General features: G+C 38.2%; 1 protein-coding gene and 1 pseudogene across 2 annotated transcripts; one reads left to right on the top strand and one right to left on the bottom strand.

Moving 5' to 3' along the window:
- Nucleotides 1–43,244: 43,244 nt before the first annotated feature.
- Spef2 (sperm flagellar 2) lies at nucleotides 43,245–129,839 on the top strand. 2 transcript variants are annotated; one of them, XM_045133102.1, is made up of 19 exons: nucleotides 43,245–43,361; nucleotides 54,172–54,274; nucleotides 64,827–65,079; nucleotides 67,745–67,915; nucleotides 70,186–70,326; nucleotides 72,018–72,082; nucleotides 73,201–73,387; nucleotides 76,930–77,118; nucleotides 83,326–83,513; nucleotides 90,966–91,134; nucleotides 106,928–107,147; nucleotides 107,979–108,139; nucleotides 110,766–110,826; nucleotides 111,950–112,002; nucleotides 114,691–114,794; nucleotides 117,386–117,642; nucleotides 123,714–123,822; nucleotides 124,749–124,906; nucleotides 128,705–129,839. In XM_045133102.1, the coding sequence occupies exons 1-19, from the start codon at nucleotides 43,304–43,306 to the stop codon at nucleotides 128,872–128,874; spliced, it is 2,817 nt and encodes a 938-aa protein (XP_044989037.1). In that variant the 5' UTR covers nucleotides 43,245–43,303; the 3' UTR covers nucleotides 128,875–129,839. The 2 variants fall into 2 exon arrangements, with proteins under 2 accessions (XP_044989037.1, XP_004652569.1); XM_004652512.2 differs by lacking the exons at nucleotides 106,928–107,147; nucleotides 107,979–108,139; nucleotides 110,766–110,826; ... (4 more) ...; nucleotides 124,749–124,906; nucleotides 128,705–129,839 and having other exon boundaries at nucleotides 90,966–91,155.
- LOC123454177 lies at nucleotides 55,606–57,599 on the bottom strand (annotated as a pseudogene).
- Nucleotides 129,840–144,179: the final 14,340 nt, after the last annotated feature.

Here is a 144,179-nt window from a genome sequence, read left to right as displayed (position 1 = left end):
TGAGAGATTACAACCTTTGAGGTTGGGCTAGCTAACCTACACTGGGGCAACAAAAGAATGTAGACTCTTTTGAAGGGGCCTGAATACTCAAAAAGTGTCCTGTTCTTCAAAGTCTGCTTTATTCCCCTCTTGATTAACATATTGGTATCGTACTTGGTATTGTGGAATATAAGAAATTCTTGAAAGAGGGTCATTGAGTTTGCAATGTGGTCTTGTGTTTTGGAAATGGCCATGGGTGGTGTGAAGCAGGTTTGCGGGATGCCTGTATGGAGACCCCATGGGGCCATGAGGATGAACTGTGGATTGCAATGGAGACCCAGTGGAGATGCTGGGACCACAAGATGGCTGCTAAGGAAAGCTGCTGGCCCCAATGAAGTTTTCCAGGACTGTGAGTAGCTTAGCTGGAGGGCAGAATTGGAATGCCAGAGACTTGTTGCTGGTTAGAATTATTGGTCTTGGAGATCTGTCAATGACTAGAGTTGTTGGATTGAAGCTACAGAGTTTGATGTTTGACTTGGTTGTTTTAAATCTTGTATTGGTTGAATATTTCATTGCTATGCCCAATGCCGTCTTTTGCAGTGTGAATGCTTAATCTGTGTCATTATGGGTTTTTTTTGGGAGGGGGGGGGTATTATGGCTCAGTTAAAAGATCGTGGATTATGGGGATGTATGCACATCATTGGAATTAATAAAAAAAAAACTATGGAGACTTTTAAAGTTGGATGAATGTATTTCATTTTACATCATGTATGGTTCTCAGTTTATGGGGGCCAGGGGAGGAATGTGGTGGTTTGATTCAGGTGTCTCCCATAAACTTAAGTGTTCTGAATGCTAGGCTCCCCAGCTGATGGAGATTTGGGAATTAACACCTCCTGGAGGGAGTGTATTGTTGAGGGTAGGCTTATGGGTGTTATAACCAGCTCCCCCTTTGCTAGGGTTTGGCACACACTCCTGTTGCTATTGTCCATCTTATGTTGGCCAGAGGGCTGGGGGTGATGTCCACCTTCTGTTCATGCCATCATTTTCCCTGCCATTATGGAGCTTCCCCCTCAAGCCTGTAAGCCAAAGTAAACCTCTTTTTTCCAAGAAGCTGCTCTTGGTTGGTTGATTTCTACCAGCAATGCAGACCTGGCTGCAGCACCTTGTAAAGTACTGTCCCTCATCCTTAGGATAACGAGGAAGACTCACATGGGATTACAGAAGGTCTGCCATTTATCTTAGAATGGTAGCAACTCTGTGAAATAATTTTGCCCCAGGGTTTCCTGTGGGACCAGGCAGAAGCCATTTTCTAACTGAAAATACATTCTTACTTGCTTTTCTTTTATGTTGCCTCTCACCCCTCTTTGACAAAGAGTATATGCTCAGTCAACACCTGTCCAAGAAAAAAAAAAAAAAAAACAACTCACGTCTTGGCCTCTTTACTGAAACAACCCAAGATGCCATCTCTAGTTCTTCATCCCCACTTTATCCACCCTCAAAGTGGCTTTCCTCCTGCCTCATTTGCTGGGAATGGGTCACATGACTGTTCACACCACATCTGGAATGGGTAGACTTGAGGGAAACACTTAGACCTTTGTAAATATTAATCTGTATGATTTTCTTCATTGGAGACTTTTGTTTGTTGGTTTGTTTTTTCAAGGTATTGTCTCATTTTATCACAGGGTCACCTGGAATTCACTATGTGGTCTCAGGCTGACCTTAAACTCACAGGGATCTTCTCACCTCTGCCTCACCAGTGCTGGGGTTAAAGGCATGCACCAACACAACTGTTTCTTGTTGGAGATTTTTATCCTTCCTGTGGTTTTTGGCATGAGACACTAATAAGTCAACTTTTGAGTTTTCTTCACTGCCCAGTATCTGAAAGTATAAGAGACTATGATAAGGGCACATTAACTTATTTCTATTATCTCTTGATACTTAAGAGAAGCAGTATTTTTCCAGCTTTCTCAAGCAATCCCAATTCCCTAGGTTTCTATAGTAATTTTTAAGAACTTTAATGGGGACCATTACTTCTTTGGGAGAGGACTATACAAAAGGATAATGTCATATTTCTTGGTTTTAATGTACAATGACTCAGAGTTAAGGTTGACAAAGAGACCTTATTCTTCATGTTTTTGTTAAGCACAATGCTAGGAAATTGTGCTGCAGGACTTAAAATTGTCTTGTCCTGAAACCAGAAGGTCAGGACAGACATAACAGTCAAAGCAGATCAATCTATTATAAACAAGCTCATATGAAATAGATATTTTCCAGACATCTATGACGTCACCAGAAACAACTGAATTGTGTGTTGTTTCAACTTGTGAAGTTAAGAAATTGAAGTAAATACAGTGATAACATGCATTCTTCTTTAATTTTCTTTGACTTGTCCTTTCCCATTTTTTCAAGCTCTACCCTTAAGATACAGCTTCTTATATTCTGTTTATCACTGTAAGAAACACAGTGAATTAAAAAGTGAGTTTTCTGTCACAAAGAGAAAGTATAGTATTTGTCCAGTGGCAAAAACCAAGGGCATTGTTTTTGCATTCTGTCTTCCTGTTCTTAAACTGGAGAACTATGGTATTTATTTTACTTTACCACTTTTTTTTTCAGAAGAAAATACAAAGATGACTGCATGCTCCTGAAAAATAAAGCAAATTTATTAACAGGAGGATCAATCGAATACTCCCCTGAGTAACATTCTTTTGATTTTTGCTTTCAGAAATTGGAAAATAAATTGTAGAAAATGCAGAGTACTAGAAGACAATGGTAAGAATTTGGAGATGTACCTCTAAGAGGAAGATTCACATTGGCATACAACAAATTGTCTAAAGGAATTTGAAAAAATAAAGCCAGGATATTTATTCAAATCACCTCCCATGTCACATTTTTTTTATGAATCAAAACAATACTTTTTCCATATCTGGCTGCTTATGCTTGGAATCCCTGAACTCAGGAGGCTGAAGCAGACAGATTACCATTAGTTCAATGCTACCCTATGCTACATAGTGAGTTCCAGACCAGTCTAGCCTATACTGCGATATCCTACCTGAAAAGAACTTGATAATACCTAGCAATTTCATTAACTGAAGGAGTTGAAGCCATATGGGAAAATGTGAATGCTATGATAATTAAATACAGTCCTTCTTTGCTTCTTGTAATGATATTCATACATTGAACAGTCTCCCAGGAGGATGAAGTCATAAGGCAGTTTGATGAGTAGGCACTGAAAATCAAAATCAAAAGAGCGTGCTCACAAGAAGTAGAAAATGGTGAAATCAATTAAAATTTGAATAACATAACCAGAATAGGCTAATGAGGAATCTAAGATCATTAATATATTTTTTTCATCAAAGCTGGAAGTAAAATGCATTATTACTTTACCAAGTGTTAGGCATTACCTATTTGGCCATTGGTAGATTTTAGCATGAGATCACTACTTTATCAAATGGCAAAGAAGCCAGGGTTGGAGACACAGAGCCAATATAAAATATGGGGCTGGAGAGCTGGCTTGGCAACTAAAGCACTTGTCCACTAAGCCTAAGGATTTATGTTCAACTCTCCAGGGTTCATGTAAGCCAGACTTACAATGATGCAGGCACACGATGTCACCCATACCCAGAAGGGGTACACACATCGGGAGTTCAATTGAGTGGTGGGATGCATGGATGCACCAATTGTCTCCCTCTCTCACTCTCCTTCACTCTTGCTCTCTCACTTAAATTTAAAAAAAAAGTTTATTATTTATGTTATGATGATAAGGGCATAAAGATTTGGCCAATTTAATTATTTTATCATTCTAATAAATAGGGTATTTACTTATTTATTTATTTTTGTACATGAAATTTTACTCACTTATTGAACACAAAATCAAATTGGCATGTTAATAAGATGAATGTTTTTGTCTTTACATCAAGAATTAAATTATCACTGAATATTTGACACTGGAAACATAGAGCATCCTTAGTGTTTTTCACAGTTGATATTTTTATTAATTATGTATACAGTGTGTATACAACCATGTTAGCCTCCTCCTTGTCTGTCCCCCTCCACAGGGACCCTCTTCATTGTATAGTGCATTGTGGGGTCTTCCATCAGTTATGGGGAAGAGGCAATGTCTCTGTGCATCTTGACTCAACATGTGTCTAACATTCTTTCTGCCCCATCATCTGCAAATTTCCCTGAGCCATGTTGGGTTCATTTTAGGTCTGCTTCAGTGATGAGATCTTAGGAGCCTCTTTGTCTCTGGAAATCTGGTCTGATAGGAGTTGAGTGTTCTCTGTCTATCTCCTTAACCCTTGTGCTGGTACCAGGTTCATGAAGAAATCAGCACTTTTCCTCATTTCCCCAATTACTATGGTACTGGGAGTTATTTTATTACTGTTGTACTCTAAGTCAGGTTAAAAAAAGAAAACAAGTTAGAATCTGACCCTACCTAAAGAATTTAAATGTAATGTCATATGCATCTTGAATATACCTGTCATATTTTTATTTCAGTCATTGCCACACTAGTTGAGTCACTGATGTAACAATTATATTGGCTAAGTTTAGCCTCTTTTCTTTTCCTTTTCTTCATCAATCAGTAACGATAGCACATTGCTTTGAGTAAGGCTTCTGGCTTTTATGCAGCTCAACTTTTCACCAATAAATACCTTCACCTTCAGTTCTCCTGCACAATACAGTCTAGCTATTCCCCAGGCCTCTCCTGGGAAGGAATGCAGCAGTTTCCTGGGCAACAGACCATCTGTCAGGAAAAAAAAAAATCAACTCTAGTTAAGCTAGGAGGAATCAAGGGGATTCTCATTAGTCATTTCAGCCCCATATTTCTGTCATTGTGGGAAAAAGTTATTTAAAAATAAGGCTCTTCCCAAACAGATGATATATGAGCCACTCAGTCATGAAAAGTATATATGTACATTTCTCTCAAAATTCTCATGTATCTTACCAGATTCCTCAATAAAGGTCTGGTGTGGGACTGGAGAGATGGCTTAGCTGTTAAGCACTTGCCTGTGAAATATAAGGACACCAGTTTGAGGCTTGATTCCCCAGGACCCACGTTAGCCAGATGCACAAGGGGGCACACACGTCTGGAGTTTATTTGCAGTGGCTGGAAATCCTGGCATGCCCATTCTCTCTCTCTCTCTCTCTCTCTCTCTCTCTCTTTCTCTCTCTCTCTATCTATCTATCTATCTATCTATCTATCTGCCTCCTTCTCTCTCTGTCTGTCACTCTCAAATAAATAAATAAAAATGAACAAAAAAATTGTTAAAAGGACTGGTGTGCTATGGCTGAAAATGCCATGTGCACAATGATCTGAGTGTGCTGCACTTTCAGTTACAAGCAGTTTTCTCTTAGAATTATACACCCCGGCCTTCTCCATCTGTGGGATGTAATTATGTTTCAGCTGCCACAGCTTCTCAGCTCACTGTATTAGGCACAGAAACAAAGCTGTGTGGGGCTGGGAAGACGACTCCACTGCCAAAGGTGCTTTAAAAGTGGCACAAGGGCTGGAGGGATGGCTTAGTGGTTAATGTGCTTGCCTGCAAAGCCAAAGGACCCAGGTTTGATTCCCCAGGACCCACGTAAGCCAGATGCACAAGGCGGCACATGTATCTGGAGTCCGTTTGCAGTGGCTGGAGGGCTTGGCACACCTATTCTTTTCACCCATCTCTTTGCCTCTTTCTCTCTCTCAAATAATAAAATAAATAAAAATAAAAATATTTGAAATGTTTTTTTTAAGTGGCACAAGTATCTGGTGTGCATTTGCAGAGACATGAGGCCCTGGCTTAAACACACACACACACACACACACACACATGCACACAGACCCCTATGAAAATAAGCACAAATGAAATGAAGCAACATGATCAGCAAGCCACAGCGTTATTTTCTGAAAAAAAAACTGTATAATTCCAGTTCACCTTCCATTTAGAAGACACTTTCATAGGGCTCAGGAAGTCCTGTAAAAGCACTTACTATTCTCTGAAAACCTAACTTTGATAGGCTCCTACTGAATTTTAATATTAAATTAATTAACAATTATTAGTAATTAATTGATGTATGATTATAAGGATGGTTGGATCGCTTTTACTATGGCAAAGTTTATATGGTCAACTTTAACATGCTAATCTGGGATAATTCAGTCTGTGATAGGTTTAAGTTACTTTTACTTTTTCAGGTATATAGTGCATTCAAAGTCCAACTTCCTTATCAAGACTAGTTTTGCCTGTGTCTGGATGATAGCTGGCTAAAAACCTGATTGGACTGGGTTTGAGAAAGTAGAGGAAGTGAGAACAGGGTCTTGAGTCTCTTTCCTCCCCTTGCTTCACATCTTCCTATGGCAGTTCTCCCCTGGAATAAACTTGGGAGCCCTCCTTGTTTCCTACTCGCTGATTCCTACGGAGGGAGAAGACACTGACCTGAGAAGAAAGTGGGGGTGGCAGAGTCTGTCCATCTGCAGAGTGCACACACGTGGCTTACGAGGCTGTCTTGGGGCAAGTGAGACCTGTCCTGCAGAAGAGAACTGTTTTGTCCTATTGTGTGGGGACCTTCTAATGTCTCAGGGTGGCCTCAAACTCATGGCGATTTCTGAGTTCTGGAATAAAGGTGTGCACCACCACATCCAGCTTGCTTGGATTTTTTTTTTTTTACAGAACCTTAGTTATATTTTATAGGCATACAATTCAAACATTTACTGAGAACAAATCATAAAGGAGTTTACTTTGAAACAATTCTTTGGTATATACATTTCACCATTTAATACAAAAGAAAATTTGCATACCAATGAGGTAGATGTGCTTATTTATTTTTACATGACAAATTAAATCTTGGCTGAGTATTACTAAACATTGCCTGAGACCATCAACATTTTTAGAATTTGTCAGTATATCTTGATTTTTACAATCAGCATAGAACACAAACAGAACAAAATGGCAGATGTATGTTTAGAGCTATTTTGGAAATTCTGTCTAATTCCAAGCCAAAATTCAATTGGCAACTTTTTAATGAAGTTCAAATCAGCAATGCAGAAAACGATTTTTAAAACAAAATAAAAAAGTTCTAACACAATTCGGTCCAAACTTAGTAATTTAATACTAATCCAAAAATACAAATTTAATATTTACATGCTAATGAGTGACTATAAGAAAACAGAAAAAGTCTGTTTTCCATAATGAAGTCATTTTATTTCTACAAGAGTAGAAAACTATACATGTTGCAAAAGCACTTCAATTAACAACATGCAGCGGTCAGGAATCTTGACTGAGATGCTTCATACAGTGTTCATTGGTATTGTCTGGCAAAACACACAGTGCATATTGGTATCTTAACCTGGGCTCAGGGAACTCATACCATCAACGTGGGCAAATGCTACTAAGAAACCTTGTAGGTTTCTCTGATCAAAAGCTCATTGTGGATGGTAGGCCCAAGCTGGAAGTGGGGGTTACAGGTCAGTGTCCACTAAGAAATTGAGGAAAAAGATAACTAATATACAAGAGTTAGAGAGGAGAGAGATAGAGGGGAGAGGGGGAGAGGGAGGGAGGGAAGATGTAGGAGATTTAGGTCAGTCTTGATCCTACCCTCTCCAGTGTCTTGTGGTTCAGGTGTTTCCTGTAAGGGTCTAGTGAAGGTTCAGCCATTTGGTCTGTCTTTTAGGAAGTAGAATTTTATGGTACAAGGTTTTCCAAAACAATGACAGACTTCTGTCAGAGTACTTGATGACCCACCAAAGGCCAGTGATAAGACCCTATTGCTGAAGACTCCATACACAGCTGACGCGTAAAATGGAATGACATGGCTGGAAGCCAAGAGAGAGTCAGTCCCCAGACAGTCAGTGTGTCTAGTGCCAGAAGGCGCTACATAGGCGACTGGTGGAAATGACCAAGATCTGTCCAAGCAACACATTGTTTAACCTAATTAGCAACAAATAACCGGATGTGATGCCCACACAAGTGCAATAGTGGTACACAGCCATGGTGAGGAATCAGTTGCTCTTGATTTGGCTAACTGATCCACTCAGTGGTACTAGACCCTTAGCTGGAGCTGGGAAACAAGTCAGAACCATACCCAAACACAAGCCCACTCTACAATATCAAGCTACCATCAATCACGGGGTATAAGAGGGCCTACACCTATCAAACTGTCTATCAAAAAAGTAAGTGTTATCTCAATTTTCCGGGTGCTAACTTACTCTCCGTTGGAGAATCTGCTTCTCTTTTCCAGATAGATGCAGATCCTAAGAAGAGAGCTGCCCCAACATACCTCAGAAGGGGCCCAACTGAAACTAAGGACAACTGGCGAAATAAGCAAGGGTGATGTTTTCCTGTGAACTGGATACCAGCACAAAGGGGAAGGAGATCAACGCAGAGAAAAATCAACTCCTACCAAATCAGAGACCCAAAGCCTCAGAGGCCCCCAACACCTCAGCACTGAAGCAGACCAAAAATGAACCCAACATGGCTCAGGGAAATCTTGTGGAAGAGGGGGCGGAAAGAATGTCAGAGTTACATGTTGGGTCATGATTTGCAGAGACATTTATCATACTAATAACTGGGGGCTAACTCCACAATGCACGACCCATTTTCATTAACAAGGAGGGTCTAATGGGAGGGTATAGATCACAGATGAGCCTAAATAATGGTACCAAACTGCCTGTATTCACTGAAATGAAAACTAATAAATTAAATTTAAAAAAAAAAATCACTTCTATGGGGAGGTAATATGATGGAGAATGGAATTTCAAAGGGGAAAGTGTGTGGGGGGGTAAGGAGGGAATTACCATGGGATATTTTTTTATAATCATGGAAAATGCTAATAAAAATTTAAAAAAATGCTACTAAGAACACCTAAAATTCATTACACATATGATTTTAAATTAAGCTTATTTATTTATTTATTTTTAGTTTTTATTTTTTTATTTTTTGGTTTTTCAAGGTAGGTTCTCACTGTGGCCCTGGCCCAGGCTGACCTGGAATTCACTATGTAGTCTCAGGGTGGCCTTGAAGTCATGGCAATCCTCCTACCTCTGCCTCCCAAGTGCTGGGATTAAATGCATGGGCCACCATGCCTGGCTAAGCTTTGTTTTTAACTGTGTGTGTGTGCGTGTGTGTGTGTGTGTATGTGTGTGTGTATGTGTATGTGTGTACACATGTACACATGCACACAACTAGGATCTTTATGTGAGTGGCTAGAAAATTGAGCCCAGGTAGACAAACTGCAGGGAAACACCTTTAGCCATTGAGAAATTTCCAAGCCCTGAATTTTTGGTTTCTACACGTTTAGAAACCTTTTGCTGTTGCCAGTTTTTGTGGTCTCCATATTCAGCTACATGACCACTACATGGTTGTAGGTCTAGAAGACCTAAGCTGTGTTCCCTTACATACCTTTGACCAGCGATCTCCCCTTAACTCCTCTTTTTTTTCCCCCTCAATTGGGTATGAACTAGAACAACAACAACAAAAAGACAGTGTCTTTTACCAGTCACATCAAATCTCAAAGGAGATTTTCAACAGCAGTCTCAATTACTCTTGGTCTACCAAGTGGAACTTCAACCTGGGCTTTTAGTGAAAGGAACATAGGGTCAAGACAAGTAATGATTATATTTTACATCTATGTGCAATGATCCAATATAAGGGGAAAACAAAAGATGCCAAGGAGAGATCATAATTGCAGGAACACAGTCCTTTACTGGCTGAAAAGAGTCCATATAACTCAGTACACGTGTGCAGTCACTGCCCTTACATCAGAAGGACCATCCGTCATCCATTGTACAAAGGAAAACAGAGAGTGCATGGGAATAGAATGCACACTGCAGAAGTTCAGAGAAATCCTCTTCTGATTGCTTCCACTTTCTTAGTGAAATGTGAATCAAGGCCCTCTAAACCAAACTAAATGACTGGATTTAGGCTTGTTGACTCTAACAACTCAATTTTATCCAGTGTACTCTTTAACTTCTTTAGCTGTCAAACTTAAGTCCACTACCTTTCTGAATTTTTACCTTGAATTCCCTTACTGTATACTTATTGTTATTTTAAACATTTATAAATTATCTTCGGAAGTAGTGTAAGTGGGTAGATAAAACAAGTACATGATATTCATAAAATACTACAGCTATGACAAAGTATAAGATTTGCATATAAACTACATGTGATGGTTTACATTGATTGATTTTCCAGGGACCTAGAATCCCCTGGGAGGGGTTACCTAGATTAAGGTTAGCTTCTGAGTATGCCTGTAAAAGATTTTTTCAATTAAGTTAACTGAGATGGGAAGACCCACCCTAAGATAGGGAACACTATTTCATGAGCTTGGATCCTGAACTATATCAAAAGGACCAAGCTGGCTGAGCAACAATCAAGCCACACTCCTCACTCTCGGCTTCCTCACTATGAACTGAATGTGACCAGCTGCCTTGAATTCCTTTTGCCATTCTTTCTCTGCCATGATGGACTGTGACCTGGATATGTAAGGTAAAATAAACACTTCCTTCCTTAAACTGTTGTAGCATCAGGTACTTTGTCCCAGCAACAAGAAGGCAACTAATACACTATGCAGCCAGGGGAAATATGAATTCCATTAGAGTCCTCTGAGTGGACGCTTGAGAACCCTAGTCTATTTTGCAGTCAAACACAGAGGCAAAAGAGTACCACCATCTTTTCTATATTCTATATTGATTAGAAGAGACACAGATCTTTTGATCAAAATGGTCCCTGAAAATTCCCTATATTTTTAATATGTAGGGTAGGGAAAAGAACTTTAAAACACATCAGTGATATCTGTAAAAGTTATTTCTTTGCATCTCATCTTTTTATGATCACATATACTAGTATGAAAGGTAATTAAAGGGAAATTAAAAAATAATAAAAGGGGAAGAAACAGAATATCCATATTTACAAAATTAGAAGCATGTAGTAGCAAGTGAAAACAGAGGCAGATTGTAGCACAGCATTGTGTTTCCTTGGGAGTACAACCACCTGATTGCTAGAATGTCAGAGTAATTGTTCAATGAGCATCCTCAGGCTGGAGAGATGGCTTAGCTGTTAAGCGCTTGCCTGTGAAGCTTAAGGACCCCTGTTCGAGGCTTGATTCCCCAGGACCCATGTTAGCCAGATGTACAAGGGGGCTCACACATCTGGAGTTCTCTTGCAGTGGCTGGAGACCCTGGCACACCCATTCTTTCTCACTCTCTCTCTATCTGCCTCTTTCTCTGTCTGTGGCTCTCAAATAAATAAATAAAAATGAACAATTTTTTTTTTTTTAAATTGGGCATCCTCAAACTTTATTCTAAATAGTATAGTTTGGCCTTACCAATGGATTATGTTTCTTGGGGTGCATGTGTGATGGGTTTGTGACATATGCATGCATGAATACAGATGCACTCATCCATTCATGAGCCTGTGGAGGCCAGAGGAGAACTTCAGGTGTTCTCTGCTATTGCTCATCCACATATTCCTTGAGATGGAGTCCCTCCCTCATCTCAGAGCCTGCTCTTCCATCAGCAAGCCCAAGAGATGATACAGTCACTCCTCTGAAGGACTGGGGTTATAGCTGTGAGTCGTTATAACCAGTCTTTTATATGAGTTCTGGGGATTGAAATCAGGCACTCTTAGGTGTCCTTAGGCTCTTGTGCTTACATGGCAAGAGCTATTACTTATTGAACAATTTCCACAGCCCCAAAGGCATTGATTAATCAATTGATTGGTTGCTTTTTTGAGACATGGTCTTACACTAGCTTAGGCTGACTTGGAACTCACTCTATAGCTCAGGTTGGCCTTGAATTCATAGCAAACCTCTTACTTCAGCCTAAAGAGTGCTGAAATTAAATGTATAAGCCAACATTTCCCAGTTAGGGTTAACATTTTAATCAACGAAATTATCTGGAGCTCAAGTAGTCACAGACTTTCACTTTTTTACTAAAGCTAACTATGTGGTAGAGGGCAACTTAATCTATAAGAAGAGACTTTCACAAAAAATGAATTATATTATAATTCCTGGGGAAAGAAACACTCTCACTCTGGAACAAGTCGTATAACAATGTCAGATTAAAAACCAACTTCTGCAAAAACAGCCAACAATGTTATTTTTCTTTCATTTCAGCATTTTTCTTCACTGTGATAATCCTTTTCTGGTCAACTTGTAACTAGCCTTTCATAGGTCCAGTTACTTGAGGCTATTATCTTTTATTCTACCTATCCAATCTTGCCAAAAGCAACAATGCTGCCTAAATTCATTTTCATTGCTATTTAACTCAATTGTATTTTTAAACTTAGAAAACAAAATGATATCAGACAAATGCCATTTTAGCCACTTGAGATAATTATGTCATTTATGAGCAGCCAAATTATGCTTTAATAAAGTACAATATATAGTCAATACTATGGGATCAAAAGAAAGAAAATATGTCCCCCATGTCCAAAGCTTATGGGCATGTGTTGGTGCATAATATATTGCTGTAAAACAGTTACCTGAAAATTTTACATTTAGCTATTTTATTTTACCTATTGTTCTGTGGTCAGAAATTCAAGCAAAGTTCATCTGGGAATTCTCACCTGTGATCTCTACAAGTGTTTTAGTCTGATGTTGGCTAGGGTTCTGGTCAGTTGAAGACTTCACTTTAAAATTGTTCTCTCAGTTGGGCTTGTCAACTTCAGAAATAGCACATGGCTTCTCCATGTGGTGGGAGCTCACATATGCTTCTGGGCCATAAAGGAACATTTCAATGAGAAACTTCCAGACAGCACAGATTCCTGGGGGCAAGGAAGCTAACTGATACTTGGTTTTCCTACCCTATTCCTGCAAGTCATACAATAGTATTTCACTTGCAGCCTATTGATTATAAAGGAAGGGGTTCAGATATAAAAGAAATGTCAAAGAATGTTTAGCCATCTTATTTTGCCAAAACTTATTTGATTATCTACCTGAAATTCAGCATCTCAGGTTGTTCAGAAGATTCATCTCAGGAAAGCTATAGCAACCAGGGGTAGATTGTACTTGAGAGAGAGTTTTACTTGTCTACTCCTCATAGGTTAAGTGGACAGTGTGATTATTTCCACCGAGATCAGAATGCTGTTTCCATTCCTGTTACTCTATTTATATTTGCACACATAGTAAAATTCTCACAAGGGTTGAAAAGATTATCTGATAAATATTAACTTCAGAATGAAATTTTCCATCTGCTCTTAAACTCGGGTCTCTTATTTTCTAGCAAATATATTTGGTGTAAGTCGTCAGAAAGTGTCATATTACTTTTCTTACTTGTTCTGGTTCAAATATTCATATTTTTAAACAGTATAACTTTTGTATAAGAAACTACATTCACCAAAAGGAAGTTCTAGAAGCTAAAAAGAAAAAAAAATTCATGCATTAACTATAATGAAGTAATTATTTTGAAAGAATCTGTTTTAGTTTAATATGATCTAGCGGGCCATACATATGTTTTTGAAAAGTACACCCAAGTGATTGTGATTACTTTTATACCTTGAAATTTCTATGAAAATTTCAACTTTATATTGATTTGTTTCATTTAAAATTATGTAGCTAAATTTCAAAGGAAAATAAAGATCAGTTTCAAGCTAGACAGAAAAGTATTGTAACAGTTCTTTTGTCTATATATATATTGATTCACATGGGTTCCCTGACTAGTGTGAGATGTTCAAAGCAGATTCTCATGAGGAAGATACCAGATGTCAAACAGCCTAACAGAAGGATATTTACTGAATGACCAAAATTATATAGCTAAAAACATCAGTACTAATGACTTTGAACCAGATATGGGGGAGGAAAATAAAGAAACTAATAAACAGAGCTACACCATGGGCTGGGTTCACTACTTAGCAGTATAAACATAACTGAAATATTAGTAGCTTTATCCTTCAGACTGCATACTCAAGGAGTGAAATCTTATATTTCACCTTACAGTAGATATCCTAGGGAAAATGGAAATTTCCTCAGTTGTTTCTGATGTGAACTCTGAAATTGGAGGTTGCTTCTATATTGCCTCCCCTGCTCTTTGGGCAAGATTCCCAGACTGCAGTTCATGCCCCGGTACTGACTGGCACTGTGTCTCCATCATTGGACAGAGGAGTTTCTCTGGTACATGGGCAGACCTGTGTGTTTGTTGTTTCTCTCCTCCAAGTCTCAGTGTACGTCCCCACTGTTAGTCAGGCTCAGACCTGTGCATATCTTCATGCCCCTCAACCCAATAGAGAAAAAGCTCCAGGACTATGGTCTACTTAGACATTCTCCCCAACACACACACCCTTTTACAGGAGCTTGAAAACTCTTAGGAATTCCTCACAAAAGGAGTGAGGCATAAATACTTTCTGACCTCAGATTCCCAAAAGATTTATCATCTCTACTCATACACAGAGACTCAACTCCAGGCAAGGCAAAAAGGTACAGGGTATGGCAATTCTTGTTTAAATTCTCTCAGTCTTCTCCCATTTGCCACTAAACTCTGGTGACCTTTATTACATGGTGGCTGGACTATCTGGCCCCTTACTAATTTTCTATCCAATCTACTATTTTTAACTGAATCATAATAGCAAAGCCTTAACAATCAAAGCCTCGACCTTGAAAGCTACTAAGCCTGTGGTCAATAATTTGGCCTCTTAAGTCTCAGTGAATTTGTAGATATCTTCAATGAAATATTTTCAACAGAGTTAAGAAAGACTTCAGTGTAGGGCAGCAAGCCTGCCTAAAACTTGACATATACAAAATGCTTTACAACTTCTGAGCACAGATGCTACATTAAAACTTCATTCAACACCAGGTGTAGTGGCACACACCTTTAATCCCAGCACTCAGGAGGCAGAGGTAGGAGGATCACCATGAGTTCAAGGCAACCCTGAGACTACACAGTGAATTCCAGGTCAGCCTGGGCCAGAGAGAGACACTACCTCAAAAAAAAAAAAAAATTAATTCAATTCAGGATAATCTGTCAATAAGACTACATATATAGTCTCTTTTGTGTGTGTGCATGTGTGTGTGTGTATGTTATTTTCTTAAAGAGGAATAGAAAGTAGAAAAGCTACTCCCAGAGTACAGAGCATTAAGATGCTTACCTAATATCTCAGGAGAGGGAACTCACTTGGAACTTTTAAGACACTTATCAAAGTAGAACTTTGATTATACAAAAGGATCAACTATAGAGTCATTATCTGTGCATATGAAGGACACCATATTAAAACATCAATCTTCCTCTAGAAGCTTACTTCTGTAATTCTGAAGTTGCTTAAGTTTTAAAAGAGTAACTCAATATTGCATTTATGTAGGAAAACAATAATACACTTTACATTCAGGAAATATTGTTTTGTCTCAACTACCTAAAGCCTCCTAGAAACAAAATAATTTTTATTGCAATTCTGAAGGTTAGCTATTGTGTTGCATTTAATTACAGGAAATTAAATTAAAGCTGCCTTTAAAATACTAAGCCAATTATATCTTTCTGAGTACATAATGTTTAAAAAGTCTTTGTTGTTTAAGAATTATACAGGCATATATGCCAAACTGTGAGTTATAAATTTAACACGTGTCAACAGGCTCCATTTTTGAACAAAATTAGCCAATAATTACTACATTTAATTAACACTTAAATGCTATACAGCACTTAGAAGCGGTGCTTTCAAAAGTACTTTGGACTGCTAAATGTGACTAGAACAGGTTTACATAAATGTCCATTGGAAAAAAAAGTTTGTTTTATTGAAATATTAATTGCTTTTTTTCCCCCTGGGAAATAATGGCACAATACCATGCTTTTAAATTTCTTGCCTTTTTCCATCTTCAAGTATTTCAGTATCCTCTTTGTGTGTATTAGGATGACACTTAGAAAGGACATGACCATGGAAAATGGTAGTGCACTGTTTCTGCAAAAGAACCATTTTGCCTGGTCCACATTAAAGCTGGGGAGACAGAAGCTGTGTTCAGAGGAAGGCCCAAGCTGTCTTTCTCAAGCATAACCTCCTTCAGACTTTGAAAAGACTCTGAAACAATTCTTATGGGAGGTTTGTTTGGAGAAACTTCATTTCTGTCTCAGTTCTGAAGCCTACTCATCTTCATCATTAATGACAATCTGAGATTTGTCTATGGGCACATTCTAACCCCCAGAGTCTAGAGTCTGTTTTTTTTTTTTTTTTTTTTTTCCCTACTCAACAACTTGCTTGGATCTGCTCCTAGTATTGCAGTCTGGTTCCCATCTGAAGTCTTTCTTGTCCCATGTCATCTAAGGTTATAAATCTGGTGATGCTAAATTATTAAATAAACATTTATGCCAGTAATATTATGGTCCACACATAGGGCTAAGCACTTACTAGATAACATGAAGTGGTTACTCATTTTTGCAAGGCCATGGGATAGTTGTTGTTGTTGCTGTTAACCTCGTCCTGTAGATGAGAAGACAAAGTCAATTGAATATTAGAAGCTGATACTTAAACCCTCATGGATCAATTCTGCAATTGGATTTTTAGACTTCTGTAATTCAAACTCTGTATAGGATAACCATATTTATTCTAGACACCAAAGTTTGTGCCATATACATGCCACTCAAACATGAACCTCAAACATTTAAGGCACGGAATTCACTGGCCAATAAATAAATACTGTATTTTAAGATAATGGAAATTATCTTAAATTACTGAAGAGTATTAAAAATCTCTGCTGAAGCTGGGTGCTTCTTTAACCCCAAACTTGAGAGGCACAGGCAGGAGGATCTCTGAGAATTCAAGGCCACCTTGAGACTATGTAGTAAATTTCTGGTCAGCCTGGGCTAGAACGAGACCTTACCTGGAAAAACAACAACAACAAAAAATCTCTATTGTAATATTCCTCTGATTGCTTTAGCTTTTTGGTATTGTGACAAATGCCTAATAAGCTATCGAAAAGAAAAGAAGGAAATATTTAATTTGGCTCACAAATTCGGAGGTTTCAGGCTAATGCCTGATTAATTTCTTGCTTTGACCCTGAAGGGGGGCAGAATATCAAGCTGACAGAGGGCAGACATTGCTGACCTCATGGTGGCCAGGAAGCAGATGGAGCTGGCAGAAGGTTCATAGGTAAGTAAGATGCACTTTCCAAGGTACACCCATGATGACTCATTTCCTCTAAATAGATCCCACTCCCAATTCTCTACCACCTTCAAACTAGGACCAGTCAGAGGACTAATTCAGAGCCCATGATCCAATCATCTCCTCAGACTAGATCTACCATATTAACAGTTGACTCTTCAACACATGAACCCCTTGGAGGACAGTCTACCAAAGCCACAATGCTTCTTACCCTTAATTCTTTCTAATCTAATATCTGGTTTGTGTAAAACAGGCTATCCACTATTACCCTGAATCTAATCCACAGTAATCAGAGGATTTTTCTGTGCACTATTATCTTTCAGGCTAGTACTGGGCACTTACGTGCTCTGATAGTTTTCTCTGAATTTCAAGCAGTTCAATTTTGTAATTTTTCTTCTTAGCTACAGGAGGAATTATTTAAAACACTGCTTTTCAGGTACTGGTCTCAGGATTTCTTTATACTCTTAAACTTTTGAAAGAACTTTCCTTCATGTAAATTACTACCTATAAGCATTTACCAAGCTAGAAACTAAAACTGGGGATTTAAAAATATTTAGTCTTAATTTATTTTAAATGATAAATATTAAAAATAAACATAGTAATTAAATATGAAATAATAATAGTAATAAAAATAATAATAAAATATGAAAACATATTTTCTAAACTCAAAAGAATGTTGTGAGAGAGTGACATTGCTTAATTCTTTAACCTTTGGCTTGTCAGAAGGCAGCTCAATCCTCTTCAGTTTTCTTTCTTTCTTTCCTTTTTAAATTTTTTAGGTTTTTTAAGGCAAGGTCTCTCTGGAGCCCAGGATAACCTGAAATTCACTATGCAGTCTCAGGCAGGCCTTGAACTCACAGCAACACTACTACCTCTGCCTTCCGGATGCTGCCATCAAAAACATACACCACCATGCCTGGCTCTTCCTCCTTCGTTTTCTAGATTCTGTGTGTGATTCAATTGCAGGCCCTGTAGCTCCACTGTACACACATGGAAGGATGGATGAGAAAGGAAAAACCACCTTAGTCTTCATAGGGAAGTAGGTTTCATTTTTCCCATTCCCAGAAAGGGTCGCTGATCCTTTAGAATGAGCACATGGGAAACAAAGGACAGTGGCCCGTTACTGTCCATTAGTGTCCTGACAGCAGCTACCCTTCATTCTCCTTCCAACTTAGTAGGAGAGAAATGTAAAATGCACACTAAGGGAAAACTTTTCTACATTACAAGCCAAAATGAGCTATGACCTTTTAAAAAAACGATCTTACTAAAAAAAAGAAAATAGTTTTGTGTCTTTTATTTATGTATGTGATCCTTTTTGAGCTATTTTGTAAAACTTATATGGTTTCATCTAGAGTCATGTATTTGCATGTGTCTGTTTTATTTTCCCATCAGTAATTAATGAAAAGACTATCTTTGCACCATTGTAATATCATTGAGGATATTCAGGTATGGAAGTCTGTTTCTGGTCTCTATGTTGCATGGTTTATTTTTGTTGACTAGTGGTGCACTGTCTTAATTATGATAGTGTTATATAAATATTGAAGTTGAGCAGTACCATTCTTCAACTTTGTTCTCTAATACTGATTTGGCCATTCTAGACCTTTTGAATTTCCATATATACTTACGAATAGGTTACCAGTGTCTATACATAATTTCATGAGAGTCTGGTAGGAATTATGTTAAATGTTTATATCAATCTGGGAAGAATTTATATCTTGATATTATTGTGGTTTCCAATCCTAAATTTCTATCCACGAAGGTTAACTATATCTCCACTTATTTTTCTGTAGCATCTATCACTTTGATGTTTTGCTTATATGAATTTTGAACAAACACTTTGTTGAGTTTATGCTTACATATTTTATTTGGGATGGTGGTAATTTAAAATATATTTCATTTCTAATTCCCAATTCCCTTACTTCATCATTGGTGTATAAAATACCAATTGACTTGGGACTATTTCCTGCCACCTGAGATCTTTTACTAGTTCCAGGAAGCTATTAATTATTTTAGATTTCTTATATAGTCAATCATGCTATCAAAGGCAGTTTTATTTCTTTCTTTCCAATCTATTTTGCTTTCTTATCTCATTATACTAGCTAGCATTTCCAGTGTGACTTGTAAAAGCAGTGATGAAGCCAACATCCTTGCTAAACTCTTGATCTATGTAGGAGAACTTTGAGTTTCTCATCATTAAGTAGATTGTGATGTATTTATGTAATTTAAACATGTAGATATTCTTTTTCAAATGCAGGCAGTTACTCTGTAATACCAGGCTTTATGTCAGATTGACATCAGATGTCAAATATTTTTCTAGAGTTTTGATATGTAATTTTTTTTTTGCTTCAACATCTCAGTGTGGGGTTACATTAATTAGTTTTAAATGTTGAGCCAGACTCACATTCTTGTGATAAATTCTGCTTGAATGTGTTATGCAATTATTTGATAAATAGTTGTACTCAATTTGCTAATATTATTTGTGGATTTTGCATGTATGTTCATGAGTTAAATTGATTTGTGGTTTTGCTATTGTCATTTTGTTTTGCTAATCATTATTCCTTGACTTCTATTGCTATTCCATTTTTAGGCAACAGTATCTACTTGGGTGTAGCAGCTGCTGTCCTTTATAGTACCCTTTAATTAATTTAATTAAATTCAAATGTTTTTCTCAAAATGTCTTCCAGTGCAGCCAAGAGCTTGGCTTCTTAAGCTAATTTGCAAATTGCTTTTTTTTTCCTTCAGAGAGTCATAACTACATGACAAAGCAAGCACATTCCTGATGGAAAGTAGGCTGAACTTTATCATCTTCTCTCCTCAGCTGAATTCACTGTGCAACATACAAAAAAACATGATGTTTTATGATAGATTAGTTTTTAATTCCTATTACTTATTTTGTGGTCAACAATGTCTATTTGTGTAAATGTGAATGTAAAATTAAAAAATAGGGTTGGAGAGATAGCTTAGTGGTTAAAGTGTTTGCCTGCAAAGCCTAAGAGCTCGTGTTCAGGTCCTACAAGCTGGACCCACAGTGACATAAGCACGCAATGTTGCACATGCGCACAAGGGGGCGCACGTGCCTGGAGTTTGTTTATAGTGGCTGAGGGCCCTGATGCACCCATTCTTTCCTCTCTCTCTCTCAAAAAATTATGTCATTACAAACAAGCAAAAAAAAAATAAAACTTGAGGATTTTTAGGCAAATAAGAAAATAATTAAAAACATCACATATTAAGAAGAAAACAGGAACAGAAGTAAAATAATTAAAGGAAAGGGGAAAGTAAAAGAGGAGGGGAGGGGACAGAGAGAGAAAGAGGGTTAGAGAAAGAAGAGAGAGAAGGGATGCATGTACCAGACAAAGAGAGGGAGTACAATAAAATATTTATTTATTTGCATATGTTTCTCAGGATGCCAAGTGTGAGTGTATGTGTGGTGTTTGTGTGAGAGAGAAGGAGAGAGAGAGAGAGAGAGAGAGAGAGAGAGAGAGACCTTTTTTTTGTTTGTTTGTTTTCAGATAGCTGTACATGAATGCTAGATAATTGAATCCAGACAGCACACTTTCAAAGCAAGTACTTTCAATTGCTGAGCTACCTCCCCAGGCTCCTTATGTTTTTAAATGTAAGAAACAAAATAAAATAAGTAGTTATTATTTCAAATACATATTATGAAAACTCTACACATGCTTTTCAAGAAAAAAAATACATATGTTGTATAGCAAATTCCTCTGAATTGTTAATATATTTCCTCCTGGAGGACTGGGATACCTTCCAGGTAGCCGTTGGCTAGGGAGGCTCCTAATGCCCTTGAAAGCATTAACAGCTATTTCCAAGGCTCATGGTTTCCTACCAAAACTAGATGGCAACACCTTATTGCTGAAGATCTACCTGCTTGGGCTGAAGGTCACTGAGAAATCAAGCTGGAGCTGAGTTGTAAACTTCATGCCTATTGACAAGCTGTAGGATGTTGGAAAGATCTATAGAGTCTGTGTGGGGGTGGGTGGGGAAGTCATCAAGAGTCTTAAATAACAGTGGACTTTGCAAACTTTATGGCTGAATAGCCAGACTACACACACAAACTAGTGCAATGGTGGTATTGCAGTTATGGGGGAACGAACCACTTTCTGATTGCACTTGAGTCCTACTCCATGGTAGGAAATTTATGTCTGTAAACCTAATCAAAATCTATAGCTGGGAGGGACATAAACTAACTGAATAATTTTGCTCACCAGGCTTTCCTCTAAATACTTATGTTTATGTCCATATATTAATGCTACGTTCAATTTTGGTTAGAGAAGCTTCTCTTTTCAGGTGTCAGTGACCACAGAGGACACTCAAAACTCTCCAATGTACTGAGAGGAAATGACAGTGGTGTGTTCAGAACTGAGACATCTCTATCACACCCTCCAAGGCTCAGAGAACATTGCAGAGGAGTGGTAGAAAGAATATAAGAACCAAGGAAAGGGAGGAGTGCTTTACAATACTCTCTTCCAGATACAAAGTGGCTTTAATATTCATGATGTCACACTACCTACACTAATTGCTTAATAGGAGGCCAAAAAAAGGATGACATTAAAATCGAAGAGATACTAACTGGTTGGAAAGAAGAGATTCAGTGGAATGGGAATTGGTGGGGGAGAGAGAAAGTGGTGGGAAGGAATTGTAATCATGATATATTGACTATATGTGCAGAGGCTGTCAATAAAATGTTTAAAAATGAAAATAATCTTGAGTTTTAAGATATTTGTATATATGGATTTTATAACATTTTTCACTGCACTGGGAATTGAACCTATGGCCTAAGTTCATGTATGCTAGGTAATACCAAAAGAGTCACTCATGTGGAAGACAGAACCACTGACCTTGAAGACAAGACAGAAGAAATTTATCGGGATGTCAAAAGCATTTCTAGGTTCAAAAAAATCAAGTGACTAGAATACAAGGGAACTGTGGGATGCCCTAAACTACCAAATATCTGGATCATGGGTATGCCAGAAGAAGAAGAAATCCAGGCCAGAGTACTAGAGAACATAGTCAACAAATTATTAAACAAAATTTTTCAAATCTCTCAAAGAGAGGCCTAACCAGATACAGGAAGCCCACAGAACACTTAACAGACAGAACCAAAGAAGAAACTCTCCAAGACACATCATAGTTAAAACTCTTAACAAAAAACAAAGAGTGTTAAAAGCAGCAAGAGAGAAATACTCACGACATACAAAGGCAATCCTATCAGAATAACATCAGATTTCTCAATGGAAACCCTGAAAGCCAGAGGGCCTGGAATGGGACACTTCAAAGTCTAAAAAACTATGGTTTCCAACCCAAGATACCAACAAAAATATCCCTCATAATAGATGGTGAAGGAAAGACTTGTCATGAAAAAAGTCAAGTCTATGATTCCATGAAGACAAAGCCAAACCTACAGAGAATACTTGAGGGAATACTCCACACAGAACAGTCAAACAACCAATCTCAAGAGCCAACAACAAGAAGATTACAAAAACCAAACCAGACCAGATTCAAAACAGTACATAACACAGGAAAGCACCAAACCCCATGAAACACATAATTTCAGGGATTAATTTAAACCTCACAGTAATAACCTTAAATATTAAAGGTCTTAACTTAGTAAATGCCAAAGCCAAACATTAACCCCAATTTGTTCACTTTCAAAGCCCACATTTTCCACTCTGGCAGGTGTCCTGCTACACTTTCAAGCAACTCTGCCTCTGAATCTGGTCTTTGCTTGAATTGTCTATTTTTAAAACCCTTTTAGTAGGGGCTGGAGAGATGATTTACTGGTTAAGGTACTTGCCTGCAAAGCCTAAGGACCCAGGTTCAACTACCCAATACCCATGTAAGCCAGATGTACAAGATGACTCATGCATCTGGAGTTCATTTACAGTGGCTAGAGTCCCTGACATGCCCATACCCCCCCCATCTCTCCCTCTCTGTCTCAAGTAAAAATAAAATCTTTTAAAAAATACTTTAAAACTACCTTTCAGTCAAAGGGGAAAGTGTGGGGGGGTAGGTATTACCGTGGGATATTTTTTATAATCATGGAAAAAGTTAATAAAAATTAAATTAAAAAAATACCTTTCAGTAGGTGGTTTCTGTATATGCTATTAAATTTTAAGATGTATAAATGAATTCTTCATATACTCTACACTCTAGATGTTAAACTTCTGTAAGATGTATAGCTGGTGAAGATTTGCTCTTATTCAGAGAGCTATCACTGTACTTGGTTGATGGTCTCCTTAGCTGTACAAAAGCTTTAACTTTCATAAAGTCCCATTTGTGCATTGTTTACCTTATTTCTTGGCCAACGCTGTTCCTATTCAGAAAGTCCAAAACAAAAGATGCCATGAAAATGTTCTATGTAAACCTATTTATTTGTCAGGTAATTTTATAAAAATGTAACTAGGGATGGAGAGATTGCCTAGTGGCTAAGATGTTTGCCTGTGAAGCCTAAAGACCCATGTTTGACTCTCCATATCCCACATAAGCCAGACACACAAAGATCACATGAGCACAACGTTTCAAATGCACACTAGGTGGCACAAGCATCTGGAATTCAATTGTAGTGGCTGAGGCCCTGCCATACCAATTCTCTCTCTCTCTCTCCCTCTCTCTCTCTCTCTCTAAAAATAAATATGTAATTGCAAAATAGAGTCTTTAAGCAGAAACACCCTGCACAAGTGGATAACGCTGTATTCAGAAGCCATATGTTGTTACAAGAAAAGCCTAGTGACAGGGATGGCATACCAGTCAGTGAGGTTCTGGGTAGGGAAAACATCTGAAGTACAGTCTATTACTGATGCTCTTCTTTGCACACCAAAACTAGATGTTATGATCAAATTGTAAAAACACTCAGATGATTTGCCTCAAGACACCAACAAATCAAGCTGGAAGCCTTCAAGTTACTGGAAGCTGTCATACTGCTGAAAAGTGCTATTTAAGCTTCTGAGAAGAACAGCCATCAATAATCTTACTCAGTGGTAGATCCACCCTTCCTGCTACAAAACAGACTAGCCAGGAAAGATGTGCCCGCTGGTAAAATGACTGCTCTGGGGGTAACCAACTACTCTCAGTGTATCCTTGCAGCCTGCTCCATGGGCGGTAATAAATGCCTGGCACTGAAAACCTAGTCAAAACCCTGGTCTTGGAAGATCATTGATTCCAGTTGAAAAGATACTACTGATGTTTATCTAAATGGTTATGTTGTACCCACCAGATTCCCTTCTAAGTTACTTACATTTGTGTCATTGATGATTAGTCATTGATGATTTGGTCAGGGACACTTCATTTTGCACTTGGCAGTATCCACTGGGGAGACTCAAAACCTTTCAAAGTGCTGAAAGTCAAGTGACTGATTGAGTGTGTAGCACTGAGTGAGTCATCATCAGATCCTCCAAGGCTCAGGGACGTTGAGAAAGAGGCATCAGAATTATGTAAGAACAGAGGAATGCCTTGGAGTGCTATCTTGAAGACATGAAGTGGTCATTGTATTCATAATCTCACAGTGACTGTTGTTACCTGCCCAAGAGCTGGGCAATATTGGGCCCATTAGCTTTTGACAAGGATGAAAGAGGAGGGCCAAAAAAATATAATAAAAAAATAAAAGGGCATGAAAATAGAAGAAGGACTATTTGGGGAAAATAAGGGTTTCAGGAACTTAGAGGGGAGACCAAAGAAGTTAATTGGAAGGGCTTATAATCAAGATGTATTATGTTCATGTATAAAAATTGTCAAATAAAACATTAAAAAATAGGCCAGGTATGGTTGTGCATGCATTTTATTTCAACCCTTCACAGGCAGAGGTAGGAAGATCATTGTGAGTTCAAGCCCAGCCTGAGACTACATAGTGAATTCCAGGTCAGTCTGGGCTAGAGCAAGACCCTTCCTTGAAAAAAAAAAAAATTAAAAAGTTAAATGATCTAACTTATACTAAATAGATGATAATAGCATATAATAACTTTCATCTATTAGAGTTCTTCTTCACTACTGATTGTTTTTTATCTACAAATTTAATCAAGGCTGTACCAATCTTTAAAAATAGTGTTCATCTTATCTTCTGTAATGTTTCCTACGCCCTGGAGACAATGGTTTATAGGTTGCATAGAGTTTCAAATACTCATCAATCATTTATTTTTAGCACTTGACCACAACTGGTCTCTATCCATACACGATAAGGTCAGTAAGCACTCCTTTATAATTAGAACAGGGGCTTGGTAATCCATTCCCCCCCCTAATGAACAAGTGCCAGTAAAAATGAGCAGGGAAGAGAAGATTTACTTTTTCCCTGCCGCACAGCCACTGGTAAGTAATGAGGAATGCATGACAGGGATAAGGGAAGGTAATATGGGGTACATATGATCAAATGTAATACATATATATGAAAATGTCAAAAAAGACAGAAAAAATAGTCCTTTAACTATGATTTTTCTGTAGATTTATTATCTCTATTGTTTTATGGATGGAAAAATCGTTCAGTAGGAGAATATGTATTTGACACATTGCTTTTCTCTACCACCGACTTACACATTCACATTGTACTATAGCCTTTCTTGCCCCCATTACATTGTTAAATTTACCTTGATGATTACAGTTACATGCCACTAGTCATACTCTTCCCAATGCCAAGTCTTTGATTCTCGTGTGCTCCTTGCCTTGTTTTTCCTACTGACAATACTTGATTATGCTGACCAGTCTGTCTGCAAGTCTTGCTTTGCCTTTTAAGTCCGCTTTTCTGTCTTCCCTTGGACTCATCTATGGCACATTGATTTCTGTTTGTCCTCTTTCAATAGATAACTTTAATCAATGATTTTAACTTTCTTCTACTGCTGACTCTGGATTTCCTGCCCCCAGCTCAGGCTTCTTTTTTTTTCTGAACCTCAGATGAATAAAGATGCTAATTCATGGGCTGGAGATATGGCTTAGTGATTATTAAGGCAGTTGCCCGCAAAGCCAAAGGGCCCAGGTTTGGTGCCCCAAGACCCACATAAGCCAGATGCACAAGGTGGCACAGGCATCTAGAGTTCGTTTGCAATGGCTGGAGGTCCTGGTACACCCATTCTTTCTCTATCTCTCTCTCATACACAGACACAAGTAAATAAGTAAAATTATTTTTTAAAAAACAATATGCTACTGCAGTTGCTTGAGACATGAATTGGGGGAACCAGAAAGGTGTCTAGTGCATCACAAATAATGTGATCCCACTGCCTTTCTAAAGGTTGGGCTCTTCTTCTATCTACTCTCATATTACCTCTCCTCTATGCCTCATATTCTGCCCAAGTCCAGTTGATTTTAACTTATCTACAATTCTCTTTCCCCCATCACTTCTGATCTAAAGTACTGTCTGTCATACTTCCTTATTTCTCTGTTCTCCTTTCCCTCTCCTTACAACATGTGTCTTACACTCAGTGTTTGATCTGAAATTGAAATTCATTGACCAGAGTTTAGTACTGAAAACACATCACTGGCAGAGAGTACCCACTTTAACATGGCTTTCTGGGTTGTTTACACTATAGCCCATCCCTGTAGCTTCATCTAAAACACAGAAACAACATGTGTGGGCTATTTACAGATTATACAAAAGTATATGTTTGTCTTACTGTATATTCTTTAGAAATGATTGTTAACTTGAAGCTAATATTACAGATCGAGTATTATATTATATTATGGGCATATCTTAGCTACATAACCTATAATTTCTTATATAATTCTCACAACAATCTTATGGTATCCACATTATCATCTTCATTTTATATATGAAGAAATCAAAGATTGGAGAGTTCAAGGGTCTTGAAAAGACTATATTTTTTAAATTATTTTTATTTATTTATTTGAGAGCGACAGACACAGAGAGAAAGACAGATAGAGGAAGAGAGAGAGAATGGGTGCGCCAGGGCCTCCAGCCTCTGCAAACGAACTCCAGACACGTGTGCCCCTTTGTGCATCTGGCTAACGTGGGACCTGGGGAACCGAGCCTCAAACCGGGGTCCTTAGGCTTCACAGGCAAGCGCTTAACCGCTAAGCCATCTCTCTAGCCCAAGACTATACTTTTTTAAGTGACAATTTCAACTCGCATGAACTTTCATCAAAATATGCACATACAGAACTGCTGTAACTCAAGAAATTAGCTTATTGTTTTTAAGCCATAATGTACTGAAAATATAGTAAATTCATTCCAAGCAACACTATGAAAAATCAATTCAAAATTGTTTTTGGTAAGTTAAGTTGCCTGCATTCCTTCTTTGGATTGTTTGTTTTGAGGCACGGTGTTACATGTCTTAGGCTAGTCTCAACCACCTGATGTAGGGAAGGATGAACTTCTGATCCTTCCTCCTTCACATCCTGAGTGCTGAGATTTTAATGATGTTCCACCATGCTCCATGCTCAGCTTATATGGTAGTGGGACTAAATCCAGTGCTTTGTAAATGCAAGGTCAGCAAACAGGCAATTGAGCTACACTCTACTCCCTTTTATTTATTTGTTTTCATGGCAAAGTCTCACCATATAGCCAGAGTTGGCCTGAAAGTTACTATGTGTCACAGGTTTCCTTTAAACTCATTGCAATCTTCTTTCCTAAGCTTCCTGCGTGTGGTAATTACAGGAATAAACTATCGTGTCTGGCATTGTTCTGTATTATTGAACAAATATTCTATAAATATTTCAGTGATTATTGCTTATTGAGTACTTTGCTACAAAATAAGAAACAAAGATAATAATAGCACAGGCTCTATGATAGTAATGGATAGTCTTTGTAACCTTCAAATGATATGTATATATGTATGTGTATATATATATTGCCAGTGAAATAAGCTGTTACAGTGCCAAATTAGTTCTTTAGTTTTCTCTTTGTTTGTATGCATATGAGGTGTGTGGCGGTTTGATTCAGGTGTCCCCCATAAACTTAGGTGTTCTGAATGCTAGCTCCCCAGCTGATGGATATTTGGGAACTAATGCCTCCTGGAGGGAGTGTATCGTTGGGGGCGGGCTTATGGGTATTAAAGCCAGTTTCACCTTGCCAGTGTTTGGCATACCCTCCTGTTGCTGTGGTCCACCTTCTGTTGGCCAGGGGGTGATGTCCACCCTCTGCTCATGCCATCGTTTTCCCCTGCCATCGTGGAGCTTCCCCTCGAGCCTGTAAGCCAAAATAAATCTCTTTTTCCCAGAAGCTGCTCTTGGTTGGGTGATTTCTAGCAGCAATGCGAACCGGATTGCAACAAGGTGTGCCTACATACTCGCATATCACATCATCATGCTCACATCATCACATATGTGTGAGCACATGCATGTGCAAGAGTATATACATGTGTGTGTGGTCGACAGAGGTTGATGTCAGTGTCTTTATTGACTGCTCTCTACTTTATTTACTAAGGCAGTCTCTCACTTGAACCCAGAGTGGCTGATTCAACAAGTCTAGCCAACCAGCCCTGAAGATCCTCTGTCTCCAGGTCCCAGATGCTGGAATTGCAGGCAAGCTTCCACACCTGACCACCATTTACATGGTTTCTGGGGGTTTGGATTCCCGCCCTTACTCCAGAGTCCTATAGTGACCTAGTTTGATAGAATAGATAAGGAGTTACAGAACAAGTTGGAACCAAAGGAAAACATTATAGACAAATGAGGAGCCCATAATTTACCACAGAAGTAGAAAGATAAAGAAACAGGAAAATGTCAATAACTGAGGTAGAAGTAGACAGGGATGAGGTGTTGCAGTGCCTTGTGCTAAGCACTTACGTTGTTTTTTTTTAAACAAATAAACATGCAACTTATTTATTCATATCAAAGCACCTTTTTATCTCAGCAGGAAGAGAATTTTAGCCTCAATCTCTAATCTCACAATAGTGAGGAATCAAAGTACTATCACTGCTGGAAGAGCCTGAAAATAATAAAAATCAAGAGTGGCATCCAGGGCCTCACTGGCCTCTGTCCTTTCTACTGGGTTGTTCTTTCTTTTACTTTTTTGTATTATTAGATATGGACATATTTTCTATGTAAACATCACATGTTGGTGCCATCCTTTCCCTCCTCCCTGCCCCTTTTCTGAAGAGGCCTTCCTCACTAGGGATGCAAGTCAATCCCATGGGGATTGTAGATCATGCATTATGGGGGCAGCAGTCAGTTATGGGGGAAAGGCAATGTCTCTGTGCAAAATGTCCTAATTTGTGGCTCTAACACTCTTTCTGCTCCCTCTTCTGCAAAATTCCCTGAGCCATTCTGGCAGCATTTTAAGTCTACTTCAGGGATGGGCACTTAGGAGCATCTAGATCTCTAGTTTGGTGGGTGTTGAGTGTCCTCAGTCTTTCTCCATCACCCTTGTGTTGATATTAGCTTAACTAAGAGAGCAGCATTTTTGCTCATTTCCCCAATTCCTTTGTGGTTTCAGCTGAGGCCAGGGTCTAAGGTTAGTGGGAGCTTGACAATGGAAAGTAGAATCATTATCTGGATATGATTCTGAATTGTTTCCCACTTACAGATATAGTTTCCTTTCCACTGAGCAGGTCTGTTAGCCAATCCAAGAGCATTTGGTTACCCACCATGGCTGTGTGTCACTATTGCACTTGTGTGAGCATCACGTCAGGTTGTTTGCTTCTGAGTTGCTTAGACTTTGACTTAAATCACTTATGTTTTATCTTCTAGTCAACTAATAGTTATTCCAAATCTTTGAAACAAATTGTAGAAGACACATACACACTTTAATAGTTTTATAGAATTGCTCTCCTTGTAGCATAAAGGCTCTGTTGAAGAAGGGCCTGTTGAAACCAGAAAGCAAATTCATAAGTACACATAAAAAGAAGTAAACAAAAGTGGGAAGAAGTCTCAAAAGGGTTGACTAGGGACTGGACCACACGAATGAAGGGTATCCTGAGTGACTTAAAGTCTGTTTCCGAGTTAGGAGACAAGGTAGATGGTGGAGCCATTCACCATGTTAGAAAACAAAGCAGCAGCCTTACCAGGGAAGTCAAATAACTCCGAGAGACAGGTTTTATTTTCCTCTGACTCCTTACTAGAAGTTTGTTGCTAGGGCAAGCTCTGAGAATAACTGTCAGAAGTGTGCCTCTACTTACAAACCTGAGAAAGTGCAGTCTGATGATTTTCCAGACAGACTGTATGCATGCTCAAATGTTTAGTTTATTTTTGTTGTTGTTGTTATTAACAAGTCACTTTATATTCAGAAGATACTTCAACTAATAAAAACCTGTGAGATCTTTTAAAACACTCAGAAAGCATGCTGTATGCAACTGAGTGGCCATTACATTTCAACCTTCCATGACACTTTTCCTCATCTTCACAAGCATAGATAGAAAATACACTGGTTTTGCACAATCATCCTGAATTGTGAGTGATGAATGACATCATGGAGATTCCTCTGATTGTTTTGAAATTGTATGGATAGATAACACTACTGACATTTTACTTCTGAATAATAAAAAAAAAAAACTTGAAAAACTTTTGAGGTGAGATTTTCATTCATTTTCTGCTGCTTGCTAGGGTTTTAATGAACTCATTTATTCTTCTACAACAGTTCTACCACATTACATGATTTCTTAATTTTTAAAATGACTTTCAGTTTTACTTACTGACAAATTACTTGCAAATAATTATAATAATTATTAATTACTTATTGACAGTCCCTAGTCAACCCTGTTGAGACTTCCTCCCACTTGTTTACTTCTTTTTATATGCACTTATGAATTTGCTTTCTGGTTTCAATAGGCCCTTCTTCAACAGAGCTTTTTCACTAAAAGGAGAGCAATTCTATAAAACTATTAAAATGTGTGTGTGTTTTCTACAATTATTATTAGCAAATTATTTACAAGTAATTAAGGTCTAAAAATATGTGAATTAGTTTTTTTTTTTTTTTCCTTTTTGAGTTAAGGTTTCACTCTGCTTCAGGCTAACCTAGAATTAACTCTGTATTCTCAGCGCGGTCTTGAATTCTAGGCGATAGTCCTACCTCAGCCTCCCCAGTGCCAGGATTAAAGGTGTGTGCCCTCATTCCACTGAGGGACCTCCTTAGTGGGGTTATTTGTATTCATCATGGGGTTATGAATACATCAATCAGTCCTTAAGGGGGGGAGATGTCTCAGAATACTCCTCTTCTTTTGGTTCTTACAATATAAGAGGATAACATGAGGGGGGATATGACCAATATATGATTTGTTCATATAGCAAAGTTCATAATTAATAAAAATAAAAATCATTAGTGTTTTTTTAAAGTGTGTACCACTATGCCTGGCTCACAAATTACTTTTTTATTATGTTTATTTTGAGAGAGATGGAGAGAGAATGGGCAAACTAGGGCCTTCAGCCACCCTAAACGAACTCCGGATGCACACACCACCTTGTGGCCCATGTGCGACATTGCTCACTTGTGTCATTGTGCATCTGTCTATGTGAGACCTGGAGAATTAAACATGAGTTCTTAGGCTTCACAGGCAAGCGCCTTAACTGCTCAGCAATCTCTCCAGTCCATGAATTAGTTTTTTACTGCAAGAGACAGTACTACCAAGTTCAAATCAGCATTAGCAAATAATTTCAGAATTCATTGAGAAATTATGTGTTTGTTTGCAGTGAGTGAAGGGATTTCTAAGTTGATCTAAAGGCATTGTGGTTTTCTTCCCACTGTTGAATGTGATGAAGATGAAATACAAACTTCTGCTTGTGGACTCTAGTTATAGCAAACCACTCTATGTATCAATAGGAAAACCTATCATTACCCTCAAGACAGGTACAATAGCCTTTGCAATAAATATTTCAAATAGTACTTTCGCTCCTGGGAGGAAAGACATGAGGTGGATATTTTTTATAGAAAATCCCCTAGGCAGTATTTCCAGCCATTATCTTGCAAATTAGATTAAAAAGATTGTAATATGAAAAGGCTCATAACACCAGCTGTACACTTTAAGATCTATTATAAGGTACCACTCTGAATGCCTGTGATACTTACTACTGATTGTCAACTTGACTGGGTTAGTAACCCCTGGGAGTATGAATGAGGTACTGAGTGTGTGTGTGTGTGTGTGTGTGTGTGTGTGTGTGTGTGTGTGTGTGTTTGCTGTGGGGGGGTGATTTTAGGGAGAATTAATAGAGGAAGAAAGATGCTTTCTAAAGGTAAGAAGTATCATTACACAGGCTTGGGTCCCAGGCTGAATAGAAAAGGGGAAAGGGAGGCTAGAGAGATGGTTTAGCAGTTAAGGTGCTTGCTTGCAAAGTTAAAAGACCTTGTTTCAATTCCCTAAGACCCATGTAAGCCAGATGCACAAGGTAGTGCATGAGTCTGGAATTCATTTGCAGTGGCTGGAAGCCCTGGTGAGCCCATTTTCTCTCTCTCTGCCTCCTTCCTTCTCTCAAATAATATAAATAAACAAATAAAATATTTCTAAAGGGGGGGAGGGTGAAGCCAGCTGAGCACTAGAATTCCCCTTTGTCTATTTAGTGCTTCACCAAGTTGTGAGCAAGCATCTTCCTTCTACCACTGAGAGAAGATGGTTCTACCACCAGGATGGTACTACTTAACTAGTGAGGCAACATAAATCTTTCCTTTGTCAGGTATTTGTTACAAAGCAAACAATAAAGTACCTTTTGTCCTAAACTTGACCATATATGGAATCTGGTTAACCTGAGTGACTTGGCAGGTGTGCTAGTATACAAAATTGTGCATCAAATTTTGTGATGCTACCTATGCTTAAGCACCTTTCCCTTTAAAAACTGCATCACCTTTCATTTGCACTGCTCAAAGGCTTTATTTCTTGTAAAGGCATATTACTTATTTCTGAAGATAAGCATTTATTTCTAGGTAACTTCTGTTCAGTTGTGAGAGCTATTTGATAAACGTGGAAAATAACTTCAATTTCTTTTGAAATGTTCTTCCTATACCATTCAGTTAAATAATATGTTTATTGACCTTTCTTTGGTTATTACTATATGATTAGCGTTAGTCCTTACGGTGAAAACAGTCTTTATCCATAAGGGCCTTACAATCCTGTAAGAGCAACAGGAACAAACATAAATCATGCCAATTAAGAGATTATGAAAAGCCAAATTAGCATACATACTTTTATTGACTTTACCTGCAGGGGCCTAGCCAATGTACATATTGTCAAGAGCCATGCAATGTCTTCTCTGACAAAACATTCTCCGTGGCAAAGGCCTCTCCTTCAGAAAAAGAAGCTTGACGTCACATGGAGAAAGCACCTCCTGATGTGCACAGGGAAAGGTTAAAGCAAGCTCAAAAACCACTCATGAAAGTCATCTACCAGTTACACAACCCTATTAAAATAGTGACATTTCACGTGAAATTATAATGTTTCCTTCCCCGGCACCTTACCTCCACATCAGCAGAACCCCAGTGTGATAACCATGGGTTGCAGGTGCAACCAAAACAAGGTGCAGACTTCACATTTAAACATACAAAAGTAACTGAAGGACCTTAAAGATGGACCTACACACAGAGAATACACTAGCCATAGCCTAATTATTTGACATATTAATATGAAATTTTGTCATATACAATTTTCATTTTAGTTTGACCACATCATGTGTAGTTTTGAACAAAAACGTATAAGTCATGCTAAAAGATAAGAGAAACAGTATTGAAGAGTAAATCAAAAGTATCAGCTATACTATTATTGCAGGAATTATCGGACAGGGAATTTAAAATACCTATGGCATTTATCAGGACAATTAGACACCATGCAAGAGTAAGCAGATTATGGAAAAAGTGATTGACTTGCTAGGAACTGAAGTGAAATGATAGAAATCAAAAGAGCTATACTAGAAAATAGAATTTTTTTAAAATATACTCATCAGTAGATAGGACATGGCCAAGGACAGAAGTAGTGAGCCTGAGGATGGAACACTAAAAACAGAACATTCAATAAGCTAAGATTTTGAAAAAGGTATAAAAATGAGTCTTTGAAAGGCAAGAAGGAGGATATTACCACTATTTGACTAGCAAGTTATGTGTATTTATAGACTTGTACTCCTGGACCTTTTGTCACAATACAAATCCTACCTAAACTGATGAAATAAAGGTACTCAAAAATTAATAAAACTTGTTATAATTGTTAGTAATTATATCAGCACTGTTTTGGCATACATTATAATCATTAAGTTTCCAGTTGCTGTTAAAATCTTGCTTGGTCTTTCGGGATGTCATAAGTATCTTTAATAGGTGTTATTTGATGAGATGGGTAGGAATCTAAAGAGGGATCCAGTTGGTAGGCATATTAAATTAATAAAACTCGAACATCGTGTTCTACTTTCCAGAAACTGATTAGGTGAATTAGGCATATCAAATCAAATTTCTTAACTATATATATATATATATATATATATATATATATATATATATATATATATTCATTTTCATCATAATTTCATCAGGGTAGGCTAGAAGGAATTAAATTTTTGCAGGACTATTATTGCCTTGATAAAAATAGGACCAATGATAAACAAGCAGGAAAACTGTAGGTAACTTGTTTTGTTTTGTTTTTCACCCAGATATCCTTTTAGTACAGCCTGGTTTAATATTCTCAAACATTTAGAAGATTTGTTAATTCAGTCACAGGCTCAAGGCAGATACTTAAGACTAGTATAGAAATTGCAAGTAGCCAGAAGCAATTATAGACCTTACTTTGGATTTGACTTCCTCATTGCATTTCAAAACAGCATGATAGAATTCAGCAGTGTCTTCCGTGGAAGTAGTCTGAAAGGTAAAATTTTCACCTAGTGACTGGGGACCTCTTTCCTTATAGTTAATGAAGGTTAACAGGATTGGTTGCAAGCCAGTTGGCCTGAGTTTGATCTTCCTCAGTGCCTATGTGAAGATGGGCAGAAAAGTAGCAGGCACATCTGTAATCCCAACGCACCTGCTGGAGGTGTCGCCTGGAGAACTCAGAAGCTTGCAAGCAGCAGCAAAACAAGCAGAGATCCTGTCACAAAAGAAGATGAAAGGAGCAAGAAATGTCCAAGGCTGTCCTTTTCCTCCATACAGATGCCCTGGAACCTCACTCCCATACACACACACACACACACACACACACACACACACACACATCATATACACACACATACACATTGCACGTGCATACAAAAATAACTAAAATTTCTCCTTGAAAATCTACTCAAGTGAAGTGTGTGGGATTGGGTTCTATACCTTTAGATTCAAAATGCCCCCAACAGCTAGCTCTATTCTTTCAAAAGGTATAAACATATACATAGTATTTCCCAAAAGAAATTCACATAGGTACCTGCAAATGCTTGTTCTTCAAAGTGTGTACAAATACACACACACACACACGCACACACACACACACTTTCCAGCTCTCTGAAACTGCAAGGGAAGAGCTGTAATACACTAGAGACTGGGAATCCATCCTTGAGCATACTATCTATTCATTAGGTTTTAGGAGAGCTGAGCAATGATGAGTCCAATCTGAAAAGATTAGTCTATTATGACTTACAGTAACATCCATAATTTAAGTACCATTTTTCAAACTCAAATTTTGTATCACTATTTTGGGACAAAATGTTCTTTCATATGCAAAATTATACCAGGGACTATGGCACTATTTGCTTTTGTGTTATTACTTGCAAAATAAATAAAGTTGACAGGTTAACAGGCTTTGGAATGTCACCAACTGATTAAGCTAAGTCTGGAGACCACTGCTCAACAGGAGCACATACATTGTTGCCACCCTGGTTTCATAAACTATTTCAAGGAAATGAAATTATATGGCATTGCATCAAACATACTGAGACTCTTCATGCACCATAACCCACTCAACAAAAGCTGAAAACTAAATAATGCTGTGTTGCATCTTACTTCAAGGTAGACATGTATGGATAAAATGTGCCTAAGATACCAGATTTCCATACATGTATTCCAAATCTTTTACAAAATTAGTAATGGGATTTTGTTGAAATAAAACCTGAATTATTCACTAAAGTTATTCAATGATATTGTACAATGATTATGAAGTGACAAATATGGTATTGGTTATATGAAAATATGTCATTAAAATTAAAAGAGAGCATGCCATCCTGATTCAGGTGAGTTGGCCACCCCAGGCCCTCATCCTGGCACCTGCTCTCATAAATCCCACTAGTCCAGAAGTGCCATACTACTGTGGATGAGTCAGTCACTCCAGTCGTCCCCTTCCCCTAGTGCTGTTCCTGCAGGTCCAGTCTTGCCATGATGCTGAGTGACTTGACTCCTCCTGGCACCCTCTCCAGATCACACACCTGTGAGTCTTTTCTGCCATCCTAGTGTCCCAGAGCACTGTCGGTGAGTTTGCTGTCTCCCGTCCCCTCCATAGAACCCAACCAGTAAGTCTTTCTTACTGATCCAGTTATACCATGCCACTGTGGTTAATCATGCCCCAATTCTGTCAGTCTCTCCAACTGTGTCTCCCTATGAGTACGCCTACATCTTACCATTACATGACCCTCATTCACCATGCTGTTGTGTCTCATGTGATCCTGAACCTGCCCTTTAGCAGCCCCTGACCCCCGCAAGTACTCACTGAATATATGAACCTTCCCTCGCTTCCCTCTAAATTCTCCTCCCTGGACTTACTGCTATCTTGTTTGAGCTCTGGCATTCTCCACTAAGAGAATATCTCCAAATGGGCAAATTCCAGTGCAAAACAAATAACACACACACACACACACACACACGCACACACACACACACACGGCAATATATCTCCACCAAGAATGCCCAGTTCAATAACAGGGGCTTCCCATGAAAACTACTGTGGTGGTTTGAATCAGTTGTTCCTCGTAGACTCTTGAGTTCTGAATGCTTGGTATACCGTTAGCAGAAACTTGGAAGGTATAGCCATGCTAAGGGAGCATGTTGCTGGGGGTCAACTTTGAGATTTATTATTATTACTGTCAGGTTTATTATTTTAAGTTAGCTTGTCTCACTCACTTGATGCTGTTTTCTACCAGCTCTGTCAGAAGTGATGCCCAGCCTCTGTTGATGCCATGCTTGAGCCTACCATCATAAAACCTCCCTTCAAGAATGTAAGCCAAACCACAAACTTTCTCCTATCAGCTGCTTTTGCTCAGATGTTTTATCCCAGCAATATGAAGGTAAGTACAACAGAAAATTGGTACCAGAGAAGTGAATACATTGCTGATAGAGACCTGACTGTGTGTCTTTTTGTCCTTTGGACTGATTTGTGGGAGAATTATGGAAGCATTTGGAACTGTGGATTATGAGATGCCTACAGTGCTATAAGTAAAGCTCAATGGACCATTCTGTTGAAAGCTGAAAGATCTAGATGTAGAAAGAACTATGGTCTGTTCATTCTTGGTTTATGGGGGAAGATAAATCTTTGTCTGGACTGGGCCTAGTGGAAGTTTATGTGAGAGGCTAGCTATGTTCTGACTGGGTCCTGAGAACTTGAGCAAGGTTAAGTTTAGAAAAAAACTGGACTGCTATGATCAGGATATCGCACAGATATATATTCTGTATCATATGCATATCCTAGCTTCAAACTCCTAGAGTAGCAAGTATAAGTCAGAATGTGTGAATGTAGAGGCCAGAAAGCCAGAAAAGGTCTGTGCAGTGCATAGAGAGGTTATTCAGGAGGATTACAGAACATGGTACATGAAAGTAGAGGAGGGGAAGTAAGAGTGGAACATAAAGATTTAGTGATAGTGTTGGGGGATGGGAAAGGGATTAGGAAGATAAGATGAACTAAATCTAAGGACAGTTAATAAGCCTTATAGAAACAGATCATTTGGTAAGCTAATGTGTGTTAATACAGAGATGCATAATAGGCAAACTTAGCTCAGCTGCAATCCTAACACCTCCCATAGGCCATGAAACCTTTCTGAAAAGATGAAGGAAAGAATGGAAGAGCAATTAAATGAGAAGTGTGGGAAACATAATGCTATCTTCTGGTTACCTGAGCAAGATTGAGCCAGTCAGTACTTCTTCATAAATAAGGAAGAGGCTCACGAGACCCAACACCTCCGAGAATCCAGAATAAATAGTGACAATGAATGATTGATTGGTAAGGCAGAGTCATGTCCTTTAATAATGTAGCCACTGGTCAACATGTTTTCAGTTGTTATAAATTTATTAAGATTTATCTTATACACTAAAGTATAAATCTTCTTGGCAAATGTCTCACAAGCACTTTAAAATGTCCATTGTTTGTGTTTTATGAATGTTGGTTGTGTTAATTTAGTAGTTTGTTTGTTTGTTTATTTATTTATTTATTTATTTATTTATTTATTTATTTATTTATTTTGGTTTTTCAAGGTATGGCCTTGCTCTACTCCAGGCTAACCTAGAATTCACTATGTAGTCTCAGGGTGGCCTCGAATTCCCAGCAATCCATCTACCTCTGCCTCCCAAGTGCTGGGATTAAAGGCATGTGCCACCACATCTGGCAGTAGATAGGATTTTTAAATTTTTTTTTTTTGTTTATTTATTTGAGAGCGACGGACAGAGAGAGAAAGAGGGGAAGAGAGAATGGGTGCGCCAGGGCTTCCAGCCACTGCAAATGAACTACAGATGTGTGCGCCCCCTTGTGCATCTGGCTAACATGGGTTCTGGGGAATGGAGCCTTGAACCAGGGTCCTTAGGCTTCACAGGCAAGTGCTTAACTGCTAAGCCATCTCTCTAGCCCATTAGATAGTATTTTTAAGAAGTCTGTATAAGGAAAGTTGTCAACTTACTATATCAAGTGTTGAGAGTGTGGCATTAAATTTTGTAACTTTAATTTTTATGGATCCATGGTTAGTTATAATTTTTGATTAGTTTATTGGGTAATCAGTTTTCTATTTCCAGACCCTTTTGAGGCTATATTACACCATGGCTAAAATAACACTTTATAAAAGACAAAAACAAAGCCTTTTCTTTTGGGGATTTTATGTGAGTACCCTAAGTGTCCATTGATATTTCCCACTCAGGCTTGCTGGAAATTCAGTGGCTCCTAACTACACACAACATCCAGAATCTCAAATTATATCCATATTACCTTTGCAAGTCTAGCTTTATAGTTGGCCAAGAGTCAGGGAGACCTCACATTTTCTTCTTCTCCATTATCCTACTCCCCACTCCAAAAGCTCAGGAATCAGAAATGTCTGTCTGTGAGGTCTTTGCTTGCTGTTGGTGTCCATCTCTTTAAACTGGAAAGAAACATGGAAATTTGCCCCCCAAGAAGAAAACTAAGATAAACATAAATTACCCATCCACTAAAAGTTGTTTTATTCATTCTTCCACTTTTACAGTTTATCACTAAGGGCCAAAGAATCCATCATGCTTATAACTGGAAGCAAAACAAAGAGAAAATAAAAACATTTCCCATGTTCACACATCCTTTTGTGATTATCATTCCCATAGTACAAAGGCAATGTACCCAGCCCAAAACACCAGAAGATTATAACGGTACAGAAAGTACAGTGTAGCACACAAAACTACATGTTGAAACTGCTGTTTGCTATGTGCTTATTTGTTACACAGGATTTCTGGCTAGGCATAAAGGAGTAACATACTCATTCACTTATCATAGCTCCTAACTATGCATGTTAGCCAACTGGAACTAACAGGAAAAAGGTGTCACTAAGGGCTATCAGTGGTAACTTTAGGACAGAAAACTGACTTGAACAGGATTTGGAACAACTTATCAGAAAAAAAAAAAAAACCAGAATCAGGACTTGTATGCAATAATGTTACTCACGATAGAATATGAGGAATTAAATAATCACTTAATAGAATATTATGAAGCAACTGGAAAGTCTTGTAATTAATCTTAGCAGGAAACCAGTACAGTTTTGTAAGCTATAAGTGTAGGATGAAAAAAACATGAGTGTCAGAAGCACTTCAGAAATACAAGATGGCTTGATACATATGTGGCATTTACACCATAATAAAGAAATATCAAGGGGCTGAGGCTTAGCAAGTAAAAGTGCTTATTTACACAGTCTGCCAGCCCAGGTTTGGTTCCATAGTACTCACGTGAAGTCATATGCACAAAATGGTATATGTGACTAGAATTTGTTGGCAGAAGAAAAAGACCCTGGCATGCCTATTCTTTCTCTTTCTCACTCCCTCTTTGAAATAAATAAAATATATGCTTTTACAAAAATAAATGTCAAAGTGCTGGGGAGATGGCTTGGCAGTTAAATGAGCTTATTTACAAAGCCTGCTGGCTGGGATTCAATTCCCCAGCAACCAAAGTTTAAAAAGCCAGATGTGCAAAATGGCATATGCATCTAGTTTGTTTGCAATTGCAAGAGGCTTTGGGATTCCCACCCACCCCAAATATACATACATAAAAAAGAACTATTAAGTACAGAATTAAGGAGAATATTGATGCCTACCCAGGGATTACACAAGGCCTGAAAATGCTGATAAATCTACAATAACTTTTAGAAATAACACCACAATGGAATTATTTACAATACTTGGCACACAAAGCGATTAAGTTTGCTGAAAGGCATAATCTGTAAGAGAGATAAGAATTGAACTCTACCTATACAGGTCCAATGTTGCTATAAGAATTATAGGCACCAAAGTAGTGAGGGTGTATTGGTAACATTTCATTTCTGTGCTAGGGAATGAAAACCAAAGAAATGAATTTGGGCTCAAAATTTGACATACAAAATTTAAGTTTAAATCCAGTTCCTCTGATAGTTTCATCATGGCACAATATGAAATTAGAACAAGAATTATGACAATATTCGGTCTGTCTGTCTCATTTGTAGAATTAATTCTTATCAAAGGTAACAAGGTCTTTACTTTCTAAGTTTTGTAATTTAAAACCTTTACCTAACAAGTCATGTGAACCTGGAAACTAAGGCATACAAAGGAAAGATGTAGATCTGCTTTAGTGCTTGAGACTTTGAGAATTTTGAAATTGAGTTATAATTTCACAACACCATTGCTATTTTCCATAAAAGGGGCTGAATTCTTCTTCTCTTCTGATAGCTTACACATTCATTTGGACACAAGCTGAGAAAGATAACATGGAACCTGCAAAACTGACCGGCTGGCCAAACTGTGGGCATTTGCTAAGTCTTCTTCTGGAATAAGAGTTAAAAGAAAAACATCTATTTTTTCTTCAGTGTCAGAAAAGAGATGGTATGAGAAGAGTGGGGGGAAAAAGAAAGAAAGAAAGAAAGAAAAGGGAGATTTTGTGAAGGCGGTGACTGATGAGCTGGATCCCAGAGAATAGGCTAGATTGGCTCTCTCCTAAGACATTACCTGTTGTTGCGAGAAAGAATGGATGACGTGTTGAGATGGGCAAGTTGAGCCCAGGAAAAGAAACATGAACAAGTTTACAAAGAAAATATGTGGTATTTATAGTTCAATTTGTGTTGAGGATAGATCATAAAGAAGATTTAAGGGAATCTTTATCCTCAGTCCATCAATGCTTTGACATCTCATATACCAAGATCCATGGTAAGGGCCACCATGCAAACATATATGCACATGCACATGAAAGCAAAAGTACCTCTGCATGTACATAAACACACCTATGTTTATTACATGCGATGTCTTCTCTTCTTCTGTACTCAAGCATGTTCTCTGTTGTTTCACGTAAGTGCTCTGTGCCAACTCCCTGAAGGAATCACAGTGTCTGGGCAACAGAAAATGGTGCAGTGGTGGAATTCATGGGAGGGTCTTATGCAGGAAAAAGCAGGGCACAGAGAATAGCAACTTCGACTTGTTGTACAGGGTGATCTAAAGGGAGCTTAAGCCTGGTGGTTATTGTGGTTGTGAAGGCAAATTCTCCTTGCATCAGTGAGAACCAACTGAGCACCGCCACTGTAAAACACGCTGAGGAGATGTGGTAAGAGAGCAATCCAAGGAGGCCAGAGGAGGAACAAAGAAATGAATAGACACATGTGTGGAAGACTAAAGGCACGGTGCAGTGACTCATACTCAATTCCTAGCACTGTGAAGTACAAGGACTGCTGTGAATTCAAGACCAGCCTGGACTACAGAGTGAACTGAAGATCATCCTAGGCTAACATGAAACCCTGCTTCAATTAAAAAAAAAAAATGAAGTTGCTGGGTGTGGTGGAACATATCTTTAATCCCAGCACTCAGAAGGCAGAGGTAGGAGGATCGCTGTGAGTTCGAGGCCACCCTGAGAATAGTGAATTCCAGGTCAGCCTGGGTTGCAGTGAAACCCTACCTTGAAAAGCAAAAAGCAAAAACAAAAAACAAACAGCAACAACAAAAAGAATTCTCAGCTGGAGAAATGGATGGCTTAGTGGTTAAGCCTTTGGCTTGCTGACAAAATCAAAAGACACAGTTCTGATTCCCTAATACCCACATAAAACCAGACACACAAGGTGGTGCATGTGTCTGGAGGTCATTGGCAGTGGCTAGCGGCCCTGGTGTCAGCTTTCTCTCTCTCTCTTTCTGCCTCTCCCTCTGTCTCTTTCTTTCTTTCAAACAAACAAATAAAATACTTAAAAATAGTCTGCCTGTTAATCTCTATGTGATAGATACTGAATTATTCATGACTAAAATAAAAGCATCAGTATGAAATTTTGCCTCAAAAAGTTTTGAAATACAAGCAACTCTGAGATGTTTAAAATTCAGCCAACTAGAAAAATACAAAACTTGACATACAGTAAGAGGAAAGGAAAGAACCATGAGAGGAACCTCTCCTGGAGCCAGGCCTGAGCACGTGCGGCTTTTAAGTTAATCTTCACAGCTCTGCAAAGCAAGAACTGCTCTCAATTCCACAGGAGAGGACACAGAGGTTCAAAGTGTTGGGTAACCAGCTTTTGAAGTGACAGAATTTGTGAGATCAAAACACCTGAGTGCAAAGGCTGAGCTTTATCGACAGTGCCAAACGCCAATTATGAAACCGTACGATTATTTTAAGAGTAAGTTCATTTTAACAGATTGCATTTCCGTGCACAGTCCAGTTTTTCGAATCAACTTGAGGTCTCGAGTAGCTCTGTAATCTGCCCTTGGTCATTCACAGAATAGAAATAAGGATTTATAATTCAACTGTCTTTTTTTTTTTTTTTAAACAAACCTTTTGTTTAATTTCAGAAATGTTTAAGCCTTTGGAGTCTTGCACGCTTGCTCACAGACGAGTCTTTCACGCCGGTAGGGGGCAGACGACGATTTCTGTCCCCTCTGGCTGAGCCCGGGCGTGCCCCTCTTCTCTGTGTCTGCCACCTAGCTTCCTTAGCGACAGGTTGCCCTGGCAACAGGAGGACGCAGCAGGCCGGCCGTGTTCCTGGCAAATTCTTGCCTCCTGCAGACAACCATGTCGGAGATCCTCTGCCAGTGGCTCAACCAGGAGTTGAAGGTGTCCTGGACCGTGAGTGAGTGACCGCAGCCTCGGGCGAGGGCCGGGGGAGCCGGACCCGGCGGGGGCGCTGATGAAGGTGGCGGGCCAGGTGCCAGCAGCTTCCCCTGGCACTGGCCCCCGCCGCCAGACAGGTCCCCGCTGTCCTGCACCTCAACCCAGGTCACACCCAACAAAGCTGGAGTTACCTGTCATCACGTGGGCTTGGCCCTCACAGTGTCAGCCCTACTGTGTGCTCCTCAGCAGTCAGGGAGGGTTTCGGCTCTGGAGGGAGCTTGGCTCAAGTCTGCAGGCTGACCTTGACGGTGTCGTCCCCTGCCCTTGAAGGGCAGCGGGGTGGCGGGCCAGTGAGCTAGGAAGGGAGGGAGGGAGGAGTGACACCTTCCAACCGTGGGCTTCCTCCAACATTGATTGGGTCCAATCATACTCTTCCTCCTTAAACTCTCGGTGGGTGGGTGGGGGGAAGGAACACGTATGCAAAATGGATTAATGTGGAATATGGTAACATTTGTCAATTTTAGAAACGTTAAACTCCGCTTACAAACGTTAGCCATTTGTTGGCATTATTTACCCTAGCTCTAAGCTGGCCTTATTCACTGCTTGATTTTGTCCTAATTGTGAAGTGACTACCCAAACAGCCTAAATCTCACTACCGAAAAGGCAGTTACAAACACTTGCAGATCTGTAGTAACAGCTGATTCTTCCAAGCCCGGCCCTGCATCACAATCCCTGTCCACCTCACTGCTGTTTCCTGAGTGGAAACTCATTGCCACCAGGGGTGGTTTATTCCTCAAGGTAGAGGTTTGCAATTCAAACCTCTTCAGTAGGTATTACCAAGTGAGCCCCTGTGCCAGCTTGTTCCCAGAGAGGAAGTGTTGTGAGTCCAACCTCAGACTATTCATAGAAGTTGCTAGATCAGAGGTGTTTCTGCAGGTGCAAAGTACTTATAACCAGCACAGGGATGTGTAGCACTGAGCATCTCCAGTTGCGTTTCTTGAGGCATAAACGTCGGGTTTGTTTGCCAAGTCATTTCCACCTGCCATAAGTAGCAACAATGTCTTCCCCAGGATTCTATGTCATTGTCTTTGACACAGTTTTTCTCCTAAAATATGATGCTGAATTCTGGACAGTATTTACCATTTATCGTTTCTTATTTCACTCTCATGATAGAGCCCAAGATATCATATCATGTCCCCACATTGTTCTCTACTAAAAACAGCACTGATTTCTTAGTTTGAGTTGGTTCATTTATTTGATTATGAAAACCACAGCCTTTGCTCAATTCCCTAGGACTCTTGCACACTGAAACACTTTGGGTAAAAATAAATAAAATTAATCAGAAACATAAAAACAGTAGATGCTGTTATAATTGTAATAAGTTTTGGGAAACTTGGTTTTGAAAGGAAGAATGAATTCATTCTGTGAAGATTAAAAGCCTGGCAACTTTTAAAATACGAATTATAACACCATGAGCTATAAATGGAAAACCCCCTGGCATCTGCTTTCCTGAGGTGGAAATCTGGAACCGGTTAGCAGAAGCCCCATCCTAATTCCTTTTCAAGCACTGGAAACGCACAGGCATTTGCGGATCCCAGTTGCAGTAAGATGTCTAAAGAGACAGTCTTTGAGGAAGAGAAGCTCCCCATGTAAAGGGCTTCTCTGAGTGCAGAGAATGGACACAGTCATGTCTGGAAACAAGATGCGATCAGTGTAATTAAGCAAATACTACCTCCTGTAAAGGTCTCACCTTCACATAGGTTTGTCTGGGGAGTACAGTAGAAAGCCAAATAATTTGTCATAGAGGGACAGTGCATGTAAGTTCTAAAGAAAGTAGTTTGGTGATATCTGGATAAGAGTTGTGCTAGAGCAAGGACACAGAGACAGGAATACAGAAGGTGAAATCTGTTATCCATCTCTTATCCGCTGCTTCCCTACTCATACTAGCCATGAACAGTTATTTGCCTTAGTAATGACAGCTCATCAGTCGTATAAAGATTAAATGAGAGAATAAATGTGAAACATTTAAAACGATGCTCAGAACACATTGAATGCAGAAGCTTGCCTTTCACCAGCTATCGTCTTCAAATATCACCAACCAATGTACAGCGTTATTTAATAAAGCTGCATACTGCTGTGTTGTTTATGGAACATAAAAGGAAGCCAGATACATTCTTAATATCCTCCAATAGCGTAACAGTAACAGGTACATAATGATGCCTTACTCATACTATGAATTACTGTGCAGTTATAGAAAGAATGGCTGAGTTGCCATAATTTTTGACTTAATTTTTAATATATATGTATATATATAAATACAATTTTTATTAACAACTTCTGTATGTACAGACAATAAACCATGGTATTTCCCTCCCCTCCCCACTTTCCCTTTCATAACTTTGCTCTCTGTCATATCCCCTTCCTCTCTCCATTAGTCTCTTCTTTAATTTGATGTCATCATCTTTTTCTCCTATTATGACGGTCTTGTGTAGGTATTGCTAAGTCATGGCTTTCGAGGCCAATTTCTGTCCACACAGTTGTATGTAAGGACTGGTACCCTTATTTTGGCTCTGACATTCTTTCAGCCACCTCATCCGCAATGGACCCTGAGCCTTGGAGGGTGTGAGATGTTTCAGTGCTGGACTCTCCTCCATCCCTTCTTCTCAGCACTATGCTGCCTTTTGGGTCATCTCAGTGGTCATCGCCACCTGAAAAGAGAAGCTTCTCTAACCAGAAGTGAGAGTAGCATTAATATATGAGTATGAACATTAAGTATAGTGCTTTCTGGGCAATTTGGTGAGAGTAATTATGCATTTATCCAGACAACAGCAGGCTTTATACCCCTAAGGTTCATGACCTCCCCTAACATACACTTTTGATTAGGTTTTCAGTATCAGGCACATATTCCCTCCCATATAGCAGGCCTTCGGTCCAATTAAAGAGCAGTCGGTTTCTCCCAGAGCAGACATGCCACTGTTACACTGGTTCAGTCATTTGGCTTGTCTAGGCAAACTTGAGGCTTCCAGGGTCCCCTGTTTTCACCACTGATGACTTCTGTCCCCCGTAAGGCTGCATACAGTGCAGCTTTCTCCAGCTTTCAGTTGGCTGGTCTACAGGAAGAAGGTTTTCTGCTCAGCACCAGCTTGATTTCTCAGTGACTTTGCCTCTCAGGCATGTGAAGTCTTCAGCAATAGGGTCTTACCATCTCTTTCTCATGGGAAGCCAAGGGCCTTGGCAATATCCTATAATGTTTGGAAGGCAACAGGGAGCTCCCTGGCCAACAACTCACTGGAAGGTATCCCATCCCTGGCACTGAAAATTTTCTAGTAACAATCTATGGCTTCTGGACATGCCTTCCTGGGGGTGATAAGCTATGTGTCTGTAAGAGGCATTCAGGTCATGAAGTCAGGGATTAAGTCCATATTATAGGACTTAGTCACTGTTGGAGTGGTTACTGATAAAAGGATAAGCTTGCCTCCCATCCCATCTGCCATATTGTGATGCAGCAAGAAGCCCCTTTCCACATAGAGGCACCTCAGAACTGGACTCTCTCATACCTAGAATTGAGTGAAAATAGTTTTTCATTCAATTGCCTGCTCTGTGGTATTCTGTTACAGCAACATGTAATGGACCAAGACAGACATTATTTCGTTCTTCTTTGGTGTACTGATAAATCAGATATGATTAAAGCTTAGTTTGTGGTTGTACATCTAGGATACCAGGCTTGCTGCCTCTTAATTCCTTCTTTTGTCTAAGTGTCACTAAACCACATTTTATCATGCATCATCTTTGGGATTGTTAGAAAATATATTGCTTCTGGCATATATTGATATTTGGTGACTAGCTCAGCAGCAATTTTCTTGATTAAAACTTGGCTTCTGGGCTGGAGAGATGGCTTAGCAGTTAAGTGTTTGCCTGTGAAGCCTAAGGACCTGGGTTCAAGGCTCAATCCCCCAGGACCCACATTAGCCAGATGCCCAAGGGGGCGCAGGCATCTGGAGTTACTTTGCAGTGGCTGGAGGCCCTGGTGCACCCATTCTCTCTCTCTCTCTCTCTCTCTCTCTCTCTCTCTCTCTCTCCTCTCCTCTCCTCTCTTTCCTCTCTCTCTCTCTCTCTCTCTGCACTTATTTCTCTCTCTGTCTGTTGTTCTCAAATAAATAAATAAATAAAAATATTTTTTTTAAACTTGTATTCCACTCGCTAGAAACTAATACAGTCCATATAATAGGAGACAGCCAGTGTATAAACCCAAGCCAATGTTTTAAGACATGGTTCCAAGAAGAATGATATAAATAATTTTTACAACTGAATTTCAGTGCATGATATTGAAATTGAGATTTTATTTCAGATAATAAACCTTGTGATTGATGGTAGAGCCTTCAAAGGAGAAAGGTATCAAGGTCAGACATCTGGTCTTGCACGGAAGGAAATATTATTAAGGTGCCTCAGCCAAAACCAAAGGACACAGATGACACTGCCGTAGCGGGATGAGCTTGGTTTACTGAGCGAGAATTGTGGGGCATCTCTGTAAGAGGATGTCAGAGAAAAGTAGGGTTTGTGCTTTTTTTCAGATGGGGTCTCACTCTAGCCCAGGCTGACCTGAAATTCACTATGTAGTCTTAGGGTGCCTCGAACTCATGGTGATCCTCCTACCTCTGCCTCCTGAGTGCTGGGATTACAGGTATATGCCACCACGGCTGACCAGCATGGGGAGTTTTTGAGGAGGGATCATGGAAACAGGGATTTACTCTTAACTGGATCCTTTCAAGTAAAGGAAAATTCTGAGATTCAGTTTCTTAAGGAGCCTTACCTAGAACGAGGGAGAACGAAGCAAGGCACAGGGTGATGTGTCAAAAGCTGTTTGTGCACATTGGTCAGACCTAGGAGATGTTTGGCCCCTTTTGAATTTTGTACAGCTTCTTGGTTTTGTCTGGGTTGAGACACAGTTAGAGATGGATTTTGCTTCTTTCTTGATCCATCAGGGTCACATAGCAGCCTTGTCTGAAGTTAGTGTGCTGGGAAATTGGTTATGCTCAGCAGAAAAAAAAATGCCAAGGCCTGAGCACTGGCCAGTTCCTAGGAACGCCAAGGCCTCATAGGGTCAGGCTCATTCCCAGCTGCTTTTCTCTCCCTAAACAGAAAGAAAATTTGCTTTATTTAAGAAAAAAGTTAAGTGAAATGGATTTGTAATTCAGGTTGGGTTTTTGCTCCTGTATTAAAGGCACAAAGACTACAGAGTATTTAATGGTCTATGTCACAGTCTCTATTCTGCAATTCCAAAAGTCAGATGCCTTGAGACACTTGAAATTTGTCCTTTATTCATTTGGCAGCAATATAGAACCAGAAATGCTATGAGGCTGTTCATTCATCCCATTGAATATGATGATTTGCCAGTAGTATAGGAACAGAAAAGTTATGAAAGGGGATGGGGAGCTGGGTTAGCAGTTAAGGCACTTGCTTGCAAAGCCTGAGGACCTAGGTTTGATTCCCTAGTACCCACATAAGGCAGATGAACAAGGTGGCACATGCCTCTGATGTTCGTTTGCAGTAGCAGGAGGCCCTGGCGCACCCATTCTCTTTCTCACTCTTTCTCTCTCTCTCACCCTCTCTCTCTGCTTCTTCCTTTCTCCAACAAATAAATTAATAAAATATAAAACAATATTTTTAAAAAGAAATGCTATAACATGTCTTTGTGTTTATTCATCCCATTGAATGTGAACATTTCAATATACTTCTATAGAAATTAGTTGATTCTAGGTGCTTGCCCAGATGTTGCAGATGTTGTATCCTATCTGACCCTAGGAGTGAGCCTGCATCTGAGTTTAAGGACAAAATCAAATGTTTGCTTTCTTAGCCCTGAAATACTACTTGTTCATAATGTAATCATCGAATGTTTATTACTGAGTTTATAGAATGTGCAACTAATAGGACCTATTTTCTTGCATGTGAGGTTATAATAATAGGAACAAAAACTATTACTGAGCACTTAGTGTGGTTCAGGGCTTGTGCTGAGCACTTTCCATGCGATGACTCATTTAATCCTTAAACCAACTCTTCTGAGGTACAGTCCATCACTCCTCCTCTCTTACAAATGGAAAACTATGGCTGTCTAATTGCACAAGCTCAAGCGGCTTGTGTAAGGCATGAGATAAAGCCTTTTTCCAGATCCTGCATCCTTTTAATTACCACGTTGCACTATTGATGACCTTAAATACTCTCTCGAGCTGGCTGTGGGTCAAGCTCACAGAGAAGCACATGTGCCATTTCACCTGCTGTCTATCAAGAGACCTATATCATGTATTTTAGCAAATTAAACCTGAATGATGGGGACCAGACCTATGACTTGTAAATCTAGAGGTAGAGTTGGGTTGCTGTTGAACAACTTTAATCCCAGCAGAAAATCTTTTAGTCTGAGGATAAAGATTGTCACTGGGCTCCCCAGAGTTCATTCACTTGTTATAGTGTTCACAGCTCATTTTCCTGGAGTTAATTTGTCACTTCTTCCCTATGGGAAATGCCAATTAGCAGTAAAGATGAATACTTGGAGGTGGCTACCATAAAAGTCATCATACTCATACTAGTTAACTTGGGGAGAAAAACATGTTAAAACAAATGAAAAATAACTGGTTTTCCTTTTTTGTCCCCTCATTGTTTCTCTTTCTGCCACTACCCTCTTCCTTATTTTCTCTCTTTTGGCTTATTATGTCTTGGTGATATTTTTTTTTCAATTTTTTTCAAGATAGGGTCTCACTGTAGTTCAAGCTGACCTGGAATTCACTCTGTAGTCTCAGGGTGGCCTTGAACTCACAGCGATCCTCCTACCTCTGCCTCCTGAGTGCTGGCATTAAAGGCATGTGCCACCATGCCCAGCTTATTTTTTTAATCTATGTATTTATAGCTTGTATACTTAATTTTTCCTTACCTAATTCCTTGTATGCATTCTTTTTTGTTTCTTCACTCTTCTCCAATGTTCTCCTTTGTTGCTCCTACTGTTTAATATCATTTATACTCATTGAGATCCTTTGGTTGGCTAGGCACCCAATAAATCTGAAGTATTTTAGTCATGAAAAATCTGCAGACAGATGTTTCTATACATGCTTACATATTACAAACTATCCTGATGATAAAATACATAGGTGATTCTTATTTTTATTTGACCTCTATATGTTTCTATTTTATATATCTCAACATTGCTTTGTTAATATGCCATGCCATTTCAAAGGAAGTAGATTAGAATTTTATGTTTTTCAAGTGGCCTTTCTGTAGTGAATAATTTGCTATAGACCATGTGTCTTGCAACATCAAGGGTGAGAGATAGAAAGTAATCTATACCCTAGTTGTTCATGGGCTGAACTTCAGGCACTGAATCAACATGAACAACAGGCATTATTCACACCACAGAACCAGGCAGTCAGCAAAGGAGTCTGCTTGCTGGGTACACACCATCAGCCCCTGAACAGAACACAGTGTGCCAAAAACTGAACCCAAAGCCCAATGGCCTAGGATCAGGTGTAAAGCTACATATAGAAGCTGACAATGGCTCTAGACCAAATGACACATTAGAAACTAGAGCTCATCATTGACGTAGACATAAAATATACCCACCATGGCTCAGGGAATGTTGTGGAAGAGCGGGGCAGAAAGATTGTAAGAGCCACAGATTAGGATGTCACACCCAGCGGCATTGTGCCTCCCCCCACCCCCACAATAATCCACTACTGACTTCACAAAGTATAACCCACAACCCATGGAGAATACCAGCAACCCCACTGAGGAGGACCCCCAGCAGAGTAGGGGCAGGGACAAGGGAAAAGATGGTACCAAACTATGATGTATCCATACAGTGTGTCCCTAATAATAAAGAAAGAAAGAAACCAACTGCAAAGGGATGGATTAGGGAAGATAGAAGCAAAGAGAGCAGAAAGAAGGAAGCAATTGACAGAAGGGACAAGCAGAGCACGCAGATGGAACATGACAGTGGTGGCAGCCAGGCCAGTGCTGGTGGCTGGCAGGGTGTCTTCAAGAGGGTAGACAGCAGCAAAGAGTCAGGAAAAGGTGATGGCACATTTCTGTCCTGTGGGGGCAGAGGGAGGCATTGGGTTTCACTTGCTTGACAGCCAGGGTATTATGCCAGAAGTCACTGAAGGTGTTTAATTTAAGACTAAGCCAGTGGTTCTCATTTTAGTAGCATCACAAGGTCCCATGTTGTTCACCAAGTTAAAATGACACAGGGCAATGGGTGTCTTGATTCAGAAATGCCAGCCTCATGGTGCAAGGAGCTTCCAGGCAGTGCAGTAGAGCTGGCTGACTCAAGAAGCAAATATAAATTATGAATTATTAATTTTTCTTCCAAAGGTACCTGTCTTTAAGGATTTTTTTTATATATTTTATTTTATTTTATTTATTTATTTATTTGAGAGAGACAGACACAGAGAGAAAGACAGGTAGAGGGAGAGAGAGAGAATGGGCGCGCCAGGGCTTCCAGCCTCTGCAAACGAACTCCAGAGGCGTGTGCCCCTTGTGCATCTGGCTAACGTGGGACCTGGGGAACCAAGCCTCGAACCGGGGTCCTTAGGCTTCACAGGCAAGCGCTTAACCGCTAAGCCATCTCTCCAGCCCTTTAAGGATCTTTTTTGAAAGCAACATTAATGTTCCAAACTAAGACACAGTTTGACAGGGACAAAGATGGCTTTAGCTCATCAATTCTGAATGATTCCTTTCTGTCCTGAAAAGCTTTTAAACAGTAATAAAACAGGCCTGTTCGACTATAATCTTGCTTAAGACCATGGATATAAGTGTCAGACTTCATTTTTAAGAACTAGTTCCTTCCTCCAAGGAACTAGGACTGAAAACAAGTTTGAGTGTAAATTTTTTTTTTTATTTTCCTGGAGTTTATAAGTGAAGATTCTTTAGTTGTTTGTAGAGTGACCTGTAGATACAAACATTTCATTTCCTACTACTTCTTACCTGTTCTTTTTCTTTTGTTAAGCAAAGATTGCATGAGCAGAGTCTACCTAAATTCTCATTAGTTCTACAATTCACCAGGAGTAAGCTGAATCAAAGGGAATACTTAACATCTTTAAATGATATTATGATTGTATTGGGTTACCTTAAGAATTGGAACATTATTTGGGGAATAAAGTGTTATAAGAACAAATACTAAGAAAATCTTAAAGTTGTGGACTGAGGTCAGATTCACAACAAAGCCCTTATAATGCTCTGGAGTTTTTTGAAAGTGCTTTCTGTATAGTCTCTTTCATAGAACAGTTCTCCTATACCTTTGCAACAAATGTCAGTTCTACAAAGCATGAAAAAGAGTTATTCTTGCTACTCAATAAGCCTCGTTACTTGTCAAATTGGTAAAATACAACAATCTGATAGGATGGTGTTTGTGATACTGCAGTGATTGACACACAGTATTTTGATGGTTATCATCTAAGGATAGAAGCATGTTAAATGTTTATGGGGCATTTTTAAATCATTCACAAGATGACAGCTTCACCTGACGATTTTAGTTGTCTGCCAGTTTCGTATGTCAGCCTTAAATATCAACATAACTGTACCCTTCCATACATAAGAAAACTACAAGAGAGCCAAACCCAGGGGAATTTTTAAAGAAAGAAAATTCCACTGAACACTTGAAAGAAATATTTCTTAGCATTTATCATTATAGAACTATTGTATGGCAGGCATGAGGCCCAGCAATTCTCATGGATTACTTGTAATCTTTAGCAATGGAATGCCATTATGCTCTTTGAGAGGAATGAACTTGTGTCATTTAAAACAAGGTGGATGAAAGTGGAGAGCAGTTTGCTAATCAAAACAAGCCAAGCACAGGGCAGGTACCCCATCCTCTCACTCATATGGAGAGTTAGTTCAGGAAACTTGAGAGTAGAATGCCAGTCAGCAAACACTGGGGGAAGTCGGCAGAAGAGAAGATGTGGAATATTGCTGAATGGGTGCTAAGTTAGCTAGAAGCAAAAAAGTGAACTTCCCATTTCAAGCATCTAGATTGAAAGGGTTTTGAAAGATTTTTCATAAAGAAACAAATCTTTGAGGACACAGATATATTTAATATGATTTAAGCATTCATGACACACTATACATTTCTCAGAGAATCATGTTTCCTCATTAACAGGCATAGTTTCACAGTTATATCTATCTATTGGTTACAAGTAAATTTAATTAAAAATCCATAGTAAGATGCTAAAGTTGTTTCTGTTCTGGAGCTAAGGAGATAGAAGCTCAAAAAGTTACTTATCCAAGATTATATAGCTAGCAAGGGGCAGACCACCAAGGTTCCAACACCTTCCTCTGGCCTCATAGCTATCATTGAATTGCACATAAACCAGATGATAGTAAGCTTTCTCAACCATAAAGCAAGAGTAAGGTTATGTTCAGTAAGGTCTAGCTTTAAAGTCACAAGGGATTTTAGTAAGATTTCATTGCTTACTAGGTTAAAATTGTATTTAAAACCATTACATTGAACCAAATATGCTATCATTGTCCATTGTCTGACTAATATACTAGGATATAGTTTCATAAATACCTTCAGAGTTTATTTTTTGACCTAAGGTTTTATCATTTTTATGAGTTGTTTTGATTAATTTTAATCAAATATTATCTTCTACTTCTTTCAAAATTTCATTTATCACCAGGGATTGGTTTATCTTTGAGGATTTTGATGTCTGCTATTAAGCTTCAATCTCTTATATTGGTCTTTAAAGACATTTCTGCCATTTTATGTTCAAGTTCAATTATAGTGTTTTAGCTGTCACGTTACATTATAACATTATGCTCACTATTTTATCTCCATGTTTTAAACTCAGATCCCAAGTCATTTGCAAAGGCATTTTCCAATGGCTATCTGATTGGAGAAGTTCTGCACAAGTTTGAACTTCAGGAAGATTTCTCAGAATTTTCAGAAAGCAGGTTCGTGACAGTTTACTTACTTCAAAAGATATTTCCATAGGCGCTTGGACCTTTGTTATCTATCTTAAGAGTACAAAGGAGAAAAAAAAATGTTTGGTTTCAGCAAGACTTCATCTCAGCAAAACTCTCTTCTCGATATCTTCCACATATCTGCAATCTTAGGCCACACGATTCCCTCTTTGTTTAATTGAAGCTTCCTTCTTTGAAGTAAAGAAATGATACATGCCCTGGACATTCAGTTAGCATTATTATTTGTGTTTTAAAAATATAACACATACTTTAACTAATAATGAAAACAGATTGTTTTGTTTTAGCAACTACACTGAGACATAATTTTAGATCATAATGTTCCATTTAAAACTTTTCAATTCAGTGGGTATTTTTAGCATAGCCATATATTTGTTATACCACAGCCAGCACCACTAGTCAGTGAGCCCCTGGTATTAATCTACTTCCTGTCGCTGGGCTTGCCAACTCTACACAGTATGTATCAATGGACTCACAAAACATATGGCTTTTATTTTTATTTTTTTGACTTTTCCCACTTAGGATAATGTGTCCATCCCTGTTCTCTTCATGTCTCCCATTTATCTTATAGTCAATTTCAATTTATAAATAGGCTTTGCCACTTTCATTTGCCCATCAGTCACTACATGCTTGAGTTTCTAATTAAGGATTAGTATAAACAATCTACTATGACCATTGTGTTTTACATTGATGTTATATTCCTCTTGAGTACATGCCTGGGATTGGAAGTGCTGGGTTATATCCATGATTACATTTGAAGGAGAATATAAGCAGTACTTTTAAGTGCCTATCTCGTTTATATTTATTCTTTAATTTTTTTAATTTTTATTTATTCATTTGAAAGAGAGAGAGTGAGAGAATGAGAATGGGAATGCCAGGTCCTTCAGCTGCTATAAACAAACTCCAGATGTGTGTGCCACCTTGTGCATCTGTCTTATGTGGGTCCTGGGAAATTGAACCTGGGTTCTTTGACTTTGCAGTCAAGCACCTTAACTACTAAGCCATTTCTCCAGCATGACATTTATATTTATATTAGCAGTGTATAAGAGTTTCTATTCTGCTACCTCTTTATCAAACTATTGTATGTATTTTCATTGTTGTCATCCTGGTAAGCTAAAAAGTTACACTTTCTGATTTTGATTTGCATTTTTCTAATCACTAGTGATGCTGAACATTTATTTATTTATTATTTTTATTGACATAATGTTCTAATTTTATCTATTTTTAAACTGATGTGTTGTTATTTTTTATTTACAAGTGTTATTTATACATTCTAAGGAAAAGTCTCTAGTCAAATCAATGTTTTACAATTCTTTTTCTGTTATAGTTTCTTGCTTTTTTAAAAATAGCTTCTTTGGGGCTGGAGAGATGGCTTAGCAGTTTAGCGCTTGCCTGTGAAGCCTAAGGACCCCGGTTCAAGGCTCAATCCCCCAAGACCCATGTTAGCCAGATGCACAAGGGGGCGCATGCATCTGGAGTTCGTTTGCAGTAGCTGGAGGCCCTGGCACTCTCATTGTCTCTCTATCTGCCTCTTTCTCTCTCTGTGACTTTCAAATAAATAAATAAAAAATAAACAAAAAGAGTTAAAAAATAGCTGCTTTGGGCATTAGCATTTAGAATAGGGTTCAGACTAGAAAATGGGTGTAGTTGTAGACCCCCAAAAAAGAATTTTATGGTTCAACCTAATAATATCACTATATTCTAAATCAACAGCTAGTATTTATAAAAGTTACTATTTGTATAAATTACATGACTGAATTAGACTAACTTTATTATTTCAAAATATAAGAAAACAAATAGTACATGAGAATGGATTTTTATTATAAAACATTTTGAAAAGAGCTCAGCACCACCACCACTAAATTAGCTATCTTAAACAAACAACAACCACTTCTCTCTTCAAAGTACTAGAAACAGACAGGTATAGTAGGCAAATATTTCAGGGTGGAGAGGCATGTTTGTTCTTGATGAATTTACATATGACAAATTCTCATAACAGGGGATCCAAATTAAATGTGTCAATCGGTTTAACATTAGTAATTTAAAATAACATAAATATAAGGTGAATTTAAACAATGGCATCAACTTTTAGCAGTCAATTCAGGTAATTCTACCAATAACTGGAGAACAATGTGTATGAATAAATAAAAGTTACATAAGTTTGTTTTAGGAAGCTTCTGTGCCTCATACATTCAAAGAGAAAGGACTCAGATTGTATTCATTATGAATACCAGTAAAAAAGGATGTACAACATCTATTACACATCTTTCTCAAGACAGCACGCTTCCCAAATTATTTTCAATTAAAACTCTAAGGTCTATTCTTTTTTTAAATTTTATTTTATTTATTTATTTGAGAGTGATGGACAGAAAGAAAAAGGCAGGAGAGAGAAAGAATGGGCATACTAGGGCTCCAGCCACTGCAAGCAAACTCCAGATGCATGTACCACCTTGTGCATCTGGCTTATGTGGGTCCTAGGGAATCAAGCCTAGAACCAGGGTCCTTAGACTGAACAGGCAAGTGCTTAACCACTAAGCCATCTCTCCAGCCCTAAGGTTTATCCTTTTGTTTTGTTTTGTTTTTCGATGTAGTGTTTCACTCTAGTCCAGGCTGACCTGGAATTCACTATGTAGTCTCAGGGTGGCCTTGAACCCATGGTGATCCTCCTACCTCTGCCTCCCGAGTGCTGGGATTAAAGGCATGAACCACCATGCCCAGCTAAGGTTTATTCTTTACAAATTATCATTAGAGTATTAACTACTACAGAGACACTGTCACGATAAATTCCAAATGCTTCTGTGTTCACAGGCACCTAGAGTCCAGTTTTCACGCATCCATTTTAATCTTGGGGATTTAAGAACATATTGACTTTATGTTTCCATTTTCATTTTCATACTTGGCACAGTCCCTCTCCTTGGCAAACTTTTGTCCAGTTGTCTCACTAAGGTCTCACACGTTCTCGCCATTTCGCTATCCAACCCATTGAGCTCTACTGTTTCTTCTTCTTGTGCTTTGACCTGAGCATTCATTTGAAGCATTGATTTATTTGCTTCAGGATTAAATCCTCTGATGCCATCCTTCCATGGAGAAGATCTTCACCCAACCTGGAACTCTGCTGTCCTATCATGAAAATCTCTTTTTTTTAAGCTCCGGCAAATCCAAGTACCAGTGCTCTTTACTAGCGATCTCCTTTTCTGGCTCTTATAGTTGCTTCTTGGTTCCTGAATCCAATGCCCTTTGCATAAATTTCATTCACGGTAGGTTCTTCGGACAACTTGGTTTTATGCTCGGCCGCCATGTTGGCTGGAGTTCCAGCCACCACTTCTTGCTTTTTAAGTGATATTGCTTGGGCACAATTTTTCCACGTTTGAGAAATTCCATATTACCTAATTATTTTCTGATGACTTATGCTTTTGGTGTTTTACAGTTCTACTCATTTTATCAGTTCTTTGCTTTTTCTTTTCTTATTTTTCTGCCACAGAATAATTTTAGCAGATGCAGCTTTGATTTGCTCTGCAGCCTGTTCCAAGCTGCTGCTGAATTCTTGCAGGAATTTTTCATTTCAGATGCTTCTAAATTCCAGAGTATCACTGGGTCCTTTTTTCCCCCCATGTAGTTGGTATTTCTTTGTTGTTGACACATTGTTCTCATCCTTCTATTTTTTTTTTTCAAAATGATTTCTCTTAGAGTTTTGAATATAGTTGTAATAGCCATTGTCAGGTCTTGATGCTAAACTTAACTAGGAGAATTTCTGTTGGCTTTTTGCCTTATGAATGGACTGTGATTTTCTGTTTATTGCATGTTTCATAATTATCAAAAATTGGACATTTGGGCTGGATAGATTGCTTTGTGGTTACACTCTTTGCCTGCAAAGCCTAAGGACACAGGTTCAATTCCCCAGGACCCATGTAAGCCAGATACACAAGGTGGCACATGTGTCTGTAGTTCTTTTGCAGTAGCTAGAGGCCCTGGCACACTCATTCTCTGCCTCTCTTTCTCTCTGTATCTACCTATCTGCCTCTTTCTCTCTCTCTAATGAATATGTAAGTAAAATCAAATATTTTAAAGTAGACATTTAAAGTAAGATAATGTGGCATCTCAGAGTATCCTGTCTCCCAGTACTGGTTGTTGTTGCTATTGCTGCAATGGCTTTTTGTTTGTCTCGTGACTTTCATGGACTCATTCTGTAGTCAATATTCCTTGCTGTGTACAGCATCTACAGCCTCTCCCTGATTAGCTTCATAGTCCACCAGCGAACAAGAGAGGGCTTGACATGCTTGAACCTGGAAGTTTTCCTTTGCTGAATCACTCTGTGGGTTGAAGCATATTTTCAATGCTTTGTCAAGTTCTTACACATGCCCTAGTCATTCCTTCCTCCTCTTAGGGCAAGGTGAGAAATGTGAGGTGTTTGAACACTCTTAATTCTTTTCAAAGCATTTACAATGTTCTCCACATTCATGTGATGTTACAGGTGTTCAGGAGCTGTGAAACCTACAAAGCCCCCCATGCACATCTCATTCTCAAATCCTCCTTAAATTATATAAAGGCTCTAGTTTGTGCTGGTTGAAATCACTGTCTCAGTAAGATGTGGTCTCCAAGATCTACTGTGTATTTGCTTATGAATATACTTGGAATGGGGCTATATCCAATGAACGTGCTTCAAGTCAGGGCAAATACTGACAAATACTGACATGAGGGCTTTCTGCAGCAGCCAGCAGGCCAGCCACAGTCCTTTTGAGATGTGACTTTTTCTGAGGAACTTCAAATCTGACTGCCTTTTCTGATTTTGTTGCTGTACTACTGGGTTTTATAGCTACAGGGCTTCCAAACCTGCTTGATTTCAGTTACCTTGGAAGTAGAAGGATGTGAGTTAAAATGATAAGAAACAATCTGTTCTTGCTGGGAATAAGCAGTTATGTTTTCTCAAATAAATATTCTTAGTATTATTGCAAGCCCTTGTCTAATATATCCAGAGTTATGAAAAGCTGATATTTTTCATATTTTCTTTTCCTTTGTTCTTTCAAGGTAGAGTCTCACTCTAGCCCAGGCTGACCTAGAATTCACTATGTAGTCTTAGGGTGGCCTTGAACTCTCGGTGATCCTCCTACCTCTGCCTCCTGAGTGCCAGGATTAAAGGTGTGCACTACCATGCCCGGCTTGTTTTTTAATATTGTCATCAGTGCTCTTTGGCCTCTATGGAAGGACCAATTTGGGGGGTATTTACTCTGCCATCCTTAAGCTGACACAGACCTATAGTTTTCATCCTGATCCTTTCCCCTCAGTTTTACTTAGTTGTGTTTATCTCCAAGGAGCCATGCCCATGATGCAGTATTTCGGAGCCAAAGAATGTCTGGTACCTCATACTTTCACAATGAGAATATGCTGCATGTGTGTGGCCCAAGAGAAACCACTGAAAATACATTTCCATACAGGAGAACCCCTTTTATTGCTGTGTCCAACCAGTCTATATGTAATATATGTATTTTTAATTTCATTTTCTTATTTATCTATTATATGAGAGACACAGAGAGAGAATGGGCACACCAAAGCCTCCAGCCACTGCAAATGAACACCAGACACATATGCCACCATGTGCATCTGGTTTACATAAGTTCTAGGTAATTGAACCTGGGTCCTTAAGCTTCACAGGCAAGTGCTTTAACTGCTAAGCCATCTCTCCAGCCATCTAGGTAATATGTTAATGTATACCAACATCTCATATCACACACCTCTGCCTCAAAGGCATAGCCCAAGCTTCTTCTCAGTTCACCCAGATGCCTCATCTGCCTGTCCTCTTGCTACCACCATGGAAGCCGGATGAGCCATAGAGGTGTAGGGATTCCAGGGTAGGCAGGCCGTGTTCACACCCTTCTTTTCTCCAAGCTTTGCAGTGACTTGAATGTCGTACACTTTCCAATCCTATTGCTAATACTCCGTTATGAAAATTAGAAACTCACCTACCTGTTTTTATCTTCTTCACTGTTTCCTTTGTATCAAACATAGCATATTCATACATTCAAACCCCTTGAAGCAAGAGGCATCAGGATGTTTTGTTTGTTTGTTCGTTTCATTTGCAGGATCTCACATAGATATGATGCTAGTTTTGTTTTTCATAAATGTGTTTGTAGTTAATAAATGGCTATGTCTCCAAGCAAATTATACAGAGGGAGCCACATTTTTCAGGCACAGCCACATTAACAACCACCCTCATCTGATCTATACATATATCATGTGTTTTATTATATCTTCTATTTTTGCATATTAATATTCTTTCACTTCCACAATGAGAAATTTTAATTAATTCTTAAAACACAGCTAACTATCCATCCTTTATTTCCCCATAGACCTCTTTCTCTCTTTGGTTTAACAACACTGTGGCCATCCCTTTCATTATCACATTAAGTTGTATTTGTTTGTTTATGCTGGTTCTGATTAGAGTAACTGTCACAGAAAGTTGACCAACATGTTTAAGGAATGACTTAACTACTTACTTCTCAACTCCATTGCAAATGTTCTAAAAGCATCAGAGGTTAAACAATATTCTATGGGTGCAGAAGGATGCTTGTTCTAAATGGTTCTTATAGACATAATGCATGAAGTCTTTGAATGAGATAGGAAGAGGGGGGTCTCATCAGGCTGAACGTCATTGTAAAGACCCATATACAATGTTCAGAGAAGCCTATGAGCAAAAGAAAAGGACACTCTTTGGGGATGAAGCAGTTCCATGCCAAGGAAAGGATTTAGCAAACTGAACACAGGCTGTAATAATACCCTGGCCCTACCTTTATTCAGGGATGTGCCCTCTGAAATCACCCTGCTTGTTATGGACTGAAAATAACATTATTTCCCACTGAGAGTCATTGAATTCCTTAATGTGGGGAGAGCAATTTACTTTTGCTGACACTCAAGTATCATCCATCTTGAGTTCTTGGAATAACCCAATTTTTCTCATGGTACATGGGCTTTTAAATGTATAAAGATGAGTAATTCATAGGTATGAACTTTGTGATGCAGATAGAGTAGTTGGTGTGAAAAGGATCTTTTACAAAAAGCCTGTTGTTTAGAAAATGAATTGACCACTTAGTACCAAGACTCATGATGTGGGAATCTTGTCCAATGTGTTTAATATTCCTTTTTAAAAAGAATGTCATTTTATTTTATTCATTTGTCAGAAAGAGAAAGAGGCAGAGAGATGGAGAGAGAGGGAATGGGCACACCTGGGCATCCATCCATTGCAAACAAACTCTGGATGCATGCACCACCTTATGCATCTGGCTTATCTGGGTCCTGGGGATTTAACCTGGGTCCTTTGGCTTTGTAGGCAAGTGCCTTAACTGCTGAACCATATCAACAGCCCTGTTTTATGTTCTTAATTTCATCTGAAATGAAACTGCAAACTATATGCTGCTACTAACTTGAAGATACATGTCTTTGAAATAACTAAGCTTTGAATAAATTCTCTTCTTTGGAATATTGTTAGTCCTTACCATAGGCAGAACATTCAGTGGGGTAGTTAAAAGGAAACAAAAGTGAAGAAATAAGAATATCTTAGAGGATAGCACTACTTATGTTGCAAAAGGAATGTTCTCCAACCAAGTGGCAAGGAGTCAAGTAGAAGGAGGAGGAAAGAGTGCAACTAGACAGGGAGAAGACATTTTCCCATACAGGTTCCTTATTCCCTTGGAGGCCCCCATTTACATCACATGCTCTATCTCCAGAGCAAAGATATCCCAGCTGTTTTTCTATGTTCAAAAACAACTGCTGATTATCCTCTTATGCTGACTGTGCACCTGCCTTACCAAGGATGGACTTCCACCAATTTATGTGTTTTGTTCCCCAGTTTAATTTGTTCAAAATTTAGAATATTCATAAAATCTTCCAGAGAGATGCATTGTAACCTTGATGTGGTAGTTGAATAGATGGCCCCCAGGATATTCAGTGCTTTATTAGTTTGTAGCTTGCATCTGCAGCCACCTGGCTGGAGGCAATGTCACTGGGTGGATCTGAAGGTGTGGTGGTGGGTTTGAGATTTCAATCTAAAGATATGCACAGTGTGCCTAGCAGGAGTTCCTGAAGTGTGCTGTGGTGTGTGACTTTTGGCTTTTGGCTTGTGCTTCCTTGTCTGTCTTTGATTCTGAGAAAGCAGGCCAGCATCCTCTGTCATTATGGAGCTTCCCCTAGATCTCTAAGCTTCAATAAGTCCCTTATTCTATAATTGTGCCTGGTCTGGAAATTCATTTCAGAGTATCTGAAGCTGTCTGCTACACTTAAGAACTGAGGCTAATTCATAAAAGCCATTTTAAAACATAATAGAGAATGAAGCCATGATGTTTATGGGCTTACACTGTATTGTGGAAACCAAATAATAATTCAAGTGAGAGAAGGGGGGTGTTACTCTACATGCAGGGGTAACCTTTGGCAAATTTTAGATTAATGTTTGCTTTTGTATTTTCCCACCTGAATTATGGTGCTTCTGACCATAATCACCCAGCGCAACGCCTGGGCAGGTAAGCGTTCAGTCTCTATCATTATAAATGCAATGCAATGGGTAAAGCATATGGGACTGTAGGCATTTTTTTTCCATAGGCACTCAAATGTATGTCAAGTACATCCTGGTAGGAAGTAAAAAGATGTCAAGTCAAAGGCTAAAATTGATATTATATCTGGCTTGATCATAGACAGTCACAAAAGTCAAAGATGCATTCAATATTTTTGCTTTCCATCAGTTATAGTGTCTCAGGAAAATTAACAGCCATAGATCATATGAGACCACTATTATTTCACCTCAAAATTTCACCACTTGTTTACCAGTCTATCTTTCATAATAACCATGAAGGCCTGAAAGCCAGTGACTACTTCTTATCTGGAACTCTCTAATAGATTTTGTGTGTGGTGTGCATGTGTGTTTCTATGCATATGAGTATGCAGGCGTGTGTGGGTACACACACAAGTACAAATTGAGAGCAGAGGTCGTTCTCCACCTTATTTTTTTAAATTTTTATGTTCATTTTTATTTATTTATTTGAAAGTGGCTGAGAAAGAGAGAGAGAGAGAGAGAGAGAGAGAGAGAGAGAGAGAGAGAGAGAGAGAGAATGGGCACACCAAGGCCTCCAGCCACTTCAAATGAACTCCAGATGCATGTGCCCCCTCATGCATCTGGCTAACATGGTTCCTGGGGAATGGAGCCTCAAACAGGGGTCCTTAGGCTTCAAAGGCAAGAGCTTAAGTGCTAAGCCATCTCTCCATCCCTCCACCTTAGTTTGTGAGACACAGTCCCTTGCTGAACTTGGAACTCACCAGTTATACTACACTAGTGAGCTGACAAGCCCTAGGGATCCTCCTGTTTCCACCTCCCCAGTACTGGGATTATAGGTGTACACCACCATGCCCAGCTTTTACATGAGCACAGGGGATCAAAATCAGATCCTGGAGGATCACTGTGAGTTTGAGGCCACCCTGAGACTGCATAGTGAATTCCAGGTCAACCTGGGCTAGAGCGATACCCTACCTCATAAGGAACAAATCATGTCCTCATGTTTGTGTAGCAAGCACATTGCCAACTGAGCCATCTCCCTAGCTCCAAACTGTATTTCATTAATGAATAGATAAATTCTCAGTACAAGTAGTTTTTAAATGAAATGTTAATTGAGGGAGTAAATTAATGAATTAATTAATTTCTTAGAAAATATGATGTAAGTTTGATAAAAAATCATACAACAAAATATATATGACTTCTAATTACAAAGTCTTTAATTTCAAAACTCTGTACTGCACATTACATAATGAAATGGATTGCATGGCTAATATCATTTCATTAAACATGACTAACAGGGCCTGAAAGGATCACTGTTACAACTGTCAATGAAATATTTAGGACATTTTCAAACGCTAGTAATAATATTGCTTAAAGAAATGGCATTTATACTGCAGTTTTGTGTTGAGAATGAAATACTTTTTCAAATTGATTTTCTACTTAGAAGAAGACACTTGGTAATGTTTCTGTACTGACATCCCATAAAATGTCTGCTGTCAATTTATAGCACAAAATTATATAAGATTGGACTGGAGAGATGGATCAGCAATCAAGGTACTTGTCTGCAAAGCCTAACAACCATTTTCAATTCCCCAGTACCCACATAAAGCCACATGCACAGTGATGCATGTCTCTGGAGTTTGTTTGCAATGACTTGAGGCCCTGGAATGCACATTCTCTCCATCTGTCTTTCTTCCTACTCTTCTCGCAAATAAATTTTTTTAAAAAATTAAGAAAAAATAAAATTCCATAAAAGTTATTAATATTTGTTTAACCATTCAAGGAAAAATTAAATGGTTAGACTTCACATAGAAATGGCCAATCAAAGAAAATCTCCATGTATTTTCATGACTAACTTCTTTGAAAGAGGGCTGCTACATTTGAAACAGCATGAGTGATTCATAGTATCATATCATGACAATATATCTAACATTTCATGTTTGTTTTTACCTTAGCGCAAATGTGTAATTATAAAAATATTCTTGCATTCAGGGGTGCAACTGCCAAACTTAATAATTTTTCCCGTTTGGAGCCAACACTTCACCTTCTGGGTGTGCAGTTTGATCAGAATGTGGCTCAAAGCATCATCACAGAAAAGCCTGGGGCGGCCACGAAGCTCCTGTACCAGTTGTACATTGCTCTCCAGAAAAAGAAGAAGGCAGGGCTGACTGCAGTGGAGTTACAGACAATGCAACCTCAGGCAAGCATAAGGCTCCAAAGCATGAAAAGTGAAGCTTTTCGAGAGGTGGGTACAGAGCCGTACTGGCATGCCCCGGTGTAAAAGTTGGTAGTGAGAAAGTGAGAAAGTGTTATCATAGGGATTATATTCTCAAAGAAGCTCTGTGGGCATCATGTGTGAGAATATCTGAATCCATTTATCTACATTTGATACCTCCCTCGTTCCAAACCACATTTCTAGTCCTTTTCTGTCAACTCCTCCCTTTCCACCTCTCCTCATTGTACCTGCTCAGATCTCCCTGAGCCAAAGCAGCAGCCTGGTAGCATACCTCCTGAACCCTGGGCTCCCTACTGTGTAGCAGCAAATGAATATCCTCAAAATCCCACATTCATTTGATTCTTCTTTAGCTCAGAAAGGTTCTGTTTTCCACATATTACTGTCTCTAGCAAACTTCAAAATCATTCACTAAATAGTTTTAACTACAGCTTTCGCAGGTCACCAAGTCCTTTGACAATGACCTGCGTTATTTTGGGGACATTGTGTGTCTCTCTGACCAACAGCTCACTTTATTTCTTTACAATATTCACCATACATCCTTTATTTCTTTCAAGCTTGACAATATGTCCTTTAATACAACTTAAATATTGCTGCTTTTTCTTCCCTCACCATCCTCAAACACTCCATTATCATGTTTTCTCCTTTCCAAACTTGGATTTACCATATAAACTACCCAGTCTTCCCAGTGTGCATGGGGTTTTCCTTTACAAAATCCAGGACACAGTTATTTCCTGATGCTAATATTGTTTCTTTACCATGAGATCTTAAAGTTTGAGTACCTCAAATTAAAGAACCATGTCTACTATAAGTGCTTTTGAACATTGCAAATATTCAGTGAGTGTGTTTGAATTAATTCATACAACTTTTCAGTTGATCCTCTAGTGTCTTTGGTATTTCTTTAATGGTGAGAGAAACTGCTAAAATTATTAGCCAGTGCTGCACTTGTGTAAAACACTGAACATAAATGGAAATAACTAAAGCAATAAATTTAGTTTATGCAGTGATAATAGCTGTGAGAGCCACCTGCATTTCAGATTGGTCTACTTTTCTTGTACACCATTATAAATCTGGTAGCAACATAGAGTCAGCAATCATGAGCAGCTAAATATGAGATTAAGCTGAATGTTCAGTAACTCTGAGCCACTCACTGAGAAAATTCCAAGCTGCTTTTCTAACTGTATAAACTATGGTGATTATTTCTACCTGCCTCAGCACTGAACCTCTACATAGTTTGAAGTATACAATATACAACAACTTGTAAGAGCTGCCATTGATGAAGGCAGTTAGGGACCAATTGGGCTTAAAACTTTCAGAATCAATCAACCATTAAGCAGATATTAATTTAGCTCCTGTTTTACATTAAACATTTGAAAAACGAAGAATACAGGGACAGGGAAAGCCTCTTCAAACTCCCCATCCTTGCTTTTAGGTGGGAGAATATTTCAGTAGAATGGTAAACAATTTGAACAAAGGGGGTAAGAAAACATCTCAAAACACATGGAAATAAGAAAAGAACACTAGTGTAGAAGCTGCAGACTGTGATTTGTTATCATCTTATGGAAACTGGGCAACTTGATAGCTAAGGAAAAGAGTTTGTGGAAGGGATTGATAGGGAATGAGGACCATTTGGAAGGAGAAAGAGGCAAACAGTTTGAACCAACAGGGAGAGCTCTTCAGAAAGATGAATGCATGCCTTTTGCTTTGCTATCAGATGGGGGAAATGCAGGTGGCTATTATAATTAAACATTAAGATATTGTATGATATTATATATAAAGTGAAATGTGTGACATTACATGTCACTATGTTATATAACATTAATGATGGTGACAACTTATCACATTATAATACTTACATACAAATACATCATATATTAATATGTAACTATATGTCACTATCATATGAATTATTCGTGATGGCTACAGCTTATTGAATGTACACAGTGATGTTCCATGGGTGCCTTATGCACTCTATTTCACTTCACTTTCAAAGCCACTCTACGAAATGGGGACTTTTATTGTTTCCATTCTTTAGTTGATGAAAATGGACCAGAGAATATGGAGTGACTTGCTTGCCCAGATTTGTAATGCTAGCAGGTGGTAGAACTGAAATCCATGTGTAGGAATTTATATTTAATGGTTAATGTTTTAGTTTAGAGTGTATTAGATAATGAGAAAAATATGGCTTCTCAGGTTGCTTATTTTTAAATATTTTATGTTTATTTGTTTATTTATGAGAGAGAGGGAGATGGGGGTGGAGAACAGGCACACCAGGGCCTCTAGCCACTGCAAACAAAATTCAGATTCATGTGCTATTGTGTGTAACAGATTTCTTCTTAGACACTGGGACTGGCTTTGTGTAATGATCTTTGCAAAAATACATTTCCAAGAATAAAAGTACTATTCATTGAACAATTACCCAACAATATCAGAAAAAATGGCTATAAAGCTGCATTCAAGTCTATTTGTTAAGAAGGAATTGAAGTCATATTTTGTTGTCTTCAGACTGTTAAAGACATAAGTAGTTGACCTGAGAGAAATGGGATATGAATTTACTTTAACTTTGGACAGTGTTAATTCCTATAAAACTTATTTTGAGTACAAATGTACGCTTATAATGGCAATATTCTCTTTGTTATCTAATAACAGAATCTTTTAAAATGCTTTCTTTATTTAGAAACTCAAACATCTGATTCCACGGCAAACTGATTTCAGTCTGATGCGGGTCTCATGCAGGTTCCAAGAAAAATGTAGAAAAATGAAAGAAGATCTTGCCAGAATGCAGTTTGAGAATATCGAAAGAATTCAAAAAATCAGGGAGCAACAAAGATCTTTTAATATCGAAAAGGTTTTCTAGAACTTCTTAAAAATAGAAACATGTTAGTTTATAATGCATTATTGGTGCCAATGCCTGTAATACACATTGCATAAGCAACATTACAGCATAAACTGCATGCCCTTGATATATGGCTCTGCCTTGCTTCACTCTGCCTTCTTTTTCCTGTCTTCCCCTTCCCTCTATATGTACGCTTGCTGTCACCTCTACTAGTAGCTAGGGACTGTAACTGTCTAGTGGAACAACGTGATCTCCTCCACTGGTGAAATTTGTATTTCTACTTTGGGAAGTGGATCTGCTCCTGGCTAATGGTCAAATGTTCATGGCTATTCTATCATTGTTGGAGACTCCTTTCTTTCTCCTCTTTTGCAGTCCCCTGGACTTTATATCTTTTCCTTTTTCTCTTTGTGAGGTACTTCGGTTTGCTTCCCTTTCCTGCTATTTTAAATATCTTCTACCATCCTGGTGCTTCTCAAACTTCTCTGAAAATCTTTAATGATGTAAAAATATGTGAAAACATTAAAGACTTTTAAGAGAATTTCAAATGGCTGGATGTATGAAATGTGTACCCTACAGGCAACAAAATTAGACTTCTTTCCATTGCAATTCAAATTAATTTTTCAAATTCTTATGTTTATGATGAAAAGAAGTTAACACATCATGAATGTGTTATGAAGAAGGAAGAGAGATGAGAGGGCAACTAAAGATCTTAGATTTCATAACTTGTCACTGGACAGAACTATATTTCCCTGGCATTGCGTGGTAGAGACAGGGCACACTTAAAGCAGTCTTTAAGTCGGGGGCCAAGTGCTGATATTAATTTGTGTTGAACCAGCTAGTCCATGTTTGAAGTGCTAAGTTGAATGCAGGAAAAAAGTCCAAAGAAAGTCAGACAAAAAGAAAATCGTATGCCATTAAATATAATGAAAGAAATTGCATTTAAATGATCATAGGTAGCAAATAGCATAAGAGACAAAGCTGATAACTTCCTAGTCTTCCTGAGAAAAAGATAAATGTATGAGAATTAAATACAACTACATATTTTAAAGACCTGCCATGGCTCAGGAAATATTGTGGAAGAGGGGAGCAGAGAGCTTGTAAGAACCACAGGCACGTGCAGGTAGGAATACCCTGAGGCAGGGTCCCCTTCTACTACATAGGGAATGACTGAGGTCTTTATGAACCTACAGTGATTACCCTAACCCCACTGAGGAAGACCTCCAGGGTAAAGTGAGTTGGGGTGAGGCAATAATAGTATATAACCTGTTATCAAATACATAAAATAAAATTTAAAAGGAAAGTAAAATGAAGAAAAGTTTTTTTTTTTAAACTTTATTTATTTATTTATTTATTTGAGAGCGACAGACACAGAGAAAGACAGATAGAGGGAGAGAGAGAGAATGGGCGCGCCAGGGCTTCCACCTCTGCCACCGAACTCCAGACGTGTGCGCCCCCTTGTGCATCTGGCTAACGTGGGACCTGGGGAACTGAGCCTCGAACCGGGGTCCTTAGGCTTCACAGGCAAGCGCTTAACTGCTAAGCCATCTCTCCAGCCCAAGAAAACTTTTAAATTATATATAATTTCTACATTTTAATTAAGTTAAATGTTACCTTTGAATGTAAGAACGAAGGATACTATTATTTCTAATATAATTCTTCATTAGGAAAGTCATATGTATTTTTTGTAAGCTACTATTTTCCCAAGTTGTTTACTTTAAAATATTTATTCTGATTGTATATATTTGTAATTACATATTCTGTCTATTTTTTCTTTAAAGTAATTATTGCCTACATACTTAAGAAGTGATGCAAATATGATGTTTATTTAGTTTCATGAGTGTTTGAGGTTATCATTGATGTCATGTGGAGGTGTTCCTGGGTGTGGGGAAGTGGTCCCGTCATTTCTATTCAGTCAACTGGGTCCCTCAGAAATTCTCTGAGATATGGTCTTCTTGACTGAAGTTTTTCCTTCCTGTGGTTACAAAGGTCATGAAGGAAGGTGGGATTCCTTTTGGAGCACCTTTATTAATCTTTAGTACAGTCACATACAGTACATGCAACAAACAAGATAATTTTATGACTTTAAAATTATTCTTCAATACCATGCTTTTCAAAGTTAATTATCCTTACATGTAATACAATTGTGATTCCATGTACATTGGTTAATTACTGGGTTCTGAAAACTTAATAGAGTAGTTCTGTACATGTTCTTGTGTCCATACATTACATGCCTATTTTTCTGACAAACCGAATAATGAAATTAATGTATATGTGATATTTAGCAACGCCTAAACAGAAGACGACAAAATGAAATCATGGCCAAAATCCAAGCAGCGATTATACAGATTCCTAAACCTGAACCAAATCGTACTTTAAAAGCAATTGAGGCCCAGAAACTGCTGAAAAAGAAAAAAGAGGCAGAGGTAAGTGATAATTACTTACTATTCTCTTGTGTTTATCTTAGAGAATGCCCTTTTCCCACAAAGTATAGAAAACCTTCAAAAATTTATTTCTCTTCAGATTTATCCTATCCTTTCCATCCTAATTCAAAGATTCTCACAGCCTGCACATATTTTATCAATTTTTATATCGTTGTTTGTTCAGAGGATGGAAATTTAGGCTAGGCATGTCAAACTCTCAACATAGGAGATTCTGTCCTAAATCCTATGTTGTTAGGGATTCTGTGGCTGTTCATAAAGTAAATGAAGAATATGGGGCACTGTGGTGATGGGTTATAACTATCATGGGAACAGCAAGAGCCAAATAATGAATATTTCATTCTTCCTCACCATACAGAACTGTTTCCTAAGAATTCCACAAACGTTGATTGGCTTGTTGCTATTACATTTAAATTTAAGATATACCTATACTGAAAATATTTCACTAGGCCACATCAGTTGTCAGTCATTTCAATGGGACAACTTCTAGTTATATTTTATAAGAGAGCAATGCTTTGCTTTGATTCTGATTTCTGATGGTTCATATTCTCTTAGGTAACTTGAGACATGAAATAAAAACTATCGTTTGTTGAGCATCTAGTGTATACCAGCTGGCATTGGCATTCTACATTATTTTAAAGTTGGGCATAAGTTTCTAATGAGAGTCTCACATTCCTTATTGTGTAGACAAGGAAACAGTCCTCAAACGCCAACATGTTTTGCTCTGGCTTGTCAGTTCTAGCAAAGAAGAGATTGAGAGACCTATCTGATCCCTAAACCTACTTCATTTGGTGTTAACTGACATTGTAATATGAACATGCTTGGATTATAAAGAACATTGCTCATAGAAACTTTCCTGGCCCCATTTTAGCATATAGCAATCAGATTTTCCAGAGTAGATCAAAGTAAATAAGAATTTGTGATACACAAGCATGCACTAAGCTTTTCTTTCTGAGAAAAAAAAATAGTGTAAATAGGTTGTATGAGAAATATTTCAAGCACTCAAGACAATAGTTTTGTCTGTGTATATGTAAGAGTGGTGTGCAGGCACGTTTTCATGTGCATAGGCCCATGTGTGTGTGGGCATGCATCCACGTTGAATATCTTCCTAGAGTGCTCTCCACTTTAATTTGTTGAGGCCAAGTCTTTCTGTCGTACCCAGAGCTTGCTCATTCAGTCGCACCAGGTAACCATTTTACCTCTGGGATCCCTTGTCGCTGCCTCCCAAGTGTGTGGATTGCAGGTGTCCTATACACGTACCCATCATTTACGTGTGTGCTGGGGCTCTGAACCCCAGTCCTCATTCTTATGTGGCAAGCACTTTACCCACTGAGACATCTCCCCAGCCCCAACAGAACCATTTTTAAAGAAATTATTTATTTCCCAAACAGTGTGTGTCTTACTCGTTGCCAATCTTGATTCCCTTCACTGTCTCTGGGGCACTACTTAGATAAATGGATGATTCAGGTTAGACAGTTTTCATAATTGTTTTAGCCTTGTCTAAAAACAACAAATCAGAATTATAAAAAGATTCTAGAATGTAGTTTGTCACACCCAGGCTCCTAATTATTTTGAATTAGTACTGTGTGTCACTAATTAAGCTTAGCTGAACAAGGTTAATGAAGATTTTCAGTAGGTTTCAGAGAAAAGGTACTGATGATGTATTTTCCTTAAAGGATGTGGCCAATGAGATTAAGAAGTTTGAAGCCCTAATAAAGAAGGATCTGCAGGCAAAAGTGAGGTAGGATGTAAACTAGCACACAGTGCATTCCGTTCTATGATCTGTATTATAACTATGCAGTTATCATGCATTAAAAATGCTTTACAGGAGCATTTCTATCTATATGAGAATTGATTACTATTTAGTTGTGTCATCCTTTCTAATATGTTCTTGTTTTGTTTTAAATTAGATAACATCATTCTAAATCAAATGAGTTAATTGCTCATAATGTAAGAACAATAATTATTCTAAAAATAAAAATCATTATTCCTTGACCAAGTAATATTATGATGTAACATATGCTATTATCTTACTGCATTTCCATTCCTTTTTAAAGATGTATGCAGATGATAATTAATGTTACAATTATGTACATAAACTTGTTTTTAATCACTTTGATAACTTTTGAATGACTCCACAAATTTTATACAGGGAACCATTTGTTTCACTAGTTTTAAAAATGTGTTTATCTTGAAGCTACCAAGCTCTTCTTTATCCTTTTACTTTTGGACAGAGGCAGAACAAGAGACCAGGTTAGACCTATTGATGGATATCCAAATCACCTTTCAAGTGCTGAGTTTGTAATAAAAGTTGAGCCACTGTCTGGAGTAGGCAGAAATTTATCTGTGAGTTCTTAGAATAATTTGCACCATGATAGGTTAGAACAGAATGGTAATGGATGGGCACATCCATAAAAATAATCTCTATAAACTGATGATTGTTGAATCTGGCCTACTGCCACAGTGGATGTTTCTCTTACATTTGGGTGATCCATAGTTTACCTACTTCTGACTTACTATAAAGGAAGCAAGAGGCCAAGAGCCAACAGAAAGATGCAAGAAAGAAAACCACAATCTCTCTGCAGGCTACAGATCTTAGAGGTGAGAAAAGCAGTGGTGGACTGGTAAACAGAAAGGCTATGTTAAGGACTCACAGAGGTAGAGGTAAAATGAAATGAAGCAAATGGGATCTATTAATAAGCTATGGGTTTCATACTGATCTGGTATTTGCTTCAATGCTTGTCTGAAGCAAGTAACAGATAATACAAAGGAACCATCTCTGCAAGTCTTCCATACTCACAAGTAGTGGCAGGTGGTTGCATTATTTTTAAAAAACTAATATTAAAAACTTATCTTTAGTACATCCAAGACTTCTTTAGAAATAGCGGACCATACAACTACTGACTTGTTAAACACATACTCCGATGATGATTACATTAAAAAAATCCAGAAGCGCCTAGAAGAAGACACCTTTGCAAGAGAGCAGAGAGAGAAGAGACGGCGGAGGTTGCTAATGGACCAATTGATAGCTCATGAAGCTCAGGAGGTAAGATAGGTAGATGCTATATAATAGTGCATGGAACTTTGTAAACTGTAGTCCTTTGATGCACACAAATACATGTTTGATACACATGTTTTCTGTCTTTCTGAATCAGATATTATTAAAAAGTAAATGTACTTAGGGAAAAACACTCCTACATATCCCTTGAAAAATCTAAATCTGGTGATGACTAAATAACATTGTGGATTAATTTATCTGAACTATATAATTAAAAGTTATTGAAGGCTAGAGAAATTGCTAAATGGTTAAGGTACTTACAAGCAAAATCTAGCAACTAGGATTTGATTCCTTAATATCCACATAAATCCAGATGCACACAGTTGCACATGCATCTGGAGTTCCCTTGCAGTGTCTACAGGCATTGGTGCACTTATTCTCTCTCCCTCTCTCTCTCTCCTCTCTGTCCCTCTCTGCAAATAAATCAAATATATTTAAAAAGTGACTGATATGTTGGTTTATGCTGTACATATTTTGCTTTTAGAGGTAAAAGACAATATTTAATGAAAATCACACAAAATAAGTTTATCTTCTCAATTTGTCCATTAGCCTACTCTACTGAGTTCTCAAAATGTGGTTCCTGGATCAATAGCATCAGTATCTGGTACCTTCCAGGAGACAAAACACTTGACCCAATAATAGAAACCTGACACTGAGGGTGGCCCCTAAGGGAATTCTGATGTCTGATACAACTGCAGTTGGAGAAGCACAATTAGAAGTTAATTTTCATATTAACTGGGACCCTCCTCAGTGGGGTTATGGGATTCACTGTGAAGTCATGAAGACCTCAGTTTCTATGGGGTAATTAATTGGAGGGACCATGACTCAGGATATTCCTACCCACTCTGTGGCTCTTGCAATCTTGGTGTGGACTACCATTTGCACTCATCTCTAATTGATCTCAGTTAGGAACCATAGATGACAGAGTACATGAAGTTTGCCCTTTTGTGCCTGAATAACCTTGTTTAGGATGATTTTTTTCCAACCCTATCCATTCACCTGCAAATTTGATTATCTCATTTTTTTTCCTTCTGCTGAGAATTCCATTGTGTGCATGTACCACATCTTCATTATCCATTCATCAGCTTATGGGTATCTGTGCTGATTCCCATTCCTAGTTATTGTGAACAGAGCAGCCACAAACATAGCTGAACAAGTATCTTTGTAGTAAAGAGTGGAGTCTTTAGTATATATTCCTAGAAGTGGTATTGATCAAATGATAAATCTATTGTCATCTTTTTTTCAGGAGACTCCTTACTGATTCCCATAGTGGTTCTGAGCAATAAAAAGTCAAACAACTCAATCAAATAAAAGAGCTTTTCTATGTTATTTCCTTGGGATTGACATTTCAAGGCCAGACCCTTCACTCACTTAATAACTAAATAATACCATAAAGTGTTAGCTATTAGCTCTTTACCGCAGTGGGCCATTCCTACTTGACAACTATCTGGAATTCTTTGGAGAATTGGTGAATGGTTACCAAAATTAGCTTCTAACTTTATCTCATGACAGAAGTAAAGGGTCTGGCAGGCATGACTACTCATGTATCTCTTGAAATCTTTTTGAAATGTGGTAAATATAACTAAATTAGAAGCGATTTTCATTATTTTCTATTTTAATTCATCAAAAATGCAAGATACTTCAACTATTCTAGGTTTGTAGGTTCCCCTAGCACCAATTTCCATCTTAGTATCTTACGATTATGAAAATATGTCCGGATATTCAGTGAAATTGTAGGTAACAGCCCATCTCTAAAATGTGCATTACTTGTATAATAGAAACACAAAAATCATATTTCCCACTTCACTTTTAGATACAGATCCTAATAGACTCAAACTTAGTACACATAGCATTGACTCGGCCATCCCGCAGTCTTTCCTTCTCTTTCCCATTTTTGCCATTATGTGTTGTCATTCAGAAATACTAAAACATAACTGAATAATTCATGTTGTTCCTTGTCAGAGTTGAATAATCAGAGCATATCCTGACAAATAAATTATCTTGCTATGTAATCACAGCCCAAGCTTATGGAATTCACTTGGAATAATAATTAAATATGTTAAAAGTGTGGTTGTGATTGTAGCTTCTATATCTAAAACCATCCCACCAAGTGGCAGGCACTTTGGGCTGGGCTCAGCTACTCAATTCTTCTGCTGGTCTCAACTGGGCTACTTATGCATCTTTGGTCAGTTGGTGGTTGACTCCAAATGTTTCTTCAGGTTCTTCTTGGAAGACTGGAACCTTGCATAAGTTGTTTCTTTTTGTAGTAGAGAAAGTCATGCATAATATGATCATGGCAGGAAGAGTCAAGAAAGTGTGAAGGGCTTTTTGTTGACTATATGGTTGATTTGGGGGTTGAAATTCCAATTATTAGTTCATATTAGTTGTTATTCCAAAGCCCATGTTTGGCTTTTGGATGGATATGTGCAGGGTCACATTATGAAACTGTAAATGAAAAGAAAGAGAACTGGTTAAATCCAGAACTCCTGTATTCAGTCCCCACTGAGAACTATAATTACCTCTTCTTTCCACAGAATATCTTTCATTGGACAGTGAGAGAGCCTACTGTGGTCAGTGAAATTTCTTTTATCTGAGCCTCTCATACTGCCTGCTAAGGTATAGTTCTGCAAAACTGGGCTACTTGCCCAAAGCTGCACAGCCAGATAATGATACAATTGAGGATGTCACAGAAGGTTCCAATCCCCAGTTAAGGTTTTCCATACTATTCATTTCTGATTCCCTTCATTTTCAACATAGCCAAGAATGCATCTTTTTTCTGCTTCACACTCTAACATCTGAGAGTCTCTAAGATGGTCAGTAGGTCATTTCCACTTAGCCACAACTCTTTTCATCTTCCCCTTTCATTAGATTTTAGGTGTTGATTTGTCCCATTGGGAAGTTGCTATATCTGCTCCATTCCTGGACAGTGTTCAAACCTGTTGCTATTATAATGGTTATATTTGAATACATATACCACATTGCCAAACTTCTGAGAACGTAAATTGAAAGTTATATCACTTACTCATAAAACTTTGGGAAAACGTTGCATTTGTTTTTACAGGATTGTAAAAGAAGTATTAATTTATCTAAATTAATAAGTAATTGATCTTCAAAATCATGTGTGTAGATATCCAAATTATACAACCTCAGTTGTAACTTTTTACAAGTTTATTTTTATTTGTTTACTTGAGAGGGAGAGAAAGAGAGAGAGAGAATGGGCGCGACAGGGTCTCTAGCCACTACAAATGAGTCCCAGACACATGAGCCACAATGTGAGTCTGTCTGGTTTATCTGAGATCTTGGGAATCGAACCTGGGTCTCTAGGTTTTGCAGGGAAGCACCTTAACTGCTAAGCCATCTCTTCAGCCCTCAGTTGTAATGTTTAGTACTTATCTTTCAACATATTCAGGTTTAAATCAGAGGACAAAAGTTGATTTAGATGAGCACATTATTCACCCATAAGCTTCTGAGCCCGGTGAGAGTGTCATCTGGGCTCAGAGCCGTCAGCAGCTCTCGTGCTGGTGTTGCAGGAGGCGTACCGCGAGGAGCAGCTGACCCACCGGCTGATGCGCCAGTCCCAGCAGGAGCGCAGGATCGCCGTGCAGCTCATGCATGTTCGCCACGAAAAGGAAGTTCTGTGGCAAAACAGGATTTTCAGAGAAAAACAGTATGAAGAAAGACGACTTAAAGATTTCCAGGATGCCCTTGATCGAGAAGCGGTAAATAAAATCTCCTCAAAAGTTCTTTAGGCAGCTTACCTTTGTTGTCATAAAACACAAAAACATGAGGCTGGACACAAAAGGCAGCCTCACAGGAAATTTATTAGCTCTCTGGATTTCACTGGGATGCTTCACGAAAATGAAATGTGGGGTCACTTTAGCCAAAATCATGCAATTCTTAGACCTCCCGTACTTACTTTAATTCTAGGAGCTAATTAGCTGGGTGATCATTTCCTGCATCATATAGGCACAAGTGCCATGAATGAATTGAGTGGTATTAGCTTGCACTAAAAATTATGTGTTTCCTCTTTATAATCGCCTATTTGGGAAATATGCTTCTGTCCCAAGATCCGTAGAGTCAGTGTAGACAAAGTTCTTTTTCTTCAACTTGTCTCCTCATGCTGAGAAGCATCAGCTGTTCTTTCTTTTGAGATCAGAACTCACTATGTCCTCCAAACTGACCCTCTTGCCTCCACCTTAGACCACAGGCACTCTGGACCAAGTGCAAAATGAACACACACCAGGCAAAATATGAGTTAGTGGAGGGTCAGTGGGGATGCACTCTAGTGCTCTCTGAAATGACTGTCCTGGAAGCTTTCATTCAGTTTCAGACAGTCAAAGCTATCAGGAGTCAGAGCATTAAGACACATCACAGGCTCGCAGCATATCAAATCATGAGTCATTTGTTTATGTTTATCACGAAATCTTTGGAGAAGCTGTGAGTTTCCTGTCATCAAGAAGCTCCACCCAAGGCACATAGTCTTCCATCTCCCTAGGCTTATTCTTTGCGAAGATTAGCCTCTTGCCAATTAGCTTGATCTCCACACCACTGTACTGGGCTCATTGTTTTTTCTCTTTTCTTTCATTTTATATATTTAATTACTTATTTGAGAGAGAGATAAAGAGGCAGATCTAGAGAGAGAGAGCAAATGGGTACAGCAGGGCATCTAGGCACTGTAAATGAACCCCATACACTTGCACCACCTTGTGCATCTGGCTTTACATGGGTACTGGGGAAATCAAACCCTGGTCATTAGGCTTTGCATGCAAGTACCTTAACTACTAAGTCATCTCTCTCCAGCCCTCATTGCTCTTTCTTTAATTGGGTTTGAATGGCCTTCAGAGGAATGGGACAGTCAAGCCTGCTCAGGTGTCAGAGACCTGACTAAGAGGTTCTGAAGTAAGGACATCACTGTGCTCATAGGATGACTTCCTTCCTATGGCTACAGTGTCTCCTCCCCTGTAATATTCCATCTACACATTTGGATTTATCATCTCCTCCACAATGGCTGGTGCTTACAAGAGCCCAAACAATGTGTTGCATTAAATTTGTCACATAAACACCAACTGCTGTTCTTTTTATTATTGTTTGCTAACCAAACAAGAAGCATCTCATTCTCCACAGAATAATTCTTCTACCTCTTCTTTTCTGTGAAGAAAGGAGATGCTCTTAAATCGCTGCTTTTCATGGTGATGTAGCTTTTATTATAATGTGTGGTTATCAGGAGGGGAAAATTCTAGAAGTGCCTTCAAACTTCTATTTTTTTTAATATCATTTTGGGGCTGGAGAGGTGGCTTAGCAGTTGAGGTGCTTGCCTGCAAAGCTTGAGGACCCAGGTTTGACTCTCCCGTACCCAAGTAAGTCAGATGCACAAGGTGCCACATGTGTCTGGAGTTTGTAGTGGCTAGAGGCCATGGTATGCCCATTCTCTCTCTATCTGCCTTTTTTCTCTCAAATAAGTAAACTATTTTTAAAAAGAAATAACTTTTTAGTTACTTTTTCATGTGTATGCATGCCTGCACACATGTGCCTGTGTGTAGCGTGCATGTGCACTTGCTATTGCCTCTTAGCACTGTAAATAGAATGCCAGATGCTTGTGTCACTGATGGGGTCTTTACCTGAGTGGCAAGGAAATCTGGGCCAGAAAGCTTTACGAGCAAGCACTGCTAACTAACTGCTGAGTCATCTTCCCAGCCTCTATTTTTTAAAATATCCTAATGATCCTCAGATGTTTAATATCTGTGTTCTTTTTTTTTTGGGGGGGGGGAGTTCGAGGTAGGGGCCCTGGCTGACCTGGAATTCACTATGTAGCCTCAGGGTGGCCTTGAACTCATGGCAATCCTCCTACCTCTGCCTCCCAAGGGCATGCACCACCACACGCAACTCAATATCTGTATTCTTTATCATCATTATGTTGATTTTCTACTGTGTTCACTTTTTCTTGAGTTCTTTTGTACACAATACTTCTGTAGTTCTTTGAGGCTCATTCTCTTCCTTTATCAGAATATTTGTCATCAGTATTCCTAGTTCTAAGCTTTCTCGTTTCCTCCTTTAACTTCTCTTCATAAATGATCTTCTTCACAACCATGGAGTGTAACTACAGCAGTAGATGGATGACTCATACATTTAGAGTTTTTCTGAGGAGGTAGAGGTTCACAGCAAGGACACTTCAAATTCATCATGTTCAAGGCCATATTTATAACCTTTTCCACTAAACTGGTCATTTTCAAGGTTCCATATCTTAACAATAGCATCAGTATTTTTCCACATACCTACAAAGCCAAAGCCTCATGTCTCACCCAAACCTGCTTTACCTTCATTCCGTTACACCAAGGCATCCCTAAAACCTGCCATGTCTTTAAGTTTCTCTTCAGTTTTTCCATGTTCCTCCCTGCCTGCATCGCTCCTGATTTCTCCTACTCCTTCTGCTGCTATGGTCACAGGGGCGTCCGTCTTCATTGGTGGGTATGAACTGTCAACCAGAAATTGGAGTATGTGTGAACACACTATGTATTTCTTGGGATTAGCCTCAATTCAGTGTCAGTAACCCAGCTCTGCCCACACAGATGCTTTGGGGAAACACTCATGTGTATCAAGCACAAGCCCAGTCTGCTGCCACTGAGAACGCTGCTCACTTTTTCTCTACACTCCCCTCCCCCAGCCATGTTCAGCACTCTGTCTCCACTGCTTCTCAGAGCCAACAGGGATGCCCTGCACGCTTCCAACTTTTCTGTTCTTCCACCCTACTGTTTTTTTGAGGGAAAAAAAATGGATTGTTTTGCCTTTAACAATTTCTGCTTATTATCTAAAGCAGGAGCTAACAAGAGGTGCTTGACATGAAAAATGGGGGAAATTAGTGATTACATACAAATTGCCTACCCTTCTCTATTTTTTTTTTCTCCTACAATCCATTTTCTATTTTTGTAACGAGGAGTAGCTTTCTAATTCTCAGATGTGACCACAATGTCCATGCTTGGAATCCACAACTATCTCTCCACCAACTACCTTCATGCTCATGCCCCGCTCCTTTTTATTTCCTGGCCTCCTGCCATGCCCATCCTCTGTGCTAATGTCTTCTCACTTTTTCCTCCATGCCACAACATGCTGATATCCAGTTAATATTCATCTTTCAGAGCTTGTGTAATTGAAGCTTCTTGTTTATGACCAGCCTGTTTTGTGTGACATCTACCTATATACAGTGCACTTCTAGTGAGAGTTGTCATAGTGTGCTATTTGACATTACTCCTGCGGGTTTTAGCTATTTGTACATTTAACTGGCATAAAACATTATGACATCAGGAATATGTTTGCTTTTGCTCAATATTGTATCTTGTTTCTCAAGGCTTACACTTAGTATCTAGAGAAAAGGAGAGAGGGAGAGAAGAGGACACGGGAGGGAGAGGGAGAGAGAGGTAGGCTATTCTTTCCCACTAACTCAAATACATACCCATTCTATATTGGTAGGTCCTGATTTTTAATTCATGTGCCAGCAATTGATAATACATTTCTTTGAGTCAAGCATTGCACTGTCCTCATTGTATGCACATATAGTTCTTGCAAACAATCAGAAGTGGACACTATCCTTATCTATACTTTACATGTAAAGAAACTGAAGCTAAAACGCTCAAAGTCGTAAAGCTTGTCAGCAGAGTGATAGGAGAGAGCCCTTCTCTGTCAGGTTCTAATGCCCAAGCTCACAGCCATGGGCTGTTTACTGCCTCCTGTAGACTTCCTGTCTCTTTTCCTTCCTTCTTTTTCTCGAGCAGGAAATTTTGGCATATCTAGCACTGAATTGATGGTAAAAGTAACAAGGAGACAAAATATATAGATGGAAAGGAGAAAGAGAGAGGAAGAAGGGAAGGGGAGAAAAGAAAGGGGTTTGGGGTGGGGAGACTAAACTGAGAAGGAGGAACAGAGGGAAGGAAGGGAATTGGCACCAGAAGCAACCAAGAATGGAAACTGATGTTTTGCTCATAAAGAAGTTCTGTTGTTCTCTTAAAGCATTTCCTCTGTCACATCCTAAACCTATCAGCAACTTCACGGACATCTGATAAACCAGCGTCATGACCCATTTTAGTATCACTTTTTCCATAAATTCTCATCCAATATTAAATTCTTTTCTTCTCTGAGCTCCTCATACTTCATGAAGCATGCCATAAAACTCTGCAATTAGCTTGTGTTCTTTCTCCCTAAAGACAGGGCCTGTGAAACAGACCAGTCAGGACAAGTTCTGATGTCATTTTTGAATCTCTTAGATGTCCTGACATAGCCTTAGAGGTCAGCTATCTACCAGCAAGTTCACAACAAGCATAAGATAAACATGCTTAATAAAGCAGCAACACTAAAATAATAGACCTTACCTAGCTTTCTATTGTCATGTATCAACACTATCCTATAAGTACTTGCTTTGATGAGATGTTCAGTTAACTTTTCTGTACATGCTAAGAAATATTAGGATCCGCACTTTGAGAAATGGATGATTAAGATGCATAAATTACTTTTCCTGCCTTCCAAACAGTTTGAACTTAAATCTTGCACAAACCTGGGCTTGAATTTGAACACAATACCTTCAAAACCCAAGTTTCCTTCTATTTGCTGGCTAGATTAAATTAAAATTTCTGCTTTTCTCCTCTTTACTGGCTGAATAAAATTACAGGAGGCTGGTCTTGATTCCAGGGCAGCTTAGTACATGATCAAATTTCTCAAGCAACTGGCACAGCTTTCGGAAAGGCAGTGTTTAGTCACTAGAATCCCACTGAGTATAGACTAGTCTATGGTTTCTGTGAAGAAAGAATTCCCAAAACAAAATAATCACAAAGTAATAGTGCAAACCAAACAGAAGGTGATGACAAAAATGCTTAAATATTTCATTACTTTATGGTTAAAGGGTGCTTCTTAAACTGTTACCAATTTATTAGGACAATAGTAGCAGGTTTAACACAATACTTGTTGCTATCATCTCAAATCACTATAATCAGGGAATTCTAAAATATTTAAGAAGTCAATATAAGAGAGCTCTCCCTTTGAAAAACAAACTCCAATGCTGGAGAGATGGCTTAGTCCTTAAGGTGCTTGCATACAAAGCATAACAACCTGGGTTCGATTTCCCAGTGCCCACATAAAGCCAGACGCCCAAAATGCCACATGCATCTAGAGTCCATTTGGTGTCCTGGTCCAGGGCTCTGGGGTGGATATGAGGGACCAACTATTCTTGCTGTATGATACAGAATTTGATCTTTCTCTATGATCCCTGATTCTTTGCTTCTCATGAAGGTACATCTTAATGGGATCCTTAAGATTCAATTTATTGTGCACAATATTGTCTCCTCCCACTCACACCACTTTTCACTATAGTGTGTTTTGTTGATAAGCTAAAGGTGGAATTTAATAATGTCTTTGCTACCATATTCAATATCTCATGTTTTAAAGACACAGAGAGAAATCATTCAGGACTTTCTTTCTGGATACAAAGGATGTTTCATTTTTTAGATATTTATTTATTTATTTATTTATTTGAGAGAGAGAAAGAGAGAGAATATTCCAAGGCCTCCAGCCACTGCAAACGAACTCCAGATGCATGCACCTCCTTGTGCATCTGACTTACATGGGTCCTGGGGAACTGAACCTGAGTCCTTTGGCACTGCAGGCAAATGCCTTAACTGCTAAGCTACTTGAGTGTGAAGCCTAAAGACCCAGGTTCTATTCTCCAGGTCCCACATAAGTCAGATGCACAAGGAGGCACATGCATCTGGAGTTCGTTTGCAGTGGCTGGAGGCCCTTAGATAGCCATTCTCTCTCTCCTTCAGTCTCTTTCTCTTTGCCTCTCTCTCTCTCAAATAAATAATTTTTTTTTAAAAAAGACATTGTTTCCATTTGAATCATTGGATAATGATAGTGACTTTAAAATCTGTTTTTACCTTCGATAGGCTTTGGCCAAGCAAGCCAAAATTGACTTTGAAGAACAAATCTCCAGGGAGAAGGAAATTCATGAGAGGATATCCACGGAAAGGGCTCAGGCTCGCTATGAAAAGCATTATACAATATGTGCAGAAATTCTGGATCAAATACTTGATTTGTCCACTAAAGTAGCAGACTACCGAATGCTAACAAACAAGTAAGTAAATACACTGGATACTGAGCAAGGCAGCAGTGCACAGTAGTTAGTAGACTGATGAGTGAAGAGACCCGAAGTGACATGTGTGTATAACTTTTCCACTTTAAATTTCTATCTAGATTGCCTATAACTTACAAATACAAGTATGTTCATTTACTTTAAACTCTTAAAACTTACGAGAGAGTGGTATTATTGAAAGATTATCCTACCAGTAGTTTTACTTTCATCACCTCTTGTGTCTAGAGGGAATATTTGTAAGAAAATGTTGAAAAAGATAAAAATGAAACAAAGTAAAAAAGTAAAGGAAAATTCAAATTAAAGTAGAGCCAGGCATGGTGGTGCACGCCTTTAATTCCAGCACCCAGGAGGCAGAGTAGGAGGATCGCCATGAGTTCAAGGCCACCCTGAGACTACAGAGTTAATTCCAGGTCAGCCTGGACCAGAGTGAGACCCTACCTCGAAAAACCAAAAAAAAAAAAAAAAAAAAAAAGTAGGAAGTTAAGAATAAGGAGAAGGGCTGTAGAGGTTGTTCAGTGGTTAACGTGGTTGCCTGCAAAGTCTAATGACCCACATTTGATTCCCCAGGACCTACATAAAGCCAGATGCACAGTGACGCATGCATCTGGAGTTCATTTGCACTGTGGCTGGTGGCCCTGGCATGTCTATGCTTGCTCATTCTCTATCTCTATCTTTCCTTGCAAATAAATAAATAAAATATATTTAAAAGAATAAGGAATAAAGTTAAACCCACCCAAATATATAAGTAGCAGTAGATGTTCTAGTTCCCGCATCTTGCCTTCCTAAAGAAAGGTGAGCACAGAGACACTCAGTTCAAACAATTAGAGACACTCAGTTCAGACAATTTCCTCATCTCCCAGAGGTGCATTGTGAGTGTAGTGGATTAACTGAGGAAATCTCCAGTCGGGATCCGCTGAACTGTTTATTGCAGCACCACTTACTGAAAGTCAAAGTAGACTGTACAACAGTTGATCTTAGAGATAGGACAAAGGTAATGACATTCAGTTAACTTGGCGTACTCTAAAGTTTGCATGTTGAGATCTCCCCTAGATTTTGTAGTGAAAGGAATAAGAGCCAGATGATGTGGAGTTAGAAGATAGGAGAAAGCACTCATTGCCCCTACACATGAAACCAGGTTTCCTCCACATGTCTCACACTACCTACTACATGAGGCGAAATGATGGCAACATTTTGAAGATAAAACTCTAAGATACAAATGAAGAAAGAGAAAAATAGGGCTGGAGAGATGACTGAATAGTTAATGTGCTTTCTAGCAAAGCCAAAGGACCCAGGTTTGATTTCCTCTACCCATGTATACCCAGATGCACAAAGTGGCACATGTGTCTGGAGCTCATTTACAGTGGCATGCCAATTCGCTCTGTCTGCTCTCTCTCTCACACAAATAAATAAGTAAAATAAGAAAAATACTTATATTCCAATAAAAATCACTTATTATGTGAAGAACTTGAAATAACCCAAATTGAATATGAAAGAGCAATATATGGATACTATTATGAATTGAAATGTATCTCCCTAAAAATACATTACTCTAATGCCTGGTACTTCAGAATGTGACCTTATTTGGAGATAAGGTAATTTCAGATATGATTAGTTAAGATTAGATATCAGTTAATTCAATCTAACTGGAATTATTGCGAGAGAGAGAACACAATGGCAAGAATTACACAAAGGTAAGCCAGGAAATGTCAAAGATTGCCAGAAAACCACTAACACCTAGGTAGAGCATTCAAAGTGGTCTTCCTCCAATCTGGGCTTGTCAACATCTCAATTTCAGACCTCTAGTTTTCATCAGTGTGTGAGGCAGCAACTTCTGTTGTGTTATTCCATCCACTCTGTGGTTCTCTGGACAGCAGCCTAAGTGTTAACACTTAGGAGACATAGATCTTAGAATTATCTGGTTAAGAATTTTAACCCAGGAGCATGGAATTTCTTTCTTGAATGTTTTCATTGTATAGGTCTTTCACATCCTTGGTTAATGTTATTCCAAGGTATTTTATTTATTTTTTGTTGTTTCTATTGAAAATGGGACAGTGTCACTTAATTCTTTCTCTGTATCTTTGTCTTTTGCATATAGAAAGGCTACTGATTTTTGTGCATTGATTTTATCCTGCTACTTTGCTGAAGGAGCTAATCACCTTCAAGAGTTTTGAGATGGAGGTTGTCCAGTCTCTTATATATAGAATCATGTCATTTGCAAATAGGGATAACTTTACTTCTTCCTTTCCAATTTGTATCCCTTTTATTTATTTCTCTTGTCTTATTGCTTGAGCTAGAACTTCCAGTACTATGTTGAAGAGCAGAAGTGAGAGTGGACACCCCTGTCTTGTTCCTGATCTCAATGGGCATTCCTTCAGTCTCTCCCTATAAAGTATCATTTGGGCTTTAGGAACTTTATGTATAGCCTTTATTATATTGAGATATAAACCATCCATGCATATTCTCTGTAATGTTTTGATCATGAAGTGATATATTTTGTCAAAGGCATTTTTCTGCATCTATCAAAATGATCATGTGGTTTTTGTGTTTAAGCTTATTTATGTGGTATATTACACTGACAGATTTCTATATGTTGAACCACCCCTGCATTCCTGGGATGAAGCCTACTTGATCAAGGTGGATAATGCTTTTGATGTGTTGTTGAATTCGGTTTGCAAGGATTTTGCTCAGGATCTTTGCATCTAAGCTCATCAGGAAAATAGGCCTATAGTTTTCTTTTCTTGTGGCATCTCATTTAAATTTTATTTAAATAAAATTTTAAAAAATTAGCCAGTGTAAAGATTTCCAGAAACAGAGAGGGACATTCTGTGATCTAAAACTGTCAATTCACCAAAAGGACATAGCAATCCTAATGTATTATGTAGTCACTAGATAACAGACTGTAAAATATTAATAAAAAATGCATGGATCTCAAGGACAACTGGAGATATAGTCATAGTTGAAGTCTTCAGCAACAGGCTGAAAGAAGAAGAAATAAGCAATGATATAAGAGAAAATAAACACCACCAACTAGTCATATCTAATTAATCTCATAATTCACTTCACCTGACGGCATCCATCCATCTTTGCAAATGTCCACAGAACTTGTGCATACATAGGTAAATAATACACACACAAAGAATGTGTATTCTGTAGAGTTGGGGTGGAAAGTTCTGTAGATATCCATTAGGTATGGTTGATCTATGATGTTGTTGAGCTCTATTTTTCTGCTTGGATGATCTGTCTATTGATGCTAGTGGAGTACTGAAGTCTCCAACTCTGGTGATATTGGTATTTATTTCTGTTTTTTTTGTGTGTGTGTGTGTGTGTGTGGAGTATTTTGTTTTATGAACTGTGGTGCCCCTTTATTTGGTGCATATATATTTATGATTATGATGTGCTCATGTTAGATCATTCCCGTGATGAGTAAGAAGTGGTCTTCTCTGTCCTTTTTGATTGGTTTTGGTTTGAAGTCTATTTTATCAGATATTAATATAGCAAAACCTGCTTGTTTTTTATTTCCATTTGCTTCGAATATCATTTTCCAACCTTTAACCCCGAGGAGGTGTCTGTCTTCAGTGGTGAGGTGGGTTTCTTGAAGACAGCAGACAGAAGGGTCAAATTTTTATATCCATCCTGATAACCTGTGTCTTTTGATGGCTGAGTTAAGAACATTAATATTTAAGGTTATTACTGTTAGGTTTGTTTAATCCCTGCAATGGTGAGGTGTTTTATGGGATTTAGTGCTTTCTTGTGTTATGTACTGTTTTGAGCCTGGTTTGTTTTGGTTATTGTGATCTTCTTGTTGGATCTTGAGATTGGTTGTTTGACTGTTCTGTGTGGAGTATTCCCTCAATTATTCTCTGTAGGTTTGGCTTTGGGTTCGTATGATCATAGAGTTGATATTTTCATGGAAAGTTTTTATTTCACCATCTATTATGAGGGCTACTTTTGTTGGGTAAAGTATCTTGGGTTGGAAGCCATGGTTTTTCAGATTTTAAGTGTTCCATTCCAGGTTCTTCTGTATTTCTGGATTTCCAAGTCCAATTTCTGCCTGGACAGTTGCATTGTAAGGAGTGATACCCTTTCTTTAGCTCTTACATTTTTCTGCCACCTCTTCCAAAATGCACCTTGAGCCTCGGAGGGTGTCATAGAGATGTTTCAGTGCTGGACACTCCTCTGTCATATATCCTCAACACTATGTTGCCTTTTGGGTCATCCCAGTGGTCACCACCATCTGAAAAGAGAAGCTTCTGTAACTAAAAGTGAGAGTAGCATTAATATACAGTCATATAACATTCATTTTTTCTTTATTAGTTATGTACATACTCAGTGTGTAAACAGCACATGTTGGTATCATCATTAGCCTTCTCCCTATCCTCACCCCTCTGAAGGGATCCTCCTTTTGGGGATTGTGGGTTGTGCATTGTGGGGGTAGCCATCAGTTACGGGGTAGAGGCAATGTCTCTGTGCCTAATGTCCCAACTTCTGGCTCTAAATTCTTTCTGTCCCCTCTTCTGTGAATTTCCTTGAGCCATGTTGAGTTTGTTTTAGGTCTACTTCAGTGATGAGGCCTTGGGAGCCTCTGTGTTCTGGATCTCTGGTTTGGTTGGAGTTGAGAGTTCTCTGTGTCTATGTCCTTCACCCTTGTGCTCATGCCAGGTTCACCAAGAAAGCAGCACTCTTGCTCATTACTCTATATAACATTCTTTAGAAACAAAAAAGCAAGCTATTTCTGTATAGCACAGGCAAGCCAGGAACTCAGAAACCCACTGCCTCAGCCTCTTAAATGCTGTGATTTAGATATGCACCAACTATGCTCAACTCCACAACACTCTTGGAATGACACAAAAACTGTGAGACACCAGCAATTACCCGTGGGCTAAGGAAGGGCTTGAACTGAGATGAACATATGTGACTATAGAAGGTAACATGAATCTTGTGCCATTGAAAATGATCTCCATATTAACTGTACCAGTGGCAAGCCCTAGTTATGACAGACAATTGAATTTGTAAGCTGTTATGACTAGGAAATATTGTGTAAAGGATAAGCATATATACATTGTGTCTTACATCTTCATGTTAATCTACAATTAATCTCAAAAGGCTCAACTACACACCAAGTAGCATAAATTATTCATGTATTATTGGGAGAAAACAGACCACAAAAATCCATGATATTTTAGGTAAAAAAAAAAAAAAACCTCCTTTTTTTTATTTTTTTAAGAAAATTTATTCTATTTTATTTGTTGAAGAGAGAAAGAAAGAGGCAGATAGAAAGAGAGAATGGGTGCACCAAGACCTTCAGCCACTAAAAACGAACTCTAGACACATGTGCCACCTTATGTATCTGGCTTACATGGGTCCTGGGGAAATGAAACTGGGTCCTTTGGCTTCTCAGGGAAATGCCTTAACTGCTAAGCTATCTCTCCAGCCTCTTTTTAAATTTGTTTAAACTTTTTATTTTATTTTATTTGTTAGAAAGAAAGGGGGAGAGAAAGAGGTAGATAGAATGAAAAAAAATCTCATTTTAAAGTGAGGAAATGTAGTGCTAATTTTAAAGAATAAAGAACATTTTAGCATTATTCCATAATGCTTTATTTTGAATTTATAATTGCTTCACCAGACTTGAATGATATTAGGTGAGCTGATGGCATTTGGATAATTCAAGAAGATGGAAGAGCTATCCCAAATGTATATATGATCTTAGGGATTGCAGTTAAGAAGAGGGTAGGACATTCAGGCCCCAGAAGCCAAAAAGCACGTGCTTTTCTAACTCTGGAACCTCTGTAGAACAGGTAGAGAGCAATATGAGGTCAGTTTTAAGGGAAAAATAAAACCACCTGGTATTCTCTTTTTTTAAATTTATTTGTTTGAGAAAGAGGCAGAGAAAGAGAGAGAGAGAGAAAGAGAGGCAGATAGATAATGGGCACAACAGGGCTTCCAGTCACTGCAAAAGAACTCCAGACACATGTGCCACCTTGTGCATCTGGCTTACATGGGTCCTGGGGAATCAAACCTGGGTCCTTTGGCTTTTCAGACAATCACATTAACTGCTAAACCATCTCTCCAGCCCTAAAACTGATATCCTTGAAGACTATAGAAACTATTTTAAAAATTCCTGCTTTTTGCCATTGTATCTATTTATATCTTCGCACCCTTACACATGAGAATAATTGTATAGTAAAGGTAAGATAACTGTGCTGTCTTTATTCCATTATTCTTTTAATTATGTAAACTAAGCAGTGTATTGAAACCACAGTGCCAGGGAACCTCTACAGATTAATGGTCACTAAAGGAAATATTAAGAGTATAAGTTTGGCTTTAAAGTGGTAGAAAGTGATGGGATACAGTAGGAGAAACAACACCTGAATATGAGGACAGCTGGTTCCTCAAGCCCCCTCACCACAGGCTGACTTCATTAAGCAGGAAACATTGTTGGTCTGTACCACCAAATAACTCTCCTTCCTGGCCCCTCAGCACTCTTCCACTTTGTGTCTATGAATTTGTCTTTACTAGGTAGCTCATGTACATAGAATCATAGATCATCTGCTATTGTGCCTGGTTTACTTAGCAAGCCTGTAGGGTCCACCTATCTTGTAGCATGTATCAGAATAAAATACTACTTTTTAAGTTGTAATTTCAGATCCTCAACCAACTATCTTTCAGAGCCATTTGTCTGAATTATATTAAGCTCTCTCATCCACACATTTCATTCCTTTTGGAAATGTTTCCTGGTCACTCTGCCCTGACTGTATATTAGGCATTCTTTATGCTTCAGATTAGCAGTCATTTCTTCAAAAAGGCTTTCCTTGAACCAACAAATGATGTCAAATCATACTGTTATATTTTCCCATTATGTAAGTTGCAGTAGAAACTTTTTTGTTTGTGCAATCAGTTTTTTTTTTCTCCTCTTCCCCAGAGTTTTCCACTTGAGGCTAAGAATTGCCCATGACTATATGCTTCCAGTAGATGGTGAACTCAAATTCAGTAGTTGTGAGTGAATGGTCCTTCAGTTTTCTTATTGATTGTGCTGCAACAAAACAATATATCTAAGAATAATAATAAGCATGATCAGAAAGTCTATGTTTCTCTGCTTCTCAGTTTTACTATCCTTAGGGAACAATTTAAATGTTCTGTTACCATGTGCCATGAACAGATAGAATGTGCTTCAGAGTTTCTTTAAAGTAACAGTCAGTTTATTTATTTATTTATCATTTGGAACCAAAAAATCAAATGTAATTTGTTCATATTGTCACTGAATATAAGATAACATTTAAAATTACTTTATGTAATATTTCTGTTTAAGCTGAAGGTAAGAATTACTTATATAAATAGAATAAATACTTAAGATTCAATATGTGCCTTTGACTAAGCAGTGAATCTCTTTTCTTTTCCCTTTTCTTTGTCTTTGTCTTTTCCTTTTTTTTTTAATAGTCTGATTCCATATAAATTGATGCATGACTGGAAAGAACTATTTTTTAATGGGAAACCCATATACCAACAAGCCATCATGAAGAACCTGGCTGATCATCCTTCAGAGGAACACCTTATAGAACTGGAGAAAACGGAGTTGCTTGATAAGAATGACTATGAAGAGTACAAGGTATATACTGATTTCAAATAATTGGAGAAAATGAACCAATAAATTCCTGTATGTGAGGTGAATAATCACTTAAGAATGAAGATACTCAGTTTCATAATTTATGATATAATAATAATACACAGACTTCATTTTGTTGTTAAAAGTCTGATTTGAGGTAAGTGTTAAACACTATTGAGTGCACTGTGAGTTGCATACAAACAGTTACATACTAGTTTATTTCACCATTCGATCTCCCCATTTCACTCCACCCAACCTTTAAAAGTAAAGATACAAGAGTCTTCTTTTGGATAAAGGTCACATGATAAAAAGCTTTGACAATATCAACCTGTGTTAAGATGTTCCTTTCCATTTCGAATTAAGGAGTCATTGTTTTCAGATTCAAACAGATTTACTTGACAGATTTTGCACATTCATAGAATATTTATTTTTTACTTTAATCTACTTCATTCTTATTTCTATAAATTAGGAGACTAGGTAGTCTAGAATTTAGTGGTTTGTATTTCTACCTACTTTTTGTTTGGAAAATGGTTGCCACAGGAGCACACTTGTCTTAGCCACATCCTGAAGCAGCTGGTCTGATTCTTTTGCAGGAAATTGAAAACTCTTGTTAGTAGGAGTTTGTGAATGTCTGTCAGTGAAATTTTCGCATAGAGCTTTTGCTGTTTTTCCAAAAATAAAATTTACCTTAGGATTTCTATATGCTTATATGTTTTAACTTCATAGTAAACTATGCCCTAAACACATCTTTACATATGTTGTGAATTATTCTAATTCTGTAGTTTAGAGCTTATACAAGTAAACTGTCAATATCTCATCTCATAAAAAATATGTCAGTAACAGAGGACAGAAGGACAACATCTTGGTCTTGTGACTGATAATTTTTAAACAACTTTTCTTCATTGATGGGAATACAAATCAGGAATTAAACTTTGTATTAGTTACTGATCTTGCTGCTGTGACAAAATAGATAGCAGGAAGATCTTAAGAAAGGAAGGGATTATTTTGCTTTGCAGTTTCCGGGAACAGAGTCCGTTATGGTAGCAAAGGCATAGCGTCAGAGAGAGTAGACTGTTGGTCACATTGAACCCAGATTCAAGAAGGGAGGGAAAACAAAGTAGGACCAACCTTATTGATCCACTCCCTCCAGCGAGGTCCCACCTTCCCAAGTGTTCACACACATATTTTTATGTGGAACATTTTGCATCCAAACCTCAACAATCTTCATAGCATTGGCATTCTTAACATACTTTATTGATATTCATACAGACATTCCTATAGGACTCTCTTACCTGCCAATATTGGGCTCAGGCTTTTACAAAGACTTTCTAAATCGAAGCCACCATGCTTAATCTTTAAAAATATTATACCTAGAAATTAGTATAAAAGACATTTTATGTGCACATTTTAATTAGCTATCAAAAATGTGACTCAGGGCTGGAGAGATTTCTCAGTGGTTAAGGCGTTTGCCTGCAAAGCCTGAAGAACTGGGTTCGATTCCCCAGTACCCACATTAAGCCACATGCACAAAGTGGTACATGCATCTGCAGTTTGTTTGCAGTGACTAGAGGCTCTGGCATGACCATATACTCTCTCCCTCCCTCTCTCTCACACTTATAATTAAGTAAAATATTTAAAAGAAAAAGACATGACTCATTTCTTAACATTATTTCCTAAATTGTTAATGTTCTGTAGAATGGCTGCATGTGAATGAGGTAACTGTGTTCATATAAATCTTTCTTTCCTCTCAGAAGGGTCCAAGCAATAGCTGTTTGGAGCAACCATCCCCAACTGGATTCTCAGATAATTACTGTGGGGTAAAGAGTAGAGAAAGGCCCTTAAAAGGGCATGGGCAGGGGCTCAGCCAGGCAGTTACTCACGCCTTCCAGCTTACCCATCGGCCCAGCGGCCAGAGGTTTTCAGTTACTCCATACTTCCTCCTGGTGAACCTGCAACTCTGTCAACTCCCCAAAGCTGCCCTTTCTATGGGTCTTACTGACAAATGCATCCTCTTCCATAGCATTTTGTTTTCGCATATACAACTTACTAGCAGTTAACTGTTGAATGAGTTTTACAATCAGTCTCTCTTTTATGTCCCTAGAGTCAGCCAATCACGTCCCAAAATAGTTTATTTAAAAAATTGTCTCTACTGGTCATATACCAGACATTTTGTCCTGTAACTATTCCCTAAGAAAAATTATAAGAAATATTTACATGAAATTGTATATATATTATAAGTGATTCACAGATGATTTAAAGGGACAGGAGGGTGCAAACATTGATCATTTTCTATAAGGAACTTGAATATCCATGGATATGAGTATTCACAGGGGTCAAAGAACCAACCCTTTTGTATGATAACAAGTGATTATACTAATTATACTAATACATTTGATGTTTGCTTTAGTTTAATGAGCTCATGGTTGTGGCTTCCTAAAGACTTACACAGTCTTTACTAAACCTCTGCAGAGCTTTCTTGTGTATGCCCATAACCAAACTGTAGGTAGAAATCTTACAATTTGAGAAATGACTGTTTTTATTTTTTTAACCCAGCACATCATCCATGTTGTTTTAGCTGTTTGGAAATGATTTTGAATTGCTGCTATTTTTTGCTTTTAATGAAAAATACGGTTTAAGTTCATAATCATTTGAATTTGTGGTGACAATTTGCTTATGGGTTTCTACAAGCTTGACTTTTAGAGGTGTTTTATGTTGCAATCTAATGGCCAAACTCCTGTCTTACACAAATGTGCCCATACTTAAATCTGTGCACAACATTTTTATCACCATGTCTTCATGAAAGAATCATAATGTGGAGCTAAATGAGTAAAGGAGTTGCTCCTATGAAGTCCATAACTTTTTTCACCCAGAAACTTCAAACATGATCTTTCTCTTATTCTCCAACTCCAGTCTTTGGTACTAATTAGTGATCTTGTAGACTTAATTGTGAACAGTAAATTATCTTCCCCAGAATAGCCTTTTCCTTGCTCGCTGACTTCCCAGGGAACGACCTAACCTTCATAGCTTATTATTCAATCCATTTTATTATAAGCAGAATACCATCTTGAAGTCTATGCCACTCACATGATATTACCAGAAAACTAACGCAAGCATAGTGAATGTTTTAGTGGATGATGGTTAGGTTCATGTGGATGCATCTTTTTTTCACCATTTAAAAAATATAGTGTGCATTAGTAAGGACATGTGATAATAAAAATCCATATGCTGGGTGGCTGAAACAACAGATGTTTATTATTCATAGTTTTGGACTCTACAAAGTTCAAGACAAATTGCGAGTCAATTTGGATCTCCATTGACAGCTCTCTTCCTGGATTGCACATAGTAATCTTCCTGTGATGTAGAGAGTACAGAGTACTTCTTGTGATGTAGATGTACAGAGCAGAAAACAAGGGAAATCTGGTCTCTCTTCCTCTTCTCATAAAGACAACAATCCCACCATGGGATCTCACCAGCATAACCTTCTGTAAACCTCCTGATTGGAGGCCAGGAAGGACACAAATGCTCATGCCATAATACACACTATTCAAGACACTTGCAAAGTGTCTTGGCAATGAACTCATCAAGTAGAGCAACTCAGTATCAAAGAAGATGGCACTATGGCCTTTTTATAATGTAGTAAATCAGCTCAATGTATCTTTTGACTATGTAGATGATTCTACTTTAGTGTCAATTTTAAATATAAGTTTAGATAGCTTTGTTGCAGAGTGCAGAGGGGCTTTGAAGGATATGATGTTTATGTGTTTACTTTCACATAGGAAGGAATGACACTCATTTTCAAGCAGACAGAGAAAGCAGCTGCTTATATGATAGAGTTGCAATGGCCCCTGAGGTCACTGGACTATAGAAATCAGTAAGAACCATGATCATCCTTTGAACTTTTAATTTTGAATACTAACTCAGGTGGTTGTGCTTAGAAAGAAAGTAGTGGTGTGTTGTAAAGCTCAGTGTGCCACATTAAGGCCTTGAAAGGGGCAGACCTGTTTGCTAGGGCAGAGTATGGAATCAGGTGGAGAAACCTATGATTTTGAGGTGACTAACCTATTCCTCCAGTGGTCTCCCAAGCGAGTCACTTTGAGCCCATGTGGAATCTGAGTAGTAGGCAAAAGTCCCTACCCATTTTTGCACTATATTTGTCATGGACATTCAGCAGTACTGGAATTAAGTTTTCAGTGGTGTCAACATCTCAGAGTGTCTTTGTCTCCATTGCCCCTTGTATTTAGACCTGCACTCAGCCTAGAGTTTATGGCAGCCTGACACATAATAAAATTGCTCCTCAAAGTTTCAAAAGAGGAAGCCTTTCTTTGCTTAAAGGGTCTGAAGCTCCTGAACTTCTGAAGTTATAAGATGATGTAACTGTTTTGCATAGTGGGACACTAGCCTCCTTCAAGTGTATGTGGCCATAGGCCTTGAAAAGGGATGTTTGTCGTATGTTCTGTGATTGACTATGCCAAATTTCCCTCAAGAATTAAGCATACAGTAGATGTAGTAAGTTGTCTGGGGTCTTCTTTTTCTTCTAGGAGTGAACTAGAATAGTATTAGGTCATGGAAGACTAGAAAAAAAATTGGCACACAAGTGATTGGATAGCTGAACAAAATAGCCATCTTAGATCAGGACCATTCCTTAGGGTTCCTGATCATCCAGAATTAGCAATAGGCAAGGCTTTAGCTACATATAATCCTGCTTCTAGCAAAATCACTCTCCAACTCAGCCTGGAGCTCCAGATGTTAGGTAAAATGGAGACAGCTTCTGGCTTTTCATTATGACTATGGGCTACATTTGTATTTTCTGGCAAGAAATAAGGTCTTCTTTCTGGAGGTGCACTCATTTTGACAGTGTGATGAGAGGTGAACACCCTAACCCCCTGACTCCTCTGAACAACAAACTGCTTGGCAGAAAGTTGTGACAGGTACCTAGAGCTGGATGAAGTTAAGTAAGTTTTTGAGGATGCCAGGGTCACTTCATAGGGTGAAATTTATCATTTCAGGCTATTCAGAAAACGTGAAACTTCTAACACAGAGTCTATTCCATAATAGCTCTTGGATGAGAGAATTCAGAATTCGTTTGTAACTGCTGATCACCCCCTCCTCCCTGCTACCTCATTGAAGCCTGACTAGGTCCCATCAATGTTCAGAAAGTCCTATGGGGCTGTCAGATTACACGATCTGAACTTGCAGTTACAAGAGGTACATAAGCATCCTGTTTATTTCTCCTGTGAATCCTGGGTGGTCAGAGGCAAGGAAGTCTGGGGAGAGACAACAACAATAACAAATAAGGCGGCACTAGAAGATGTAGTCTTACCTTATTGCTTCCCTGTGGAATATAGCTTTTTCTCTGAAAGCCAAATTTCCCAAGCACAGTATTGCCTGTACACTTCTAAGTCACCACAGCAAGAAGCAGGAAGGAATATTTGATTCCCTTTGGTAAGAAGACAGGCCAGATTTTGACAGAAGCTCAGCCAGGAGATTTAGTGCCAGGGGTTGACTGGAACCAACACAGTCAAGATAGTTTATCTGAAGAGCCCAGAAACAGAAAGAGGTAGAGGTGGAATGGAGCCAAGCTCTCTGAGCATGCCAGTGATCAAAGCAGAATGGGTAAGAGCAAGATTAGAAATATGAAAATGAATGTGACTGGTTGGGAACAGGCAGACCTGGAACAGAACAGGACTCAAAAAGGCTTAGAAGCAATGCAGGAGGACCTAGGCAATTGCTCCAAACAACTGGAATATATACATCTGATTGGCATGCCTGCCAAGAATGTGGTACCCTACTCAAAGTAGTTTAAGAAGCCCAAGGAAAATTATAGTTTAGGAATATGAGTTTAACCTGGTTACAAACAGCTTCTTCCACAGAGCGGATCTCACCTACCCATTCTGATAATCAGTTCTTTCCCCTCTGAGGGACCCTGTACTTAATCCAGGTACTTGGAATCTCACACCTTTCCAGCTTCTGGCAACCTTCAGTTTGACTGTTTTCTTGTCTACCTTTCTGGAATTTTCAGTGTAATTACTTTAATTTCTGAATGACAATATTTTATTACTATTACTGTCTAAATATGGCCTATCTCCTCTTCCTGAAAAGGAACTCACTTCTGACAAATTTTTAGAACCATAGGTTTTTAGTCATGTGAACATGGTGAGTATTCTTACTAGATTTTTATCTCCTTAAGTGACATTACCTAATTTTTTGAAAAATATTTGAGGATGTTTCTGTGTTAAAAATTAAGATAAATCATCTCTCAGATAAAATTTAATAAAACAAATGTTTGTATTTACTTTTATAATTGGAAAATGGTATCATATTCTCTCTTTTCCCTGTTACATCTTTGTCATAGTTTCTTAACAGGTCTCATACATTTATAAATTATTTCTCATTTATATCATTTCATTTATTATTTTTTATTGTTTTGTTTTTCGAGGTAGGGTCTCACTCTAGCCCAGGCTGACCTGGAATTCACTACATAGTGTCAGGGTGCCCTTGAATTCATGGTAATCCTCGTACCTCTGCCTCCCGAGTGTTGGGATTAAAAGCATGCCCCACCATGCCCAGCTTTCATTTATATAATTTTAAATGAAATGTGTTTTGGTGACATAAGAAAGTAATTTTTTCATTTAATGAAGATGTTGTCTTAAAAATCATACAGCCCATTTCTGCTAGGCATGTTTTCTATATTAGATATTTTCAGACATGGTATAGGGATTCTTGCTATCTTTTATCTACAACGATGGCACTTTATGGTCTTATTTATAATTCTATAGTCGAATTATATTTTTCCATCTTATTTGGAGAATTAAATCATCTTTGCACAAAATCAAAATCACTAAAATGCATTGTCTGTAGATTCACTTTACTCATTTCTTACAATTCTAAGCTATAGGAGTGATGGACTGACTCCATCAACAAATAAATATTCATGAAGTGCCTATAACTAGTGGTTTATTTTCCAATGTACTTGAGTTTTATTGCATTTAACATGTTACTTGATTATTTGGTTCTAACACAGTGAGTCAAAACCAAATTATGAAATTAATTTCTGGGCCACAACTTTGATTTATTTCCCAAAAATGTATGAACATACATTTCCAATGGACGGTCTTGGTCAAAGGATGTTTGAAAACTGCCATTTCATGTGTAATGGTGGTGACTGTGCTCCAGAAGAGGCGAGGCAGCTCCTTGGAAGCTCTTGGAAGGGCTCAGGAAAATAAAAACTTGCCAATATTGGCAAATAAAGTGAGGGTACAAGGCCCCAAATCCACTACAGCCTTGGGAATGGGCTCTCTCTTTTCTCTCACTTTCTTTTGATTTTAGTTTGAATCTGATACAATGTCATAACATAACCCAGGCTGGCTGTGAACTGGAAGTGATTTTAGACTATTCCTCTTGTATGCTGAGAGTACAGGTGTCATCATGTCCAACTTCCTGTGAATTCCCACCTGCCCACACTAGACGTAAAGGTCACAAAATTACAACATGGTAAATGGTCTCTGCTCTTGGTCAAAAGTCACAACATATCCATGAGAAATGCTGTTATTAATTGACATCCTCTGGCCTTTCCAGAACCAGAATGTTGAGCCCATGAGCCCATGATATCTACCTCATCTTAACTTCACATATTACTTGACCCACCACCCTGCTGTCCTTTCTAGAACTCAAAAGAGTCAGAATGAGCAACATGAATCTAAGGTGCCCTGAAATTTGAAGGTTGGTAGTGGCTCCATTTACCCCCGAGGCTGCTAAAGACAAGCATTAGCAACATTTCAAGGTTCACAGACTCATCTTTCACTTTCTTCAGAGTGGTATGCCAAGAAAAACCCAGCCATAATATCTGCGGAATGAAGGCAACACAACTGTCTTTCTAGGATACTGCTGTGCTACAATCTGTAAAGGGCATTGCCTCATTTTGTGTTATCAGTACCTATGGAATTTTCCTGAATTAAGTCTTTTAGAAGATTCTACACTAAATTTTTGGCCACTGTAGCAAGAAAATCTATTATTGAGTTGGAACTTAGGTTTACAATATTATATTTTAAGAATACCCAAGGAAGCTAGCATTTATTGAAAACAACATATTCACTGGGAGATATTTTTCTTTGTTATAGAAAGTACACTTGCTTTGTCATTTCATCTACAATTGAAATGTGAGTTGCCAAAAGTACATCAGACTGGGCATATATCGGGCACACCAAGCCATGCAGATGTTAATAAGTTCTAGTGATCTGTGAAAACAAACACTGGATCCTATAAACCTTCAAACCAGTGCTATGATTCTGCAAAGGCCACACTGGAAAGCCACTGATGAGCATATTGGCATATCTCAATTTTGTTTCCTATTTGAATATTATGCTACTGTCAATGTGAGATTTTATGACCTCATGATGAATACCTCCCAAGGTTCAAGTTATGTGTATCCAACTTAATTTAAGTAAATAATGTCCACCTTTTTTAAAAGAGTGGATGAAATCATAATGATATACATACTTGCATAACTATCTTTGTCCCAAGGACAATTACAGTAGAGTAAAGCAAACAATGTCTTGAGAAAGCTGTGCATCCTCAGCAGCAACAGCCCAGTCACTTGGAACAGGTTGCAGTCAAGGAGGGAAGCTAGAGAGGATATACAGAAGATCCTTGCCTTGCTCCTGAAGGGTGCACCTTAGCCCATATTTTGGCACTTTGTTTCCAAGTGCATGCTAATTTTTTTTGTTTATTTTTAGTTATTTATTTGAGAGTGACAGATAGAGAAAAAGGCAGAGAGAGAGAGAGACAATGGGCGCTCCAGAGCTTCCAGCCACTGCAAACGAACTCCAGACATGTGCACTCCCTTGTGCATCTGGCTAACATGGGTCCTAGGAAATCCAGCCTCAAACATGGTCCTTAGACTTCACAGGCAAGCGCTTAACCACTAAGCCATCTCTCCAGCCCACATGCTATTTTTAATTGCTTAAGGAGATTCATAAGAAAGACAAAGCATTCAGAAATATCAGTGTGACTGAAAGTGGTCAGAATGAAAAGTCTAGATAACTACTAAGTTTCTATAATCAAACATCATGATTCATGTGAACACATTGGATCTAGGCTGTTTAACAGAGTGGTAGATCTATGAAAATTATGAAGAGGTAAAAAATCACATATACTGTGGACCCAGAGACTAAGAATAAAGTTCTCCAAGGTCAGCGTAGGTCAATTAATAAAAATTGTGCTAGTGAATAGGTTATAACTTTTTACCAAAGCTTAGATTATTAATTGCATTTTATGGTATGTGTACATGTGGACAAGGATCCAAGTATATAGGTCTTAAGTTTTGCAATTACATTTTCTTAAAATGCATAATGATGGTGCTAATGTAGGCACTAGAGTTATATTAATATTGAAATAAAAATACCTTAATAAATATATCTCACATATCAGGCTGGAGAGATGGTTTAGCAGTTAAGGCACTTGTCCATGAAGTCTAAGGAACCAGGTTCAATTCTGCAGTACCCACATAAGCCAGATGTACAAGGTGGCCCATGCATCTCGAGTTCAATTGCAGTGGTGCAGTGTGTACCTATTCTTTCTACATATTTACCTTTCTCTCTCTCTCTCTCTCTCCCTCTCTCTCTCTCTCTTAAGTAAGTAAATAAATAAATACGGTATTAAAAATAGTTCTTTCCCACACATGCCTGAACGATTATATAAGTCAAGTGTACTAACCCATCTCATCATATTAAAACAACATTTTGTCTCCATTAATTACTGAGCTAGTTTTGCCCACTCCATGGAAGTCTTTGAACTACCAGAGATATATCTGTTACAATATCCAAAGATGTGAAGAATTATACATTTTGTAATATGATTATTTTCATCATATCGACACAAATAACAAACATGTAATGTAAAAATCTGATTTTAAAATTGTTTTTCATTATTAGACCCTTAGCTTTTTGTAGTTAAACTGTTCATCTTTAGTTTGGTAGCCCCTCTTTTACAGTTTTTTAATTTCCTTTTCACTCATCATGTCCTGGTTCCATCCTTCGTGGCCTCTTCACTGGTCTTTGCCGTTAACACCATCAGCTGCATTCCTAAATTGACCCTTCCCCAGGTGTTCGTCCAAGTTCTCTGTCTGCTTACCTCTGCAAATCAGAATTCAGTTCTTTTTCTCACCGGAACATTCTGTTCCTTTCACACTCAATGTTCTGTTCCATTGTGTTTGGCTACAGTCTATACTAGTTCAGCAAGAGAGAAGGGCTTTATCTTGATTCTTTTGTGAGAAGCATGCTCCAAGCTGAAACTGTCAACATGCCTCCCTAAGGAATCCTTGCATGTTGGGAGTCAATGGCCACACAGGCTAACTTCTACAAGTATTATGTCACATGATCTTTATAATATTATGGGTTATGTCAACTGATGCTATTAATAGTAACATGGTGCTTCAAGGCAAAGCATTGTCTAAAAATACAGAGCCATCTAAGAACAGAATCATTAAAGAACCCAAAACATCTTGTTTACATGTAAGACTGCTTCTTTTAGAAAAGATTCAATGAGTGCACAGCTCAAAATCAAACCACTGGCAACCTCTTCAACTTGGAATTAGAGACTTGATTTTTTGATTCCTTTTTGTTTACTTCCTGAATTGCCATTTTAAAATAAATGATTATCATTTGTCTACTTAGAAGGATAAATGGTTCCACTGAATTAGTTATAATGCAAAAATACACAAACCAGCATTGAACTAACTTTGAACAATGGAGGCAATTATTACATATAGAATTGAACTCATTAAATTGGAACAAAATCATTTGTAACAATAAAGTGTAGTTTGTACAGAAGTAATATTTATAGATTAAGTTCTTCAAATTTTTAAAGAAAAGTTTAGGAATAGTTTGAGAGTTTTTTGTTTGCTGCAAAGAAAATTTCTTTCTCTCTAATGTTGGCACAACAGAAATTCTAGTCCCAAATCAGGATAGGATAGGGATCCATAACTTATTTCTGAGGAAGCATTGCTTATCATATGTTGTCTATGAAAAAATACTGATACAAGTCAAGAACATTACTTATGCATTGTTATGTTATATTATAGAATTATAGAAACATTGTAAAATGGCCTAGGTGGTGTATGTAAGTGATTAATACACATTTTTCTTACTTCAAAATCACTAGGAAAATAGCTCCATGTGTGGACTGAGTCTCTCAATGTAAGCAATTGTATACTCCCGCTTGAGTAATACTGTAAAAGGAAGACTCGTTTAAAAGCCAAACATCTGGCTCACTTATTATTTTGTGAAGTAATATTTACAAAGCACATATTTATCACAGTGCTGAGAAGAAAAATAGCACTCAAGTTAGTGGTTTAATTTCATCATTAATTTTTTTTGAAGATTGCATCACTTCAAAAGATGTCTCATTCAAAAGTGGTTAGGAAATTGGTTTAAATCATCTACTAATAGTTTAGACAAAGATACCTACCTTCGTCCTTAAAAAAAAAAAAAAGATAAAAGCAACTTTATGGAGGCAAGATAGACAACTTAGACCAGTACAATCCTCCAAACTTCAAGTACGTTGTCTTTCACTTCTGCTGCCTTTTAATTTTCCTGGGAGCATCCGTTGCTTACTCTCCTGCCCCAGAGACACTGCCAATGCTTGTTTATCGGCATATTTGGACTGGGATGCAGAGTTAAGATGACTTGGGCAATGGTGACAACAGAAGAGGTCTTAATAAAATTGACCATCTTTGGCGTTGAACAGTGAATACATTTCTAGTCACGAATCTCAACATCCAAGCATTGTGCATAATTTGGTATTTCTTTTTTTTTAATTTTTTTTTTTATTTGAGAGCGACAGACACAGAGAGAAAGACAGATAGAGGGAGAGAGGGAGAGAGAGAATGGGTGCTCCAGGGCCTCCAGCCTCTGCAAACGAACTCCAGACGCGTGTGCCCCCTTGTGCATCTGGCTAACGTGGGACCTGGGGAACCGAGCCTTGAACCGGGGTCCTTAGGCTTCACAGGCAAGCGCTTAACCACTAAGCCATCTCTCCAGCCCCATAATTTGGTATTTCTATACCACTGAAGCAACATACTGGAGTTTAAGGGATCGAATTGTTTGAGAAATAGATTACATATATATATATGGCTTCCAAATAGATTTAAATGTATGTATTTTTACTATTTTTTCTAGTAGTTTGTGGATTAAATAATATCTACATAATCCAATGTTCTGGATACTGAATATGTACATGCACTAAAGGGAATTTTTAAAGATCCTTTAGGGTTCAGAAAATACCATTTAATCCAATATTTTAATTTGGATGTGAATGAAAGTATTCTAACCTAGTGCCTTGTACTTTTTGATTATTTTTACCATAACAGGCACTGTTGTTGTTTTTTTAAATGAACACTTGAGAAAATGAAATAAATTGAGGTAGTTATTTTCCTTCGTAAAAAACAAACTTTCTGGAAAATATGAATGACTTAAAGCTCATTGCCTTTCTAATTTCTTGCTTAAATATTTTATTCTTCTAAAATCTATTTTCATGGAAACTATACTAACAATGTCTTCCAAATATGCAACTAGTTATTTAAACACAAATTATAATATAACATATTATGTTTCTCATAATGTGAAATGTAAACCTTATTACATACCACATCTTTACATATAATCAGATATACTTCTAGAATTCACATTTTTGTGCTCTGAATATTTTGCTACTATAATGGATTGTTCTCATTCAATGATTTATAACAAGCACTTAAATGTTTTACCACTTCCCTATTTTTACACACACATATACTGTTGCACCTCCACATACACTTCCCTATTTTAATGGATATTTATTTTTTTCTTCAATATTATCTTTTTAAATTTTTATTTTGCTCTGCTTTTGTTTGTTTGTTTTGAAGTAGGGCTTCATATCAGCCCAGGCTGACCTGGAAATCACCTTGAAGTCCAAGCTGGCCTCAAATTCCTGGTGAGCCTCCTACCTCAGTCTCCCAAGTGCTAGGACTAAAGGTGGGTGCTACCATACTGGGCTCCATGTTAACTTTAAAATCATTTACATATCATCCTTAAAGAAAAAGCAGAAATAAAATCATTTATTTTTGTTATCATTAGCATAAAAATAAATTAGTTCAGGGGAAATTCGAATGGCTTATAATTTTATAACATTTTAGTTTTTCCTGTAGTCAAGCCATTTTTTGTAGTTTGTCAGTAGTTTTGAAGTTCAGCATATACATTTCCTAAACACATTTGGTAATTCCAGTGATAGTTCAAAGCTTTTCATTATAGCAGTGAAGGTTGGCTCATACTAAATTAAAAAATAAAAGTTCAAACTATATTAGGTAGCATGAAGGGTGAGTAGTAGGTTCTAGAATGAAAGTCAAGGTTAAACTCTCAAAGTAATGTCAAACACCATCCCAGTCAGGACCTTTCAGAAAACCACGATCACCTTCATCACCACCTCCACAGCAGGAGCTGCACTCAGCAGCAGCCACTGCTACTTGAAGAGACAGAATTGATTTCTTCCATATATACATATACGGAAGAATATATGTAATATATATTATATATTTTTTATTGAACTGGCTAGAACAGTCTAGAATGTTACTGGTAGTATGAGTGCCATGCAGCTTTGCCTTGTCCTGTCCTCTAATGGAGAATGGTATAATTCCTTTTGGTTGGTTTACCATTATACACTTGTCCAAAGAATGGTAAGAACATACTCTTCAATGCACAGGCTATGGAGAGATTTGGTCTATTTAAAATTAAATATATGTAATCAGAAATTATTTTGAATCTTATCAGATGCTTTTTGGAATAAAATGGTCATATTGGTTTTTTTTTTCTTTAATCATTGCTTACTGTGATAGAGTGATATGTTTCCTAATAGTTGCCCTTTATTTTATTCATGGAAATCGTCATGGTGAGAAGGCTTCAGTGTGGTGCATATGTTATAAGCAGGGGTTCTGAAATCTCTTTAGATAACATTCTCAGTTCCTCCTTTTACTACTTATTGTGATGTGGTGAAATAACACCATCTGTAATAGTAGGTTTTTCTACAAAATCAAGGAGCTAATGATGATATGTAATATTTGAGATAATTCATTAAAACAATATATGACACACAGTGAGTGTGCAGTCAGATTCAATTAATATCTTTACTGTTTTACTACCTGTATGTAATGTTGATTTTAATATTGTATACATGCTTTTTGCACAAATATATCTAGATGAGATTGGCTTGCAATTTTCTTTTATGTTGAAGTTTTTCATCAATTATATGTGATATATTTTCATATTAAAGGGCAATAATGGCCTTACCAATTTCAAAAGAGAGCTTTCTATCTTAATACATATTCTAGACTTTACACATTTAAAGTTCTGTTCAATAAGAAAAGAATTTTTTGCTAAACTATGACCATCTTCAAATTTCTTAGACAGTTCTCTTATGACTTTTTCATCTCTTTTGTAGCTTTTATCTTTTAAATACTTCATTTAAATTAATTTTAATTATCTGCACTTCATTAGAACATTATTTGTTACTATTCAGTAACAAGTCAAGTTGCATAGACTTTGACACAGTATTTTCTTAGTAATTTGTAAACCTCCTTCAAATCGGATGCCCCTTTCCTTGCTGTTCCATCACAGAATAGATAACTGCTGTTCTTCCTCTTTGGGTCTAGCTGTTAGCACATATTCCTATGACTCACATGGTTTTGATGTTAAATATTCATCAATAAAGTTTATTTTAGTAATTTTGCTTTCAAATTTGTCAATTTTAATTTTTTAACTTTCTTCATTTTAGTTTCTTCTAATTATTTGAAAAATTGCATTGGTTACATATCTTAACATTTGATATTTCCCTTCTGTTTCAGGTCATAGGCTAATTTTTTTCTGCATATAGTGTAATACAATCCCATTTTCAATAAATCTATTTTGATTTTTCTCATATTTTAGTTTTAATTTCCTCTTTACTTATTAATTTCTATATTTAAAAATTTAATACCTATATTTTATATGTCTTCTAAAATCTATTTCTAGTTAATCTTTCATCAGAGAATATGACTGGCCTTTTTCTTTTTCTCCCCCCTGCTTATTTTATCAGGGAACCCAAAGAAAGTGAGAGTCAAACATTTCCAACTTAGAGAATAGTCTATTGTAAATGACGGTTTTTTATTTTTTTAGTTTAAAATATTTTGAAATAATTTTAGCCCAAGCATGAGATAGAATATAAACTATTAACTATCTTTATATGCTCATAAGCCTAAAAATAGATTTAAGTATCATAATGCTCAACGTAGATCATAATATTTCAAATAGCTCCAAATGCCCATTTTTTTTTTAAATTTTTTATTTATTTATTTGAGAGTGACAGACACAGAGAGAAAGACAGATAGAGGGAGAGAGAGAGAATGGGCGCGCCAGGGCTTCCAGCCTCTGCAAACGAACTCCAGACGCATGCGCCCCCTTGTGCATCTGGCTAACGTGGGACCTGGGGAACCGAGCCTCAAACCGGGGTCCTTAGGCTTCACAGGCAAGCGCTTAACCGCTAAGCCATCTCTCCAGCCCCAAATGCCCATTTTTATAGATGAATACTTTTGTACATATTTTGAACGTTTTGATTTAGGAAGGTAACTTTTAACTCTTAAGATATGAATTTATCATTGACATTTTAGCTTTCCTATAATATGACCTATTAAATTATAATTAGGCTCCCATTTATATTCACTTTTAGTTTTTAAACTTTAGTTGACATTATTCTCTTAAAGACATTTTGGCTTTGTTTGAATGTTGTTTTGCAGAACATGGTTGGAGAATGGGCTTTACCGGAAGACATGGCTGACAACTTACCGCCCTCCAACAATTCCATATTGGGCCACGTGCTTCACAGATTAATTGAAAAATCTCTTCCTCCTCAACATGACTCAGCAGACACGGAATTACCTTCACTGGCTGTGAAAGGATGCTTGTTGGGAAAAACACTCAGTGGGAAAACTACCATTCTAAAGTCTCTACAAAATGGTAGACATGTTTTAGTTCCTTTCTTCCCCAGTAGTCTACTTATTAGCTGTAGCTGCAAATGCCTGTGTCTGTAGGAGACACAGAGTAGGCTCTGTTTAGAATCTGTCATCAGAAATTTAATGATAGGATGATTATGTAACTGATTATCCAGGCTATAATTATTGTGCCATAAATACCAGTGAGGTACTGAGTTATGCTTCAAAATGAATAATCTTGACAGCTTTGTTCTAAGTAAAAGAGCCAGACACAGAGTCAGTCACATAATATGTCACTGCACTTCTTAAAAGTGTTTCAACTAGGCGTGGTAGCACACGCCTTTAATCCCAGCCTTCAGGAGGCAGAGGTAGGAGGATCGCCTTGAGTTCAAGGCCACCCGGAGACTACTTAGTGAATTCCAGTTCAGCTACCTGGCTAGAGCTACGAGGCTAGAGTAAGACTCTACCTCAAAGAAAAACAAAACAAAACAAAACAAAAAAAAGTGTTTCAAACTAAGTTAATCCATAGAGTTAGTATTTTCTAGGGTTTTATATTAGGAGAATAGGGAGTGGGGGCTTAATGGGAATTTCCTTCAGAGGTTACGAAAAATTCTGGAACAAGGTAATCAAGACATTTGTCCAGCACTGTGAATGTCTCAGTGCAACTGAGCAGCACAATTTCAGGTGGTTGGAATGGTGAATTTTTATGTTAAATGAATTTACTACAATGAAAAAGTAGCTTAATGCAAAAGACAGTTCTAGGCATAACTGTATCACAGAGTAAAACCTGAATATAAGGGCAAAAGCATCAATTTCTTAAGTGAAACTATTGATAGAATTATCCTTTGTGCTTTAGAGTTTTCTATTCAGGTACTTTCTATAGACACACTTGTCCAAGAGGCTATCCAAGCATTTCATGACAATGAACAAGCCCCTGAGGGTCCACCAGCTGAAATGGAGGAGAATCAAGACCAACCCCTGCCTGTCCTGAAGGAAAGCAGCGAGGAGGAGAGGCAGGCAAGTGTGATGTCCGTTTGCCTTAAGGCCCCTGTTATGCTGGAGACGGGAATCTGGATGGGAACCAGAGCTTCTCTAGATCAGAGCTCTTCTCAGCAAAGGTCCACAGAATAAATATATTAGGTTCTGGTGGCAAAACAGAGGACATGTTATGGGTATGCACATAAAAAGAAAGAAAACGACTCTGATTTTCCTGGGTGACCACCCACAGTGGTGGACTCACTCAGAGCTCAGTGCTTATAAGAGGGGATTGTTCCTCTGAGGATGGGGCTGGCTGGAGAGGGGATGAAACTGTGACTGAGTTGCAAGGATAGGGAGGATGCCCCCCCCCTTTCTCTCTTTATTATTTTTTTTAATAGGGTCTTTCTCTAGCCCAGGCTGACCTGGAATTCAGCCTGTGGACTCAGGCTGGTCTTGAACTCACAGCGATCCTCCTACCTCTGCTTCCCCGATTAAAGGTGTGCACCACCACACCCACTTGCCTAAAAAGACTTAAAAATTTCTATTTATTTATTCATTGGACAGAGAAAGAGGAAGAGAGAGAGTGAGAGAATAGATGCACCAGGGCCTCCAGCCACTGAAAACGAACCCCAGATGAGTGTGCCCCCCTGTGCATCTGGTTTATATGGGTCCTGGGGAATCTAACCTGGTCCTTTAGCTTTTCAGGCAAATGCCTTAACCACCAAGCCATCCCTCCAGCCCCTAAAAGACTTTTAAGGAAACAGAAATCTCCAAACTGGGATCCCATTACTCAGTACTTGGCAGCTGCCAGCACAGGAGTTCCTAACATAATTGCAGACCAATTCCGCAGCAATGGACCAGAAAGGTGCTGGATCCCAGCAAGGTCAAGGGTAGAGGTGTATACCTTGCCTTGCTTTATAGGCATGTGCCACCATGCCCAGCTGCCTAGGAGACTTTTAAGGAAACAGAAGCTACAGGCTCCGCAGTTCTGGCCTGCTTGAGTGTCCTTGAAGAACCACATAGGCAGCCAATAGCGTCGTTTTGGTCCACAGCCAGTGCGGGACAACCTTCAGCATGGCGTCTCAATACCGGGCGGCAGGCGGCTCTCTGTGACAGCTAGGACTATTTCTGTCATTCCCTTGTGCCCACATTCTTATCAACATTACGTCATGTTTCATTGTTGCATGAGCATACAAGGGCTGTAGGGGCCAATTAGAAAGAAGTAGCCCGTTTTGAGGATCACTGGTGTGGTGCACACTCGCTTATTTTTCATAAAAGATGGTAGAGACCCTACATATGAGTTGGTTTGCTCTAGGTCAGAAGGTTTGTGGATGTCTAGCTACTGTGTTACTGAGTTCCTGATCTGAAGTATTACACAGTTTCTCCTGCCTTACATCGTCTTTGCTAGTGAATGAATTAACAGAAAATCTAATTCTGCTTATTTATCTGAGAGAGGAAAGGGAGAGAGGCATACAGAGAGAGAATGGGCATGCCAGGGCCTCTAGCCACTGCAAAGGAACTCCAGATGCACTTGCACTCTGGCTTACGTGGATACTTCAGAATTGAACCTGGGTCCTTAGGCTTCGCAGGCAAGTACCTAAGCCTCTAAGCCATCACTCCAGCCAAGAAAACCTAATTCTAAATCATTTTCATGGTCCACAAAATAAATACCACTCAATCACAAACTATGAAAATAACCAGGGAAATTTTGCTGTATTATGAGGTTATTTCTTTTTGTATGCTGTGGCACTCTTTCCATTTTGGTTAAAAGGATAATAGATGATGTGCATGTTTTTTTTTTTCTCTTATTTCCGTATAAATTACTTGGGTTCTTCTTTTAAAATGGTTTTCTATAAACTGGACAATTTTCCTCAGGTCCAATTTTATTTTAAAAATAACAATTGTGGGCTGGAAGGATGGCTTAGCGGTTAGGCATTTGCCTGCAAAGCCAAAGGACCCAGGTTCGATTCCCCAGGACCCACATTAGTGAGATGCACAAGGGGACGAAGGCATCTGGAGTTTGTTTGCAATGGTTGGAGGCCCTGACACGCCCATTCTCCCTCTCTCTCTCTCTCTCCCTCTCCCTCTTTGTCAAATAAATAAATAAATAATAAATATTTAAAAAATAAAAATTACTGTATTTCACATGGAAGTTGAAAGGGATTCAAAGGACAGACCATATGACAGGTTACTGTGCATTTCTATAAATTGAATTATTAAATTTTACTTCTTTCTGGAAATCATTAGTTAGCACAGAAGTCTCAGTCGATCCCCTTTAACATTTTTTTTTATTTATTTTTTTTTAAATTTATTTATTTATTTATTTGAGAGCGACAGACACAGAGAGAAAGACAGATAGAGGAAGAGAGAAAGAATGGGCGCGCCAGGGCTTCCAGCCTCTGCAAACGAACTCCAGACGCGTGCGCCCCCTTGTGTATCTGGCTAATGTGGGACCTGGGGAACCGAGCCTCGAACCGGGGTCCTTAGGCTTCACAGGCAAGCGCTTAACCGCTAAGCCATCTCTCCTGCCCCCCTTTAACATTTTTAATGTTGTCCACAAAATAGTAAATGTAATATGAAACCATTACTTATAGAAATTAAATTTGTAAAGTTATGAAATATACAAATACTAAAATCTGTGTGTATGTGTGTTTTCTCTTTAAAGGATCTACAAAATACATTATCACCTGATCCAGTTTCAAAGGAAGCATTACTAGAAACAGAAGGTGGGACTATAACTAATATATAAGATGTCCAAAGAAAGAAAAACTAAAATCATCCATCAGTTACGTTAGAACAATAGAAAGAGAGACAGAGAAAGAGAGAAAGAGCAAGGAGAAGAGAGGGAGAAGGAGGGAGGGAGGGAGAGAAAATGATGCGCTAAGGCCTCTTGATGCTACAGAGACACCAAAGCATGTGCCACTTTGTGCACTTTATGTGGGTACTGGGGAATTGAACCTAGGGCTGGCAGACTTTGAAAGCAAGTGCTTTTAACCACTGAGCCATCTCCCAAAACTGGATTTATTTTTAATTCTTAATCAACAGAACCAAGCTTTCCAAATCTTAACAACAGGGACTCGCCTTTAAGTCTGAGCTTAATTCTTGCAGACTGTCGAACCACAGCAGGAAAACACTGTACATATTACATAACTTTCCCTGTGTGTGAGCGAAGGCATTGCCCTATTAAAGCTTCCTGAAGTTCTCCTTTGTGAATGGTCATTGTTACTTGCTGCCACCTTAGAACCCTGAAGAGACTCAGCGTAAGCATGTGACTCTTCCAAGACAGGTGGCTTTTCTGTCATTTAAAAGGACACGCTGAGCCTCCTCACCTAATTATTACATTTCTTAAGAGATAATTATACTTGCTTTTAAAAAACTATTCTTGGTAGTTTGGCACATTTTTTTTTTATTACTGAAAACTTTTTCTCAATAAAATTTAACCGGAAGCCCACCTGATTTTTCCAGTTCTTTGCCTTTGGAAAACAAAAATGTTTATTATTCATAACTTGATAATCCAGGGAAATAAAAGTTTAATGCATTAGCATTTTAATAACTTGATTGATAAAGTTGGTGTGTTTTCCAAGGAATGACTGCAAATTCTGCATTTCAAATGATGTGTTATGAGCACAGAGCATGTCATGAGGCAGAAAGTGCCCAGCCACACCGTAGCCAGGGTCTGACACTGTGCAGAGTCACCAACCATGCAGTGAGCCCGTGACAGTCTTCTCTGAGTATCTCAGGCATGGTTGGACACCACACCCTTATATCCCCAACCACAGAGGCGCAGGGCTGACAGGGTTATTAAATGTACATAATGGAAGTTATTCTCACTACTTTTTCTGTTACTAGATCCCAAAACTAGTGAAGCTGAGGAAGTCAAATCAAGTGATAGTTTTGCAAAAGTAAGTATTAGTAGCTAATTTTGACTACTAGTATATTCAAATGTATCTAATTCATGGCTTTTTGGTATGTGTTCAAATGGAAAAAATAGTAATATTCTTTTTTTTATTTTAAGTTAAGCATGATAGTACAATGATCTCTGATCTGACTTTCCTAGCATTATTTAGATACATTTTTTTTTTTTTTTTGTCTAAGGTGGTGGAAATGACTACTAAATTTTTTCAGGTTAAAAAATACACATGTGATTTTTAATTAATTAATTTTGTTGTTCATTTTGCTTACCTCCTAATTTATGACTTTAGTTTCCTTTCATACATTCTTTACCACTATGGATTTTCCCCAGAGTTTATTTTCAACCTTGTGGATGACTCTGCAAAATTGTTTAATAATTCAGCAAAAATATATTTATAACTATTTAATAATGTTTCTAACTGAAACTAATATTTCTAAAAGTATTACTGCTTTACAATACAGGAAAGTATTTTTCACCAAATAACTGTTAATCATGCTGGATCTCATTATAAAAAAATATACTTTAAAGCCAGGTGTGATAGTGCATGCATGCCTGTAGTCCTAGCTACTCAGGAGGCTGAGGCAGGGAGATAGCTTGAGTCCAGGATTCTGTGCTGTAGAACATTATGCTGACTGGGTGTCCACATGAAGTTTGGCATCAATATGGTGGCCACCCGAGAAGTGGAGAACAACTAGGTTGTCTAAAGTGAGGTGAACCAGCCCAGGTCAGAAAGAAAATAAATAATTCAGATTCAAAACAAGATTAAATACTGAAAACAGTTTAATGGGTCCACAAGCAAGCTATGAACATGGGAAAGAAAGTGGTTTAGAAGATGCAATAAAAAAGTCCTTAAAATCTTGACTTTATGCCTTTGAAAACTGAATTAGCAAGCCAGGTGTGGTGGTGCACACCTTTAATCCCAGCATCTGGGAGGCAGAGGTAGGAGGATCCCCATGAGTTTGAGGCCACCCTGAGACTACGTAGTGAATACCAGTTCAGCCTGGACTAGAGTGAGACCCTACCTCAAAAAAAAAAAAAAATAGCAGAAAAAGAATTAGCAGAACGGTTTCATATATTTTCATAATTACATTTGGTTATTTACAAATACCCCAAATTCTATATTCAATCCAATTTTTTTAAAAAAGAAGTTTTCTTATATACCATTTTAATAATTTGGGGCAATTATTTTGAACAAAAAGAGAGAGTCCCCTACCATTATAAAGTTCACTTTATAATAGAGGTAGGCAGATAATAATATAAGCACATAAAAGAATTGTCAAGCCTGGTACACGGTGATAAGGACCAGGAAGAAAAAAAAATGTGTAGAACAAGGTTTCAGGAGCACAGACCTTGGGGCAGGAGGAGGAGGGAAGATTGTTGTGGGCTGGGGAAATGGAATAGACCTGCATGACAAAGTAAGAGCCAAACAAATTGAAAAGGATGCAGGAATTAGCCCATGGGCTCTGGGATGCTCTCAAAACAACAGGAATATGTGAATGTTGGACCACAGCCATGAGGCAGAACGATGTCTGGCCAACAGGGTGAGATGTAATGGATGAGGTCAAAAAGATGACCAAGAAGGTAAAGAAATTAGGTCATTCAGAACTTTAGAGGCAATAATGACATTTAATGTTTGTGGGATGGTTTTGAGTGGATATATAACATCTTTTGACATTAATATTTTAGTGGCTGAGTTAAAAATAGGCTATGAGGTCTGGAGAGATGGCTTAGCAGTTAAGCATTTGCCTATGAAGCCTAAGGACCCCAGTTAGAGGCTGGATTCCCCTGGACCCATGTAAACCAGATGCACAAGGTGGCACATGCATCTGGAGTTCGTTTACAGTGGCTGGAGGCCCTGGAGCACCAATTCTCTCTTCCTTTCTCTCTCTCCCTCTCTCTCTCTCTCCCTCATTCTCTCTCTGTCTGTCACTCTCAAATACATAAAATTAAAAATAGGCTGTGAGAAAATCCCCAATGTAGGGATCATGCACTACTGACATGAATTAATCCTTTTCTAAACAATAACTACAAAAGCTGGACAAGACAGAAAAGCCAATCATCAAGCCATCAATAATTAAGACATAGTAAAAGCAAAGCAGCCAGCAAGGAAAGAGAACAAAACCAAACTGGAAATATCCGGAATTTGACCATCAGAAGAAGAGATGTCAGCTGGGGAAGAGCCGTATAGATGCAGAAATTCCCAGAGGGCATGGATAGGGTACCAGTGGCTGGAGCCCAGCTAGTCACACTGAAAGCACTCTAAGGTCCAGTTTAGGATGCCAGAGCAGGTCAACTGAAGGAGAGATCTTGAAATGAAGGAAGCCCTGCCAAAAGTAACAAAATGGCATACAAGTTTTCTTTCTTTTCCCTTTTTTTTTTTTGGTCAGAGTCTCATTTTAGCCCAGGCTGACCTGGAATTCACTATGTAGTCTCAGGGTGGCCTCAGACTCTTCACAGAAATCCACCTACTTCTGCTTCCTGGGTACTGGGATTAAAAGTATATGCCATCAAGCCCGACTCATATAGATTTTCTTAAATGCTTGTCTGGCTCCAGAAGGGTGCTAAGTGCCCAGTGTCTTTCTCAGAGATCAGGACTATTACATTGTTTTTCTTCCAAATATGAAGAGTAAGACTTTTAAATTACCTGTGTTTTTCCACTCCTTATCTGTTACCACAGCTTACTGTGAGAGCTCAGCTGGGTGCGAAATCAGAAGCGTTGCTAAAGAAGGGAAAGAGCATTCCAGATGGACTGCTAGTTAACATCATGGTAAATGCCATTAAGTATGTACTGTGCTTTTCTTTCTCATATTTATTTACTATGTTCTTTACCATGAAATGTATATGAATGAAATATAGACATGTATCATCTTGTTTTAAATATACAGCTGTTTCTAATATCTAAATTTACTTACTAGTAAGGTAAATGTAAGCAGATTTCCATTCCTGTATTTAACTTCTTCCCCATTTCCAACCTTGACTTTTTACACCCTGATGTAAATGTAGGCTAAGTTTGATTACCTTTGGGGAATTCATGGAGACTGGACAATTAAGCAAGTCAAGGGGCAGGTTGAGGTGAGAAGAGAACTTTAACTGAATGTCCACAGGCTGCTACCCTTGCTCGTGTTTAAGGGAAGGTCAGGAGCTGGGCCCATAGACTCACAGATTGAGCAGTGTGGGGCAGCAGGAAGTGGTATGCAGGCAAGAAAGCATGTGTGTGCTTAGCACAGGGATGGTTATGTGACAGAGGGTGAAGAACAAAATCAAAAAAGTCCTTCACTTGGTAATTTCTCTTCCCTCCTCAACATTCCTTTATTTATGCATATGCATATATGTATAAGTGGATATTATGCATGCATACACTTATACACACACAAATAAGCTAGATAGCATAAGGATCCATTGGATTTGTCTAGTAAAGGAATGAGTAGTAGTCTAATCAGGATAGAAAAATGGATAAAAGGCTCTGGCAAAAGAATGCTGGAGAGTGTAAAGAGGAAATAGACTTGGTTAGTAGTGGTGTTGGGAATCATTAAGACACATAAAGAAGAAGATTTTAGAGAATTTTTACTGTTCATCTGGGATGGACTCTTTTTTAATGTTTTCTTTAAAGACTACATTAAAGATTTAAGTTGCTCCCTACTTACAATTGTATCCGGAAATGAGACCTCAACACTGCTAGAGCGAGAAGGGGTCTCCTTATAACATTTCTCAGAATTAGCATAGAGCATGTATCAGCGATGGGATACTTTGTTCAAAGATAAAACAGATATGCCAAGCATGCAACATACAGCAGCACATCACTTTGCTTTCCATGGAGCTGGGTGGAGGATCTTTGCCACACTGTTAGAACGCAGTCACCTCATATCACCATCACCACTCCCACTGCCTCTGAGGCACCTCCAGTGATTGCCATTGGTTTACAATCCTTTAACCTAGCCCAGTGAGGGGAGCAGTGTGAGGTGTAAGCTACCCCTGTCTGGCAATAGTGTAGCCCAAACCAAAATCCAGGCCTCCTGGCTCTGAACAAGTAAGACCTTCTGTTTCTCAGGTGGTACTTGAAACTGTGGGTCCCAGAACAGGCAAAATATTCCAAGGAATTTTCACCTTCTTAGACCAGTGAATCAACAAGTCCAATCTATCAAGAATGTTTAGTTCTGAAAAATAATAAAATACAGTTTTCTTGTTCCCAATAATCTAGTGGGGAGATAAAGGCAGATATGGAATGAAGCCTGGTGCTGTGGAAAAATCACTAGATTTGGGGCCTTTGAAGTTTAATAACTTTGACCTAGTGATGAAAACTTCCTGAACTTTAGTTTCCCTTTCCTCCTGATACACTATTAGCAGGATGGCATGTAGGAACCACACTGACTTAGAAACCTCTAGAAAAAGGGGATTCTATTGTTTAACATGGGTTCTGACAGAGAAAGAAGTGGCATCATATCTTTTAAGCCTGAAACAAAATCATAATTTTGTTAAATATGAGTTTATAATAAGAGAACAAAGTTGATGCTTAGACTATTTTCATATAATTTATGCATTCTCTAGAAAGGTCATCAAGCTGAATGGAAAAATCTAAGAAATTATTTTTGTTTTTTAGCAATCATATACCTAATTGATAATGAAAAACAAACAAAAAGGACCCCACTTAAAATTTTGTACATTTAGAATATTTTACTAATATGGTCAAATGAATTAGAGTCAAGGGAGTTTGAATCAGGCTGTTTTCACTCATTGGAAGAGTGAGTTGAGTAGGAATACCTCCCCAGGTTAGCATTTGGCATGTCCATGATAGGCTAAGCTCTGTGCTGAGTTTATTAAATGCATCATGTTTCCCTTTGTATCTAGCTTGCAAGGTGGCTTGGGAATTGAAGCCCTGCTAGTAGGTTATGTAAGCAAGTGCCTTTAACCACTGATCCATCTTCATAGTCCCTAAATGCATCCTTTCAGTTCACCCATGCAGTCATCAAGTGAGACATGCTCCATTACCCCACTATTCAGGTGAGGAAATTGAACTACAAAGGAAGAATACACTATGAACACAAGTTAGAAGACATAATTCATATTCACATAATAAAGAGGGTGTTTGAAGTATATATTCAACATTAGAACTCATGGAGAAACAAATTGTTGGCAACTAGTTAAAATATCATGGAAAGGCCTCTAGAATAAATTTGGAGGACAGCAAGAACCCACACAAGGATTTTAATGAAGAGTGTGATTGTACTATATTGGCAATCCTGATATTTTATCTATTGAATAATGAAATTGATGCAGTCAAGAATTATGATGAACTTGAAGGAAGGATTTGTTGTGTTATCTGTCAAGTACATGTTCCTATCAAGATGTTAATGGATTGTCCTGTTTGGATTCAGTGAGATACCTGCTACACAGAGCTGGCTACTTGATGGTTTTCCAATGACACTAAACCAGGCACAGCTCCTGGAGGAAGCTCTCACTGGCCACAACAGGAGCCTCCTGGAAATGGAGAGAAGAAAATCACGAATACCCACACTAGCAGTGGATCCCACAGCTTCCAAGGAAGTGCCTCTTCCTGCTTCTGCATTTGATTTTGTCATATTGCTAGATATTTCAGACACTTCCTCATTGAGTCGCATGAACAATATCTTTGGTAAGCTAGACGCCCTTTTTTTAAATTTTGTAATCTTTTTGATAATCACAACTCATTTTATGTGTTCTTTGAATAAACGACTATCTTCATTTATAGTTTTCAGTAAGAAAAAAACTCTATTTAATAGACTTTCAAATAAATGTTTAGACAAGCACAATTGCCTTACTTTGACTGCTAGCATCCAGCAGCAAACTTTAGAACTAGGAAAAGAGAAGAATGCTAGGCCAACCCCCCACACATTTCACTGGTCCTGGCCATCAAATTGGCAGCTCTCCCAGCTTGGGGAACTGGGAGAGACTTTGAGACGTGTGTGCGTTGAAGACTTTCTTGTGGAGTCTGGTTCATCTGGGCGAGTCACTACAGCAATTGTGATTCGTCACTGCTTGTTGCACACATGGCAATCCAGGGTCATCCTCTCTTGGACTGTGTTAACTCTGAAGACCAGAAATCAGTTGGTGGGAGTCCTTATGGGGTAAGGTTGAGTATTATTCTCAAAATCCATGAATTTTTAACTTTTCATCTACAAAGTGAAAATATTACCTTATTCCACAAATTAAATAATATAACTAAAAGTACCTATTCTTGAACTGTGGATTCTAGACTTGTAAGGTATTTGAAACTTGGGAAAACTGTAATGTATTATTTTGTTTTGTTTGCTCTTCTTTTTCTTTTCTTTTTATATTTTCTTTTTATTTAATTTATTCCTTATTTGAGAGTCAGAGAGGCAGATAGTTAGAGAATGGGTACACCAGGGCCTGTAGCCACTGCAAACAAGCTCCAGACGCATGTACCACCTTGAGCATCTGGCTTATTGGTACTGGGTAATCAAACCTGGGACCTTAGATTTCTCAGGCAAATGCCTTAACCACTAAGCAATCTCTACAGCCTTGCTTTTTATTTTTCTAAAATGAGATCTTACTTTATTTCCCAAGGTGGTCTTAAACTCAAGGGCTCAAATATCCTACCATCTCAGCCTCCCATCTGAGCGGCAGGGACCTTGGCCTGATTGTACTTCATTGTTTAAACTTCAGGGGTACTCAATGACATAAGAGTTAAATACTTGGGATTGGTCTGGCATTACAGTAAATGCATCAGAAAAAAAAAAGTATATGAGGCTTTTAAATGAACAAAAGATTATTTTTTACAAAGGATTAATCTTTTCAATAAAAAGTTGACTATTTTCTACATAATACTTTTTATCTGATCTATCAGAGTCTATGGCTCTAATTTGGTCCTATAATTCCATAGATTAAAGGAAATTGTTAGTAATGAAATCCACTCTTCATCATTGAGCTAAAAATTAATTCTATTCATTTGAGATACAATTTATAAGCCATAAAGATATTATTCTAAGTATTATAATTTTTTATAGACTGTAACCATTTTGTTGAAACCTATTCCACCATTCTTGATTGCCTCTAAGTGGGTCTTTTATGCAGATTCTCATTTGAACTGGTTATAACATCTTACCAGTTCCCTCATTAAGTGAATAATTAAGTGATCTTATCATAGTCTATTGTATGAGTCTTGGTTTTAGCTTTATTTTTAAAACTATTCTTGGCTAAATGACAATATTTATCATTCTTTTGTGAGTGCTAGAAAAGACCTACAGATCATGAAAAGATCATCAAACCCTTGATGTAGCATGTTACATGTAATCATTACTTATAGATGGGAGTTTAAAGCTTGAGAGCTTGACTTGCCCAAGGTTAAGTTTATCCCCATTTGGGGTTTATATAAGTTGAGATCTTGTTTTAAAATTGTTTGCTTAAATAAAATGACAAAAACATCAGAAACTGCTTTAGCTACTGAGGACAACATTTTAAATTATATGTTGTCTAGAATATATATATACAGTTAATTTTCTAGATATAAGAGCATTGGAGCCATGCTAATTGCTATGGTCATCCTTGCTCATCTAACTTTCCCTGTTGTTCAAAGGATAGGTGAAGATTGGCTGAGAATGCGGCCAATCCAAGGCCATCTGGTAGAAAAAGACCCTGAACATCAAGATCAATCCGACTTTAATGTGGGTGTGACAATTTGCTATAAAGTGTATGCATAGACCTTTCACGGAAAGCTTATTTAACCCCACAGAGACGTCAGATTTTCTCACTTTTCTTGGGTCCCATGGGTTGCATTATTTTGTGTTTCAGAAATACACATAAATATTTTCAAGAAATCCAGTTTGAGATCTGAAAAATTTCTGTCAAAATTATGTTTTGAATCATGGGCACATTGATTAAATACAATGTTAGTGTTTAAATAATTTAATTTTCTAATTTCAAACCCATTACTTATAACTTGGCTTAAAGTATTCTGTACTACTTCAGGGTGAGATTTTCCTTGGTCAAATTTTATGCACATATATGCATAAAATCGTATTTATGTACTCTTATATTAGTACTAAATCACATGTTTTTTTTAAAATTCTATCATTATTAACATTCCTAGACTTGAAGTGAATTGAAAAAATGCTAGAATAAGGCCATCTAAACCATGAAATCAAGTGTAAAGTTATTAATTTAATGATTCCTTCTTGCTTTGGTTAAAATTGGATAAGCAGGGGCTGGAGAGATGGCTTCTCAGTTGAAGTGCTTGCCTGTGAAAATTAAGGATGCAGGTTCGATTCCACAGGACCCACATAAGCCAGATGCACAAGGTGGAACATGCATCTGGAGTTCATTTGCATTAGCTAGAGACCTTGGTCTGCCCATTTTCTCTCCCCGCCCCTCGTCTATCTTCCTCTTTCTCTCTTTTGTTTCCAAATAAATAAATAAAATACTTAAAAATGTATGAACAAAAATATTGAGTTTGCAAAGAATAACTACAATTTTGAAAGTCAATCTGCATTGCTAGTATTCTATTTAAACTTAAAGTGCTATCATTTTATATCTGAATATTTTTATTTCTTATCATTTTGCCAATGTATTTCCTTATCTAAAGCAAGATACCATCAATTTTACATAGGTCAAAAGCTAGTCTTGTGAATATCATCTTCATTCACATATTCACCTCTTTTTAAAATATTTTCAGCTAGATGTAGTGGTACACACCTTTAATCCCAGCACTTGGGAAGCAGAGGTAGGAGGATCACTATGAGTTTGAGGACACCCTGAAACTACATAGTGAATTCCAGGTCAGCCTGGACTAGATTAAAACTCTACCTCAATTTTTTTTTTAAATTCCTTTCTTACTTTCTATTTTTTTTATTTATTTATTTCTTAATTTACTTGAGAGAGGGGCAGGGAGAGAGAGAATTGGTGCAGCAGGATCTTATACCACTGCAAACTAACAAATGTGCCACTTTGTGCATTTGGCTTTATGTGGGTACTGGGGAATTGAAACCAGACTGTCAGGCTTTAGAAGCAAGCTTCTGTAGTCACTGAGATATCTCTCCTGCTCCCCACATATTCATCTCTCATGTATTCATGCTTACTAAATGTCAGACACTGTGCTAAGCACTAGTGATAGCAATAAAGAAGTGAATTCTGTCTCTAAAGAACATAGTGGAAAATATAGACCAGGAACCAAAGGATTCTGGTATAAAGTTTTGCTGCTCAACATGGGCACCTCAAACCATCTGTGATTATATCCATAAATTGAAATTAATAAATGAAAAAAATTCAGTTCCTCAGTCACCAAAGTCAAATTTTATGTAGTGTTCTGACTAGTGGTTAAAATATTCATAGCCCTGTTATGGAGTGTTTCCAACTAAGCAAGATCCATTTGGCAACATTGAGGTAGAGTGATAGGATCATGAATGGATGTTCCTCTAATATTTATAAAGTACCAGTGCTGAGAAAATAGAAAAGAAAGGCAATTCTCTGTCCTTCTGTATTTTACAAAACAGAATAAGGAGGAATACTAAGCATTGTTGTGGACTGTAACAGATGTGCAAAAAAGGAGAAAGAAATATTTTCACAGCTTGGCAGGTGAATGTCCATCATTCACCCAGAGAATATCAAGAATCCTAGTAGGGCTTAGAGGCAGAAATCTCTAGAGAAATAGAAGAAATGTTCTGGAACAACAGGGTGAGCTGGAGTCTGATAGCAAGCTGTGGTGTTCAGTTTATCCTGACCTACATGAAGTCACTGAATTGTATGAAAGCTCAAGCTAATGCAGTCAAGTATGCTGTTCCCAATGTTCAGTAAGGCTGCAGTATGAATCAGAAGAGGCATGACACTGGACACAATTAAACCTCTTAGAAAAGTATTATCATTTTAAAAATATCAAACACATCGAGACAGTAGCATGGGCAAGGGAGTAGCCATGAGATAGAAATGAAACAGTCTATAGAATGTAGACAACAGTTATGGTAGAAGATAAAGTAAGGGATTAAGGTGACATCAAAAGGCTAATGCAATTTAAGTTGGCTAGAAAATAAAGAGAAGACAACACTTGTGGGTTTAGGGGAGAGAATGTGAGAACGTAGGTACTGGCTACAGTTGAAAAGCTCCATCAGCTACACAGAGATGCTGGACGGACCAGAGTTTGTGCTAAGGCCCATCATGAAATACAGGGACCATAGCATTGGAAATAGAAGACAAGGGGGACAATATCTGAATAGAAAAGAGAGAGAGAGAGAGAAGAGAAATATATAGTACAGACACTAATGTTATTGGTAAATGTGAGCTACTGACCATGAATTGGTGCATGATAACATCTCCTAAGAAAAACTTCCGTAATTTTCTTCAATTATCCAATCTGTACATGGGGAAGAATTGATTACACCTGATAAGGACCATCATTTCCTTTAACACCATTAATTTACTCTTCATTGCTCTGTTAGTTTGAGCCATTCTAATTCCTTTTAAGCCAATTCAAGGCTTTCTTTCCTTACTTGGGATTATAAATAATCAAAGAAGCATTATCTGTATTTGAAATCCATTTCACTCAGTGGCGTCATGAATGTAGATAGGTAACAGCTGATTACTACATCCTGCGAGGGTTCTTCATTTTCTTGAATGTTATTAAATCACACGTCAATGCTATGTTGTATTGAGTAATTCTAATTAATCCTTTTTAGTTTAGTTCAAGTTTTTTTCCTCTTTATTATTTTTCATTTGCTCTAAATCCATAAGTATTTTGTATTTTGTGCTGTTAACCTCAAATAGGATTCAATCAGAGTTTTTGAAATTATTTTTTGTGTCTTGTGATTTATTCTCTTCTGTGGTTCATGTCCCTTCTATAAGGACTTTAGAACTCTAGAAACAGACATAAAGTATTTCATTGCATTATAATATCAACAAATAATTTCATACATATCTGACTTTAGTTGGCCATTTTATTATTCCACCTTTAATTTTTATTCCACATGACTGATTTTATTTCTTTCCAACTTTGTTATCCATGATAAACCATGATAAAATTTTGACACATAAAAGTGTCTGAAATAAAAGGCTTAGTAAGCTGTTAAAGATACCAAACAAAAATTAAAATCAATATTTGGACAATTTATTTAAGCAGTGTGGCACATTGGCAATTAGAAAAAAAGCCAACTGGATCTAAGGATAAGAAAACATCAGTTGTTTTTGTCCAACTACATTAGTTCCAAATAAAATGAGCAAAATAATGCGTAGGGTGTACAATCCTTGGATAGGAATATGGTCTATGAATTTTTGCTGCTCTTGGTTGATTGGTTCCAAAATCAAAAAGTGGTATCATTTTGGTGGTGACACTCTAACACACAGGCAAAGGAACAATTTGTCATTTGTTTTGTTGGCTTATCTTGGAGCTGTCAATTAAAAGAAACTCTGTGGTTTTCTTCTTCTTCTATCATCTGGCCTGAGCTTAAGGCATTTTAAATTTTTCTTACTGGTAAGCAGTCCCAATATATTCTTCATTGAAATATGTGTAGCTTTTCTTATGTTTTGCCTCATTTTACTCAATAAAAAATAAATTCTCATTCTAAAACTGCATTCTCTCAACATCTTTTTAAATATGTTTAAGTAATATTGGATCAAAGACAAGACCATATCTACTTTATGTGTCATATTAGTGGGTTTGGTAGTAAGCAGCGACTTTCATCAGTGTATTCGTCACCTCATTATGTGACTCTCATTGTGTAGATGAGGAAACATCACGGCAAACTTCTTGTGACAATGTCGTTCAAACTGGAGCTACTGAAATCCAAGGCAAGGATGTGAACCAGAACTTAAGAGACCAGATACAGCATAGGTTAGTCCTAAACCCAACACCCTCCTTGACCATTGTACTTTAAACAAGCTAACAGTGAGACCCAGAAAAGAGGTATATTCTCTACCATTAGCTAGTTTTTATATTGAGTGAAACATTTTTGTGGCTGTTCCACATTTAAAGCACATCTAACTCTGGTCTTGGAAAAGAAGAAGCCAATGAGATAACTCTTCTTAGTTATATGGAATTTTACATGCACTAGGAAATGCCAGTGAAGAGCATGGAATTTTGAAGGGTATGGCTTCAGACCACAGCAGTCCTAGCACTTCTGTTTGGCTAAAACTAAGTGTGTGGCATTCTTTAACTTTTGGGAAAAAAACATCTAGACAAAATTAGGCAACTTTTGAAACACAGGGCAGTCTAAAAATATGAAGTGAGACAAGGAAGAGTAATTCCAGCTACATTAAGGCTTTCCAGAAAGAAGAAAAAAAAAAACAAAACCTCAACAATCATTCCAAGAATACTTTTGAGAAAAGCAAATATGTCTGAGCCATCTGTCCTTATTCAAAGTTCTCAGCATTTCTATGTCTAAGAAAAAGCTGATGGACTTAGTGAATCGGGCTATGGGGCCCATTAGTGTGCATTATGTTTTCTTCCATTTTCAAATAGAGATCTGAACTTACAACCAAAGGTTTCCTGAATGGGTAGCATTTTCAAATCATTTGACTCATTCTACTCATTCAACTATGTCTTGATGGCATAAAACAACTTCTTCATTAATCTGAGTTGAACAATGGAATAATGTTCCATTCCTTATAGATTTCTTAAAGTTGCCCTTTTAGGTTCAACTGCATTAGCCTTCTCTTTTACATGACTCATGTCAAATAAGCCATGCTTATTGCCATACTTAATGTGTCTTTACTCAAATATTTCAATCATCATGAGATACCCATACTTTGATTTTGCAGAATTGTAGGCTTCTTGGACCACTGGCCTTTGTTGGAGCAATGGTTTTCAGAGCCACAGAACATTTTGACCAAAATCAATGCTGAAATAGACAAAGATTCTTTATACCAGAAAGTAAAAGAAATTTTTTCAATTGAAATCATGAATAAAAAGAATAAAGGTAATTAGACTTCTTTATAATTGTCAATTCATGTGAGTAAGATGTGTGGTTTGTGTGTGTTAAGAGAAAATGAAACTATTCACAAAGTTCCTTTGTGTACTTACATTTACTTTCCACACGGGCACTCTTCCTCTGACTTGAACTTTTTGTTGAATAAAATAGTTTATTTTAAGTTAATCAAATCCAAAAGAGGTTATCTCATAGAAAATACTCTTTTTATGTTAAAAAAATGGGGGGCCTGGAGAGATGGCTTAGCATTTAAGCACTTGTGAAGCCTAAGGACCCCAGTTCGAGGCTTGATTCCCCAGGACCTAGGCTCAGGGAAATTTTGCAGAAGAGGGGCCGGAAAGAGTGTCAGAGCCACACATTGGGTCATGATACACAGAGACATTTCCTCCTACCCATAACTGAGAGCTAACCCCACAATGCATGACACATATACCCCAACATGGAGGGGCCAGGGGGAGAGGAGGATAAGGAGGAGGCTAACAATGGTACCAACTTGACTGTATTCACTGAGTACAAAACTAATTTATTTTTTTTAATTGCCACAGCTAATACAATCCGAATTCTAAAATGGACTTGTCACTCATTGCCTTCTGTCAGTAACCCAGTTGGCAACCCAGGCTTTGCTTTGTATCAGTGAACTAACACCAAAACTGTCCATCCGCATAAGCCTCAATCACCAGAAGCATTGAGAAATTTACACTTAGAAATGCCTGTTCTTATGTACAAACATCTGAATGGGAGTGGGGGATTAAAAAAAAAAAAACAACTATATCACTGTGAGGTTTTCAAACAAATCAAAAACCAGTCTGTATAGTATCTTAAGAGATTAAACTTGTGGCAGAAAGGACACTGGGAAGAAGGAGGAATCATCCCAGCAATCCTTTTTTTTTTTTTTAGTTATTGGCATACTCAGTATGTAAACAGCACATGTTGGTACCATCCTTACCCTCATCCCTCCAAAAGGACCCTCCTCGTTGGGGAAGCTAGTTATCTCAATGGGGATTGTGGGTCATAGTAGTTGAGAGATGAAACGAACAGGATTTCACTCTGGCCTGAGAAGGCTGGAAGCTCCAGGCTAGAGTCAGCTTGCTTTACCCACTGTTAAAACTTCCGCATTTTCATGAAGATTTACATTCTAATCACTGACTCCACTGATAGACTCAACCAGTATTGAGTGTTTGCATTCTAATTATTTGCTTACTAGTCACTTTCTTTCAACCAAAGGTTTTCATCATTAAACAAGTGCTTACCTATCTTTGTACTCATATTAAACATCAATTAAGTTAAAATAAAATTAAAGGCTGTTACTCTTTTCTATGTACTTTGATATAAAAATTTCTACAATATGCTAATAAGTAAGAAAAATCAGAAGCTTATGTATATACTAGACTCAGTTTCAATTTAAGAAATTACATATGTTTGTTAAATATGAAGAGTATGAAGTTAAGTATGAAGAGTATGGTGGTCCCTATATTACTTGACTTTGGGGAAAAGAGAAGGTCAAAGAATTTATAAGTAATTCCTTTTGCTACATAATTGTCTAAATCTTTGGTTTTAAAGAACAACAATTGTATGCTACCTTTGTAATATAAAAAAAATTCACTTTAAAAGAAAATCTAATAGCTGGGAGTGGTGGCACATACCTTTAATCCCAGCACTCAGTATGGAAAGGTAGGAGGATTGCTGTGAGTTCAAAGCAACTCTGAGACCACATAGTGAATTCATTCCAGGTCAGCCCAGGCTACACTGAGGCCCTACCTCAAAAAAAAAAAGTTAGAAATAAAATCTAATTGAATGAAGATTCCTTGATTGCTGAGTTGAAAATAAAAATCAGAGACCTGAGGGAAGACATGTAAAAATAAATAATTCCACAAGAGGTATTCCTTCCCAGGCTCCAGTCAACTACACATGGACATTGGTAGCAAGAAGAGGCACCGAGGCCAGAGTGGAGTGGTAGGAAAGATACACTTGCAGGCAGAAGGTAGACAGCAATCACCCAAGCTCCAACTTACAGGACTTTCAGGACTGACTGCCCTGGAACACCCTAACATCCTATAACTATCCAGAAGATTCCTGCCCTGATACCTTCATGCCAGGGTCAAGTATCACCTCAGCTGTGGATCTACTAGACTTACCACTTGAAGGAAAACTTAAAATGCTGTCGTATAGCATCCTGGACCACCTCCCACTTCACTCAGTTCTTTCTTTTCGCCACAGTGGCTATCAACTTCTAACCTTTCATGTCAATTAAGCCACTTGTTAGGTTTGTGACTTTCTTTCTATTAATAGAATGCAACCTTCCATGTGAGTTGATTCTTCTGTTTTAGTGTTACGTATCCAGCAACTAGAATTGTGCTGAACTTCATTGCTAGTGACAGTAGTGGTTCTAGTAGTTTTTCTTTATTGGGGGAGCCTTTCCTTTTCTTCAAGGCGCAATTCAGGTTGTGTTAATAGTTCCTATAGTTTAACTGGGCATAGTGGCTCGTGCCTTTAATCCCAGCACTCAGGAGGCAGCTTTGTGGATATACACATTCACTGCAGTTTGCTGCAGAGATTGTCAAGAACCTGCTGCTCACTTCCCCAGAGTCTGATTGTTATCCTTGCTTTTGGATATTATAACACTGGGACTCTGATCAAAAGTAACTCCTCTTCCGCAAAATTTCCCTGAGCTATGTTGGGTTCATTTTTGGTCTGTTTCAGTGATGAGGTGTTGGGGGCCTCTGAGGCTCTGGCTCTCGGGTGTAGGTCACGGATGAGCCTAATAATGGTACCAAACTGCCTGTATTTGCTGAATAGAAAACTAATAAAAAAAAAAAAAAAGAAAGAAAGAAAAAGTAACTCCTTACATATGCAAATACTTTCTTTCCTGTGAAGCTCTGAACTACACGTACCATCCTGCAATGCCACCTTAGACCTCACTGGCTGAGTACAGTGCAATCATGTTCTGGATTCTAGCTAGCCATTAGGATGGTAGCATGCACTACTGTTCACTTAGCTATCCGGAAACCTAGGAGTTTACCATAGGAGCCCATTGAATTTTGAGGAAACAAAGGGTTAACACTCCATTGTCACACTAAGTCACCTAAAGGCTTGGGTGCTAAGGAGTTAGCAGACAGGTATAACCATTTCTACCTTTTCTATCACATTGCTATACCATTCTGTTTTGTTGGGTTTTTTTAATTTTTTTCATTTTTGAGAGAGAGAGGGTCTCACCATGTGTCTCAGGCTGGTATGAAACTCACTATGGAGCCCAGCTTGACCTCAAATTCATCATGATTCCCCTTCCTCATCCTCCCCAGTTCTGGGACTCCAGGCATGAACTACTGTGTATGGCTCTGTAGCCTGCTATTTATGCACATTTATCTTGACTTTCCACTCAGAATTTTGAACGAATCCTTAATATTCCCATTCCTCCTTTTTCTTAAATGCACATTTGGTACCTACTCACCTGCCCCCCCTTTTTTAATCTACTAGTACAACACACACGCACACACACACACACACACACACACACACACACACACACATCATCGTCACCCCTACCACTTTCACTATCACCATCACCATCACTACCTTTAAGTAAAAGAGTAAGAGATAGCCCTGAAATATGAAGGGACACTAGTTATAGCAGCTGGAATTTTATAGCAAATGTAGTGAGTAGTTATTCTAGTAAGTATAATTTTAATAGATAATATATATAATATGCTAATTTTAATATTTCTCAGTTCAAGTGAAATTGTAGGTACTTGGCATCCCTAATGAAAGTCCCTTCTTATCATTCTTTTGAAGTTGAAAAGAAATTAGAAGAGGATGAGAAGAAAGCAGCAGCTTCACTGGCTGAACATCCACCTTTTCCCACTCCTCCCCCTCCTCCTGAACCAGAACAAGAGAAGGAAGCACAGCCTCATCATGACATGTCAAGAATTTCTGCAAAAGGAAAGCCACAATCAGGTGACTGACAAAGTGATTGTGTCCTATAGGTCAGTTTCTTATTTTCACATAGAAAAGAATGATAAATGGCACTACCGGTTCATTTATCTGGATTTAAACTTAGGATATTTCAATCATATGAATCAAAGAACTAGTCTCAAAAGTAGAAAAGCTCTCTCTTTCTCTTCTCTTTTTTCCCCTCCCCTCCCCTCCTCTGCCCTTCTCTATCTCTCTCGCTGTCCTCATGTACTAAGCATATGCTTGACTACTGAGCTGTGTCCTTATTCAAGGAAAAGCTCTCTTAATAGTGAACAACACAATTTATTTTTCTAGCTCAGGGGCTTGACTGTATTGCAGGGGATATGGAATCATCACACTCAGACAAACTACTTAGACAATTACATATTAACGTGACATGCAGGTTTGTATATGGCCAGAAATATTCTGTCCTAGGTGATTATAAATGATAGAACTGAATACCTGACATCTCAGCAAACTTATATGTTTATTAATCAATAGGGGAAAAGCCATACAGGGAATAGTTTTTAGTTTAAAGTTTTGCAGATCTTTAGTCACTGAGAACCCTGAAACTAGCATTAAGTGATAGAAAATCAACATGACAAAAATAAATTGTTCAAGTACTGTCCCATATGATATCTGTATAGTGTCAGTAGCAATTATGTATAGAAGACATACATGAACCCCTAGTGTGTGTTTCAGCTTTATAAGTGGCTGACTGTGCAGTTATACAAGTCTATCTATGCATCTGTAATGTATCATGAGCATATTTCTAACTTGATAATCTTTTGACTGCCTGGAGACTTAAGATAAATCTGAATCTTATTTTCACAAAATTAAATTTGCCCAGAGTAAGTGCAGAAATTTGAAACACATCAAAAACTTTTGCTTCATATGATTTAAATTATTTCCTTTATAGTAACATGAATGATGATACATTAAGTACTATTTTGCTTCAACAAACTGAAGTATAAATAAAAGCAAGATACATACACTCTTAAAAATACTTTTTAATGTATGACAACAAAATGCAACTCCATATATATGCATATGTATATGTATATATATATATGTGTGTGTGTGTATATATATGCATATACATATATTTATACATGTATATACATACACACACACACACACACACACACACACACACACACACACACACTTTCTACCTTTAATTAGAAATTTTTAAAAAGACACAATGAAAGTCTGGAAGCAAAACACAAATCTTTTTTTTTTTTTTTAATTTATTTATTTGAGAGTGACAGAGAGAGAGTAAGAGGCAGAGAAAGAGAGAGAATGGGCACGCCAGGGCTTCCAGCCACTGCAAACGAACTCCAGATGCATGTGCCCCCTTGTGCATCTGGCTAACATGGGTCCTGGGGAATCCAGCCTCGAACTGCTAAGCCATCTCTCCAGCCCAAAACAAATATTTAAACTTCTGTAGAACTGAGGAAGTCAATTTGCAAGTAGCTGGAGTCAGACAGGAATCACTCAATATGGTCTTTTGAGCCATGGCTTATTTACAATCAAAGTGTTAATGTACCAAGCCCTTCTACCAAACCAACTGCTCATGTTTCTGATTATGGCATAGGTTAAATATTTAAGCTCTGAAAATTTATTTTAATGCTATTTTAAAGTTGTAAGTTGTATTCCTGAACATTGTGTTTTGGAGGAATAATAAATCTACTGTTGCTTCAATAAGTGGTTGTATCTGTCTCTTTCTTCCCACCAAAAGGAGGGCTAGTACCTGCCATTTAAAACTATATAACAGAGTTCTTCTCCAGAATGCTAATTGTCTTCAACCACAATATGCTGCTGGTAGGATACCTCAATTTTCACATGCAGTGACAGGGCAGTAGGGCAGAGACTACTGTCCTCGTAGCCCAAAGAAGAAAGCTTGGTTAAATAATTTAGGGATTTGAAGGAAGATTCCAACAACGGTTTTAAGACAAGTTTATCTAAACAATTTCATTTATTTTTCAAAAGAGATACTTGAGCTAAAAGGAAATTATTTCCTAAAACAACAAAATTACCACATGGAAATAAGGAAGAGATAAGGAGGCAAGTACAATGAATCCTAACAGATATTTTAATACCAATATACTTCCATAATTAATATAGTCCTTAGGATTCAATTTGAAAAACTTCACAGTTGTGTTGCACAGAAATGTTTATTATTAAATTGTCCATGAAATCCCAGTACTTAATTTAGAACCAAATTTCTCAGAATTAAAAAAAAAGAAAATAATATTATCCACACTGTATTTTTCAATTGTTTATTCTTTTATTTGAGAGAGAAACCACACACACAGAGAGAGAATGGGAATGCCAAGGTCTCCAACAGCTGCAAATGAACCAGACACATGCACCACCTTATGTATCTGACTTATATGGGTCCTGGGGAGTTCAACATAGGTCTTTTGGCTTTGCAGGCAAGTTCCTTAATCACTAAACTGTCTATACAACCCAAAGCCATATATATATTGAGGCAAGCAAGATAGTTCATGCCTTAATGTCAGTACTTGGGAGGTAGAGGGAAAGAGGTCATCCTCTGCTACATAGTGAGTTCAAAGCCAGCTGGGTTACATAGGCCTTACCCTCAAAATGTAATACATACATACATAAATACATGCATACACACATACACACATAGATAAAGAGATATTTCATAATATTTTGGAGAGCTAATTTTTGTGTTTGTTTAAAAATGGGTAAGAATACATGCTATACCCAGCAGAAACAGACTGCCGCAATATTTTGTAAGGCCAGTGCCTTTTACTTTCTTTTCTCTGACATCTTGGATTAAGTTCACAATTAGTTACATATTTTGTTAGCCAGAATATTTGTAAAGAAGCTAAGTTATTAGGACTTTTTGATTTAAGAGGTTTATTTCTTTAATAAAATGAGCTAATTTAAATATTTGGGTCTTTATGATCTGGTTATCAAATCTGTATGTTTTCAAGAGGTGAATAAAGTTTTGAGGATAATCCTCTATACTGCTTGCTTGTCTCTTTCTTATGAAATTTTGCTTTTCCAGAGACATTCAAGTATAAGTTATATATGTTATGCATTACACATTTATAACTATCACATCTACACACACACACACACACATGCACACACACAAACAAATACACACACACAACAGGTCAGGCGATATCTCTACATCACAGGCATTTCAATAGTCAAGCATACTCATTAAAAAAAAATACCATGGGGCTGGAGAGATGGCTTAGTGGTTAAGCGCTTGCCTGTGAAGCCTAAGGACCCCGGTTCAAGGCTCGGTTCCCCAGGTCCCACGTTGGCCAGATGCACAAGGGGGCACACGCGTCTGGAGTTTGTTTGCAGTGGCTGGAAGCCCTGGCGCGCCCATTCTCTCTCTCTCTCTATCTGTCTTTCTCTCTGTGTCTGTCGCTCTCAAATAAATAAATAAATTAATTAATTAAAAAATACTATGGCCTGGAATCACAAGGATAACATAACTGAGCATGTTCAGAATAATGCAAGATATGGTGAGTTTTTATAAGAAAATTATTTATTATTTGGGAGATATATTATTAACTTCCATGCCATCAATTTCCCAGTGTCCCTCATCCTCTTTCCAGGATATTTTTAAACTAAATTACAGGAAATTCAGGATAAATTCACTCAAATTGTGCTTTTCATTATAAATTACAGCCAATACAATAGAATATAGAAGTCAATAGGCAACTTAGGCAATCCAGTGCATGGCCAAGAGAAAGTTAAGGACACATCATAGTAAAATAATGTTATTTAACACTTCCTCCAAGTGTGTTGGCATTGTATTTATTAGAGATACAGTTGTCTTACCAAATAAGGATCATTATGTGACAGTGAATTCAAATAAAGCCATATGCCTCTAAAAGAGTTGTGGTTAACTTTAATGACTCTATAGTTATACTCAAGATTATCATCCAATCCATTACTAGATGTCAATTGCAGTTAAGACTACACTTCTTAGTATGACAGAACAGAATAGTTCTATCATGGCTATCATCTCAAGAAGATTAAATCTACAGTCTATCTTCAAATTAAGTTCAACACACTGGAAAAAAGTAAACCATTTAATTTGGTTCAAAAATATAACTGCTTATGTTTGAGAAATAACATTTGATTGCTTAGAAATTGCACAGGAAAGAAAGTCATCAATGATATTTATATGTTGAATTTCATTTAGAAACCCAGCATGGTAAGCAAGAAACTCTCCATGAAGGAAAAGGAAAGAAAGGTGAGGCTGCTGTCAAAAGGAAAGGTACAGCTGATAAAGATAGTCATTACATGCAATCTTCCATTTGACAATGAAATACAAATGCAGTGATACAGCTAGCTTGGTACAGTAGTACACTTTGATTGCTTATTTCTCTTGAGCATTTATAAATAATAAGTCCTTGCCACAAAAAATAACCTCAAACTTTGCAAGCCTGTTTAAGCTCAAGCCCTGTTGATTTTCTGGCCCTGCTGATGCTTGCAAGGAATAACTTAGTGACTGCCTAACAGGCAGTTACCTCTGAGCTAAGCAATTCTCTGAGAAAGCCACAGACAGAACTCTTATTTTCTTTGGCCTCTTACTAAATTGCATTCACTGATAAGCACTTAGCATAAAGTATTCAACTCCTATAACATAGCATAGCAGTGGAGGTGAAAACTTTCATTATATCTATCATAACCTGTTATTGTGTTTTCTTTAGGGCCAGTATGCCCATTTTGTCTTTCAGTGGCTCCTATATGAAATCCTAGGCTAAACGTTCCATTCAGAATCAAGGGACCAGGGAACTTTCTTTTCACTGAGGAGTGTTTCTGTAGTGAGTGCATCCCTTGTTTTTGTTTGTTTTTTTTTTGTTTTTGTTTTTGTTGTTATTTGTTTATTTTGTCTTGATTTTCTGGAATTTCAAAACCAAATTAACAGTTGGGATTTGGTACCTGTTCAAACACTCTTCTAGTTCTTCTCTTGGTTCAATCTGCTATTTCTGCTTACTTTTTCTTCTGACCCCAGTCATTGTAATTACTATTTTACTGTTTCATGAAATAAGGTGACTATTGTGGGGAGGGGGCTAGGAATATTGCTCAGTTGGTAGAGTATGTGTCTCACATACATGAGGGCCTGGGTTTGATCCCCAACACTGCATAAAATCAGACATATTTTGTGTTCACCTTTGTGTAAGCATTTGGAAAGTGGATGCCAGTAGATCAGAATTTTAGGTCATTCTTAGCTACACAGCAAGGCCAACCTAGACTACATAGAACTCTGTCACAAAAAACATCTGAAAAAATAGGAAAAATGTGATATTTAAGGTAATTAGTAGTTGATAGAAAATATCCCAAGCTTTTAAGTCATGTTAATAAGATTTATGTTAAGTTGCTATAACAACCAATTAAGTAAAGGTTGAAATGCAGTGTTGTTTTCTTTCTTTTAATCTTTTTATTTTAGTTTTTTGTTTGAGAGTGACAGACAGAGAAAGAAAGAGGGGGCAAGAAAGAGAGAGAGAGAGAGAGAGAAAGGGCACATCAGGGCTTCCAGCCACTGCAAACAAACTCCAGTCACGTGCACCCCCTTGTGCATCTGGCTAACGTGGGTCCCCGGGAACTGAGCCTTGAACCGGGGTCCTTAGGCTTCACAGGCAAGCGCTTAACCACTAATCCATCTCTCCAGCCCTGAAATGCAATTTTAAATGCATACATTTGACTTTTTCATGATATATTCAAATGGCATTGTCTGTGCAATGTTCATGAAATATGTCAAAATCAATGTTGTTTTGGTATATATTATATAAACATGTTATATAATATAAATATGATTATCAGAGAGAATCTTATCCTGATTATATGACACTATGTTCTCCTATAATTAGAGGTGCATGGGGAGTTAATACTACAATATAAGTATTTAATAAGCTCTCACTTGTTTACTAATAGCTCAGTTTCCCCATTTAATAATATCTACCCCTTGATTTCTCATTGCTGTGTGACAAACACAAATGAAAGATCATTATTATGCTCATCAGAAATAGGAATAAAGCACACTTACACATATATTGCACTAAATTATCAAATGTGACATAATAATGTACATCTTCATCCTTAAGTAACATCCTTAAGTAAAAACATATCAACCACTAACAAGCTATAAGTAAAACTCAAGTTCAACAATAAAATGTATACACTGGAGCCACATAGATTAATTTAACTAATGACAAAGATTTCTGAATGTTTTGGGCTATATGCAGTAGTATAGAAATCTTATCACTTTGAAATTTGTAACAAGATGATTCCCTTAATGACTAGGAAATTACTAAAATAACATTGCTTTTAGTTCTTAAGTGTAAGTTTTTTGATGAATCTGTTTTTCTGCATGTAATTAAAAAATTACTGGGAAATGGCCAAAAAGAAATAGCTTGCAACAGAAAATGGAAAACATTTTTAAATTAATGTATGATAACATCATAAGAGCTACTCTAATATTTGCAAATTTCTAAGTATCCTAGGAACTCTTAGGAATGTGAAGTAACCACTAGGTAAATATTAAATGATAATCAAGCATGAGAATTTCAAGCTAGGCCAGGCTGACTAGCTTGATATTCTCATCATGCCATTTTCCTTGAGTGACCTCAATCAACTTTGTCTTAGTAGCTTCTTCATCTATAGCATTAAGAATAAGAATGTGTGTCTATTGTAAGGAATGTGTAAATATAAAAGAGATAGAATAGTATCTGACTCAGAGCAAATATAAGCTATCACTGATTACCATCCAAATTACTAATGCTTAGGCAGAATAGGAATCTGCTGAAACTTTATGGAGGAGGTTCCCATCCCTTATCAATGAGTCTAAGTGTCCTTATACTAAAATAACCAGTCTCATTACTTTGTAATTGTCTACCTTGCATGTCTCCAGCTCCACACTGGAGAGTAATACACATTCTAGGACACTGAGAACAGTTGTATTCCATATGCTTTTCCAGCGAACCTTCTAGAAACAGATCTTATGAACAAGAAGCTGGCTCATGTTCAGTTTCTGGCTCTATGCCTAACACTGGCCGCCTTGTCTTCCTGGTTGTGTTTCACTGTCTCCATGTCTAAGCTAAGACTTTCTTCTTTCCTGAGCTGTTCTGAGTCTTGCCCTTGCTAGCAGCTCTATGCAGCCCCCCAGCCTTCAATAGTCTCTGTTGATAAGAAGGTGGATTTGCTGAACACAGATTCCCAAGATTCAAGAAAGTCATCACTCTTACCTAATCCTTTGGCTACTAACTGTGAAGATGTTAATGAAATCATGTTCCACAGAGAATATGTCAGGCCTGAAAGGTAATAAAAATCATGCCTTTCTTTAAAAATACATAGTAAATGAGAATTTCTATATCTTTTCCTCCTTCTGCTGATTACACCTCCTAATTTTCTCCCTTTCTTAAGTAATACCAATTTAGTTTGAAAATGCTCTAGTCTTCTTAATGTTCTCATTAATTCATACAGTTCACTCTTGTAATTATGTATTTTCTTGGTTTTAAATATCAGTTCTAATTACTGGTTTTTAATTATTCAGATTTTTTTAAATTGTCATTGCTATTTATTTACTCATTTACTTTTGCTCAAACCTATCAATCTATTATTTCATCATTTCCTAACCATTCATTTACTTGTAACACTAATTAAGTAAACCCTTTCTCTGAAAACTAAACTTTTCTTTGTGCTTTATTTTATTGTTATTTATGCCTACCATAGCTCCATAGACTTCTGTCTGATCCCATCAGGTTCTTAAATAAAAAAAAAAAATACTTCCTTCATCAATAGGGTCTTATCATCTCTTTATCATGGGAAATCAAGGGCCTTGGCAATAGCCTATAATGTTTTGGAGGCAACAGGGACCTTCCTGGCCAACAACTCACTGAAAGGTATCCTATCCCTGGCACTGAAAATTTTCTAGTAACAATCTATGGCTTCTGGATGTGCCATTATTCAAGAAAGTAGATTTTCATGTCTTATTCAGAATACCTTGAATTTTGATTGGCCCTCTCCCCCCCCACCCTTCTTTTTATACAATCTTTTCCCCTGACCTTGCTTAGGCCTTTCCCCTCCCTATAATCTGTCCTTGTACTTACTTATATACAATACCACCCCCATAAAGTCACATATTTTTATATATTTATAACTAGAGTAATTATTTACTTTTCTAAACAGTGTTATCATTAAATTATACTTTAGAAAAAGTATTTCCCATGTTATAATCATCTTTAAACTGTATGTAAAAAATGAAAGTAAGTGGGATTTTCTAGAGATTAGTAACTTTTACCTTGGAAATGTCTGTGTTCTCATTTAAGAACCCAAGTGTGTCACTTAACTGCTCTAGGTTTCCCTCTTGACCTGGAAGAGACAAGTGGTGATCCTGTTCAGATTTTAAATATAGCCCTTCTTCCTCTTTTTGTCTCTGTCTGTTCCTCCCTTCTTCCCTCCCCTTCATTCAGCCAGCTGATGGCTTCATCCCTATTGGTTGCAGAAAAAAAATAGCTTCCCCTGGGAAGTCACCTGCAGGGAATATGGCCATTGCCTCACCTCCTCTGACTCATCTTTATATAAGATCCTTCCTATGGGTCCTGTGTCCTGGGCCCCAAGGGCCACCAAAGAACTCTGTTTATGGTTTAACTATCCTCTTTCTCATTCAGAGGGAAGAATTTAATTTGCCAGTTGAAGCAGTAAGAAAGTAAACACACTTTGTTATAGAATATAAATTTTGTAAGAGCCATATGTGCATTTTAGAAACTAGGTCAGAGATAAAAGTAAAATGTCAAATTATTTCGATAGCCAAATCATCTTTGATTTGGTATAAGACTGACAAAACAGCTTTAAAAAGATAGTGAATGAGTGAACGAATTACCTGAAGCCCAGGGGAAACCATAGACTTAGTCATCTCCAAATTTCCCTGCTATTTACCTACTGGTACTAGAATGATTTCATATACATGTTTAAGGTTCTCCTAAAGGCAAATCACCAGGAGGCAAGACACCAGTAAAGAAATCACCTGCTGGTTCCACAGAAATATCGCCCACCCCTACAGCACCACCACCACCCAAGCCAGGATCAGAAGGATGGGTCTATGTGGATGAGCCTGTTCCTGAGGTATGGAACCGTAAAATAAACCAGTAGGAACTATTTATCTTCTGTTTATAGTTAGACTCTCACCATATTTGCAACATGCAGAAGGTCTTTTATAACAGGTACTATGTATGTTTCTATAGGTAAGGTAAAGCCGGGGCTATAACTCAGTGGTAGAGTGCCTCAGAAAGTACACGTGGCCCAGGATTCAATAGTAAGCACTGAAAAAAATCTGAGATAATTCTGGAGATTTCTCAAGGAACCACTTTCTTTTTCTTTTTCTCTCTCTTTTTTTTATTTTCATTTGAGTTTCTGAGTCATTCTTGAAAACTGCTGCTGAGTGCTGAACAAATGGGTTCGGCAAGGACCAATTTTCTCCCCGAGGACAGCCGAGACGGAGTTTCCTAGAACGATGACTTCCACTGAATACCTATCCAGCACATTTATAGCCCCCACCCCTGTGCGAATGCCCACATCATAATGGTTTTAGATGAAGTTTAACCTCTGACTTTCTAGAACTCGAGGAAATTTTTGAAGTTAACTAAACCATAAGAAACCAGATATTAAAAATATATGTATATAACCTGAGACCCTCAAATGGGTTTGTTAGATAAGGAGGTGCCCAAGTAGGGAGTCAGTTGTCCTCACACAGCTGAAAAGCCCAGATGCCACGTGGGCCCGATGGTTGTTTTAACAGATAAATTTTCTTGGGAAAAATTACACAAAATGGTGATTTGAATCTTCCTTAAGGGGAAGGGGACTGTTTACAAGAAAAAGCCCATCATTGTCTTTACTCCAGTGCGCAGTGGTCTCTCACTCTGTCGAGCTCAGCAGGGTTGCCTGTGTCAAGAGCCAAGTGTGTGCTGCCAAAGCTATGGTGTTTTGGTGCATCCTGTTTCTCCTCCTGCATGGGGTAGGCTCTCGGGGAGACAGCACATGGACTAACTCAACACAGTTATTCAACACAGTATCAAACACAGTGCAGAGAATTTGATAGACTCTTAATAGGTTTCTAACTAATAAATTAGCATGAAGGATAAGATTAGAACAGAAAATATTTAAAGATAAGGGACCCTTAAATGGTATAATTACATGCTTATACAATTGATACAACGGAGCTAAACAGAAATTATATATACATCCATACATATACACATGCACATATATACTCAAAATCTGTCCGAAGCAGGTGTACAAGATATAGAAGAGGTTTAGGAAGATAAAATTAAAAATTACTTTTTATTGGTGGGAAGTGAAGAGAAAAAAAATACCCGAATACAACCCTTAACTTTATTCCTAGAAATCTTTGAAAGAAATAAAGTTACAGAGGACAAGAGAGCGAGATAAGATGAAGAGGACATTGATGCACTGAGATGTGGGCTCCAGCTCTTACCGGGACTTCTTTTAGCAGTAAGGTTTCTGCCCGGAAGCAGAAGACCTTTTTCTTAATTTTTTTTTATTTTTATTTATTTGAGAGCAATAGACAAAGAGAGAAAGAGGCAGAGAGAGAGAGAGAGAGAGAGAGAATGGGCACACCAGAGCCACCAGCCACTGCAAACGAACTCCAGATGCATGCGCCCCCTTGTGCATCTGGCTAACGTGGGTCCTGGGGAATCAAGCCCCGAACCAGGGTCCTTAGGCTTCACAGGCAAGCGCTTAACCGCTAAGCCATCTCTCCAGACCAAGAAGACCTTTAAGAAAGTAGAATGAAGCACTATATACAAGTGGGTAGTCAGTGCAGTAGGAAACTTAACAAGGCTTATGGTATTTTTCCACAAGAGATAGCTAGGAGTGGCTATGGTAAAGGTGAGGAAAGAAGGCTTCTGGACCCTCTTGATCTCAAGAGGACTTCTGCCCAGAGATGAACAACTGACCCAAGGTGCTGCTTTCACCACGGGGTCCACCTGAGAGCCAGAGGAGAGGGCAGGAAGAGGCACAGAGCCAGAAGCTTCTTAAAGCTATCCAGTGTACTGAACTGATGGAAGATAAGAGATTGGCCTGGAGAGCTGACAGGGAGCGATGCAGCAGGGACCTCCAGGGGGCTGACCAAGTCCATGGAGAGAATAACTGTCGCTCTAAAGCAAAGCGGGTTTCATGGACCACTCTCATCCCTTCCACTCTGGTCTTTCCAACATGAGCTGCATTGCTCACCTGCTAAGAAGTGGGGGCTAGATGCCTGTTTCAATATGGATTTCAGATGAGCAACAAATTTAGCTGGACAGCTATCTTTTATACTAGTTCCACACATGCTGAGAAACCCAGGTCTTCTGTACCTCAATAGATGCCTTCAAAGGGAACCACAGAAGCAGTCACAGTGAGAGATCTACTCCTGAGATTACAAAACTGTAAGCACCATTTCCCAAGAATCAGAATCCCAGCAAAGAGAGAGCTGTCCTCTGTAACCCAAACACTCAGCCACACTCCCCCAACCTAGAGCAGCCCTCCTGCTCTTCATCACTAAAACAAAATTCCTGGCCAACAATGCAACAGTGCTGAACTTGGGAATACACCATGCCTTGGATGAGCACAAGACATTTCTGCAGAAAGTGTAACATTATTTAATGCAGTTTCTGATCAATTCTCAACTTCCCTTGCTTAAAATATGGTACTCACTGCTTATCCTGGGTCTGTTTGTCATAAGTCTAATTTCATGTGGTCAACTACGGCCAAATACCTCAATGTTTAAGAGAAAGCCTATTAACCTAGAGACAAATAGTTTATACAAAAATACCTGACAAAATTTGAGAGCAAATTATTATACACATGATGTCTTAGCACTTATAAAATATAAATGTGGGGCTGGAGAGTTGGCTCAGCACTTAAGGCACTTGCTTGCAAAGCCTAAGGACCCAGGTTTGATTCCCCAGTACCCATACCAGATTCACAAGGTGGTACATGCATCTGGAGTTCATTTGCAGTGCCCTAGCATTCTCTCTCTCCCCCTCCTTCCCTCCCCTCCCCTCTCTCTCTCTCTCTCTCTCTCTCCCTTTCTCTCTCTTCACTTATTTCTCTCTCATAAATAAATAAATATTCTTTAAAAGAACAAAATATATAGAAGTGATCACTCAGAGCCTGCCTGGGGAAGTAATTCCTATTGAAATGACATCTTCCTTTCCCATGGTAATGAGGTGACATGGGTGGTTCAGGATGTACCACAGACATAGCTCTCCGGAGTTTAAAGAAACATTTGCCATTTCCTCAAGAAGTTATTATAGATAAATGAAAGTCAAGAACAGATGTTAAATCAATGAGTCCCATTCTTATGCAGTAAATCTCCAGGTACCCAGTATCAGTTAATGTACTGAAGCTGATCAGAAGGGATATACTTATTTATAAAGGTCCCCAGAGCAAAATACAAGTATGAATCTATAATCTCAGCATGCAGGAGGCTGAGGCAGGTGGACAGTGAATTTGAGATCAGTGTAGGTTGTAAAGTGAGACTCTCCCTAGCTGGGCTATATGGAGAGAGCCTGTCTCAATAATAATGATCCTAAATGAATAAATGGACTTCAGAATCATTCTATATATTGCCTTCCTTTAGGAGGGACCATTGCAAACTAGAAAGTAGACAGTAGCACTAAGTCAGAGAAAGGTGTTAAAAATGAGACAGGAAGCTGGGTGTGGTGGCGCACGCCTTTAATCCTAGCACTCGGGAGGCAGAGGTAGGAGGATCGCCTTGAGTTCGAGGCCACCCTGAGACTCCATAGTGAATCCCAGGTCAGCCTGGGCTAGAGTGAGACCCTACCTCGAAAAACCAAAAAAAAAAAAAAAAAAGAGACAGGGATACCAAGGGAGCTGAGGCATTTAATTAAGACACTTGAGCGCTTGCCGTATGATATCTTGGGCTTTTAAAACCAAGCACAGCCATCCACTCTCTTAAACATTTACCTAGCTAAAACTGGGTTCAGGAGATATGCTCCCATCCATATGAACATCATAGAGCACCTGTTTTGTATTAATAGTGCACTTGAGGCTGGAAATACAAAACCAGAAAGTTGCAATTCCTGTTTCCAAGAATGCCATCTGCTTGGGCACACAAAAACAGAAACAATTTGTTATAACAGAGTTTTACAATTACATCTGCAACCCAAGAAGTAAGCTGTGACATAACCCAGAGAAAAGAATAATGGCATTTTGTTTGGAGTTTCACACCAACAGCTCCCACTGAGTGAGCTCATTAAGTACGAGCAGGGAGGAGACCTTTGAGTTTCAGAGAACAGCTCTGTGTATTTGGGAAGCTGAATGTTTGAGAACTCTGCTGCAGGAGCCAAGTCTGCCAGCAAGATGGGCCAGAGTCACAAGGATGTTTGAAAACATGCTAAAGTGTTTGCGCTTCTCTAGGTAGCAGAGGAAATGGAACGTTCTTCTGCAAGTAGCATGCTAGAATCAGTTTTCAGAACATTAACTAAGACAAGATGTTGAACTGTTTATAAACATGGGATGTAATTGGCCTGTTTCTGTTCACAACCCAGCTAAGTAACACAGCAGGTGCACAGTAAGTTATTGGGCCACTGTTGCCTCAATTATCTTGTCTTCACATGGTGATTATATAGTCAACGAACACTACCAGGTTTAGAAAATGTCATTGAGAATGAAACTGGGGACTTGTCAGGAAATACCTATGCCAGCATAGACAAGGGCTGCCAAGGGCACGAACGTGAGCGATAGCATTGAGAAGGGAGGGCAGAGAGGAACACCTCTGTGTACAGTTCCAGAACCAAACCTTAGGTCTCAGACAGCATCTTCCTCCACCTCCTCTGTTGTACACACAGTATCCGCACTCGCCTGAGTTATATCACTTGAATGTATCACAAACATTTCCACGACAGTGCTTCATGCCCGCCCTTCCTTCAGCTCAGAGTGCTCTTCCTGCATATCTTCCTTCCTCTCAAGGCCAATCAATTTTTCATATTTCATTTTTATTTATTTATTTATTTGAGAAAGAAAGAGGGAGAGAATGGGCACATCAGGGCTTCCAGCCACTGGAAATGAACTCAACATATGTGCCCCGTTGTGCATCTGGCTAATGTGTGTCCTGAGGAATCAAACCTGGGTCCTTTGGCTTTGCAGGCAAATGCCTTGACAGCTAAGCCATCCCTCCAGCCCCTCAGTGCCAATCTTGAAGCTGCCCAAAGAGGCCTTCGTGCTAATCCAAAATAAAACAGCAACTCTGTCTCTTTGGGATCCTTAGAACCTAAGTTAGTTATTAATCATCTTGTTACGTTGTTTAGGTCTTCACCTATTTGCTTACTTATTCACTGACTTATTTATCATGTGATGACTGTTTACCAGATCCCACATGAACATTAGCTCCCATAGCTAGGGACCCTGCCCTTCTCACTGCAAAATTCCTTTGCCCTGAAACAATGGCAGATAGAGTTACCACTTAAACATTAGTATTGCTTGCCTTTGTATCTGTTTGTACAAAGTAAGGCACTTCATTGAGGATAGGTTGGATCTCATGAATCTGGCATGATTCTCTCCACCTTGTCCTATGACATTTGCCAGAATGTCGAGAGGGCAGTGGGGTCACAGGTCCTCTCTGCAGAGGCCATGACGATGACTGAAAAGTAGAAAGTATATGAAGACAAATTTCTGCTCAATCCTGGAAAGAATCTTCCAAAGACACGAATTATGAGTTGTGTGTCAGTGGGCCGTGGGGTGGGGGGCTCTCTTGAAATGCCAACTTCAAGAATTCATGAGGTCCGCAGCTAGAGTGGTAGCTCAATACTTCCTGTACAAGAATGAGAGTCTGAGCCTGAGTTTAATTCCTCACCACCCAAATAAACAGCTGGGCATGAATATATATGCCTGTAGAAATGGGGAGCAGATATCAGAGAATCACTGGGGCTCATGAAAATAACAAGCCCTGGAATCAGTAGGAGATCTCTTCCCAAGGAAATACACACTTAAGCAAAAGAGGAGGACACCCAGTGTCCTCTGCTTATACACATGCCTCCATCACACACAACAAGAATACACCATACTACATACACTACACACAAGCAAGAAAATAGAGTCCATGAGCTCCACAGTGAGATTTGGTAAGATACCTGCTGTCTGACAGTTCATAATAAGGGAGAAAGTTATTTCAAGTAATAAAATAATGGGGCCCCCTATGTATATTATATTGAGTAAATATATGCATAGCTGATGTGTAAATAATTACATATAGAAAATTTGTATGTGACATTATATGTATCCTCAAATT

The sequence above is a fragment of the Jaculus jaculus genome, chromosome 13 (assembly GCF_020740685.1).
Source record: "Jaculus jaculus isolate mJacJac1 chromosome 13, mJacJac1.mat.Y.cur, whole genome shotgun sequence".
In the NCBI taxonomy this organism is placed as follows: Eukaryota; Metazoa; Chordata; class Mammalia; order Rodentia; family Dipodidae; genus Jaculus; species Jaculus jaculus.
This window is presented reverse-complemented; position numbering and strand designations above follow the sequence as displayed.

Excerpts from the sequence above, each read along its gene's own strand:
- Spef2 (XM_045133102.1), top strand. The coding sequence starts at position 43,304 with ATGTCGGAGATCCTCTGCCAGTGGCTCAACCAGGAGTTGAAGGTGTCC. Across the intron at positions 108,140-110,765 it reads GCAGCGAGGAGGAGAGGCAG|GATCTACAAAATACATTATC; the intron begins GCAAGTGTGATG and ends TTCTCTTTAAAG. Across the intron at positions 110,827-111,949 it reads AGCATTACTAGAAACAGAAG|ATCCCAAAACTAGTGAAGCT; the intron begins GTGGGACTATAA and ends TTCTGTTACTAG.